The sequence below is a fragment of the Prionailurus viverrinus genome, chromosome D2 (genome assembly GCF_022837055.1).
Source record: "Prionailurus viverrinus isolate Anna chromosome D2, UM_Priviv_1.0, whole genome shotgun sequence".
NCBI classification, from domain to species: domain Eukaryota; kingdom Metazoa; phylum Chordata; class Mammalia; order Carnivora; family Felidae; genus Prionailurus; species Prionailurus viverrinus.
Window position 1 is genome coordinate 1,075,083 of NC_062571.1, and position 144,179 is coordinate 1,219,261.

The 144,179-nt window shown below is 40.9% G+C and overlaps 1 long non-coding RNA gene across 1 annotated transcript; it reads left to right on the forward strand.

Annotated features, from left to right (window-relative positions):
• Positions 1-2,758: 2,758 nt before the first annotated feature.
• LOC125147960 (uncharacterized) lies at positions 2,759-114,567 on the forward strand. Its single transcript, XR_007145359.1, has 3 exons — positions 2,759-2,779; positions 4,116-4,223; positions 113,966-114,567. It is a non-coding gene; the product is annotated as an uncharacterized LOC125147960 (long non-coding RNA).
• Positions 114,568-144,179: the final 29,612 nt, after the last annotated feature.

The following is a 144,179-nucleotide window of genomic DNA, read 5'->3' on the forward strand; positions in this document are numbered from 1 at the left end:
TCAAAGGTTTTATGAGATATTAGACTTCCCCCTAATTAATATGGTCTATTTGTGACTGCTGATGTTATTATAGAGCATCTGTTATTAAAGTTGTTATGTTAAGTGGTGGTGTGTTGAAAAATCAGGTAAGTCTGTTGAGATAATGCAGACACTGGAGAGATAATAAAAAGAGAACCTGTTTAGAAGGCAGGAGTGAATTTGGAATAATGTTGATAGCTACAGATTCTGCTTAGGTGGACAAAAAGAAAATAAAAAAAGCTCAGTCCTTACTGTCCACGTAGAGCTTGTAAATTAACTCAGCCATGAAACCTACCTGTCAGCTCTAAGAGTCAATCAATTCCCATTAGTGGTTAAGCTGGTAAATTGTTTTCTGTTTTCTACAACTTAAGATGTCCAAACTGACGCACTGATGTAGAAGCTAGTCAAGTGGAAAAGAAAGAGAATAGCATGAATTAAGAAGAGGAGTTTGGTCCCTGGTACTGTGACAGTCACATGTGGTGACATGGTAGCCACGCTTGTGGGGAGCTCAGCGTAACACAGAGAGATGTTGAATCACTATGTCATACACCTGAGACTGAGGTCACACTGTGTGCCAACTACACTCAGATTGAAAACATTTACATATCAAATATCAAAGCAAGAAAAGGAGTTACAGGAGGGGCTGGGTTGTTTTGGGAATATTGATAAGTAGTGAGTCCACCAGGGAAGAGGTGAGGGGGGTGGGATGGGAGGAGATGGAGTCTGAACAGTGGCATCAAGATTATAGATGAAAATGATCTAATCAGTCATTTACATGAACAACTCAGGGATTGTTTCTGTCAGAAGGACAGGTGAGTTGGGCTATAAAACAACAGAATGGATGAAACCCTAGTGTAACGAAATCTATCGACAGTTTTGGAGTAAAACTGCCACTACTTTATGTCAAGTCTTCATTATTTGTTAATTACCATTATTTATTGATTTGTCATCACCTGGGAAATTATAAATGCCCAGTCCCTGCAACACTCAACTTCTCTCTCTCTTCCCTCTCCCTACTCTGTCACTGTCGACAGATTTACAGTAATACAACATGCGCTGATTATGCCAGCCTCTTGACCAAATCCCTTTCAGTGACTTCTCAATTCTTTATAAATACATCTCAGAAAATTTCAACTGAAATTCAACCTCTTCTGGGCTCAGCATCTACAGCCATGTTTCCATTCATATAGTAGAGCATTTCCCAAATTTTCTGCGTGCTTGACCACATTTATTATTTTCTTCCTCGAATGTACTTCTCTGATCCCTTCATTATCTCTGCCTGTGAGAGTCATATCCACCTCCGGGGGTCTATTTTATTTTATTTTATTTTAATTTTTTTTCAACGTTTTTTATTTATTTTTGGGACAGACAGAGCATGAATGGGGGAGGGGCAGAGAGAGAGGGAGACACAGAATCGGAAACAGGCTCCAGGCTCTGAGCCATCAGCCCAGAGCCCGACACGGGGCTCGAACTCACGGACCTCGAGATCGTGACCTGGCTGAAGTCGGACGCTTGGCCGACTGCGCCACCCAGGCGCCCCAGCCGGGGGGTCTATTTTAAATGCCACATCTTTCATTTCTGAGTTGCCCTTCCTCAACGGGCTTTCCTGTTTCCTCTCTTTGCTCTGACTTAGTTCTCTTGGTATTTTTTTTTTATCAGCATCTAATTTTGTTCTATATATCCACTTGTCTTATTTTCCCTCATAAATGATGAGCTAATTTCCAGCAGGGTCCATGCTTTAATCATTTTAAGGAACATAGTGAATTATTTATTGTAAATACTCAATACATATTTGATGACTAACTAAATAAATGAATATGTGACTCTCACCACCTATATGTTCTAAATATTTCAACATCTAGAGAAATAGTTCATGCCCTGCTTTTAGAATTGCATAGTAACTGGAAAGTTTCCATAAAGGGAGAAATACCTCATGAACTGCCTCAGGAACTGAGGCTCAGACACTCTTTTCACACATTGTTTTCAGGTGCAAGGTGATTTATACCCCCTGTGAGTGGGTAGACCCAAGCCAGCCCAGGAGATATGGCCCAGCCTTATATAGAAGCAGGAGAAAAGAGGCTAGAATTAATGAGTTTGCACAAAATGCAAGAACTAGTGTGAAAATAAAAGGAAACAATCAGGAAATGAAGAGCCAAAGTACGCCTCCATTAAATTCAAGTATGGTGCCTGGTTATACTGAAGCACAGCAGAGATACCAAAGCAAACATGCATTCAAAACACATTCATCAAACTTCCGAGTTTTCCCAACTGGTTTCTGATACAAGGGATGCGGGAATGAATGTGGGATTTTCCTTTCCCTTGAGAAGATGATGCATGTAAACTCACATAATTTCAAGTGTGCAAAGTTGATATGTTAAAAATTGCACACATACCTCCAGTGATTGAAAGGGCGGGCCTACGCCGGCCGACTCCATCTTGTTCTGTGTCCTCCACCTTGAGTGACAATGTCCCCGACATGACCCCTTTTCCGGGAAAATCGCAGAAACCTCAGACCTCGCCTCCTCCCCTTGAGTAACCTCCCGCTCACCCGTTCAAACTTCCTGATCAAAACACGCCCAGCGACCTGCGTAACAGGACTCTGACCCTTCCCCAGCCAATCGGCCGAGGCCACGACCCTTCCCCAGCCAATCGGCTGAGGCCACAGCCATTACCTCACCAACTGCCCCTAGGCCCCAATAAAACCTTTGTGCTTTTGAAACTCGCTCTCTCTCCCCGGTATCTCACCGCTGCCTCAGTGCAGGTAGGGGATTGAGCTCAAGCTAGCTTGAATAAAGGCTCTTTTGCTTTTGCATAGGACTCCGCTCCCTAGTGGTCTTTGGGGTTCACGAATTCTGGGCATAACATGACCACATGAATCCCACAGCCGTTAATGTTGAGAGGTGAGCGGGAGATAGTGACTGAATGTAAAAACTGCCTGTATTTCTCCACAGTTGTTCATTTTGGATGAAAGTTAGGATTACCAGTTGTAAACTTAGACCTGTGTCAGTTTTTAAAGATTGCATACGGCATAAATATGTGTTTAAGGATATTGCGCATGTTTGACTCCTCACTGCCTTCATTCAAATATTAGTATTTTAAGATTTTTAAAAGTGACTGAGAAGGAACCCAGAGAAACTATAAGAAATACTAACGGGACTTGAGAGATTATATTAGACTATGAAAAACGAGGAAAATTCTCTGAAACCTAAGAGAGAAAAATACGTAGTAGAAAACAAGATGAGTGAGACAGGCATCAGGCATCAGAAATGGCGATTTCCAAATCCCCAACGTAGGGAAACTAAGTTACAGGTATAAGCACAGCAGAGGATTTCAATGTGTTTTTCCTGCTGTGAGTACGTTCAACAGGTGATGCTTTCTTGTAATGAGTTTTTCGGCTAGCCATTAACAAGTCAAACAAATTGAGACTGTTTCAAAATGATCATGTTGGTTAAACGTAATGTAGACTGCTGTAAAGGGTGTGAATATTAGATATTTGGTCACAAGCCTATTAATTTTTTTCTTAAAGTGCATAAACATTTTATTAATAACAACCATGGTAATTTAGAATGTCATATTACTGTTAGTGTAAATAGAAATCGAGGGCTTTCATTCAATAAAATATAATTAATTGTGTAGATTATTAATTTTAAATTAGTATATAGGCAATTTATCAGAGACAGACTCATTTATAGGTGGTTAGCAGATAATGCCACAAATGTGCACGGGATAGTAAGTCGAGTGATGCTTCTAAAATTAGTTATGTCCTCTTAGAGCTGCGTGAAATGAAAAAAGCTGTGTCCTTATTTTAGAGAAGATGGAGATCTGGAGTATAAAAAATCTCATATATTTTTCCAGCTGAAATGAATAAAAATTATCCTGTAGTTTCTATTTAAAATCAAATAGATGACTTTAATTTTTGGTTCACTGCTTCGAAATAAAGGAGGCAGTGACTGACTAGTTATAGTTCCTCTCAGACATATAAGCCTGCCTGATTCTGTGATTCCGATTATCTGTAGTGGCTATGTGCATCAGCATGAGGTAGGTTTATTCCATATACTGATGACCCTAAAGTTTTGAAAGACATTTCTTTCTTACAGGGCTGTGCGTCCGAACTGGGTCACCAAGGAGGTTCTGCTAATCTGTCACTCAGACACTCCATTTAAAAACATGCCCTCCAGAACCACGCAGCCGTAAGAAGAGGGGTGGTAAGTCTTGCTTTGAATTTTCACTGTTCACAAGGGGTACCTCTGCTAACATTTCATGAGGGGAAAGTCACATGACCGCACCTAACTTCTACGGGGGCAGGGAAGAATAATTCTACCAGATACTAAAATACGTTTGAGTTAAATTTTTCCAGCTTTATTGAAATAGAGTTGACATATGACACTGCATAAGTTTAAGCGGACGACGTGTTGATTTAATACACATATATTATAAAATGATTAGCGCCATAGTGTGAGCTAACGCCTGCATCATGTCACATAACAGGGTGAGAAGATTTGGCAACATCCCCTCCCCCTGCTTCCTGGTAACCACCATTCTGGTCTCTTTCTATGAGTTCTGCTTTTTTAGAACCCAGGTATAATGGATATCATACAGTGTTTGTCTTTCTCTCCCAATACCGTGAAGGTCCACCTATTTGTTGTAAAGGGCAAGAGCTCCTTCTTTCTCATGACTGAATAATATTCCACTACACACGCGCGTGCACACACACACACTACATCTTATTTGTGCGTTCGTCTGTTAAGACACTTCGGTGTCCATATTCTGGCTCGTGTGAGCAGCGCTGCAGTGAGCATGTGAGTACAGGGAACTCTCTCATCTCCAGTCTTCATTTTCTTTGGGCAAATACCCATCAGGGGGACCGCTGGGCCATACGGTAGCTCTATTTTTAAACATTTTGGGAACCTCCACACTGTTTCCCGCAGAGGCTGTACTGATTTATATTCCCGACAACGGTGCACAAGGGTTTCCTTTTCTTCACACCCTGGCCAACTCTTGTTATTTCTTGTCTTTTTTATTTGTACCATTCTGACAGGCGTGAGGTGATGTTTATACTTCCTGATGGTGAGTGAAGTCGAGCACAGTTTCATGTCCCCGTTGGTCATTTGTGTGTCTTCTTTGGAAAAATATCCAGTCAGTTTCTCTGCCCATGTTAAAAACAGGGTTATCATTATTATTTTTGACACTGAGTTGTATGAGTTTTATTAGCCACTTACCAGACAGGTGATTTGCAAATATTTTCTCCCACCCAGTAGGCTGCCTTTTCTTATTATTGGTGGTTTGGTCTGCTGTATAGAAGCTTTTCTAGTTTGGTGAAGTGCCTCTTCTTTATTTTTTTCTTTTTTTGCCTTTGCCTTTGGTATCAAACCCAAAAGATCATTGTCAAGACTGATGTCAAGAACCCTTTCCTCTATACTTCCTTCTAGGAGTTGGGTTAAGAACTGAACATGGTAACAACTAATTATTTTCCTTTAATTACTCAAGATGTTGTCATGTCAAAAATGTCATTCTAAGACAGTGATATCATTTAGCTCCTTGTTAAAGGGCAGAAAGAGGCCAGGAAAACCATATGTAATGAGACAAACTTCCAAAAAGATTGTACAACAGAAAACAAGCTGGTTCTGAGATTACTGAATGAATCAGATGAGGGGCTTAAGCCTAGGAGAGTATTCTGTTTCACGGAGAAAGAATTGACTCTGGGTAACCAGTCTGAGCAAACTGGCCAGAGGTACCACACGGTTGTTAAGAGTAGAAACGTAAGCAGAGACTCTGACCAGAATGGGCAGAAAAAAAGATAGTTGGGAGAAAGGACAGATGTTAGAACAAGAAGCTGCATAATGACCTGGGTTAAAACAACATCCCACAGAAGACTGCCAGATAAAATCCAAGATTCCCAGTTGTATTTAAATTTTAGACAAGTAATAAATGGTCAGATAGATAGATAGATGATAAATAGATGATAGGTAGATGACAGATAGATAAATGATAGATATTAGAAAGAAAGGTAGGTAGATGTATCTCTAATATTACATAGGACATACTTATACTAAAAACACATTCACTTGTTATATGAAATTCAAATTTAACTGGATGTCTTATATTTTTATTTACTAAATCTGATAACTCTAATCACAAAGTGACAATAAATCGTACAGTTCATAAAGGATAAATTTTGCACTGATGCTTATGGATAATTTTTTTTAAGTGAGTGCTCAGAATTTTTTTTAGCGAGGCTATTCATTCTGGAATGTCTGTCCTAACCGTTGCCGAGTTTCGACCATTGAGAAACTTTCTGGAGGGCTGAATATAAGTAGAGATCTTCAAATACCCCAGCACGTATCCTGAGGATGGCATTCACTTAGATTTCAGTCACTGGGTAAAATGGAGACTTAGGCTGGTGAGGCTAAAGGGAAATGAGTAAATTTATCAAATAGAACCAATACTTTATTAATCCTAAATTGCAACATTTGGATTTGACATTTAAAATAGTTGAGAGCAGGGGCGCCTGGGTGGCTCAGTTGGTTAAGCGTCTGACTTCGGCTCAGGTCATGATCTCACAGTCTGTGGGTTTGAGCCCTGCATCGGGCTCTGTGCTGACAGCTCAGAGCCTGGGGCCTGCTTCCGATTCTGTGTCTCCCTCTCTCTCTGCCCCTCCCCTGCTCATGCTCTGTCTCTCTCTGTCGCAAAAATAAATAAAAACATTATAAAAAAAAATTTAAAATAGTTGAGAGCAATCTTTGACAGACTGGGTCAAAGTACCTCTAAAGTACACATTGGAGGACACAGTAGACTTCTCAATTATTTTTTGCCTTTCTTGTTTTTATGCGTTAATACACAAAAGAAAAAATATATATGGTGGTTTATTGCCATTTTGTTAATTTTTTAACAAATGGTGAATCTGTTAAGCTCCTAAATAACAATGTGCCTTGATCAAATGGCAGCACTAAGTTGAGGCAAAAGCACAACCCAATAGAAAAGGTAACCTGACACAGCCATGGAAAGGACACAATTTTTTCTCACTTTTTTTTTTTTTCCAAAAAGAAGCCTTTACTTTTTAACCCTTTTCAAGATTTTTATTTTTAAACTCATAATTTCTCATGAAACAGAAAATGTCTGCTCATAGAACTCCATCATTATGTTAGCTACATCTTTGGATTATAGAGCATTTTAAATGTAAGATTTACATTTTGCAAATTTTAATGTTAAAATTGGATTACCTAAATGTACTTTCTTTTATCTCTGCTTTCATATTATGCAAAATAGGAGTTTTTTCCTAATGCTAATGAGTGTTTTACAATTTCCTTCCTCTCTGTTCAGGGTATTTTTCCTTTGTGCTGCACTTGTAATTACTATAATTTTGTATAATAATAGGATGAAAATATACAGAAGTTTCTCACAGTTTATGGCTAATAACTATTGATTTAAATTTGTTGTGTCAGATTAAAATGCAGCAAAAATCTAATATCCCAAAGAATAAGCCCTCAGCGGACTTTCAATATCAGATTTATAGATCCTTTAAAGGAAGTTTCCCTTGTACTGACCTCCTATATATGTTGTATATCATCATTTTATGTATTTTATGTATGTATGAATTTTCAAGTATACTTTATTTAATGACCCTGTACTCATAAAATGACTCTAAAAGTTTATGGAAAATTTGAAGGCATATGAAATAAGCAACCGTGTTATTTCATCACAAAACCTGGAACATAAGTCCCATTAGTCACTGTTTAAACGTTTGATAAAATGCAACAGACCTGAACACCTATTTTAACACCTACTGGGGGAGGCCAGCAGCATCTGAAGTCATTTGCTCTGTGCTATCAATCAAGAGCCCTCTGAGAGACTGCAAAAATAATGTGCTGACGTGACCCAGAGACCACACTAAAGGCCCATTTACTTTCGTTAGCTTTAAACACACAAATTTAGATGAATGATTGAATGTTCCATCCATCTCTAAGGAGCCACCGAGAGCTCTGTCAAAACCTGCTTTTCCATGGGTGAAAGCCCATAGATTTGGACCATATGTTATTTCCAGGATGCCTGGCTGCCTCAGCCGGGAGAGCATGTGACTCTTGATCTTGGGTATGTGAGTTCAAGCCCCATGTTGGGTGCAGAGATTACTTAAAAAATTAAAATCTTTAAAAAAAATAAGTAAATATGTCTTTCATGTGTGTAGAGAATGATAATGTTATGGTAGAAGAAAAATGTAAAATGAAGTGGTTTTTTTTTCCAGCTGACTTAGAATGAGGTAAATAAGGACAAAAAAGAATAGAAACTTACTTTTTCATTATCCTGATAAGTACCATCTTGCTCCTTGGAATAGTAATTGGATTAGGGGGAAGAAAATATGGGTCCTCTCCTAGATTTCCCTTATACCACTGGTTACTGTCTTTTCTGTGCCCCTGCCTCCTTCATCTGGATATGTCCTATTCTTCAGGACTGAGTGTTGACATTACCTCCTCCAGGAAATTTTCTACAATTTTTAAGACTGGGCTACAGTCTGTCATTACAAAACCTATAATGCCTTATTTTTTACACTCTATCACATATGACCCATTGTAATGATCACACCATATGAAAATTGCTGTCTACAAATTTCAGCCTCTCTCATCCATGTTTTTGGAAAAAGCAGCACACTATTATTTCAGGCGCACAACCATTTTGACTAAATGAGTGAGCATAAATCTGTCTAGCAGAACTCAATTGACTATCTGGACTGTCAAATGCGGTTTAGTACAAGAGTCCTTAGGAAGAGGTAACAAGAGGGAAGAATACAATTTCAGAGACCATTATGAATTTTAGGTCATAACGGTTGAGGTTGAAGGTAAATGTCTTCCTCTTGCTTGCTACTTTATATTAGGTCACTAGTAAGATTATTTTACTAAGCATTCTGACAGTGAAGCCTCATCCTATGTAATATCAGACAAATCTGACAACTCTGAAAAAAAAAAAGCTTCTGTTTTTATAAGTAGAAGATTTTTTTCCTTTGTAAATTTCCAGGTTTCTAGTATGCACCAAAGTTATGTGATTATGAAAAAAGTATCTTTTTTTTATAACATTTTTTAAATGTTTTTATTAATTTATTTTTGAGACAGAGAAAGACAGAGCATGAGCAGGGGAGGGACAGAGAGAGAAGGAGACACAGAATCTGAAGCAGGCTCCAGGCTCTGAGCTGTCAGCACAGAGCCCGACGCGGGGCTCGAACCCACGGAGTGTGAGATCATGACCTGAGCTGAAGTCGGACACTCAACCGACTGAGCCACCCAGGCGCCCGAAAAAAGTATCTTGATTTACAGGGCAGGGAACTAAGAAATCAAGAATATTACTACAAAAAATAGACAATTCTGTAAGTAAGAAATGTACTGGTTAAGGTAAGGCTGCTGTAAGAAAAGGATGCAATTTAATACAGCACAAAGAACAAAGAGGCACATTTCTCTTTCAAAACAGTCCTGAAGTGAGTGATAAGGGTCTGTCGATGCAGTTCTGTCCCACGGGGACACCCAACAGCTAAGAGACTCCGTCTCTGCTGGGCGGTTTTGTCCCCGCATACTGGGTGCTGGGATGCTGAGTTGCTACAATAGCTCTGCTCCCGACAGAGGAGGGGGGTAGCGAACAAGGAGAGTGATGGGCGTCACCAGCTCACAATTTCACCACATGGAGCTCCCTGCAGAGTTCCGGCAGAGGACTACTAGAAGCTTCTACCATTGACAGGGAAAACATTCAGGAGCTTTCAGTAAGAAGAACAGGAATGACCACATCATTCAGGGTACACTTTACCTGGATCATTACTACACTCTGGATCCATTCATCTTTACATGTACATGATTCCACTGTTAAACACACACCGCATACTTATGTAACAAATTGAGTTCAAAAAATAGAAATAAATTAGTAATATGATTGTTAATAGATTAATGATAGGTTGCTAATCTTAGAAAATATTATGGAATTTCAAATAAACCATACACTATTTTGCTATAAATCATGGATGTAACAACTGGAAAGATAATGTCCTAAATGTTAACAGTGATTAACTTCAGTGCCGGGATTATGAAAGATACTTAGCTTTCTTTTTTAGGTGTCAATATTTTCTAAATTCTCTATCATAAAAATGAATTTATTTGTGATGTGCTTAAGAAACAATACATATCTGTGTGAAGAAAACGTATACAGCAATTCTGTAAATACCACTGGAGAAATGAAATTTAAGTACATTCAATTTCAGCTGCCATTTTTGTTGTAAGAGCGAGGATGCACTTGTGCGCGTGCCCAGAGAAGAGGCATTAGATGGAGGGGCAGGGGGAGAGGGGGAGGCAGAATCCCCAGCAGGCTCCACGCTCAGCACAAAGCCTAACATGGGGATCTCATGCCCCTGGGATCATGACCTGAGCCGAAATCAAGAGTCAAATGCTCAACTGACCGTTCTTTTTCTTTTTCTTTTTCTTTCCAGTACCAAAATAAAAAGTGCTTAAGAGAAGTTATTTGGCATTAGTATCAATATTCTGCTTTCTTTTCATTGCAAAGTTGTTATCATATACCCATAAACAATAGGTAGGACAATTAATTTCAGGGAACTTACAGCTTAAATAAAGTAAACCCAGCTTGTTTTCTTTCTTCCTCATAGAGGAAACAGCTCTCTCTAGCCTATGGATACAACCAGGACGTTTGCCCCTACATTCTTTCTTGACAGGGTAACCCTGGAATGTCCATCGAGCATGCCAAGTGCTCCAGGAATCCCTAAGCAACAACAGAACTGTTAGTGTTACCTGTCAGACTTTCATAAATTGAATTGAGAAGGAAACAAAGAACTCTTGGATAATCGATCACTCACTAGCATAGCACACATCCTGAACTTTCCATGGCTTCCCTTTGCCCCTCAGGTCCTATGGAGTTGACATGGAGACAGGCTCAGGTAAATGTTCAACAGACTGGATCTGCATCATAGCTGAGATCACTGAGGTTAGCAAATCACCAGTCTTACAATGAGCTTCCCCAAATCTGCTTAATTTTTGTCCCTGAAGAAGACAGCATTTTTATTATTCTGGTCAGGAGATAAATCTGCTCTCTGACCCAAGGTGAGATGCTACCCTGTCTTTCAAGAATGTTGGCTATAAAAATATCCTTGAGAAAATAGTGCAAGATGGCTAGAAAAGCCACAATCACCTCTCAGCAGTGTGCATACTGTTGTAGGTTCAGCCGTGGATCCCCTCTGCTAGGATTGGCTGCTGCCTGGGAACCTGAACCACTAAATATTTGTCAGGTGAATGACTGCTCTCTGCTGTGGCCTAGGAGATGAGGTGGCCCAGCTCTCCCTCCCTTTGCATGTCAATCCCATTGATGTCCACTGGAGAAACATCCCCGTCTATGCAGGCATACACCAGGAATAGACAGTATGTAAAAATAAAATCTCTAGCTTGCAGTGCCTTCTGCCTTGGCCTTTGGCAAGATGAATGACTGGATACTTCAACGTTGTACAAGTGTCACTGATAGTAGAACAGGGGTGGTGAGGGTATAAGTGACACAGGAGTCCTGCCACATCTTAGTCCTGCATTTCAGTCGTGTGTTTGGAGAGCAGGCACGAGACAGCATGTGGGGGTAGGGAAGATGGTGGGTCTCCCTCGTCATTCTTCAGCCGTGGGCAAACCACATGATGCGCAAGGAATTTTGGACCCTCCTCGTCATCACGTACTTATTTATGCAAGACGTTCAAAATTCAAGAAAACTTTATTTCCATGTTTTGCAGGTAGAGATACCGATATAGATATTCCAAATAATGTAGCAGTGCCAGCATAGACACTAACAACCGCTGGTTGCTTTAAAGAATAGAGATTGTCTTCCGAAAGCTGCTGAAGTGTCACCACGATGGCAGTTTTGAGAGTGCAGGGACTTTCCCGTGATGCCTCCATCCCGCACCTGAAAAAGGTTGAGATTGGTATTCATGCAAGGGAAGTTGAGGTGCAATTGGAAATTCAGATGCCTGCATACTCACCGTTCAGGTCTGAGGTTTAAGAACAAAATTTCAAGTAATTGTGTGAAACCGCGAATGCGTGGAGAATGTGAGAAAAATTAAGTAGTGAGGACAAGACTGTTTCTGGAAATAGAAAGCATCTTCTTAAAACGCACGAGGTCGGTATTCGGGGTCGCCTCGATGGAACTGCACGTCACTTCTGACCAGGAGTCACAGAGCTCGCTGTACTCTGACCTTTAGCTTGGTGGCCCTCATCGGAGTGAGAGCGTGTGGGCGACAAGGAACCCACAGAGTTTGGGCTGGCCGGAATTCTCCCTGTGCTCCCGTTTGGTGAGCATTCAGGATGGTATCTGCAGAAGTCATTAGCAAGAGACGATGCTGGGCTGTGCTTCCTCTGCCTTTAATACCAAACTTCTAAAATGTCGCCACCACACTTTGAAATAATGACATTGTGACACCGCTTCATGGTGTTCAGACACATTTTTGGTTCATTCTGGTGTCTCAGATGTTCATTCTGTGATGGCGATATTTTGCTTCAGTCTCGGCTTTGGCTGAATGTGGAGCTTAACCCTTGTCCTTCTTCATTTGGACAATGTGGTTTCACTGCACTTGTAAAGGTAAGTGTAAATAATACTTGGAAATAACAACATTTCTCTGCTGAAGGATTAGAACAGCTTTAGACCTGAATATAATGCAGGAAGTTAAAGGCAAAGGTTTTAGCCAACTTGGCCTTTCTTTGATCTGAGTCCTGAGGACAATTTTCCTTATCCTCACCTGAATTTTGTCTTCAGTTTGGACATATCTCTTAAGCTACCGTTTCTTCAAGCCCCTCAACCTAAAGCTCCATTCCTTCTCCAAAATGAGAAGTCCCCTCCCTGAGGATTCTTGTAGGGTCTATGCAATGACCCAGATCTGGGTTATACAATCTCAAGAAATGTCCATCACTTAGGGTGTCTAATCCTGGGTTTCCGCTACCGGGAGTGGATGTTGGGTAGGAGAAGTGGATGCCTGTGCTGATCCCGTGAGTCAGAGAAATCTGTCCCTTTAAATTCAAGTGTCCCTTTCAACACGCCCACCAGTGGGAGCTATAGGCCTACGAATCCTTCATTATCTATGCAGTAAAATAATAACCTATTTAAATAATAAATTTTCTTACAAAGGGAAACATTGATTTTTAAGGGACAGTGAAATGTTAGCTCATAGTAACCAAGTTTACTGCTTTAATAAGGGACCTTCCCCATGTCTGACACCCTGTGTCCTCACCAAAGGTTGGTTCCTATTTCCCCCATAGCTCGGAAGATTCAGAAAGGAATCAGAGGAGGCTTTAAAAATCACGTTTGTTGGGCCCCAGGGACACACTCTCACTTCCTGTGGTTATCAGCCTGCCCATCCATGACCTGCACACTCCTGGTTAGACACCTGCTCCGTCATTATTAGATCTCCCGGCACCCGGCACGCAGGGGGAAAGCTGGGAAGGAGCAAACAAGAAAATTCAGTGTTGGTATTCAGACAGGCATTTCGGGACATTTCACGCTAGCAGGGCCCCCAGCGGTGAAGTGACTGCCCTGTGGGTCTCCTTACGGAGGGCCACAATTCAGCAACTCCCTTCCAGGGCTGGGTTACTGCACTTGGCCTGGCCTACCTGAGCAGGACCCTGTGGACTCTGAGACCCCGCAGCCCCATAAGAATGAATGGACAGCAGAGATGCCCAATGGGGAGGAGAGCCTCCAAAGTAAGATTCTGAGCACACTCCTAGATCACCTGGAGGGCCCAGAGGACAGTTCTTTGGCCTCGACTCCCAAAATGTCCCTGTGTCCCAGGAGTGGTAGGGTGTCTGGGATAGACCTGGTGTTCACCAGTGTTTCACTCACTCATTCCTGTGTTCAACAAATGATCGTTGAACTTGTCGTCTGGGGCTAGGGGAGTTAACACAACACAAATTCTTGCCATCATCACACTTCCGTTCTGCTAGCAAACAAGGGACAAAACCCAAGGGAAACCTGTAGTACCCCAGACTATAAATGATCCGTGGAAAATTAGATCCCAGTGGAAAGAAAGGGAGAGTCGAGTGAGGCACTTGCATTGTCACTGTCAGTAGAACGAGGCTTGAGAATGTACCGAAGGAGGGAGGGGACCAGGTATGATTGTATCTGGGATAAGTAAATCTCAGGCAGAAGAAACAGCATGTTATGGACTGCATGATTTTTTTTTAAGAAAATGTCCTGCAACGTGCATTTTATTCCACATCATCATACAACATGTATATGGAGTCATAACTCTTAAGAAAATGATTTTTTTTCTCTACCGACTTTGTGGGTAGGGCTTAAACCTTTCACTTTAATATGAAGCAATGCAAAGACAGAAACCCACTTGGATTCTATCTAGTGGTTGTGATGCACTTCAAGTGTGCCAGGTAGAAGGAAAGAAGAGCCTTGAAAGAGCACTGTGACTTACAGCCCTGGACCCTCCACGGTCTCGTCCCGTTGTGAACCTCAAGACAAAATAGAATTCTATACCATGCAATACTGACCAGAAGACCGCAGTGGGACCTTGTGTTCAAAGCAGCACCGACCCACACCTGATGGTGTTTCCAACGTTAATCTTCTGTTGGGATATATGACCAGAACTTTGAGTACCAACAAAATCCCTATGTTGAAACTCTAAACCCCAGGGTGATGATGTTTGGAAGGAGGGCCTCTGGAAGACAGTTAGGTTTAGGTGAGGACATGAGAGGGGTGGGATTCACGACCTTGTAAGAGGAAGAGACCAGCACGGTCTCTTTCGCTGCACTCTGAGGGTGCAGCGAGGAGATGGCCTTCTGCAGGCCAGGAGGACTGTCTTGTCAGGAACCTAATCTGTAAATACCTTGGGCCTCCCAGCCTCCAAAACTGAAAGGTGGGTTCTGGTTGCTTAAGCCGCCTGGTCTGTGGTTTTTTGTCCGGGTAGCTGACCCTGACTAAGACACAGCATGGACCCAACAAGGCCCTAGGCAAGCATAATGTCTTAGACTAGCGGTGACATGGCAGTGTGACCGAAGCTGGCCCCAGAGAGGCCAGGGTCAGAAAGGAGCATGTTGGAGAAATAACAGAGCAGGAGAGACTTCATACTATGTGAGCCATCACTCAGACTGTGTCCTTTGAGCAGCTGTAAGGCTTTGGGCAGAGTAGAAAATAATCTTATTTTTGTGGAAAATCTTTCTTTATCTCATTACTGTAATGTGTGTTTTATCAATATAGCCATTCCTGCCTTCTCCATGTTTGTATACATGTCTTTTTTTTATCCCTTTACTTGTAACTTTTTTTTTTAATGTTTATTTATTTTTGAGAGAGAAAGAGACAGAACACAAGTGGCTCGGGCAGAGAGAGAGGGAGACACAGACTCCGAATCAGGCTCCAGGCTCTGCGCTATCAGCACAGAGCCCGACGTAGGGCTCAAACTCATGAGCTGTGAGATCATGACCTGAGCTGAAGTCAGACGCTCAACCGACTGACCCACCCAGGTGCCCCTACTTGTAACTTTTTAAAGTCTGTATAGCGTAGGCAGCAGATCATTGGGTGATGCTTTCTCATCCATCCTGACCATCTATGACTTGTAATTTTTGTATTTAGACTATTAATGTTTAATGTAATTGCCATTGTGTCTTTTTAGTTCTATCATTTTGTCTAATTTTTGCTGTATGCTTTCCTGACTCTTTTTAACTTATTTCAGTATTTTTAAAAAAATACTCATTTTAATTTTTCTATTGTTTGTATGTGTATGTGTGAACATCATTATATTGGTCTTTAGAATTTTAGTTATTAAAATATGCTTCCTGAACTTTCATAATCTTCTTAGAGCTAATGTTCATCTCTTATAAACAGCAGAAACCACTTCTCATATGTGTCCCTTTAATCACCCCATCATCTTTCACTGTGTCTACATACTTTTAAAGTGCAAAACACAATGAATAATTTTTATTTGTAAACATTTATATTTTAAATAAAGAAGAAAATGTTTTTTATAAATGTTCAGATATTTGTCAATATTGGCAGGCCATTATTTAACATTTTTTTTTCTGCCACATTTTTACTCTCCTTTTCTTCTGAGATTCATTAATTATTAATCTGGACATTAAGTCATTTGCTATCATTCCATGCGTTTCCAAGCCTCTGTTTCCTATTTTAGTGTCTTTTTTTCTTTCTTTTCCTGTAAGTTCTGTTGACCTACGGCTACTTCAGTGACTTTCATCTACTATTTCCATTTGTTAGTGGCCCATATGCTGCAATTTTTATTTCAATATTTAATTTTCATTCCTAAAATTTTATTTTAGTTTTTTTTTTCCATCTTATTTCCCTGAAGAAGTTTTATATCTTTATTTGCTTTGACAGCATTTTTCTTTCTTTACTAAACGTATTCATGATAGAGTTTGAAAGGCTTGTCTTGATCATTCCAATACATGGCATCTGATTGGCATTTGTTGATGACCCTTTTCTTTGGAAATGGGTCACATTTTTTTGTTGTTTTGTGTTAGGTTATTTTGAACTTATATCCTTAGCACTGTGGATATCATTTTGTGAAGATTCTAAATCTTGTTTCATTCTTTTGGAGAGTGTTGATGTTTTCGTCTTAGCAGGTAATTGCCTAGACTTGTATGAAGCTCCATCTTTCCCACTGTTGTGGATGGAAATCCAACCTCCGTTTAATCATGGAAGCCTTTGTGAAGCACATGGTCCAAGGACCAACCAGAAACTCGTGGGGTGTTTATGTATAGAGTTTAGGGATTCTTCTCTAGCTTTATCTCTCCAGCATTCCCTATACTCTGGCAACCAGCCACAGCTGCCTGGGCTTCTTTACTTGGCTTTACCTCTAGCCAAGAAGAAAATCTATTCTAGAAAACAGATGCTCTATCAGAGTTTTAGCAACCTATGTCACATCCTACATAGCTTCAGCCTGCCTTCTGGGCAAAGACCAAAAAGCAGAGGAGAAATCATTGACATGCTAACTACTTCTCCACAGTTTGACTCCCCTCCCCCCAAAGCCTGCTTTTGTTTACTCTCTAGAATACTCAGATTTCTCCAGAATCTATAAGTGTTATCTGGTACAGTGTTGGTTTACAGGGAATTTATACTTCCATACTGGAAGTGTCACTCTGTCTTTTCCACTGAGATTAGACCAACAGAGGAGACAATTAGAAGTCGGGTACAAGGTGGGCATTGAAGTGGTTAAGGTCATAGGGCTCGGTGGTTTTGATCAGTGATAGAGAGGTACAGATAGTTCTAGAATACGTTTTAAAGAATGAACCAATAATAATTATTAACAGATTGAATTATTGGTGTGAGGAGGAGAGAAATCAAGAATAACTGCAAATGTTTGTCCAAAGTAGCTGGCATTGTTAAGACGCTATTGATTGAGATGAAGAAGACTCCAAAGAAAGAGGAGATTTTCAGGGCTTGCAGAGAATGAATTAGGGTTTTAAGTGTTGATTATGCTATTAGATATCAAATTAGGGATAATAAGTAGAATACTTAAATATGTCCACCTTTCTAGAGAATTGTTCAGAATTCAGAATTCAATTGCTCAGAATATTCAGTGTTTTGACTTACGACTAAGAAAGTCTAATGCTGTAGAAAATTCAGTAGATGAGGATATTTTGGCATTCCTCTCTTCCTGACATCATGCATCTGAACCCACAACCATTCTTTGGTGCTGTGTAAGCCTGTGCTAGTATGTGTTTATCGTGACACAGGATGTTTTACTGAGTGACAGCACAGGACTTGGAGCCATGTTTCCTAGGTTTTAATCCCATTTGCAATCACTAGCTAAGTGACCATATGTATGTGCCTTGGTGATCTGCTGTGTAGCAAACCACCCCAAAGCTTACTGGCTTAAAATGGCAAGCATTTTATTAGTTCTTATGATTTGGTGTGTTGGCTATGGCTGAGGTGGTTTTTTTTTTTTTCTGCTGGTTGTGTTTGGGGTGCTTTCCAGGTCTAGTGAGATGGCAGTTGGAGGAATAACATTAAAGATGGCTTTGCTCTCATCTGGTACCTTGATGGGATAGCTGAAAATCTGGTCTTAGCTTGTCCATGGGACAACTGGACTTTCCTCTCTCAGGATGGTTTTTCACATGGTCTTTCCATGTAGGATCTCCAGTAGCATAGCCGAACCACTCCCATTTGTTGCAGGACTCCCCAGAGTGCAAAATCAGAAGCGGCTAGGTCTTCTTGAATGTTATAACTGAACTATCTCTGGGTCTGTTTTCTGTTGGGGCATTATACTGGCTAAAGTGAGTCACAGCATCTGCCCAGAATCGATACACATAAGGATCTAATAAATGGTGGTTTACTGGGGTTACTGCATCAAGTTACTTAACCTCTCTGTGTCTCAATATACAACATTTAATTGAGAGTGTTAATGTAAATTTTACATAAGAGTGTAGTGAAAATCACAAGAATTGATTTATGAAAATCATAATGATACAATGGCATACATCCAAAACATGTTCATTATTTATTTTAACTATTTAAAAACATACTTTGTACAGCTTAGTACTGGAGTGTATTGTTTGCCATCTGACAAATTTTTCTCTGGTCCACAATGCAACAGTATTTTTGCGTTTCCTTTATTCATTATGTTTTATTATGTGTGACTTCTGTATTCCCCAACTTAAAACTAATGAAAGAAAAGCTATTTGGCATGACTGAAGGCATCGGATCCTCAAAACAAAAGGCTCTTTGAAGGGGATTTCAAAAGAAAACTTCCAAAAACTTTCCGTGTATCATTTTTAATCTAATTGATTTATTCCATCATCTAAGCAACTTTTTGATAATGTTTTATACAGCTGGATTCTGGATGGATTTTATATCATAAAATGCCCTTGTCTATTTGTGGCTCTTGACTTCTTTTTTGGAGTAGGTCAAAAATTCATAGAAATCCTTCAGGCATCAAAGTTCAGATAAAAAACCGAGTAGATGGAAAGGCCTTTAATGCTGATCTCTTCTTGGTTCTGTCTCCTGAGAGAACATCTGTGGGCACGAAGGACTTCCATGGTGGGTGAGAACAGGGTGTGTGTATTTGCAAATCTTAGCTCATTTTCCGGGATGCAGGGTGGTGATTAGAACCTCTGCCTACTCCCCTCTCCTCCACTGACTAGGCAGACTTCAGTCATTGTCCCCACAAAGGAGGCTGTACTCGGGGAGACAACACAACTCAGGCCCCTGAGAAGTTCTCTACGACATCTCTCCGATGTCTTCCCTCTCACTTCAGCAATCAGCCTGGATTGTATGTATTTTGTATGTTTTATTTCTGTGTAAGATTTTTTGAATAAAAAAATTGCCAAGCTAAAAAATAGTTTTAAAACTACTTTTTCCAAACATCTATTGTAAAATTTAATTATGTATTCTTATAATTAGGATTAAAATGCTTCTGGTAGGGTTGAGAGAATTGGGCAGGAGGAGCGCCTCACATTATAAATGATTTGCTTCTCAATAATGTAAATCCAGGCGAGGAAGGGGGAGTTCTGTGAAAAGGGACAGAGAGGCATAGTTTTGAGACATGTGACACTGTAGAGTTGGGCAAACCAAGGAGATTCACATGGAGAAATGTGTTAGTAGGCAGGGTGATATGATGATTAAGTTCTCAGGAGGAGGTGACTGAGTGGGTATTTGAAGACATGACTTGTATAATGACAAAGATACAACACTGACAAAATTACTTTAAAAATATGTCTTGAGGAAACATTCTCTGAAACGACGTGGCTCTCACTCCAAACTACACAGGCTCTAACTCATGACCAGCCCCGGACGAGGTCAGTTTGGCCCCCAGAGGGCCCATAGGTGCTGTGGGATATGTGTAGCTTCGGGGAGATGATGATTGGCTTCCGGGTTGGGCTCACTGGTAACTGAGTGAGGTAATAGTCAGCTGGGGCTGCTGTGACAAGATGTCATAGGTTGGGAGGCTTACACAATGGGACTGTATTTATCACAGCTCCAGAGGCTGGGACATCCCAGATCAGAGTGTCTGCAGGGTCAAGGTCTGGCGAGAGCTCTCCTCCTGGTTTGCAGAGGGCTGCCTTCTTATATCCTCACAAGGAAGAGGAGAGGGAGAGACAGCACATTTTCTGGTTTCTCCTTGTGAGGATACTAATTCCACCATGGCACTCCACCTCCTGACCCAATTACCTCTTGTTGTGATTTTGTTTAATTAGCATTTGTTAGGTAGTGCCCTGGGGTATCAGATGGTGTGCCAGGGTTCAAAAAATAACACAAAGGAATTGAAATAGAGAAGTCTGGTTAAGGCCAAACTGATCAAATCAAACCAAAAAGAGAAGGGTTTTCTTAAGGTTCATCATAGTGGTCTCATATAAGGGAAGAGCCCCAGGAGGAGGTGGGAGGGATTATCGCAATGGTGGTTGGTGGACTCCTATCTGGAGCGTACATTCACCTGTCACTCTGTTTGCTCATATGCAGGGCATGAGCTGAGTGGAGGTCCAGTGACAGTTCAAGGCCACTCAGAGTGATGCTGAGGTGACAATGTTGTAGAGTAGTTTAGCTAAACTCAATACCTGGCAAAGGTCTAATCGCCAAATACCCCTACACTGGGAGCTGGGGCTACAACAGATGAACTCTTGAGGGAACACAATTTAGTCCATAGCAAGTGCTTATTCCGCGAAATATATACTGTTAAAAAAACCCAAAATTCAAATGAATGTATTTTAAAGATCTTGCTGGTTTTACCCAACAATTCTTGAATTGGGCAGCATCCAGTCTAGCAGCCAGAAAGGAGCTTCGAGGAGCTGTACAAAAGAAAGAGTTTTATAGACAGACAGGAACAGAAACAAGGAAATTATACTAGGCAAAACAATCAAATGAAATGAAAAGCAGCTTCGTTATTGCAGGGTCACTGTCCTAATAGGGCATGGCAGACGTGTCACCCAGTGCTGGTCAAGCAATTTAAAATCCGATTTCTGGGACAGCCAAAACCAAAATAAGGTCTTGGGTTTAGCATAAGTGACTCTACTGTGGGCCTGTTGTCTTATTTTTAACACTATAGTCCAAATGCTGTATTTCTCTCATTGACTATTTTGAAGACAGAAGAGAGATTTATTCTTTATATTTCTTATTAGGAGACATGCTTGCTATTTGAGGGGCAAAAAGGAAAAACATTCCGCGGCACACACTCAAACGGTGTATTGTAGATAATGTTCCTAATCATGGACTAATCACTATAGCAACCGTCAGTGGTGTTCTTAAACCTCAGAAAAAAACAAAAGAAAGGAAAAGTAATCCACGGAACTAAATGGTTAGCTAGTTTTCCTTTAATAAAAAAAAAAATAATAAGTCCCTGCAGATGAGTTTTATACTTTGGATGTCAGGAGTTAAAGCAGTAAATATCAGCGGCATAAAGACTGAGGAAACTTCCAGAATTCTCTTATCTTGCAGCTGCCGGGTGTGAGTCAGCATTACCATATGCAAATGGGCGTGGTTGTGCTAATTCGTCTGGGGGCATTTTAGGCACAGGGAGGTGCTGTGCAGTTTCTGTGCTCCTCCAGAGGCCCCAAGGCGGGCTCCCCACATAAGTTACTTTCTCCGAGACTGGCTCCTCTGTGCGAGTTTGTTCCTCACGGCAGGGACATGTTGGCGTGGTATAAGCGAGGGACTCTCACTCACCCGGGACCCTCAAGGTTGGGAAGGTGCTCCGAATGTTTATGAAATGTTTGGAACTACAATTGCTAAATTATACGCCTGGAACCATACGGTCAAACAGAAAAGGCTTTTATGAAACCAAACCTCTGCTCTTACTGTCTTGTATAAGCTAATAATAAAAAGAAGATATTTCATATTTGGTCATTAACACATATTAACACATATTAATGTGTCATTAACACAGATTAATGAAAGAATTTTCTCTCTTCAGCAGAAAAAAGAGCCAATATCTCCTGACTGAATACTTACTGTGATGGTTAATTTCGTGTGTTGACTTGGTTGTGCTGAGGAATGTTCAGACAGCTGGTAGACTGTGGCTTGTGCGTGTGCTTGAGGGCGCGTCTAGAAGAGACATTAGAAAGCCATCAGCCAATCTGTGGATAGCTCAAATAGAACGGGAAGGCAGAGGCTGGTGACTTCTTCCTTTGCCTGATAAGTCGTGCATCCTTCCGGCTCCTGGACACCAGGCTTCCTAATTGGGGCTTTTGAACTCGGCCTGGGGCTTCCACTCTCCCCACACACCCCCAGTTCTCAGGCCTTTGGACGGGGGTTGAATGCACCTGGCTTCCCCACTCTCCAGCTCACAGAGGGCGGAGTGTGCCCTTCTCAGTCTCCATAACTGCCGGACTCAATCTTATAATAACACCCTCTTCCACATGTCTGCGCTTGTATTCATCCTGTTGGTTTGGTATTTCTGGAGAACCCTGACTCATGCACTTATGGAGCTTCAAGTACCTGAGTTATGAGAAGAGGTTTCCCAATTATTTTTCAAGGCCCTCTGATAACATTTTGACTCTTAAAAATAGACTCGAAAGTCTTCACTTCACTTCCCAACCTGCCCTTTGCCTGCCCTCAGTGTATGGATTCTGGGAGGGTTGAGTGGTTTTGAGTGATGGGCAAGGAGTGAAAAGAAGGCCTGACTTCTGTTTTTGGTGTGGGGGAGAGGGTCCTCCTACTTGCAAGCATTGTGCATGCGTACATACACACACACACACACACACACACACACACACACACACACACAAGCAAGTGCACATACATGCACGCACACATGTGCATGCACACACACTTTTTTCGAAAGCATACCTAGTTATTTTATATGCTTTGCTGTTATAACTAGATCTAGTAGAGCTTGCTGGCTTAAATCATTATTTATCTACCATCTAATTATGTTTATTAGAATTCTGGAGTTTTGGAAAGGTGTGTGAGAACATCGCTGCTCCTAAAATCGTAAGCATAGCTGGTGGATGTGAGCAATCTGAGTCAGGTACAAATAACTGATCCCTCCACCCGTCCTGCTTTAATCCTAAACCCAGACCAGCTACTGCCCTTCTGTCTAGCCTTGTTCCAAACCAACACCAGATTTTCCTTTCTGATCCCATGATACTTCAGATAGATTTGGGCAGCCAAGACAAGGTCCAAGAACATATCTTGGAAGACAAGATCACCTTTTGTAAAGCTGATCAGTAACTCAACATTTTCTCTCCGTGTTTAATGGACTGAAAGTTATTTACCTTCCCCTTTTCAGGAATCGCTTAATAGGATATGGGGTGCATGAGGGCAGGAACTTTGTCTCTCTGATTGCTTGCTGCATTCCGACAACCTAGCAGAGAGCTTGGGTCCTACTCAGTACTTACTACATATTAGCAACTGCCCGACGTTCTGATGGCATCCGTGCAGGATAGACTCGAGCAAGGTCCCGGGGGCCTGTGGTGACTTATCCTGACAGCGTGAGAAGGGCAAGGGCCAGCCTTTCTGGTCCGTATTGGTGCTGTAGTCTGAGCACACCCTGTGGGAGATGCGCATGCAATTTTCACTGCTTTTTCTCTGCCGCTGGGATAAAACTAGCATAAATAGAACTAGAATCAAATCTATTTTCAATGCCTAGTGATATAATGAAACTAGCTAATGATCTTCAGTGGGCCCTAGCATCACAAAAATGAAACACACATAATGCTTAACCTCTTGATTGATACATACAGGATCAGAATGACACAGTATATCAAGAAGGAAGGAAGGAAGGAAGGAAGGAAGGAAGGAAGGAAGGAGAAGAAAGAGGGAGGGAGAGAGGGAGGGGAAGGAAGGGAGGCAGGAAGGAAGGGAGGGAGGAAGGAAGGAAGGGAGGGAGGGAGGGAGGAAGGAAGGAAACAAACAAGGAAGGGAGGGAGAGAGGGAGGGAAGGAGGGAGGGAGGAAGGAAGGGAGAAAAGTAGAAAGGAACAAAGTGTAACTTCCAGTTTAGAGAAAATGCAAAGTTGGGAGAACATATAAATGATTCCTTGCAGGGATGTAATAGACAAAATCCAGAACATAGGGACACTACAGGAGAGATGATCCGGGATCTTTAACAAATAAGTTAAAACAGAATTTCATCAACAGATGTTGGTGCATGAAATTTCTTTGGACACAACTGGGAAAATCTGAACTCAGGCAGCATATCTCATGGTATTAATCACTTATATTTTATCTTTAGTTTTAAAATATTACTGAATTTATGTTTTGAAATGGGCCTTTTCTTTTAAAAATAAGCACATACATATTCAAGAGAAACTTGTTAGGATTTGTAGAATTTACTTCAAGACAATCCACTTTAGAAATATAAAACAAGACTGGATTTTTTTGGTCACTTGGTAATGGGTATATAAGTGTGTGTTGTCTATTTACTCCAGTTTTGTTTGTGTTAGAATTTTTTCCATTGGAGGGGATACCTAATATTAAAAAACTATAACTGCCAGCATTATCTTCAGGGGGAAAAACTTAGTAAGAGCTGAGCTGCATAAGAAACAGTCATAAATATATATTTATTGTCTAGGCTTCATGAATAATGCCTTGGAAATGAGCAAGTTTCTTTATTATTAAAATAAATAACTTCTCTGGAGATTTTCATGTGTTGCCAGAAAATTGATATTAATTAAATCTAAGCCTCCTCATCTAACATCTAGTTCACAGAAAATGCAGGGTGGGGGATGGAAGGGAGCACGTTAAATAACCCCCTGAACGTGCCACCAACAAATCCACAGTGAAGGGACTTCAGAGTATGGCTGATGTAGTGTTTGTCAAATATAAGTCCATAACTGTGCTGGTTTGGGGGAGACACATCAACCAAATGCAATATTCAAATATTGTTCGATCGATTCAGATACTTTTCTCGTCTTTGGAAAAAAAAAGAAAGGAAGAAAATACTGGAAACTAATATTGTCCTTCTGACTACAATCATCCTAACCCCTCGTCACCTTGTTTTTCCCTAAACAGAGACATATTTGTAACCAAGTTTTTATCTACTGTGCATTCTGATGGACTCTCAGTAAGCCGTATAACCCCGGGTACTGAGCATAAGCTAGTTTTGTAGGAGATTCCCCCAGGAGAGTAGTATGCAGCATTTTAACAATAAAGAGCCTTGTCCATCACCCAGAAGAACAGAGGCATTTCTTTTCCACAGCATCCCCAGTTCTTTGGGAAGTGCCTGGCACATAGTAGGTGCTTAGTAAACGCTTGTTGAACATCCACATAAATTGAAAGATAAATGAAGCCTCTCAAACAAGGAGAGTCCCTTCCTGAGCCTTAGTGTATTCTCCGAGGACTCCTCAGTCTTCGTGCCGTGTATCAGTTTGACAAATGCTCCAAAGATGCCTTAACCCAGTGGCTGCAAGGTAAGCTCGAGCTGGGCGCCCACCGCAGACAGTGCTGGGGCTATGGCCAGGAGTCCACTTTTGGGACTCAGGAGGGATGTGGACGTGTTGCCATGGCTACCAGCAAGCTGTCTCCTTCATTCTCCTCCCTGTTGTGTAAGTAGTTCTGGCTTTACCGAACTAGGGGCTGGCTGAGGGTAGTCACCTGACTGGCTGATCTGGCATAACGCACAGTTGAGGAGGCCAAGCAGTCAATGTGAATAAAACACATTCTGTGTTCACAACATGACTAACCCAGTGATACTTGCATTGGGAATTCTGCTGTGTTATTCTAGACATTTTGACGTGAGCCGTTATGTAGGGGATGGACATGATCTCTGGGTTTGGAGGGCAGAGACTCGGTCCTGAGTTCCATCTCTGCCATTGCATCCCTAGATCATCGTGTTCTGCTTATTTCTTCTCTCCTGGCCCAAGGTCCTAACTACCAAAAAATAGAAGTTTGATGTAGGTGATAGCTCAGACTCTATTTAATCGTCACATTCCCATCACTATTTCACATGCTGAACCATTCTCCTGAAAATTATACTTAGATTGTCAGCGAAAGTAGAATACAGAAATTTTTGCCTTTTAATGACCATTTAAAGTACTTGGCCCAATTAAAAGGAAGTGGGCAGGTTCCCAACAAAGTTGAACTTTTGTAAACCACATGGTGTATGTTGGAGAACAATAGATATTGGTATCCTGTGGTGTCTCACGGCAATTTACGCAAAATGCATTTCTTTGTACCGTAAAATTCATGAAGGAAAGACCAAAAGTGCCCCCTTTCAGATCAGATACAAAGCTGAAGTTCATATCAGAGTTTGCTTTTCCTAAGCATTTTTTCAGCCAATGGCATTGTATCAACATATGGAGGAATCAATCATGAAAGAAAATTAAGACAACAAGGAGAGAGTAGCATCTTTTTTCTCATTGTTAATAAGCAACCACCTGTTTTCAAAACTCCCTTTGAGTTTAATCCAGTATAAGTGGCTTTAAGATATGAGTTTTCCAGATCCAGCTTTCAGAAGGTTTAGCTGCTGTCTTGGAATTAACATGTCAGCAACCCAAAATGAGTTTTTCTACTGCTCAAAGGGCCTCAGAAGCTGACTGATAGAATATTAAACATTTGAAGTTGTGTTATCCAGTCCCCTTGGTCTGATCACGCCTGCTCTGAGATAAGTACCTGACCCAGGCGACATAAAGCAGTTTAGTGCTGACTTCCTGACTTCAGTGCAATTCCCTAGAAGAATCCAGCAAAACACCACTTGTGTTTAAAAGAGATGATTGTAAATTAACCTTGGAATAGCTGAATTAAATAAAATGCATCATCATTAGCCAAATTTCAACTCATGCTTTAGTGGTTCTGAACTAATTAACGTCAGCTGTGACTTTTTTTTTTTTAAAGTCACAGTGTAGGTGCATTTGGAGAAAATTAGCTTTTTGTTGGGTCCTCGTAATAATTTACTATCTGGTACGTAACTATACCAAGAAAGGAAAACATATTTGTTTTATGGCTCCTTAAAAATGTATTTCTGGATGTAGGGCAATGAATCCTTTGCATACTTACTCATTGTAATTCCTCATTTCCTTACACTATTCTCCATGAATTAAAAAAAATCAGTGTTAGGGTAAGAATTTTTTGCAAGCTTCTGATTCTGAATTCCAAAATTTAAGATTCGGAGGATAATTTAGTGATCATTATATCAAACGAACTCATTTCAAATATGAACAGAAAAGGGCAAATGTGGATGAATGAGTTGCCTAAGGTTGTATATACCTAAGTAGTGAGGTTTTCAGGCTTGGCAAAAAAATATCTAAAAGGAAGTCCAGGGCTAGTCCTGGTTTATCAGGGTGTTATATCTCCCCAAGCCAAACTGCTTACCTTGATATCCATTTGCCATCTTCCGGGAAATTATCTTTTCATCGTCCCGACCTTCTTCACTGTTCCTGACGCGTTGTGGTTTACCGCACAGAACCCGGTCTCTTCTGGCTTCAGATCGCATCACCTGCCAGCTGTGTGACCTTGGCCAAGTTACCTAAGTTCTCCATGACTCATTTCCTTCTTCTGCTCAATGGAAATAATTATATACTTGAAAATGAAATAGATTCATGTATGTAAAGCACTTAGTACAGAGCAGGGAAAGTGACAAAAGGTAAACAGAGTAATGACGTCCTGATCATGGTTGTGGTCATGATCTTCATCACCGATTTGTACTTATGAGCTACCTCCAAATAAATCCTCCACACTCACACTATCTTCCTTTAAAATATGCTTTTATTTTTTTCTCTATTTATTTATTCATTTAATCCAAGTTAGTTAACATATTGTGTAATAACGATTTCCAAGTGGAATTTAGTGATTCATCACTTACATGTAACACCCAGTGCTCATCACAACAAGTGTCCTCTTTCATGCCCATCACCCATTTAGCCCATCCCCCCACCCAACACCTCTCCATCAGCCCTCAGTTTGTTCTCTGTATTTAAGAGTCTTTTATGGTTTCTCTCTCTCTCTCTCTCTCTCTCTCTCTCTCTCTCTCTCTGTTTTTATCTTATTTTTCCATCCCTTCCCCTATGCCCATCTGTTTTGTTTCTTTTTTTTTATTTTTTTTAATATTTATTTATTTTTGAGAGAGAGAGACAGACAGAGCATGAGCAGGGGAGGAGCAGAGAGAGAGATGGAGACACAGAATCTGAAACAGGCTCCAGGCTCTGAGCTGTCAGCACAGAGCCCGATGCACGGCTCGAACTCACAAATGGTGAGATCATGACCTGAGCTGAAGTCAGACGCCTAATTAACTGAGCCACCCAGGTGCCCCACACAGTCCAACTTGTAACTGGATTAATTCAGACAACTCCCCACTCCCACACCCCAGCACTAACATCACCAGCAGAGGAAGATGCACCCATTCCAGGCATGAAAACTATTGGCAGACAGTAACAGATCAAACGTGTCTTTGCTGGGCTGTTCAGTAAACTCAACAAGGCCAAGAAAGGAATCAGAAACTTGAAGGCATGTCAATAGAAATTACCCATACTAAAATAAAAGATGAAAAATGAGTGAGGAAAACAACAACAATGGAGTATTCAAGACCTGTGGAATGATATTGAATCTTCAAACATGTAAATAATTGAAATCCCAGAAGAGAGTGATTATAAGGTAGAAGGAATATTTGAAGGTATAATGGCTGGGAATTTTCTAAAATTAATGTCAGACAGCAAACCACAGATCCAAACACTCACAGAACAAGCAGGATTTTTTTAAAGTTCATGTCATTTCAAACTTCCTGAAAAGCCAAGACAAAAGAGGAAATTTGTTAATTGTGTTTCAATTTTTTAATTTCTTCACTATTTCTGCTTGTTCCGTATTTCACTGAAAGGTTTATTAAATCTTCCATAGTACTTTTTCTTGGTTTAGTACTTTTTCTTGGTTTAGTACTTATTTTCTTGGTCAAGGAAATATATAAAATATATTTTAGGCCATGCTATTGTATACATAGGGATTTAAAACCACTGTCTATTCCTGATAAGTTGTACCTTTTATATTTATCTTATATACTTCTGTATCTATTTTGGTGATTTTTGTCTTAAGGTCTCCTTTAACATCAATCACTAAGCTACATGAGTTTTCTTTGCTCACTAGTTGCATGGAATATCTTTTCCCACTCCTTAATTTTGAAGTTTATTTATTCATATTTAGAGTTTGATTCTCATACCATAGTATGTGTTTTCTATTTGGTCTGAAATATTTGTCTTTTATCATTTAGTATAATTTCTGATACACTTGGATTAAAATCTACTATTTATTTTTTAAATGTTCATTTATTTTTGAGGGAGAGAGAGTGTGTGAGCAGGGGAGGTCAGGGAGAGAGGGAGACACGGAATCTAAAGCAGTCTCCAGGCCCTGAACTGTCAGCACAGAGCCTGATGTGGGGCCCAAACTCACGGACCATGAGATCATGACTTGAGCTGAAATGGGACACTCAACCGACTGAGCCCCCCAGGTGCCCCTATTTAATTTTTTTTTAATTTTTCACCTCTTCTGTATTTCTTTTTACCTTCTTTTGGATTAATCAATTATTTTAATGTTACTAAATTAAAATTTAATATGACTAAATTAAATTTCTAAATTAAATTAATATTAATAAATTAAACAAATTTGTCATATGTACTTTTTTAAACTATTGTTTTAACATTTCCTCTAAACAACAAACATATTTAACTTATTAAACCTGATATAAATTAGTACTTTTACCATATCTCAGATGCTGAGGGGATCTTACAATATTTTAAGTGCATTTGCTGCCACCCCATCTATTTACCATTGCTGTCTTGTATTTAAATTCCACATATATTTGAAATCTCACAAGACATTTTCAATATTTTATATATATATATATATATATATATATATATACCTACACATTTATTCTTTTCTTTCTTAATTTCTGCATTTCCATGGTTTCTGTCTAGTATTATTTTCATTTTGCTTAAACAGTTCCATTTAGTAACGGAATTATTAAGTTGGTGGAGAATCACGGGCAGTGGAGTTGCTCAGTGTCTGTCTTCCTGAATACACATTCCAACACTACCAAAATCATCATAATATTTTGTTTAAATATCACCAAAAGAAGCTCTGACTTCAGTTTTTCCTTAATTCTACATCTATTATTGAGATCAAACAAGTGATACAGAATTATGAACAAGTAATATCACCTTTTTTTTTTCTCAGCCAAGGGGTTGTTTCTGGTTTTGTGTTTTTAAAATATCAGGCACAGTTCATCATAAAGACACAGTAGAATTTTGTGGGCAGCTCCTAAGGAAGAGACCAAAGACATTTAGTGTTTGCTTGAAATAGAATCTCATTCTAAAATTACGTTTTTTTGGGGGCACCTGGGTGGCGCAGTCGGTTGAGCATCCGACTTCAGCCAGGTCACGATCTCGCGGTCCGTGAGTTCGAGCCCCGCGTCGGGCTCTGGGCTGACGGCTCAGAGCCTGGAGCCTGCTTCCGATTCTGTGTCTCCCTCTCTCTCTGCCCCTCCCCCGTTCATGCTCTGTCTCTCTCTGTCCCAAAAATAAATAAACGTTGAAAAAAAAATTAAAATTACGTTTTTTTTTCTTCAGCGAATTAAAGTTGTCCCTTTTTTGCCTGTCTTACATGATTAGTGACAGCAGATATACTGTGATAATAATCTTTTGCTTTTTGCCTTTTTTTTACTACAGTTTGAACATAATATGCCTAAGTATGGACTGGGAAGGTATGGAACGTGTGTGTGTGTGTGTGTGTGTGTGTGTGTGTGTTGTTGGTAGTAATTTTGAGGTGTCTTTAGAGCGTGAACAAGTTGTATTTGTGCCTATATGGGGGCTTAAGTGCTTTAGGTGAAAATTCTTGGTACGTCTACTCTCTTACACACAAAACACACCATATATATTCTTTTTTAAACTGTCAGTATATTTAGGAGATATTTATAAATCATTACATAAAAAAACCCTCATTAAAATGTATTCTCCTGAGGCTCCTGGGTGGCTCAGTCGGTTAAGCGTCCGATTTTGGCTCAGGTCATGACCTCTCTGTGAATTCAAGCCCCGCATTGGGCTCTGTGCTGACAGCTCAGAGCCTGGAGCCTGCTTCAAATTCTGTGTCTCCCTCTCTCTGTCTGCCCCTCCCCCTCCCCTGCTCACTCTCTCTCTCCCTTTCTCTCTCTCTCTCTCCCTCTCTGTCTCAAAAATAAATAAACATTAAAAGTTTTTTTAAATAAAACAATATGTTCTCCTATTATTTTATTTTGTGGATATTGCCAAGCACTATTAATGTCTGCCATAGTTACCAGTATTTATTGTGTAACTACTATATGCCAGGCTCAGTGCTAATAGGCTTAAATCTTGAAGTTACCATAGGGGGTAGTTATTAATAAATAACTGTTAAAAAGAAAAAAAAAAAAAACTAAGGCATATGTAGGTTTAGAATTTGCCCCTAGGCCACACAGCCAGTACGTGGCTACAAGACTTAAATCCACGGTCTGTGTCCTGCAGAGTCCCTGCTTCCATCAAAGAAGTTGGCGATAAACAACTGTTGATTTGGATAAACATCACATCCAAACGCTTGTGGATGGTAGACTCTCGTTCAGCTTCCTTGGGGAAAACAGTACTGTTAACTCAGAGCGGGCTTGGAAAACATCAGCAGAAGGATACGTCCCGTGTCATGTGTGGAATGAAGTTTTGAGTGCCGAGTTCGGGAACTAGCTACTTATTTATTAATTAATTTATTTTTTTCTGATGCCTGTGACGGTGGAGGAAGAAATTGCCTACGACCTGTTAGCTGGGATGTTTCAGGTGGGAAACCTGGCGCCTATAAAACAGCTCATGCTGCCAGATGAGAAATAAAGATGGGGTTCTGTGGATAGTTTCATTGTACTTTTTGCCATGAGATTTTCGACATTCATAGCGTGACATTGGAGACATCATGACCGGAATAATACACATTTTGTAGTAAAGACAGCCTTGTGTTACAAAGCAGTTAAAACTTGTTGGAGGACACATTGAGTCTTAAGTAACTGAATGTTTTGAAATGAAGCCAGACACGTGACTTACAAAACATGATTCCAGGGATCGTCGTCTTAAGTTTGGTCCTAGCATATTTTGTTGGGCGGATACTGCCTGAAAACCAAAAAGAAGTGATTTTTGAAGTGGTTCTTCCATCTGATGCACATTTATAGTCTTTCTCAGAAGTTAGAGCTGACATTCCAGTAAAGAAAGTGTGAGGTGGGACACATGTGCTCATATGTGACACATTTTGTTTGGGACTCGGCGGGCGAGCGTCTGTCGTGTGGGAGATGCTGTGTTAGTGCTTCACCCGAGGTGACACAGAGGCGTAACGGGAGTTAGAACAGAATCGAGATTCTGAGGGCTGCCCAACTCAACTAAGTCTTGCTGAGTGAGTTTTGAACTTGGAATTGTCGTAACACCATGACACTCACCAAGTGAGCGTATCCTAGGACTCTAAACCAGACTGAAAGAGACCAGCGAAGGGTGAGGACCGTGCTGGCTGTTTTCGTGTGCCAACCTGATGGGACCACCGGTGCCCAGGTATTTAGTAAACGGTTACCCTGTGTTATCTGTCAAGGTGTTTTTCAATGAGATGAATGCTTGAATATTTTCCTCAGCAGACCGACTGAAGTCGCTCGCCTGCCCCTCTAATGTGGGTGAGCCTCACCCAAGCAATTGAAGGACTGAGTCGAATACAAAGGCTGCCTCTTCCCCAGAAAACGAGAGGGAACTCCTGTCCCTCTTCAAGCTAAGACATTAGTTTTATTCTTATTCTTTATTCTTTATTCTTTGAGTCTTATCTTATTTAAGTTATTTAAGCATGGCGTCTGTAATTGTCAACTGTCTTTATAACCATTTATTTATACACATTTAATTTAATTATATACATTTTTGGTGTGTACCTATTTTATTTAAATCCTTGAACAGATTATTCCCTGACATGAAACATTTTTCCTTATAATTTTGTTTCCCTCCTCATGGAATCCTTTAGAGAAGTCACAGCGAAACACTGCTATCAATAAAAAAGCAATTGGTATTTTAAGCCATAATCACATAAGAGCCTCGTCGCTGCCACTGGCTATTGATTGCAGCCTGAAGGGTCCACCCCTTCTTTTCTGGGGTCTTACGGCCATTGATTTCTGCTGTCAGCGAGGCTGAGTCCACGTCTGTGCCACGGGCACATCCCACGGACACAGGGGACTGAAAACTGAGTTTCCTTCATTAAACTCCCTTGGGTTCCCTGACCCGACTGTGGGATCACCAGGGAATTATACTCCGTAGAGAGACTTCACTTCTTTTTGAAGACAGTCACTGCAGAAGGTGTGTTTAATTCACTGCAGTTACTGTTGAATGTTACCCAAGATAACACATCCACTGGTGGGAGCATGTGTTCTACACAAAGGCGTGACAGATGCGGGTCTGTGGCGGCCTCAGTCAGGATGACCAGGTCATCTGAAGTTACATGGGGTCCTTACGTCCCCGGGACCAGATAAGACAAACATTAATGCTTGCTCATACCGTCCGTGCGTCACTAACTGGCTGGAGGTCCCTCTCCCTGCTTTCCTCATTCTGAGAAGGAGGCAGATGAGATGTTCAAGGTGGCAGGACAGAGAAACAGGGGACGTGGACTGTGTCCCAGCTCCTGACCCCACCCAGAAGTGACACCTGCTCATATTCCATTGGCCAGAGAGGATCATGGGTCCACACTTCACCCGAGTCAGGACAAGGAGAATATTTGTTCACAAGTATTTCCCAATGACTACTAAGCTGGGTACGTATTAGGACATCTTTTAGGGACGTCTTTTCTGAGGATAGTGACTGGTAGTAATTTATATCCTGTAATTTCAGGGCGGTAAGGGTCCCCGACCATAGCCTTTTTAGAGGAGAAGCTGGACTCCGAGCCCACCACTGGGAATGTCCATTAGGGCACCAAAATCTCCATGAAAGCTCCCGTTCGAGTTCCCCTGGTTTCAGTGTCAAGTTTTAAAATGTGTGAAGGGGGGTGCCTGGGTGGCTCAGTTGGTTGAGCGACCAGCTTCGGCTCAGGTCAGGATCTCACAGTTTGTGAGTTCGAGCACCACGTCGGGCTCTGTGCTGACAGCTCAGAGCCTGGAGCCTGCTTCCGATTCTGTGTCTCCCATTCTCTCTGTCCACAACACCCCCCCCCAGCTTGTGCCCTATCTCTCTCTCTCTCTCAAAAAGAAATAAACACTAAAACAAATTTAAAAAATAAAATAAAATAAAATGTGTGAAGGGATCCTCTAGTTTGGGATTTTAATAATAAGTATTACTTGTGCAACACAGAGTCCACGAAGAGACCCGGGGACAGTTTGCCGAACCTGTAATAATGGTGGAGGACACATCACGGTAAACCTAGTGAGCGGTCTCCCCCTCATTTCCAATCCCAGGGGACCCTTGGCACCGAGTGGCTGATGGCCTCCCATCTCTGCATCATCTCGATGTGGCATTCAGGCAGGTGCTTCCTTTATGCAGTTCGCTCCTTACGTGCCACACTGCTCCAGCCAGGCTGTGGGTGTTAATCCTGAGAATTCCTAGGGTCTCCAGCCGCACATGCAGTCAGAGGCTTTAGCAACACCGTCTTATGACCTGCAAACTTCCGCTCACCGAAAAGAATGTGAGCTTCCCTTTGTCCGTGCATTCTGAGAAGTGCACGCTGACCCTTCTCTCTACTTCCCTCTGTATTTCTCCTGTCCCCTCAATTCCTTGCACTATGTCTCCTCTATATCTCTTGACATTTTCTTTAGTGGAAAAGAGCAATTTTCATACTGTGAACATGATCTAAAAAAACCCACTTCCCTTCCACTGCTTGCAAATCTGACTCTGAGGCATTGGCCAGGTGGCAAAATGAGTATCTTGGCTGAACGCAAACATTTTAGGGTTTTTTTGTTTTGTTTTGTTTTTTAACACTTCACTGACTGTTCTGGGTAAACTCCTTTTGTTCCCAAGCTAATGCTACTGATTTATTTTAAAAAATACTATTTAATCTAGTTCATGAAACTGCAGACCATCTTGAACATCAGAATTTTCCATGATATTTAAGCCATTTTCCTTAGCCCCCCATCCGAGAGAATCTGTTGGAATGTGTTTTAGGTAGAATCCTACAAACTATATCTTAATAAAGTTGTTCAAGGTATTCTCACAACAGCACTGCCTTCCATCTGTATGCTACCCTGGGGGTAGTCTGATCACCATGTGTCTCCTGTTGTGAGTGCAGAAAGGAAGTCACAGGAGCAAACTACAGATCCAGAGTTGAGGAGTACAGGAGGGGAGATCTTCCCTGTGATACGGCAGCTGTGAGGTCACGAGCGACCTACTTAGCCTCGCCAACCTGGCTCACCTCCAATGGCCACATCACAAAAAGCAGGAATATCTTACCATACCAGTGAAATACTAAGTTAGCTAATATATCCAAATATTTAGCACATTTGTTGGCACACACTAAGCCTTCAATCTATATTGATTGTTTTTATTGTCTTTGACTTTTTCCGCCCTTTGTCCTCATCTTTCTAGGCTTCTTGGCCAACCTTACACAAAACTACATTCAATAAATTATTGGAGAAAACTGCTGTAAACCCATTTGTTTTGAATCAGACCATGTGGCTCCTCCCTGAGGCTCCATCCCACCTATTACACTTACAGCCATGGAGCTCCTGTCCCCCCAGGTCCTCTCTGTTGACCTGCACCCCTGTGTCCCAGCAGGCCAGCAGTTCATACCTTTCCTGCACAATACGCTTGGACAAAGTGAGCCAGCTTCCTTGGAAGTGTCTAGAAGGCTCCCCCATGACTGATGGATGCTGGGGCAAAGGCCCAGCCTTCTTGCCTCCAGGGGGGACACGAGTCATGTCTGGATCTGTGCTTGGCGTCAGCTGTGTGTGGCATCAACCACGTATGTGCGACGTGCCTTCCCCAGCCTCCCTGCAGACGTCCCCTCGGTGAACCGTCAGCTGTGTCTCCAGGGAGCCTGACTCAGCACGACGCGCACAATGTTTTCTTGGTAAGACAGGCTCGGGGGCAGGCATGTCACCCAAGTGCACACAGTTGGCTCCAGAGCAAGAATCCCCTGGCTTGTTATCTGCCACGTGACGAAGATTCAAAAATACTCCTTTCGTGAATACCAAAGAGCCCTTCCTTAAATGAAAATCGAATCCCAGCATTTCCCCAGCCCTGGATCTGCGGACACAGCCGGCTGACACTTACCCCTGCAAATGAAGGTCCCTGGGGTCCCCACCCGCCAGCAGGCTCTACCCCCTCATTGAGGAGGGTCTGGGGTAGTAAGCCTCCCACAAGTGGGTGCTCGCCTACCGGGTGCACGGTCTGACCTCATGGCTGCTTAGTAAGAGTCTTGTAGGTACTTGAGCTGAGTTCCCCTTGGTTCACGGATCCCGCTAACATCGGAGAGACCAGTGCTGGCAGAAGCAGGTCCGTCACCCTGCCTTCTTGTTCCTTCCTGCACCTACCCTGTGCCCTGGCTTTGGCTCTGTGTACTTTCCCTGCAGTTTAAATAGTCATAATGATGAAGCTCATAGTTAGTGAACATTCACCAGGACCTTACACGTCTTATCTAATTTAAGACTTTCAATAATGGTATGAGGTAAACACAGACTATGGTTTTGGAAGAGTGTCGACCTCTGTGGACATAGTTACAGGGACTCTAACAAGTAGTGACAGTGGGAGAATCTGTGTTCCACCCTGTGTGAGATGAAGGGTACATCAGTGATGAAGTGAACAGAGCAGTGTGGAAGCTGGCATCTGCATGCGGCCGTGGTGGCCTGGGTTTCCCATCGGTAAAAACAAAGCAGGCGCTAGGCTGGCCCCGGTGTGTGACATGAACTTGAGAGGAACAATGACATCATGTCACCTGCATCTCCTTACAGCAGTGGCTGGAAAACAGGCTGTCATTTCTGATACGTAGGGTGTTGTCACCACGTTGTCTAGTGGTCACATGATTCACAGTAATGAAATTGGCTTTTCTGCAGTTCCCCGAAGGATCATTTAACTTCTGGACTGCTATTAATTAAAATGGGGGAGCTTACACATTATGCATCAAAATTGGATTGTGATTTCTGAGAAAACGCCCATATTGCTCCTAGAAGTCATTCCCCGTAATGTCCGCAGTCACGGATTTTAGGTGGAAGGAGAAAGAATTTGTGCTTGTTCTCAGGGAGTTTTTGTTTGGAGGAAGATGCAAGTCTTTTAGGACGCATGCAATAAACCAGTTGTTTCCAAAATTCACGTAAGTTTTTTTAAGTTAGAGTTTTGATGTGTTTAAGCAAGACACATATATGATATTTTCTTGTGATATTCCTTATGCTAGACAGTTACTCTGACTTACAGATAAAGGAATTGGGATATAGAGAATATCAGGGCTGCCTTCTCTAGGTTTAGAAGTATGAACTGGGGGTGTGATGTTTGAGTCACTGAGTATTTCCTAGAAAACGGGCAGAATGACTGCATTACTGAGTTCTGTTTTTTCCCCAGTTACTAGGAATCTGGAACACATTCAAAAAGAGGTGTCACATCAAGCGATTAGTGGCTTGGCTTCTAACACGTGCTTTCTTATCATTTGGTACAGTTGAAATAGTATTCACACCAGGAAAGAACATTCTTAAATCTCTGCTGTGGTACAAAGCAGAAAAAAAAAAAAAACCATGCAAAATTAGATACTTTGGTTTTCACATGCGCCAGAATGTAAGAAGAAATAGGTTACATCAGGATGATGGTGATCCTTCCATACAAGTCCTGAAGAGGTTTCTGGGAAATCAGCGAGTCCTTGGGGGTAGAAAGCACCAGCTACTGGCCTCAGCCGGGGTGCAGGCCAGCTCTGCTCTCGGGCCCTACAGTCAGAGTCACACAACGAAAAGAGAGGGAAACAGTGAGGAGGAAATATATTTTCTTGGAGAAATCAAGTATGATTTATAGAACAAAGGAAGATAATCAAAGAAGATGTGTGTGCATCTGTGAAGAATTGCTGGGAATAGAGGAGTTAGTGATGAACGAGCCAAGAAAGGAATAAAGTGTGTCAGCCCAGAGAAGTCCCAGCTGGGCCTGGCGCCCGCCAGCAGGGTGCTGGTGTGCAGGCTCTGGAGGAGGGAGGCGGGGGGTGGTTCTGTGCACCACCAGCTGTCTGTGCACACGGGCTTTCCTCAGTCAGGTGGGCATCATCCAGGGGGGCCTACGTCGGAGCTTAGATGTCCAGGTACGACTGATTGATTTGTCACCTTGCGAAGAAAGGATGTGACAGGTTTGAAAACCACTGACGTGGACCTGCCAAGTTCAAGTTGTCACTGGCCCCAGGGCTGAGAGCTGGAAGTCAGGTTCCTGACTCCAAGCTCAAAGTAAGTTTTACTCTGTTGTCTTAGATTTATTTTTATTGGGAAAGTTTTATTTTAAAATAAAATGGAAAACAAGATTGACATAATGAAAAAAGGTACTAAATTTAGATTCAGAACACAGGTTCATTTTTAAGGCTCAGCATTTCCGAGCCATGAGGCATCGTGCAAAGTAGTGGTCGTTTCCTCACCTGCAGCGGGTATGTCTGACTGGTAAGAAGGCCAGCTGTGCACGTTTAGTTTGAGTGACCGATGAAAAATGTACATGAAACGCTCAGCACAGTGCTCGCACACAGTAGCTGTGCAGCCAAAGCACTGTCATGATGACCTACCTGCCTTTCACACGAGTCCCGGGCGTGCTGTCTGATCGGCTCCAGGGCCAGCAGATTCTAGAGAGGCCTGTGCGTTTGCAGCACTCAGCTGTGTTTGCATCAGTGAGCCTTCCCCAAACGAGCTCCCGAAAGGACTGTCTGGACAAAGGAACACAAAATGCAATATAAAGAATTTTGTAATTATTCTCAGTGATCTCTTTGCATGGATAGAATATTAGACAGCAAGGATCCCTAGGCCGGAAGAGGGAAACAGAGCAGGAACATGGAAGTGAATGCTTGTGGTGCACTTGTTATGCGTTCATTTTATGTGTTAACTTACTTCATCATCAATATATTCAACAAATGGGGTGCCTGGGTGGCGCAGTCGGTTAAGCGTCCGACTTCAGCCAGGTCACGATCTCACGGTCCGTGAGTTCGAGCCCCGCGTCGGGCTCTGGGCTGATGGCTCGGAGCCTGGAGCCTGGTTCCGATTCTGTGTCTCCCTCTCTCTCTGCCCCTCCCCCATTCATGCTCTGTCTCTCTCTGTCCCAAAAATAAATAAACGTTGAAAAAATATATATATATATTCAACAAATATTTATGGTGGCACCATAAGGCTTGAGCTCTGATGGAATCTATGTTCTAGGTCTAGGATATAGAAACAAATGCATAAAAAAAGAAAGTGTTACACACATGCTATGTGGAGATGAAAATGAGAGGGGTCGTGTAGGGAGCAGTAGGGGCTGGTGTTGACTGGATGGTGTGAAAGACTTGTTTGCAGAGTTGTCTTAATCAGCATAGCTAATTCCTCTGGAAAACAACCTCAAAGATGCACGAAGATCCACTTCTTGCTCGTACCAGTCCACGGAAAGCTGCAGGGAGCTCCGTCATGTGACTCCAAAGTCAGACCACATATTTTGTCTTTTTGATATGACAGCCTTGCACTTCCAGAGACCGACTGCTATACCGGTTAGCGTTCACACGAAAGAACAGCAGACAGTATGGAATGGGAACTTACGTGAGCAATAACAACTCACACGATTGTGGGATAAACCGTGGACATGAAGGTTCAAACTGATGAGTTGGGGGTGGAGATGACCACTAACCCAACTTCCTGAAGCAGACATCCAGCTGCCAGAGGGCGGGGGTGAGCGAGGCTCCCCGAGCTCGGTGTTGGCAGCAGGACTGGCAGGTGGGACGAAATCTGGAAGCAGGATGGAGAAGAGCAACACGTAGCTGCTTCTGGCTGGGCAGTTCTGTGTCTCACCTAAGGACCTTGAAAGACAAACGCTGACTGAATTCTCTGTTCCAAATTTAGAGCAAATATATCATTTTGCTAAATAAAACCTGAGGGGATTCAGGAAAGGGGGCTCTGGGAAACAGTTCCCTCTTCCTCAGATCGACATAGTACAAAATCACCCTAACTACCGTCGGTTCCGAGATACGGATACACAGAAATCTGGCTCCCGAATATATTGATTGGGATGGAGGCAGAATCTTAGAATGATGTCCTTCGAGCAAACGTTGAAAGGAAGGCAGAAGTGAATGCAGACTTTAGAGGGTCTGAAAATTTTACATTTTAAGAGAAAGGTTTTAGTATTATCTATGCTGTCCAATTGTACAAAAATATGTAACCATGGGTGCAATTCCTCTAGCATGCCTGGAAGTCTGTAAGGAGGTCATACAAAAAGAAATCTTAAAATATAAGTCTCATTAGCTTTACATTAGATGTAATTTATAAATATAACACAAAGTAAAGACAGTTGTATTTACTGTTGGGAGACTCTTACATTTTATATTGAGTACTGTCATGTTAACTCTAGGTAGATTGTCATGGATTTGGATACTCAAGGGAAACCACTAAAAATAATAATGTGAGAAAGATAGCATTAAAAAACAATAGATGAGTCAACAGGGTATAAATATACATTTAATTAAGTCCAAATAGGCAGAAAATCTCTAATAAAGGAATAAAAAATCCTCAAGAGATAGGTAGGTAATAAAAAATGTTCAATATAAATAAAAACTGCTGATATTTACATTAAATATAAATAACTAAATATTTATAATCAAAACATTCTAGGAATCTGGTTATTAGAGTAAACCTATGATTTATTTATAAGAAGCATGCCTTAAATAAGACAAAAATAGGTTGAAAGTAAAAGGAGATGAAAAGGTATTTAATTCATGATCAAAAAATCAGGAAACTTTTATTTTCAGACAAAACAGACTTCAATAATGGAGTTTTATAAAAAAAAAAATAGAGAGGCTTGATAGAAATGAAGAGTAAATGAAGGAAAAACTCTTAAATATATATGCAACTAATATCAGTGCATGAAATATATGAAGTGAATACTCAAACACAAAAGGAGACAATTTTAATCTATGTTATTTTTGTTTTTTTGGGGTTTTTTTTTATGAAATTTATTGACAAATTGGTTTCCATACAACACCCAGTGTAATCTATGTTTTTTTTAATCTAAGTTTGAGACTTTACTACACTTCCTTCAGAAGCTGATGAAAGAATTAAACAAAAAAATCAGGAAAAATGTAGACGATATTAATGACAGTATGACCAGTTGACCTAGATGACAAATGTGGCACATTACCCCTAATATATAACATATACATTCTTTTCAATCAATCTTGATCAGCGTACTGTTATATACCTTTGGATGGTCCACCTTCGTCCCACCTGCAGGTCCACAAGTCTCAATATATTTCAAAAGACTGAAATTTATTAATAGTTTCTCTGACCACAAAAAATTAGGGACTAAAATATAAGATTCTGGAAAAGACACAGGCATGACAAAATGAAACAATATGTTTGAAACTCCTGATTTAAAGAATAAGTCACAAAGGAAATTAGATAATATTTCAAAGTGAGTGACAGTGAAATATAACATCTCAAAATTTGAATATATAACAAAAGCAGTTTTATGTATCTAATGTTACTTTCAAAAATGCTAACTGACAGTGATTGAAGTTTTTTATTAAGAAAGTAGAAGATAATAAGCATATTAAACCAAAATAAGCAGAAAAAAAATTTTTAAACCTAAGAGCAGAAATCTATGAAGTAGAAAATAGACAAAGAAAAGAGAAAATCAGAGTTAAAATTTGGGTTTTTGGAAAACTAATAAAATTGCTAGGATAAAATTGATCACCTAAAAGATAAAGCAATAAAAATTACCAACATCATAAATGAAAGATGCAATATTACTATAGATTCTACTTATACCAAGAGCATAAAAAGTGTTACAATAAATTTTTATGCCAAAAAATTAGGCCACTTTGGTGAAAATGACAAATTCTTTGACAAACCTTACTGAAATTGACTCAGTGTGTTGAAGAGGGAACCCTCAAGCACTGTTGATGGAAACGTAAACTGGTGCAGCCACTGTAGAAAATGGTATCAAGATAACTCAAAAAATTAAAAATAGCATTACTGTAATCAAGCAATCCCATTTCTGGGTATGTAGACAAAGGAATTGGAATCAGGGTCTCAAAGAGAGAATCTGTGCTCCCATGTCCATTGCATTATTATTCACAGTAGTCAAGACATGAAAGTAACCTAGATATTATCCATAGGCAAATGGGTAGAGAACATGTGTTTGCACAGTGGAATACTATTCATGAGGAGAAGGAAGTTTTCCATTTAGGACAACAAGGATGAACCGGGAGGACATTAATCTGAGCCAAATAGGATAGACACAGAAAGACAAATAGCAGGATATCATTACATGAGATAGCTAAAATGGCCAAACTCATAGAAGTACAAAGTAGCATGGCGGTTGCCACTGGCCAAGGGATGCCGAAATGGGAAAGTGTTAATCAAAAAGTGTTAAGTTTGGGGCGCTTGGATGGCTCAGTTGGTTAAGTGTCCCACCAGCTCAGGTCATGATCTTGCGGTTTGTGATTCCAGCCCCACATCGGGCTCTGGGCTGACAGCTCAGAGCCTGGAGCTTGACTGGGACTCTCTCTCTCTTCTTTCTCTGCCTCTCCCCTGCTCATGCTTTCTCTGAAAAAGTATTGAGGTTCAGCTATGCAAGATGAGTGAGTCCTAGATACCTACCCTATAACAGAGTGCCTATAGTTAAGAGCACTGTATTATACACTTAAAAATTTGCTAAGAGGGTAGATATTATATTAAGTATTCTTATCACACACAAGATAGTAGTAATAATCATTTCGTGGATATACTTATCCTCAGGTTCATCAAGTCTCATCAAGTTATATACATTTTTAAAAATTTTTTATTTATTAATTTTTTTCTTTTCAAATTTTTATTTAAATTCCCATTAGTTAATATACAGTGCAATATTGGTTTCAGGAGTAGAATTCAATGGTTTGTCACTTACATAAAACACCCAATGTTCATCCCAACAAGTGCCCTCCTAATATCCATCACCCATCTAGCCCATCCCCAAACCACCTCCCTCCATCAACCCTCAGTTTATCTTTTAGAGTCTCTTATAGTTTGTTTCCCTATCTCTTTTTTTCTTTTTTTCCCCTCCCATATATTCATCTGTTTTCTTAAGTTCCACATATGAGTGAAATCATATGTTATTTAACATTCTATGACTGACTTGTTTTGCTTAATATAATGCATTCTAGCTCCATCCATGTTATTGCAAATGGCAAGATTTCACTCTTTTTGATAGCTGAGTAATATTCCATCGTGTGTGTGTGTGTGTGTGTGTGTGTGTGTGTGTGTACACACACACATCTCGCATCTTTATCCATTCATCAGTCAATGGACATTTGAGCTCTCTCCATAATGTTGCTGTAAATATTGGGGTGCATGTGCCCCTTTGAATCAGCACACCAGTATCCTTTGGATAAATACCTAGTAGTGTAATTGCTGGGTCATGGGTAGTTCTATTTTTAACTTTTGAGGAAACTCCATACTGTTTTCCAGAGTGCCTGCACCACTTTGCATTCCCACCAGCAATGCAAAAGAGATCCTCTTTCTCCTCATCCTCACCAACATATGTTGTTTCATGTGTTGCTAATTTTAGCCATTCTCACTGGTGTGAGGTGGTTATCTCATTGTGGTTTTTATTCAGATTTCCCTGATGATGAGCGATGTTGAGCATCTTTTCGTGTGTCTGTTGGCCATCAGGATGTCTTCTTTAAAAAAATCTCTATTCATGTTGTCTGCCCATTTTTGAATTGGATTATTTTTTTGGGTATTGCGCTTGATAAATTCTTTACACATTTTTGGATACTAACCCTTTATTTGATATATCATTTGCAATATCTTCTCCCATTTTGTCAGTTGCCTTTTAGTTTTGTTGACCGTTTCCTTCACTGTGAAGAAGATTTTTATCATAATGAAATCCCAATAGTTGAATTTTGCTTTTGTTTCCCTTGACTCTGGTGATGTGTCTATTAAATAGTATACATTAAATATGTACAGCTTTTAGCATATCACTCATACCTCAATAAAGTGGTTTAAAATATATATAAAATATATACACATATACAAATATATGTGTGTCAATAAAGTATATATACATATATATGTATATACTATCTCTAAAGAACTTTACAAAAGTGAAAATAAAAGAACAAGTCAAGAAATAGAAAATTTGAATAACCCAATTTCTATTGAAGAAACAGAATTTCTTTACAGAAACTTTCAAATAAAAAAACTTCAGGTCCAAAAGGTTTTACTATTGAATTCTATTATATTAAACAAGGGAGGAATAAACAACACCAGTCTTATACAAACACTTTTTTACAAATGCTAAAATAGAAGAAGATGTAATACTTTCCAGAAAATTCTTGATATTTAAAAATTATAAAGACATTATAGGAAAAGAATTTATAGGCCAATTTACTTAGACCAATGAGCTTAGAAACAAAAATGTTCATTGAAAATAAATTCAGTAATCCCTAAGAATGGCACCCTCTTGTGATACTGATGGAAGGTATCCCTGGAAGGAATGCTTGGTTTCACATTTGAAAATTCAATCAATATATTATTAACAGAATTATTAACAGAAAATAGCAGAAAACAATATCATCTCACTAGATAAGAGCAAAAGCATTTGGCAAAATGTAACACCCTTTTGTGGTATTTTTTTTAGAAAAGTAGGGATTCAAGGAACTTCCTCAATCTGATAAAGACCCTGAGATAAGTCATACATAAAAACAAAACAGTGAATGTTTCCCACATGAGATTAAATAGGGCATGGGTGTCATTCTTGCCACTTTTATTCACTACGTATGAGGTGTCCTTACCACTACAATAAGCCAGTAACAGAAATAGAAGCATACATTTTGAAAGGAAGAATTAACACTACATATTCACAGATGACATGACTGTTTTATATTATATACATTATCCCAAGGATTAGAAATTTACCGTAACATGAGTGAGCTTAACATGCTCTCAAGGTCCATATACAAGAATCTATTTTACCTTTATATCCAATAACAATAATTTAAATACAAAATTGAAAATAGTCATATTTTTGAAAATATCAAGAAGAAAGATTTCTAGATAGAGAAATCTCAAGATAGGAAGAAAAATCTCGGGGCACCTGGGTGGCTCAGTCGGTTGAGCGTCCAACTTCGGCTCAGGTCATGATTGTGCAGTTTGTAAGTTTGAGCCCCACATCCAGCTCTGTACTGACAGCTCGGAGCCTGGAGCCTGCTTCCAATTCTGTGTCTCCCTCTCTCTCTGCCCCTCCCCTGCTCATGCTCTGTCTCTCTCTGTCTCAAAAATAAAAATAAAAACAGTAAAAAAAGAAGAAGAAGAAAAATCTCTACCCTGAAATGGAGAGATAGGCTATGGTCACTGAGATGTTATGCGTGACCCTATTTTCAATACTTTAAGATTACAATTCTCCCAATTTAATCTATAGATTTAACACAGTTCCATTCACAATTCCAGCAGATATATATATATACATATATACACACATATATATATATATATATATATATATTAACTCGTTCTACAATTTATATGAATATGCAAGTGACATAGATTTGGTAAAATATTTTCTTAATTGGAACATTTGCACTGTCTGAACTCAAGACTTACCATAAAGTGAGAATAGTCAGCAGTTTGATATTTGAATTATATAGACAGATAAGGTGACAAACCTGGGCAGTGAATTCAGAAAAAGACTCACCCTCTCAAGGTCAGTTTATTGTCAACAAAAATGCCAGAGAAATGCAACGGAGGAAGGGCGATCTTGTATATCATCAGTGCTGAAACTGCATCTCCAAAAGGCTATGCACGTGGGGAGAAATGAGCCTTGGCCTCCAGGACCTCACATCATACATGTTGAACTTTACAAGAAAAACGTCATCTTACAATGCGGGGCAGGCAAAGATTTCTTAGGAAGATTCCAGAAAGATCCCACAAAAGGAAGACAATGATAATAACTAAATGTCTGCTTATCAAAAGACATCATAATAAATGCACAGAGATGCCAAATAATGGATGAGAATATATACACTAAGTATATTTGATGAAGGACTTGAATCCAGAATACATGAATAACTCATATAAAAAGTGTATTTTAATCATAGAAGTAATAATATCAGGTCAAACAATCCTAAGTATATAAGGTAAAAAATAAGACATCTCCCACTTCCCTAGACTCCTCTCCTCAAAAGCTGGTGCACTCAATATTGTGAGTTGTAATATGCTAGACCTTTTTCTGTTCATACACAGTCTATAAGTTGTCTTACACACTATGTAGATATTTGAATATCTAAGTTGTTTTAAGCCCTTATTCATTCTTGAGCCGATATAAAATTCTGACGATTTTCACAGTATTTATATATTATTTTTAATAAACACACTAAAACCCCATCAAGTGCGTCGAGAATAATATATATACATTGAGGTTGTCGGAGTTTTGGCTGTTATAAATCATATCGGACCTAACAATTTCTGAGCGTAAATATTTTTTTAATTGCATGCTTAGCATACATTTCAAGGCCTGGAATTACTGGAAAGAAAGCTTTCATTCTCTGGTGCCGAATCGTTTTTCAAAGCAGTTATTCGAAGTTACATTGTCCTAGCATGTTTCAGAGTAATTGAATCTTAATCATTGAAGGATTATACATAGAACAGCAACACACTCTCATTTATAATTTAGGGGAGAGCAGTGAGACGAGGGACAGTAAATGTAGTTAGGACTTGATTACATTAGACACCGCAGGAAGTGCTGGGAATAGATGCAGCCACCGAGCAGCTTTTTCATTTGTTTCCCCACTTACTTAATAAATATTTATTGGTCACCCACTCTGTTCCAGGCAGCGTGCTTGATAGAGAAATGATTTAAAGCCCGGCCCTTACAACCAGCTTACAAGCAAAAACGGGACGAGCTTCTATTTGAGACGTAGGGATGCTCGCTGCTGCTTGGAAGGTCTTGGAGGCCGTTTGCTACGTTTCTTGCTTTCTTTCCCGAATCCTTATGCTCATCATTTCACGCGACTAACTCTTAAACTCTTCCTGCGAGTGTCAGTGAGATGTCTCTCGCAGGGCTTTGTGTTTCTTTTCCAACCCCCCGCTGTCCTGCCTCCTAAGCACAACATGGTGAACAATGTCTCCGACAGAACCCCTTTGCAGGAAGCCAGCCGCACATCTCAGCACGCGAGGGCCAGACCTCAGACCTGAGTACAGGGTGCCTCTTGTCCCTAGGACTGCCCTGCCCAGCCCGCATGCCCACCACAGCGCCCTGTCCCGCCGCCCCGAGCTGGACCCAATCCCGTTTTCCCTCTGCTCTCTCCAAGGCAAGAGCTCCGGCTTTTCTGTCCTCCTGACAGTCCTGGGCAAAGTAGTTATGCATTTGAATGGATGCTGGGTCATGTAAACAGATAAGCCTTTGCCCGAATTTCATCAGGTATTGACTCTCTAGGGTTCGCCCTGAAGCTGATTCAGAGAAACACAGTTACTGCTGTTGGACTTCATTTGAAAGTGTTTTCAGTAGCATAAAGCACTAAGTTTTAGAACCCATGGTCTTTTGGAGGACTAGACCTTAATGTATATTTTTGAAGTTTTCTTGCGTGTCAACACTTAAAAACTAAACCGTAATTAGTGTCTGCTTAAAAAACAGTTTGTTTTCAATTGACAAGGAAGAAGCCATTCTCCACTCGTCCTCTTGTAGTTTTATTGTTAGAATGAAAGGTCTGTTTCTTTAGTTTTGATAGCATGATTCTGACAGAATATATTGTGTGCTATGTGATGGATGTGCTCACACATGCTCTTTCCAAAATGGTTTCTTTTCTTTTTCCTGAAACTTTCTTGCTTGATCATATAGCATTCAGAAATAATTAGCAAAAATGTAGATAAATCACTGAGTTGTGACAATAATATCAGAATTGCTTTATATCTTTGATAACTATTCATAACATTCTGACAGTGTCTTATTTTCAGTCGGAAGATGTTTGGGTGATAAAATTAGTTATTCTTAAACCTCAGAGAAAAGGAAAGTATTTCCAATGCAACTTGATACACGGTTATAGCATTGTTTGTTTCTTGCTTGTTGTCACATCCGTGGGAGCGAAGCTAGCATGTTTTGCCTATGAGTGCCCTCGCGCTAGTAAACCACCACCCTACAGGGTCTACTCAGGGTCCATGACGGCAGCCAGGAAGGGAGTTCTTACAACACAGCCATACAAGTTTCCCGTACTAAACAGGTGGGATAGACACAAAGAAATACACGTTTTCACATTGTTTTGGTGAATAGATCCCTATTTCATTTCTGTATTTGTGACAGAAAAATTGGGAAAACAAACATTTACTTCATTCTGTTTTACAAGAATATGATAAACTTACCAAATGATAATCTGGCTTTATAATACAATCACCTTTGGTAAATATCACATATAACAATTCAACCAATGCTTGGCCTCGGGATAGGGAAACAATAGACTAGCGATGACTATGACAATATGGTGTCTGCCATATAGGGAGAAGGGCCAGTGCTACTGGGCACACTAGTTATTTAAAGGAAGAATGGGACACCTGGGTGGCTCAGTCTGTTAAGCGTCCGATCATGGCGCCTCAGGTCATGATCTCGCGGTCTGTGAGTTCGAGTCCCGCGTCAGGCTCTGTGCTGACAGCTCAGAGCCTGGAGCCTGCTTTGGATTCTGTGTCTCCCTCTCTCTCTGCCCCTCCCCTGCTCATGCTCTATCTCTCTCTGTCTCAAAAATAAATAAAAACATTTAAGAAAAATTTAAAGGAAGAAGGAAACATGTGTCAGTTTATATGGGATTTCTCCCAACATTTGAATATTCATACATAATTAAAAGTAAATTTTTCCGAAAGAATATCTAGCATGCCTACATGCAGAAAATGGGCGGTGGTCCAGAACTTTGTAATCTTCCATTCATAAATCCAGCACATGAAAATTTCTGCTCAAGAAATACACCCCCCTTTTTTCTCAGTTTGTTTCTCATATGGAACTAACTTTGGGCTGCATCACTTGGAAGGCAAGGAGATAAAACATGTTGAGTTAATTTACAAAAGTTATCAATCTTTGCATTTTTCTTCTGCAGAGGAGGTGAATGATCATTCTCTCTTCACTTTAAACATGTGCCTACCCTGATTCATTTGGTGGAAACACACTAATTTAATCATCCTGCACAGAGAGGGGATTTGAATGGATTTGTGGCAAATTCTTTTGATACCAAGTTTTCTTATTATTTCTTTAAGTGTCTCAAGAAGAGAAGCAGGTTATTATTTTCTTGTAGAAAACATGTAATTTTTACTGAAAGGAGACTGAAACCCACTGCCATTTGTGGTCAGTTGGTCAACCGTGGTTCGCAGCGAGTGCTGAGATCCAGCGTTAGATGCTGAGGACAGGACCGCAATTCTGGAACCAAGGAGGCGGTGCCCAGAGCTGCCCCTCCCTCGCTCGTGCACAGGGTCAGGCAGAGGCTGGAGGCTAGGGCTCTGGGGTCGTGAGGATCGCAGTAAGAGGGCGGGGACACCCCTCTGGACAACGGGAGGTCCGAAGGTGAACCAGCATCTATGAGAAGTCAGGCAGGGGCCAAGCTGCAAGACATAAAAGGGGAGTCACAGAGCTGGCCCAGTGGGTGGGTGAGTGGAAGCCTTTTTAGGCGAAGAGGCAGTCATCAAACCTAGAAGTGCAGATCGGTCAGGACCAAATGGCAGGAACCGTGGCAGTCTGGCAGGATTCTGTGTGGACGCAGACCTGCCAGGGCTGCTACGAATGGATATCATCCAACGGGGATTCCATGACCCTGCAGGTGAATGTGAATCCAGGTATGTGGACAAGCCTTCGTAAACATATTTATATTTATATACGAGGTCGATACGATCCGAGGATTATGATAAACAGTTTTAAAATTACAATAAATTTTCTAAAACAATTTGTACATGAGCCAAGGGTCTATTTTCAGGTGTTGCACAATTGGGAGTAGATTATCTTTAGTACCTGACAAACAGCCTCTCCACACCCACATGATATAATTAACCTAAAAACATAATTAAGCACCAAGCACCCAAAAAAGGAGGGAAGCCAATTTGGGGAGGGTCACCAGGAAAATGGTGTAAACGACGAAACGTGCGTTACTCATAGGACCGTTGTTTTGTCTCTCCTACCCGGAGAAGAGACATCTCAGGAAGAGGAATGTTTTCTCAAGATTTTAGTCGCCTCCAATGCGTGTGTATAAAGGGCTCTTCTTGCTTGCTTCTGGGACCCTGGTGTTTGACTTTTTCACAGAGGAGAAGTTGTCAAATTTGAGCTGGATCTCAAAGAATGCTCTGAAAAGCAGGATGCATCCCCAGGACTGTCTCAGTCATGATGACCTGCTCTAATAGACACTGCACGGCATCCTCACTGGCTCTTTCCTAAGGCAGCTAGACCCCAAACAGGCTTATTTTTCACTGGCTTCCTTTCTCTTACATCTCTGTCAGAGCGGGTCCAACTGCTTTATTTGACTTAGAAAAATACACTTACAAAATAAACTTTCTGTTTAGTGCTCACATTTGTTGGAAAAGCCATCTTTGGTTCACCATGTATTTTGAACGGAAAGGTGCTCAATGCTGGTACATTAAACATAACAATGTGATTTTTTTTTCTTTTATGTCTTCTAAGGGGGAAAAAAACCTTAACATTCTTTAAAAGAAATTCCCACGCACAGGTGGGTATGTGCTTTACATTTTTATGCCAAACCCTCTAGGTTAGAATTTTAAGGGATATCCTCTATGTGTGGAGATGAACAAAAGACTAAGAAAATCTGACTTAGACATGAACGCTGAGATGGGCAGGCAGCACTTTAAGCAAACACTCTTTAGGTTACACTATTGTTTATATACTTCAGAGAGGCGCGTCACGTAAGACGAGGTTCAAAAATTCCTTTTGAGGGGCTCCTGGGGGGCTCAGTCAGTTGAGCATCCCGCTCAGGTCATGATCTCACGGTTTGTGAGTTCAAGCCCCACGTTGGACTCTGTGCTGACAGTGCAGAGCCTATCTGGGGTTCTTTCTTTCTCCCTCTCTTTCTGTCCCTCCTCTACTCCTGCTCTCTCTATCTCTCAAAAATAAATAAACATTAAAGAAATCTTTTGAATGATGATATTAGCACCTGGAAGCTCTTCAATTTTATATGTCACAGATCGGTCACACCCTGGCCCCTCCACCCCAAAATTGTTTTCCACAGTCTAATTTGCCAAAGTCTGGAGAAAGGACTGTGGGGTCCAGTCCAGGTATAGAACTGGGAATAACACAGGTTGTTTAGTAGGATGTGGGGGTCCACATTAACAGAACGGAGTCAGGGGGCGAGCAGCAGGGACACACGGGAGGGAGGGTGACAACCACTGTGCTGGGTTCCTCCCGAGACACGGTTTCTTCCTTCTCCCTGGGTCATCTGAGATGTGACAGCCTGATCATAAGTCACACATTTGTGCTAAAGTCAGTCCTAATGGCATGGGAGCCATCTGAAAACAAAGCACTCATTAACACAGTTCCTTGTGCGTTTAGCAGCCTATAGAACTGGTCGTAAGCGTCTGTTGTGTCTAGTGTTTTCTATGTGGATAACAGGCTCTGATGAGGTTACGTCTCCCAGCTCCTCAGGGGTGACTGGCATTCCCGTATGAGAAGGGGGATGGTCCTGTGTCAATAGGGCAGAAACTAGGACGGTGTGATGAGGGAAACAAAAGCAAGAGAAACGTAGCATAACTTAAGTCTTCTTACAGTAGGCAGCCCACTGAGAGGCACCTGCCTTGAGGAGCTTGTGGCTGCCTTACTTCCCTAATGTTTTAGTTTTATTAAAGACTAGAAGTAACCTTATCTTAACAGCAGCTCGCCCCTCAAGGTCCTGAAAGCCTGGTTTTCAAATTCCTTGGAGACTTATGCTGTCTCTGACCCCACTAACTTGAGTTATAACCTCTCACTCCTCACAACCCCAGCGCAGCTCTTTCTGCCCACAGGTCCTGTCCGCTTGCTTTAATAAAGTCACCTTCTTGTACCAAAGGCATCTCAAGAATTCTTCCTTAGCCGTTTGCTCAAGAACCCCACCAAGTGGAAGACGAGCCATTCGGCCTCCTGACTACCTGCCCACTCGCGCAGTGGGGCCTTCTCCAGGCGGGTGGAAGATGGCGGCTTCCACAAATGGCACCATGAAGAAGAAATATATAGATGGGAAGACTACGCTCTAAGCCTGTTTGGAAACCGATATCTTTTATGAAATAGCACTGCAAGTGTACTGGGTTGTAAATCAAGAGGAGGCTGCTCTCTGACTTTGTCATACGACGTATCTCGATGGAGCGAAGTTTTATAAGCTTTGCCCTTTTTACAGCTCAGCAAATATCAATTCTTGTTTCTCCCTGCAGAGGAAATTGTTTCCCCAGAATATCAGGGTTAGTAGATATGTTTTTACAGGCTCCCACACAAAGTTAGAATCATCATTGTAAAGTGAAAACAAGTGACAGATGACAAAATCATTTAGCTAGGCCACTTTCCACTTAGGAGTCAATAATGTGAGCTCTCGTGTCTCAGAATTGCATCCGTGACATCCTATTGATCTGTGTGATTCCTGATCTGGGCACTCTGTGTGTGTAAACAGAAGTAAAACTTCTGGATTATATATTCATTATTAGGCCACTCATGTCTCAGGGGAGAAAACACAAACTGACCTCCCGTAAAAACTATGTTAGTGTTTCTTTAGTAAGAAGTAGGGCTTTTAAACCCAAATTCATGATCTTCTGTAATGGAAGTCCTTAAAGAAATAAATGGCTGATCTATAGATAAACACATAGAGTGGTCAGAACATTTTAAAGTCCAGTTTTATTATAATTGGGTGAGAGAAAAACAGAGATGTGTTCTCAAGGGTTTTGATAACAGTAATGGCAGGAGTAAATACGTCTCCCACAGAGCACTTTTCTTAACGTTGAATTAAAAAAAAAAAAAATAGTCTCTGCCAAGCCCAAACTTCATTCTAAATGTCTTTAAGTAAGAAGATTAGATATTGGCCGTCAAATTCTACGTGCTGGAAAAAGCATTTGACCCGGAACCAGGAACGTAGGGGACTAGCAAGAAAATCCTAGGAGGCCAGTATTTTGGGTAAAACAGAGCACTCCAGATGCATTAGGACAGTGGCCGTTATTCCCTTGTTGTCTCTAGCATACGTGTAACGTTAGCCTGACTTCACAAGCTGTAATAACCACCATGCTTCTCAGATTCCTGTTCCGTTGGGATGACCTCTATTTCTCTTTCGGATTCTGTCTCCTGTTTCTTGGTAAGCTGGACTGTTCTGAAAGGGGTCATTTATAAACTTGCGTCAAAGATTTCAAGACTTCCATTCTGGTGAGTTAAGTGAGAAACTTTCGGGCATGTACCTATAGTCGTGTCAAAATTGTAATTTTGAAATTAGCATAAAAACATTCCCATCTGAATCAAGCTGAATTTTACCTTTTTTTTTTTTTCTTGTAAAGAAATGATCCTGGCATGTTCTCTAAAAAGCAGATATTGGCATGAAATTGGGAGGGTCACATCATATGAATTGTGACATTTTTTCAGCTGCTTGTCCTGGTGAAAAATGGTTGGCAATTTGAGAAACTACTTGTTCACTGCATCAAACGATGAGGAATGTTCTAGTACTTTATGCCTTCAGTGTTGCTCCCTGAAGATTCCATGTTTATATCTTCCCGCTATGCTTGATATTTTGTATCTGTTGCTGTCATAAAAAAAAATCCAAAAAGTATGCTCAGAAATATTTTTAGTCCCTGTTGTAAATTGTGTTGCATTAATATGATAGACATAGAGGCAAGTGGTCTGTGGAGGGACCCCGCTGAGGTCTGCAGAAAGAGGAAAGGGGAGGATGTCTAGGGACTGGCCAGGGATGACAGCAAATTAATACAATTCACATGATGTGTTTGCTGTCCATGAAGTATTTTGCAAAAATAGTGCACTGGGAGAACAGGGACTGCTAATTTAACTTTGAATTGGTAATGATTCTTCTTTCTGTTTGGCACTGGGATAAAATGAATGAAATACAAATAGGAGAAACTATAAGCAAACAGGTCACGTCCATAATACACTCTAACGTAAAGCAATGGTAAACCAACGATGAATATTTTCTTAGTGCACAAGTCCCGGGTTATATGACCATGCTGTACTCACTTGAACAGATAGCTCTCCATATCATAACTTACTTCCTTACTTTAGCTCAGTCAGATTCATTGGGAAGGCCTGGAAATAAAATTTTTGAGGCATGGGAATATGCGGACCATAATAGTTAATAACGACTACATTTATGTGACTGAATATACATAAATATTGAATCTAAATACAGGAAATGATAGTATTTCAGAACAAGAAGACTAAGATAAGCCAAACTGAGGCAGGAGGGAAGGGAAACTTGGGAGACAAGTTGACCAAAGTAAAACCATTTTGGCTTTAGGCTGACCCTGAACCTAAAAGTCAGCAGGTCACAAAAAGAATCACAAGACCCAACTCATGGAACACTACCAGACCCCACTGTCTCTGGCACTAAAAGCGACAAAAGCTGGACATTCATTTTATTTTATTTTATTTTATTTTATCATTTCATTTCATTTCATTTCATTTCATTTCATTTCATTTTAGAGAGAGGCAAAGAATGAAAGAGAGATAATCCTTAACAGGGATGGGATCTCGAGCTCAGTGTGATGTGGGGCTAGAACCTAGGACCTGGGTCAAAATCAAAAGTTGGATGGTTAACTGACTGAGCCGCCCAGGCTCAGTGGAGGCCCAATAGTGAAACTAATACCTAATGAAATGAACAAGGTGAGCAGTTTTTACACATTTTAGACAAAGACAATAAATTTGTGAAGAATTGACAGGATAAAGAAAACATGTTTGCACACTTTATTTTTTTTTATTTTTTTAACATTTATTTATATTTCAAGAGACAGACCGTGAGTGGGGGAGGGGCAGAGAGAGAGGGAGACACAGAATCTGAGGAAGGCTCCAGGCTCTGAACTGACAGCACAGAGCCTGATGTGGGGCTCAAACTCACAGACCGTGAGATCATGAGCTGAGCTGAAGTCGGACGCTTAACCGACTGAGCCACCAAGGTGCCCCTGCACACTTTAAATAGTAAGTAATTCTAAAAGGAATTTGGGCTGAGGTAGGAGATTAGACAAAACGTAACAAGGTTGTTTCTATAGCTTTAAAGTATCTCTGGTGTTAGGATGTCATTTTACTTCTTACTATAGAGACAGTATCTTCCACAAAGGAGATTTAATTCCTGCTTCAGGAGGACAGAGGAGAATGGGTGTGTCCTTTCTCCAGCTATTTCTTTTATTCTTAACTTATTAGTCCATTTTGTAAATTCAAGTATAAATAACATACAATGTTATATTAATTTCAGGAGTACAATATAGTGATTCTACCATTGTCCACATTTCTCAGTACTCATCACAATAAGTATGCTCTTGGGGCGCCTGGGTGACTTAGTCGGTTAAGCGTCCGACTTTGATTCAGGTCATGATCTCAGAGTTCATGGATTCGAGCCCCACGTTGGGCTCTGTGCTGACAGCTCGGAGCCTGGAGCCTGCTTCAGATTCTGTCTCCTTCCCTCTCTGCTCCAACCCTGCTCATGTTCTCTCTCTCTCTCTCTCTCAAAAATAAATAAACCTTAAAAATTAAAATAAAAATAAATGTACTCTTAATCCCTTGATCTGTCTCATCCATCCCCTTACCACCTCCCTTCTGGCAACCATCAGTTTGTTCTCTCTGTAGTCAAGAGTCTGGTTTGTTATTTGTCTCTTTTTCTTTGTTTATTTGTTTTGTTTCTTAAATTTCACATATGAGTGAAATCATGGTATTTGTCCTTCTCTGATCGACTTATTTCATTTAGCATAATACTCTCCAGCTCCATCCATGTTGTTGCAAATGCCAAGATTTCAATCTTTTTTATGGCTTAGTAATATTCTGTTGTATATATGGATGTGTGCGTGTGTGTGTGTGTGTGAGTGTATAAATATAAAAATCAAATAATACTGCAATAAACATAGGGGTACATACATCTTTTTGAATTAGTGTTTCAATATTCTTTGGGTAAATACCTCGTAGCGGAATTACTGGATCATCTGGTAGTTCTATGTTTACTTTTTTGAGGAACCTCCATACTGTCTTTCACAATGGCTGCACCAACTTGCATTCCCACCAACAGTGCATGAGGGTTCTATTTTCCCCACACCAACACTTGTTTCTTGTCTTTTTTAATTTTAGCCATTCTCACAGGTGTGAGGTGATATCTCATTGTGGTTTTGACTTGCATTTCACTGATGACGAGTGATGCTGAGCATCTTTTCATCTTTCTGTTGGCCATCTGTGTGTCTTCTTTGCAAAAATGTCTGTTCAGGTCCTCTGCTCATTTTTAATCAGATTATTTGTTCTTGGGGTGTTGACTTGTGTAAGTTCTTTACATATTTGGATACTAACCACTCATTGGGTGTATCGTTTGTAAATATCTTCTCCCATTCTGGGTCGTCTTTTTGTTTTGTTGATTGTTTCATTGTTGTACAGAAGTTTTTTTATTTTGATGTAATCCCAATAGTATAATTTTGCTTTTGTCTCCCTGGCCTCAGGAGACATATCTAGAAAAAATGTTTCCATGGCTGATGTCAAAGAGATTATTGCTTGTGTTTTCTTTTAGGCATTTTATGGTTTCATGTCTCAAATTCAAGTCTTCAATTCATTTCGAGTTTATTTTGGGGGTATGGTGTAAAAAGTGCTCTGTTTTTATTCTTCTGCATGTCTCTGTTTAGTTTTCCCAGCACCATTTGTTGAAGAGACTTTTTCCCACTGTGTATTCTTTCCTCCTTTGCCATAGATTAATTGACCATGAAAGCATAGATTTATTTCTGCTGTCTCTATTCTGTGCCATTTAGCTATGTATCTAGGGGGAGAATGTTTGCACTGGATCCTGCAGGCAACTGTGTGTTGCAGGGGAGAGAAATGGTGCCCACCAGCTCTTTTGTTCTTAGAGAAGTCTCCCAAATATTCCTGCCCCTTTAGTACACATTCTGAGATTAGTCAATAAATCTTCTTTCCATATACCCCAGGCACTTCTCAAACTGCTGCTTCTCTGCTGTATTTCTGCTGGGGGTTTTATGCTGGCTCTTTAAGGGTGACCACTCAGTTTCCTATTATTCTCCAGCTCTTCCAAAGCTGAGCCCACTGAGTTTTAAAGCTCTAGGTGCTAAGCCCTGCCCTGATCGTAAGGACTCATGGAGTCAGGCTCCACTGGTGTTCAAAGCCGAATGTTATGGGGACTCATCTTCCCGTGCAGACCACCCATGTCTTGGGTACCTGGAGTGCGGTCTGCTCCCCTCCCTTCTCTGTGCTGGTGGCCTCCCTCCCATTTGGTTCCTGATGGCATCTGTTCCTCTTCTACCCTTTTAATGTGGCTTCCTCTCTACAGTTAACTGCGGCATTCTACGCTAGCCTTTCCCCATGACCTTGACTAAAGTGGGGACTGGAGCTGTTGCCTGGTACAAAGTGGAGATCTTGTGATGCCCTACAGGCCAACCACGGAGAAGATGAAGGAGGTGGTGACATAGACTCCGTGGATGAGGCAGGATGCAAAGAGAGTCAAGGGGAGGCAGAGAAGAATCTCAAGGAAGGTCTCTGCTTGGAATCTTGCGCCAAAGACAAGATTCTCCAGATTACTGAAGGCAGTGAGAGAGAAGATGAAGAGACACGGGCCCAGCAGGCCCCCCTGGATGCTGAGCCCCTCTGCAGAGGCTAGCTGGAGGCTGTGCATCTGCATCCCCACCAACAGCAGCAGGGGTGGGAAGGAGGAGAGGGCCAGCGAGGTACCCGGACCACCGCCATCACGACCCGCCCTTGCGCCCTTTGGCGCCTCAGGCCAAGAAAGAGGAAGCCAGACTAGATGGGTTAAGTGCCAGTCTTCCTGTCGTTTCCTGGACTTGTTGAACTGATGTGGCTGTTCTCTAGGTGGGTCCATGGAGGAGGTGGGCTCAGGATCCTCCTGTTCCACCCTCTTGTGCACTAGCTGTTTCCCAAGTGACTTAAAAGAATCACTGTGCCAGGGCACCTGGGGGACTCGGTTGAGCGCCCAACTCTTGGTTTCAGCTCAGGTCATGATCTCACGGTTCATGGGTTCGAACCCTTGGTCAGGCTCTGCACTGATAGTGTGGAGCCTGCTTGGGATTCTCTCTCTCTCTCTCTCTCTCTCTCTCTCTCTCTCTCTCAAAATAAATAAATAAACTTGTTTTTAAAAAATAAAAATAATCACTGTGCTAAAGTGGCATGTTTGGGAGCAGTCTGCTCTTGGCCACGATGATATGATACATACATTATATACCTATATTATACTCATATTATGTACATACACACGCACATGTAACAGATATTTATATATTCACATACACACGTTTTTTTCTCCCTCGTGGAAAGGCACTTTTACTATTCTGAGCATCTTCATTTCTCTCTACTATTTCTTGCCTTAAGGGGTTTGAAGCAGGTGTAAGCTGTGTTGCAAGCATCTTTCTTCTGTCGTCACATAACCCACTACCCTTCATACATCAGATGTGTCAGTGGTGGAGAAAGCTCCATCTTTCTTTACTTAGTAATGGTTTGTGTATCCTTTCCTAGCCTTCTACTTTTGCATTTTCCACGTCCTAATATTTACATCTCTTAGAGTATCATGTTGTCTTTTTTTTTAAATCCTTTCTAGCAATCTTTATCCTTTACTAGACTGTCCTAGTTACATTCAATGTAGTTATTAGCGTTTTCTGGTTTGAATATACTATTTTGTATCCTTTTCGTGATTTCATCGTGTTTAAAGCATTTCTTCTTGGCTTATCGTGATTTGCTATAAATTAACTACTTATCACTTCTCAGAAAATTCAAAGTTTTTGAAACCTTTTACCCTGCTGTCTTCAAGAGATTTTTAACTTTGGTAGAGTCAAATTCTCTAGATACTTAAAACCCACTGGTGTTCCTATTATTTCTGAAGTCATTATTAATTAGATGAATCAATGCTTCACACTTTCTGTTGTGCCTGTACCTCTGTTTTCTCTGAGATTATTTTTCATTGTTTCAAGTAATACTCTTTATACTTCATGTAATATGGGTCTACTTGTGTCAGATTTTCTCAGTTTTGGACTGTATAGTTTTGTTATTTAATATCACTATTAATTTTAAAATACCCATAGGATATATATAGAATTCCTGGTTGACATTTCCTTTTTCAGAACTTTGAATATATAACCAAAGGCTTTTAGCTATTACTGTTTCTTGTGAGAAATCAGCTCTTAGTATTTTTGTTGTTTTTTTAAAGTAATATATATATATATTTTTGCTTTAGATTTGAGTATTTTGCTGTCTTTGATATTTATCACTTTAGTATGCTGTGCACAAGTATACTTCTTCACATTATCATTGTAATGCACTTGGTAGTTTTCATGAGTCTTTGGGGTTTTTTTTGCATTCAATTTTGAATTCAATTGCATTCCTATTTGATATTTATTATGAACAGCATATATGTTTTAATTTATGAAAACACATAGTTACATTGTTAACATTTTTAATATGAAATTTATTGTCCAGTTGGTTTCCATACAACACCCAGTGCTCATCCCAACAGGTGCCCTCAATGCCCATCAACCCACTTTCCCCTCTCCCCAACCCCCCATCAACCCTCAGTTTGTTCTCAGTATTTAAGGGTCTCTTATGTTTTGGCTCCCTCCCTCTCTAACTTTTTTTTTTCCTTCCCCTCCCCCATGGTCTTCTGTTAAGTTTCTCAGGATCCACATACGAGTGAAAACATATGGTACCTGTCTTTCTCTGCCTGACTTATTTCACTTAGCATAACTCTCCAGTTCCATCCACGTTGCTACAAAGGGCCCTATTTCCTTCTTTCTCATTGCCAAGTAGTCTTTGAACAGAGAACCATTTCCTAAAACATTGTGCCAGTTGCATCTGATTTCTTGTCTCCTTTTGGGACTATAATTCCGTGTATCAGGGCTCAGCGAGCTTTCTCTTCTGTAGAAGACCAAACAATAGGTAATTTATGCTGTGCAGGCCTCAGAAGGTGTCTACCACATGTTTTCTTCTAACCCATTAAAAATGTTAAAAAAAACAGGGGCGCCTGGGTGGCTCAGTCGGTTAGGCGTATGACTTCAGCTCAGGTCATGATTTCATGGTTCATGGTTTTGAGCCCCGCATCAGGCTCTGTTCTGACAGCTCAGAGCGTGGAGCCTGTTTCAGATTCTGTGTCTCCCTCTGTCTCTGCCCCACGCCCACTCCTGCTCTATTAAAAAAAATTTTTTTAATGTTAAAAAACATCCTTACCTCAAGGGCTGTACAAACACAGTGCACATGCTGTATTTATTTCTAGGTTTTTTTTCTCTTGTTTCTGAACAAATCTTGTGGTTTTTATGACTTTTATTATTGTGTGAATGCTATGCAGTGTTTATAAAATGTACAGATGATAAAAGCTCTCAACCAAGTCAATACAAAGGAAATGTACCTCAGCATAGTAAAGGCCATCTAAGACAAGCCCACAGCTGACATCATCCTGAAAAGCTGAGAGCTTTTGCTCTAAGATCAGGAACAAGAAAGGATGCCACCTTCACCCAGCATAATACTGGAAGCCCAAGCCACAGCAATTTGGAAGAAAGAAACAAACAAAAACTCGAAAGAAAGAAGAAAGAAAGAAAGAAAGAGAGAAAGAAAGAAAGAGAGAGAGAGAGGAAGGAAGGAAAGTCATACAAATTGGAAAGGAAGAAGTAAAACTGTCACTATTTGCAACTGTCAAGGTATTGTAGACCTAGAAACCCTAAAGATGCCACCAAAATACTGCTAGAACCAATAAACGGATTCAGTTAAGTTGTGGTATACAAAATCAATACAAAAATCTGTTGTATTTCTATACACTAACAACTATTAGAAAGAGAAATAAAGAAAACAATCCCATTTGCAATTGTATCAAAAAGAATAAAACACCTAGAGGTAAACTTAACCAAAGAAATGAAAGACCTGTACTCTGAAATTACAACACATTGATAGAAGTCAAAGATGACACAAATAAGTAGAAAGATATTCTGTGTGCTTGAATTGGAAGAATTAATATTGTTAAAATTTCTATTCTACCCAAAACAATCTACTGATTCAATATAATAGCCATCAAAATTCCAATAATAATTTTCATAGAATTAGAACAAACAATCCTAAAATTTGTACTAAACTACAAAAGATCCTGAATAGCCAAAGTGATCATTGGCTTTTTTTTTTTTTTCAACGTTTATTTATTTTTGGGACAGAGAGAGACAGAGCATGAGCGGGGGAGGGGCAGAGAGAGAGGGAGACACAGAATCGGAAACAGGCTCCAGGCTCTGAGCCATCAGCCCAGAGCCTGACGCGGGGCTCGAACTCACGGACCGCGAGATCGTGACCTGGCTGAAGTCGGACGCTTAACCGACTGCGCCACCCAGGCGCCCCTGATCATTGGCTTTTAATGGTCCAGTATTCATAGCTGTCTTCTTCCTGCATTTATGGCTACATCGTCACTTCTTCTCAAAGAAATCACTTGCTGTGCTGGGCTCCTGATTGTAGTAGATGTTAATACCTTGCCCTGATATTACCAGAAGAAAACAATTGGAAAAACAGAAGTAAATAGTTATCCATAGCTGCAAGGAATTCTGAATTCTTTGGAATATTGTCCATTTTGCGATCGATCTCCTTAATCCGTATAATTCGTGAAGCTATGCTTTGGCAAAATTGCTCATTCAGGGAAATTATTTATCAGTAAAAAAGTAAATTTGAAAAATTTGTAACTGCAACAAAGTTTCATTTGATCAAACTAACTCTTCAGTCTGCTGAAATCCAGATGAATTTTGCTCATGCTCTCGCAGAATTCAGTAAAACTCATACCCTAAAATAAAAGTATTGGTTAAGTTGATGTTAATGTGAACAACAAGATAGTGCACTTCTGGAGAACCTTACATGTTCTGCTGGAATACTGTTACCGAAGTAGCATTCCAGCTGGCATCTTTTTTATTCAACTGTGACTGATTGTCTTCCTCAATCATATTAAAATATTGAATGCAGATTCAGCACAGTCACCCTAAAGTTCTAGCTTTGGCATTAAAATCCAAAATTGAATCCCACAAATGCCTAAGAGTCATAACCCTCATTCTCCATGAATGAGCAAAAGAGCTTGGGGTGCACAAAAGGGAATGTTGTCTGGATTCTCCTAGACAGTTTCAGGCACAATACTTTTGTGCGTGCATAATTCTTGTGAAAAAAATCGACGGAAAAAACAATTTTTCTTAAAACATATACACGGTGAGATCTTGACTTTTAAATTCTGATGCTGATTCATTTTAAAGGGCCAGTGATCCCTTTGAAAAGCAGTGCTTCATGCATCGATCGTCTAAGGTTAAGTATGAAGAAAATTACACACAGGTGTGCATATGTGCACACCCGTGTGTGTGTGTGTGTGTGTGTGTGTGTGTGTGTGTGTGTTTGGGTGGGACTTGGGATGGAGGTTTTTCTGAAGGAGACGAAGATGGAGTATCCACCTTATTTAAGGTCTGTGATGCCATTTCATCACTGTATAACTGATTATGTCAAAGCCAATAATGAATTGTGCTTAACAAAAGCACACACTTCGGCCGACCGTCGCCTGAAGGCTGACTGTTTTATTTGGCTCTAAGTAGAATAAGCACAGAAATACTTTGGTCTTTGAAGATAGATTGGTATGTTTGCAGAACACTGATTCTTTGGATGTGATTTCTTTTCTAATTAATTTTGTATTGAGGCGTGGCTGACGTGCCCCATGATGTTAACTTCAGGTGTGCTACATCATGATTCGATATTCGTACATGTTGTGAAATGTTTGCCACCGCCCGTCTAGCAAACACCCATCATCACGCACGGTTACAGAAGTTTGTTTTTCTTGTAATGAGAAATTTTAAGATTGCTCTGTTAGCAGTTTTCAAATATGCAATATAATATTATTAACCACACTTGTCACGCCGGACATGACGTTCCCTGGATTTACTCATTTTATACCTGGAGCTTTGTTCCTTTGACACCTTTCAGCATTTGCCCAACGCCCACGCCCACTTCCAGCAACTGCCAATGTGTTCTCTGTATCTGTGAACTTGGTGTTTTGTCTGTATGTTTTACTTAAAAAAATTTTTTTAGGTTTCAAATATAAGTGAGTCATAGGTATTTATTATCTCTGTTTGACTTATTTCACTTAGCATAATACACTCTAAGCATAACAACATCCATGTTGTTGCAAATGGCAAGATTTCATTCTTTTTTTCTTAAGTTTATTTATTTATATTTAGAGAAAGAGAGAGAGACAGTGAGCACATGTGAGCAGGGAAGGAGCAGAGAGGGAGAGGGAGAGACAGAATCCCCAGCAGAGGTCAGCACAGACCCTGACACAGGGTTTGAACTCACGAACTGTGAGAGCATGATCTGAGCTCAAAGGAAGAGTCAGATGCTGAACCAACTGAGCCACCCAGTTGCCCCAAGATTTCATTCTTTTTATGGCTGAGTAATATTCCATTGTGTGTGTATATAAAGAAATATATATATTTCATTCATCTATTGATGGACACTTAGGTTGTTTCCATACGTTGGCTATTGTAAATAATGCTGCAGTAACGTGGGGGTGCAGATATCTTAAAATTTTAGTGTTTGTTTTCTTCACATTAAAAACGCAGAAGTAGAATTGGGTCACATGGTAGTTCTATTTTTTAATTTTTTGAGGAACCTCCATACTGTTTTCCACAGTGGCTGTACCAGCTTGCATTGCCACCAACAATGCAAAAGAGATCCTCTTTCTCCACATCCTTGCCAACATCTGTTGTTGCCTGAGTTGTTAACGTTAGCCATTCTGACAGGTGTGAGGTGATAACTCACTGCAGTCTTGATTTGCGTTTCCCTGATAATTATGATGTTGAGCATCTTTTCACGTGCTGATTGGCCATCTGTATGTCTTCTTTGGGAAAAAATGTCTATTGAGGTCCTCTGCCCATTTTTAATCAGATTTTTTTTTTGCTACTGAGTTTTCTGAGTTCTTTATATATTTTGGATATTAACCCTTTATCGGATATATGATTTGCAAGTACTTTCTCCCATTCAGTAGGTTTCTTTCGCTGTGCAGGAGCATTTTGATTTGAAATAGTCCCACTTATTTTTGCCTTGCTGCCTTTGCTTGGGTGCTATCTCTGAAAACGACAATTACAATAGTTGAATAGGACGGTGTCTCAAAATTCCTTTAATAATTTATCTTATTGTGTAAATTAAATAACAGTATATTAATTGATAATACAATAATTTTGATTGATATAACTAATAGATATCGTTTGGTAAATACTGAAATTAGTTTTCCTCCTACTGGAAATAACAGAGAAGGGGTATACTATCTTCTGAAACTTAAAATAACTTTAGAAATGAAATAGTCCATTTTTTTGTAGTTGTGATCATTTGCTCTCTTTCTTTTTGATTGAGCAAGACGGTATCCAAACCAACCAGGACTGTGAGCATGGTGTGTGTTGAGACTCAGCCCCAGTGTTACCAAATGTGCAGGTAATAAGTGAGAAGACAGTGGAACGGGATGGAAGTTATTACATGTGCGTTACATCAACAAACCTGAACGCAGAAGCACAGAAGGTGCCTGCCACCTCTCCCCCTCTCCACACCAAACATTTCATGGCTTTGGGGTGGTTGAAATGAGGTGATATATGAGGATAGAAAACTGATTTTCAAGCTTTTATACCTACTCACATAAAGAAAACCTGCTCCTTTAAGGAAGAAAGCCTATAGATAAGCTTGTAAGGAAGAAAGAAAAAGTCACATAAATTTGTGTGGAGGTGACTGCAGCTGTTGTTTTGAGGGCCACCCTGTCCCTCATTTCATTGTGTGCACAACGGGCATGTGTATATATTTACGGAAGTGGGTTCCTATCCCATATTTGAGAGTAATTTCACTTTCAAATTATAACTGCTTTATTCTTTTTTGCCACACTGTTCTTTGGCCCTGTTTTCTTCTCCGTCCACCTGACCGTAACAAGCTGGTGGGCATTTTTAACAACTTCTGCCTTGATCCCACCATATGACACATGTGGACACGCACAGTTTCTCTTTACATTTGGTGCTATTTGTTTAGCCAAAAAGGCAATTATATTTAGTTACTTTCTCCTTGCTTTTCTCACTTAACATCATGAAAAACCCTGGACAAGTATTAGAAAGTTGACTTATGTTTGTAGTATGTCGAACCATTACCTAGATCTCTCAAGTCTCTCCACATATTTTTCTTACATTTGGCCCATTTGCCTCTCTGGGCTACATTCGACGTAATTTTCTCACTTACCTTCAGGTTCATTCATTTGCATCTTGTAGTTTTATGTTTTCAGTCTGTATTAAAAGGAAACCTTTTTCATTTATAAAAGTATTCTCATTCTTTTTCCAAAACGTGTTTTTTCATGATGTCTTTTCCTTTACGATAATTTTTAAAAATTCCCTTTTTAGTTGTTTAAATGTATTTCTTTTATAGTTTCATGAATGATGCTTTCTGTGAGGATCTTAGCTGTAGCTGTTCTACCTGTTGTATCTTCTTTTCCTCTCTTATGGTGGCTTGTTTCTTTGTGTGTTTAATGATTTTTATTTATATGATAATTTTAAGCATGAATTATTTTTCCACCTGATGAGATTTTCACAAGGAATATTGGCTAAAGTTTCCCCACAGAAATTTTGAATTTGTTTCTTGTAGGTACTCTGTGGCCATTACTCCCCTGCACCGACTTAAAAGAAACATCAATGTCAATATTTTAAAAATTCTGTCTTAGTTTAGGACATCCCTGTCCCACTCAGGTTGGGTAAATGTGGACTTCACATCAACGGGAGAAGGAATTTTCCACTTTTCCTCCTCAGATCCACTGTGCAAGTGTCCATCTTAGTTTGGACACCTCCAGAACCTGGAAGTGAGACCTCAAGTTCAAGTAGTCAGTTTGGGAGAAGATGCCCAGAAAATCAGCAGGATGGGGCAAGAGAGCCCCATCTGTGCTGCGAGCACAGAGCCTCCAGAGCCACCTCAGTGAGGTCCGGGTCACCAAGAGTTTCACCTCTGTGGGTGACTGGAGCTCAGTCCTGTGGGGGACTCTAGGGGCTCGTGTGGTACCCTCAGGCAGGTGAGTGAGAAGGCAGATGCGTCTGTCTGTCTGTCATTTACCACGGGTTGGGTCTTCTCTGGGACCTTTCCAGCACCCCCAGGACGTAGAGCTGACGGCCTGCCTGGTGGCTTCTGGGGACGTGGCTGGCGGGCAGACTGTTACAGGTGCCAGTTGTTAGAAGCCTCCTGTGTACAGACCTGTGCCCAGGAGATACGGATGGTTCCTCGGGAAGATCATCTGTCTGGGTGGGTCGAGTGATCTGTCTTCCTTCCACTGGACTTGTGAAAAGTTATTGGAGGATCTGGTCTCCTATCCCCATGTGGTTTTAAACCCTAACCTAATCCTTCAGCCAATACAAGCTTCAACTCCGCTTCAGGGCTGCTATGTTATCTGCTCAACTGCTTATTCAGCTTTTGCTTTGCATCCGGCACTTGAAGATTTCTTTCTTTCTTGTACATGAGGACACAGGTTTAAAAACATATATATGGGGAAGCAATTATACTTTATCTAATACATGCAGGTGCTCATAGTGAGAGTGTTTGCTACCAGTCTAGTTCAACATTGTTCCAGAACTGGAAGTCCCTCATCCTTTTGAATAACTACTTAAGATCTTGCAGTAGAAAATGTGTTTAATCGTTCACCTGACACTGAGCTTTTACTTTTCTTCCCATCCCACCCCTGTAACTGCAAACATAGCGCCAAGTAACATGTCTCTGCATGTAACTTTTAGAATAATGTTTTTCTCTTTGGGATAGCATCCCTGGAATAGTATTGCTTTGTTACAAGTTATTTACATTTTCAAATTTTGATGGAATATTACTTTACTGAATTTAAAAAAAGGCTTTAATAATTTGTATTTGCCCTACTGATACATGCTGAAGGAATTATTCCCTCGCCACATGGATATCAGTAAACGCATAGTAGACACTACGTGTAGATGTGTGTGCGTATGCGTGTGCGTATCTGAGCAGTAACGTAAACATTTTAGTTCTTCAGGTCTTTGATGGAGGAGGTAATTTATTTCATCCTTCTTTTGTACAGAAAAGAATTATAAAAATAATAACATGAAAAGGAAAATACATGAAGAGTACAATAAATCTGAAACCGGTGTCTGGCAAACCAGGAAAGTTGATATTAAATGCACCATCATTTAGACTCAGAGAAGAGGAGACAAATCCTCGCAAATAAAACTAACTCCATGCACACGGTCATTCAGGTGCTGGGCACAAATCCTCAGGGAGACATAACCTGGGGTCACAGCTGCCTGGAGATATCACTAAGGAAATTAGGACATGCTCATGAAACCAGATGAAAAAACTGCTTCCTCGGAATGTGATAATGCTGCCTCTTGAAACGTATAGCGTCGGAGTCATCTTGGAGATGCTTGAGTTCACACATATCAGGCACTGGTGACTGGACAGGCTCCTTCCAAAATCAGCCTGGTTTATCCCTGTTAAGATAAGTTTCTATTTCTGACATATACCAAGTGACAAATGTCTCCCAAGCTGTGTTATATGGCTGCTGCTTGCGAACTTTCTGCAAGAACCGAGAATGAGTTGTTTTAGACAAAAATGACCAACCCTGGTGACTATCTGATTTCATTACATTAAACCACTTTTCCTTTCTTTTTTTTAAAGAGTAAAAATGAGGTAATATTCTGTTTGAATAAACTACAACTACATTGCAATATTATTAATCAGATATCGTCAATTGAGAATTTTTATTTTAAGCAGAGACTGCATTGAGTTTTTTGACTTCATAGTATTCATGGAGAAAAATTGGTTGAATATATAATTAATGTGAAGGTATATAGAGGGAATATTTATGACGAGTGGAACAAATAATTTTCATGCACTCCAAAGCCACATTGTACATAAATCATTGATATATTAATACAAAACTCCTTTTAAATATTTTAAACACACACCAATAGCATTAATAAAATAGTAGTCTTTTTTCTATCTTCTATAGATGCTTTAAAGTTGAAAAACGATCTTTTAAAAATGCAGATATTTGCTCTGTGGAAAGGAATTTCCATTAAGAATTCTAATTAAGAAAATTTTAAGTATGTGAGTTTGAGAATTGAATTCTGGCTTGCATGAGAATGTTGCACTTATATCCAAGCAGGATGTTTGTAAAATCAGAATTTCTTATGAGTCGGAATACTTATCATGCTTTCTAGTAGAGTTTAATTTCTCTGATTTTTGCCTTTAGAGGAGGAGAAGGGTGCCACTGATTTCTGTAAACTGGTAGCAATTGCCCTCTACAGACTTCCCTTAGCCCTCAAGAGAAGTCAAGGTCCAAGTAAAAATTCAACCTTCCGTGTAGAAATTTCCAGAAATTAGTACTGCAACACATAAGCTCTTTGTCCACTATACTTTCTAGCAATTATTTCATTATAATGCTCAAAACGTGTTTCGTGTACTCTCCTAGCCTATAGTTCTGCACATATAATCTTGGGAAGGAGACATTATCTCTCCAATGGTTTAGTGTCCTCACTCCATCCACTGTATCAGCGTGGGACTTTCACATGCTACGAGTGATATGTGTCGACTGCAGTTTTACCTGTAGTAATGTCAGGGGGTTGGCTGTGTCACAGCAATGTTGTAACAGCAGCAATAATGGGTGTTGAGTGCTTGCTGGATACCAAGGTGTGCTTTACGCGTCTCCTCTCTTGTAATCTTCTCAGCAACACTATTGGGTAGAAGTGACGATTGCAATCTTCTCCCAATTTTACAGCTGAAAAACCTGGGGTTGAGTTTACATAATTGATTTAAAACCATATCACTTCTAAATATTGATGCCAAAATTTCATTGTAGGTTTCTGAATCCTCGCCTACATTCTTATTATTACTTCCTTTGAGAGGGTGTGAGCATGGGAGAGGAGCAAAGGGAATGAGGGAATCTTAAGCAGGCTCTACACCCAGCATGGAGCCTGACACGGGGCTCGATCCCACAACCCTGGTATCACAGCCTGAGCTGAAATCTAGAGTCAGATGCTCAACCGACTGAGCCACGCAGGTGTGCCTCCTCGCCCAGGTTCTTAACCACCATTTAACGATAAAACTTCTCTTCTTCATCATCTTTAAGCCCCTCTTGCAATTCCAGGGTCAAGGGGATATTAAAAAATTAAGTCAGGCTTTAATATATGTTAAGAAGGAATAGCATTGACTGAACAATCTGACCTGATTTAAATATAAAAGCCAAAGCCAGATTGTGTTTAATCAATCCTTTATTATCTATTCCTACTATGTAATGGGTATTGGTATGCACAATACGTCAGAGGAATATCATAGTTATATATTAAATACGTAATACGTAATATGTAATAAGTGCCTGTTTTTCTATTAAACTCTTGGGAAACGGTGATTAACACGCACCAGTAGGATCCCTATGTTTCTAGAGGTCACCGAAACCTATCAAATAGTTGTAAATAAGTATAGAATCAAAACTCCGGCAAGTGCAATGGTCACTAACTGTTGTGACGGAGACCTTGACGGGGCTCTTTGGCAACGTGGCATATGGGAAGAGGGACTTCTCTCTGGGGACAGACACCTGAGCTGACATCTGAAGATGAATAGAACCTAGCAAGTGAAGAGGAAGCAGGAGGTACGTTTTGCATGCAGAGGTCAGAGAGTGTCAGACTCTTCTCGGTGAGGAGTAGCTGGTGCACAGGGCTCGTTCTGGGGCAGCAGGTGCACAGGGCTCGTTCTGGGGCAGTGAAGCTTTGTTGAGGAAACATAGAGCCTGAGGCAGAGTGGGGAGGACAGTCAACACTCAGAAAAGCCATTTACTCATTACCGCTAACTCTGTAGCACATTTCCATCTTCACTACTGTCCTCTCATTTCTGTCTCATATTTTCCACGTGAGGCAGACACAAAGGAATACCAGAGTGAACCCGTTTACTAGTCAGAATTTCAAGTCGTTACCTGAATCCTACAGCCAATAAGGCAGAATTGAATTCCAGGCCTGGGCATTTGCTCTGAGCTCGAGGTAAGAATGAGTTTGACTGCATAGTTTGAATTTTTTCCCTTGAACATAAACAATAATAGTTGATCATGGGTCTAAAACACACAACAGTGACATAGTTTCATTTTTAGTTTTGAACTGACAAATAAGATTTCTCATCTTAGTATTTTGGGCTGGTATTTCTACGTTTTTGTTTGTTTGTTATTTTGAGAGAGACAGACACAGTGAAAGTGAAGGAAAGGCAGAGAGAGAGGGGGAGAGAGAGAATTCCGAGCAGGCTCCAAACGGCCAGCGTGGAGTCCAATGCAGAGCTCAATCCCACAAATCGTGAGATCATGACCTGAGCCGAAGTCAGAGGCTTAACCACCTGAGCTACTCAGGCGCCCCTTGGAGAAGTTCATTTCATATTGCCTAGCATGGGGATCACTTCCATATGTCTTTTCTAGAGGAATCCTTCACTTCATGCCAGGAAGTTGTGTCAAACTTCACTGTAAGTTCACAGGAACTCAGAGACACATGCGCACACATGCCTGAGACGGAGTCACATGGTCTCTAAAAGCAAATGCCCAGAATGAAACACACACCATTACAATCACAATGTACGTATGGCTTTGCTATTTTAGGAAAATTTCAAGCTTACGTTTCTAAATCCTTGTGGTATAGTTGTTGTTTCTACAAGCTAGTTTTTACTACCTATTTTGAAGACTACATTAAAAAAAACAGTAAAATGTATGTGTTCACAAGTCTGGCTTAATAATGAATTTTTTTTTCTTAGAATGGGCATTGTAAACATTTTGCTCAACTTTAATTTTGAATAATGTTTTATATATAAATACTATCTTATATATATAATATTTTATGTGGACTAATTTTATATAATCATAAAATATTAAGTAATACATAAGTTATATACATATATAAATATTTATTCATGCTAATATTTTGGCCACTTATGTGGTTTGCTGTTCTCTATATTGTGATGTATACCTCAGTCCTATAATTACTTTATATGTTTAGCCTTTACATATAATCTCAACAGCATGCATTTATATAGTCATCAATAGCATATTCTCTTATATTTGTCATATTATTCTCAAGGGGTTTTTTTTGATTTTCTGATCAAATAGGCATTTTTGATCCTTTGTGTTAAACACACATGGCTTGAATGTAAGATTCATTGACATGTCAGTGAGTTTTCAGGAACCTGAAATAATGGGGAATTCTTCTCAATTCTCCATTATTGAACTCCTTGTTATCTAGCTAGTATGTCTATCTTTTGTGCTCTTGGAATGTCAAAGTAGCACGTGTCATAATGAACAATACAGGAAACATTCCAAGTCAGGACTCACTAACAATATTTTTCACATACGACATAGACACTGCAGAATGGCACTTTAAAAGTTCTAGTGAGGCTGTTATGTTTTTCAGTGAGACTGTGCTCTAAAAATAGTACACAATACGAAAACTAACCCATTTAGAGTCACAATATATGTTGCTAAGTTACAAAAATCCAGGGAAAGATAAATATTATGATCCCATGTTCACACCTGAGGGGAAAATACATTTGTGAGGCATAGGGAGGTCCAAGAAAATTTTATCTTTCACTGTAAACAGATGTTTGTGTTTATTAATCAATATTTATTGAGTGCTTACTATGTATCAGGTATTGTCCTACATACTGATGGAAGAGCAGAGGTCAAATGAAGGACTGCCTTTGCTTCATGAAGGAAACTGACAATATAAAATATTCACTACTTGTGGGTAAGTGGATGATGAAATCTCAGTTTTCATTAAGCTCAGGCACTTAATGGAGAAGCATCCGAGAGTGTGCTCGTCGCGGCATATCCTAAGTCCTGGAGGCCGTCTGTGTATTTGAGGCATGGAAAGAAATTTAGTGCAGCTAAGCGTATTAAGCTTATACTCAGTGCATGAGCCACTACAAGAACTGATAGGCCCAAACAAGGAATTTATTTCTTTTTCTGGGAACAATCCGAAGCTATGAGAGAATTGAGTAGAAAAAAATACCTCTGGTAATTCCTTTGAGAAAAGGTGAGATCCAGATCAGAGAAAATGTGGGGAGACATAGTGTGAGAATATCACAGTTGGCAAGAAGGAGTGGGGGATGGTTTCTTGGTAGAGGAAACAAAAAGTCTGCAGAATACACAAGAATTTAGGGCTTAGAGTAGACAAAATGCGCTGACAACTGTGATATGCACAGACGAGTGAGCAGGAGGATTCAGGAGCAATTTCTGGGTTTCTGGTTGACGAAGGTGCATGGGGTCCTGCCAGCAGAAAACCATAGAAACAACATTTAGAATAGCAGTGTGGAGACGGAAGATAATGTCATACTGGTCCAGGGTGTGTAGCTGTCTACATAAATACGGGTCCTGGAAGCGACCACAACCAGGTGACTGCAGGACGGAGGCCAGAGCGAATAGAAGACAGGAAATTGAAGAAGGTCTGAGGACCCACACAGTTCAGACACAGTTCAGGAAGGAGAGCTGCACAAAGAGAGGTACAAGTGGTAGAACCAGTGAGGGAAACCTCAGAAGCCATGCGGTTTTAGTTTTAAAAAGAAAAAGCACTTTAATAAGGAATGATATAAAAGACATTCATGAGATTATAAAAATAGTTTCAGGATGACAGGGGCATTTTGTTAATTAAGCGCAGAGGATTAGAATAGAAAAATGCAGGGGCACCACTGTATTTTTCTTATTGTTTCTAGTCAGTTCCAGAATATCTCATTCCATGTCAAATGGCCCCTTTTTAAGATGACTATTAAAAATTAGAGCAAGCCCAGAAGATGGAAGAAAATCTCAAAATCATATACAGATGAAACACATAGGAAGAGTTAGGCTGCAGGATAGATGTATTGTAAAAAATATAGGTGATGTTTTCAAATGTTAGGAGAGCCGTGCTATGGAAGAAAAGTTAGATTTATTCCATGCAACCACAAGCAATTTAACCAGCACCCAAAAATTGTTATCATAGGGATGTGTCTTGTGACTCATACAAAGGAAGAACATTTTTTACATTTAGCATACTTTGGGTATGCTAGTAATTTAAATATTACGTCAGGATGAATAATGTGATTGCCAAACAAAATGAACTTTAAGCAGGGGCTTTTTCTCCTTGCTACAATAAGGCATTGGGTTGAGAGAACAGTCCAACTTTCTTGACTAAAAGTTAACACACTATTGCACTTTGAAATATCCAGTAGGAATGTCCTTAGACGTTGCCACAAAATTTCAATAACGACGATCATAGTGCGATTGTTGCCCATAATGTTAGTTGTCAGGATATGGTGTTATTGCAAAATGGCAAAATCAAACGTCCGTATAATTTTGGTTGTCCAGAGCTATTTTGTTTTTTTAGAAGATTGCCAGACAAAGCATCGTCGAAACGTGTGTCTCTTCCTGAGAAAGGGTTCCCAGCTGGGCTGGTGGCTGTTTCTCGCTCAGAACAGAGGCTGAGGCTCCAAACCCAGTGGCTGGAGCAGAGGCATCTTAATTTGAAGGAGGGATGGCTCCCTTCCTGGCCTGTCCTGTCACATGTCTTTAGTCAGTCCCTTTGGGAAGCTCCTCCTGGAGTCTATTACCTCCATCCTGAGGATTCTGTAATCCATTCCGATTCCGAGGTAAACCCGTCCCTGCTTGTGCTGAACAGGACGTGATCTCTGCACCTAACAGACCCTCCACGTTGTAGTCGGTGGCGTCCAGAAACAAGCTGTCTGTTAGCTCTTCTCTAAACACACTCCCTTTGATCACTAAACATCAGCTTATCAGATTTCTGACCCAGAGATTTCTGACGTGTTTATTGAAATGCAAGCTATCCAGTGATTAAGCTGTGACCAGAAGAACATCCTCACAGTATGAAAACAATGAAGTTTGTTTACAAAAAGGCCTGGTCTTTAATAATGGTATTTACTGCCTTTATCTTGTTATAAATATAGAACAGTCATAGAATATTTGAAAAGGCTCTAAAATCCAGTGTGGGTGCGGCAGCCGGGTCCCATGTGGCGTGTGTTTTTCTTCATTCCAAAAAGACAGACTAATTCCCACCACCAGTGCAAGAGGGTTCTCGTTTCTCCACATCCTCTCCAGCATCTATAGTTTCCTGATTTGTTCATTTTGGCCACTCTGACTGGCATGAGGTGATATCTGAGTGTGGTTTTGATTTGTATTTCCCTGATGAGGAGCGACGTTGAGCATCTTTTCATGTGCCTGTTGGCCATCTGGATGTTTTCTTTAGAGAAGTGTCTATTCATGTTTTCTGCCCATTTCTTCACTGGATTATTTGTTTTTTGGGTGTGGAGTTTGGTGAGTTCTTTATGGATTTTGGATACTAGCCCTTTGTCCGATATGTCATTTGCGAATATCTTTTCCCATTCCGTTGGTTGCCTTTTAGTTTTGTTGGTTGTTTCCTTTGCTGTGCAGAAGCTTTTTATCTTCATGAGGGTCCAATAGTTCATTTTTGCTTCTAATTCCCTTGCCTTTAGGGATGTGTCAAGTAAGAAATTGTTGCAGCTGAGGTCAGAGAGGTTTTTTCCTGCTTTCTCCTCTAGGGTTTTGATGGTTTCCTGTCTCGCATTCAGGTCCTTTATCCATTTTGAGTTTATTTTTGTGAATGGTGTAAGAAAGTGGTCTAGTTTCATTCTTCTGCATGTGGCTGTCCAGTTCTCCCAGCACCATTTGTTAAAGAGACCATCTTTTTTCCAGTGGATATTCTTTCCTGCTTTGTCAAAGATGAATTGGCCATAGTTTTATGGGTCCAATTCTGGAGTCTCTATTCTATTCCATTGGTCTATGTGTCTATTTTTGTGCCAATGTATTGGCAGCTTTGTCTTCATGATTACAGCTTTGTAGTACAGTCTAAAGTCTGGGATTTCAATGCCTCTGCTTTGGTCTTCTTCTTCAATATTACTTTGGCTATTCGGGGCCTTTTGTGGTTCCACATAAATTTTAGGATTGCTTGTTCTAGCTTTGAGAAGAATGCTGGTGCAATTTTGATTGGAATTGCATTGAATGTGTAGATTGCTTTGGGTAGTACTGACATTTTAACAATATTTATTCTTCCAATCCATGAGCACGGAATGTTTTTCCATTTCTTTGTATCTTCAATTTCCTTCATAAGCTTTCTATAGTTTCCAGCATACAGATCTTTTACATCTTTGGTTAGGTTTATTCCTAGGTATTTTATGGTTCTTGGTGCAATTGTGAATGGGATCAGTTTCTTTCTCTTTCTGTTGTTTCATTATTAGTGTATAAAAATGCAACTGATTTCTGAATATTAACTTTGAATCCTGCGACTTGGCTGAATTCATGTATCAGTTCTAGCAGACTTTTGGTGGAGTCTGTCGGGTTTTCCATGTATAATATCATGTCATCTGCAAAAAGTGAAAGCTTGACTTCATCTTTACCAATTTTGATGCCTTTGATTTCCTTGTGTTTGACTGATTATGCTAGAACTTCCAACACTATGTTAAACGACAGCGGTGAGAGTGGACATCCCTGTCGTGTTCCTGATCTCAGGGGGAAAGCTCTCAGTTTTTCCCCAATGAGGATGATGTTAGCTGTGGGCTTTTCATAAATGGCTTTTATGATGTTCAAGTATGTTCCTTCTGTCCTGACTTTCTTGAGGGTTTTTATTAAGAAAGTCTGCTGAATTTTGTCAAAGGTTTTTTTGCATCAATTGACAGGATCATATGGTTCTTATCTTTTCTTTTATTAATGTGATGTATCACGTTTATTGATTTGCGAATGTTGAACCAGCCCTGCATCCCAGGAATGAATCCCACTTGATCATGGTGAATAATTCTTTTTATATGCTGTTGAATTCAATTTGTTAGTATCTTATTGAGAATTTTTTTCATCCATATTCATCAAGGATATTGGCCTGTAGCAGCCGCTCTGGAAAACAGTATGGAGGTTCCTCAAAAAATTAAAAATAGATCTACCCTGTGACCCAGCAGTAGCACTGCTAGGAATTTACGCAAGTGATCCAGGAGTGCTGATGCATAGGGGCACTTGCACCCCAATGTTTATAGCAGCACTTTCAACAATAGCCAAATTATGGAAAGAGCCTAAATGACCATCAACTGATGAATGGATAAAGAAGATGAGGTTTACATATACAATGGAATAGTGCTTGGCAATGAGAAAGAATAAAATCTGGCCATTTGTAGCAATGTGGATGGAACTGGAGAGTGTGATGCTAAGTGAAATAAGTCAGGCAGAGAGCAACAGATACCATATGTTTTCACTCTTATGTGGATCCTGAGAAATTTAACAGAAGATCATGGGGGAGGGGAAGGGGGAAAAAGTTACAGAGAGGGAAGGAGGCAAATCATAAGAGACTCTTAAAAACTGAAAACAAACTTTGGGTTGATGGGGGGTGGGGGAGAGGGGAAAATAGGTGATGAGTATTGAGCAGGCACCTGTTAGGATCAGCACTGAGTGTTGTATGGAAACCAATTTGACAATAAATTATATATATATAAATTTTAAAAAAAAGATTAATTGCATAAACCAGGGATGGCTGTGCTCAAAAAGGTAAGTTATCTTATACTAGCTGTTCTGTCAGTAGTTGTCCACCCTAACTCTGTTGATATTTAAGTCTCAGTATTTCTCCTTTTTCGTGAAAATTAACTTCTGTGTCACAATATGTACTGTCCCTTTTAGATAGAAACTCAATGACAAAATTAGGAAAAAGATATTGTAACTTGGTAGAGAATTACTTATTTCCACAGTGTCACCAGCAATGTTGCCTTGTCAGTATTATGATGAGAAAAATTCTGCAGGGAATACTCTTATTATGCTATAAATTTCAATGTTATTTCCGAATGAATAATTTGATTTCCAAACAAAGCTTCAAGCAATGACTTTTTCTTTGAATGGAATAAAGCTTTGGGTCAGGGAAAAGCTCTTTGACTTTCTTGATTAAAGGTTAACAAATTACTTTCAGCCTTGAAATATGATATCCACTGAATGTCCTTAGAGGTTGTCACACGAAATTAACAACAAAAAAGTGACAGTGTGCTTCTTGCTGATAGCGCCAGTGACTTGATTCCATTTCAGCTGAGTGAGACTTTCTTATCTCTTGGGGCGATGATATGCTTCCGTTTATACTGCAGATGCTCAAGCTAACTCCCTTCATGTTTCCGAGGGAGAGTCGGGACTTACCTGACTGAAAAATCACAGAAATACTGCTTCTTCCAAGAGTGGTTTTGGCCATTCTCTGCTGAATTGGAAGAACTAACCCAAGGGACAAAATTCTGTCAAGAGACTAATGTCTTCTTGGAAATGAACAAAAAGCCTGGATCATTGAGTCCCCACCACATCTACCTGTGTGACCAGTTTGACGATGGTTGTATGATTTGGTGGCAATATTCTAGAAAATGTCATGAAAATAAACACCATGGAGGTCTTGATTATATAATCTATGGTTTCACGTGAAGGAAATTAATCACTTTTTGTCAAATCATTTGGAATATTACTGACCAATGATTGCACTACCAATATAGTGACCACCGATATGGAAGCTGGAAGAGGGGCCACTGTGGTCTCTGGCCTTTTTAGTTGACTTTGTGTCAGTAAATATATTTGTGAAACAACAAATTTTAAAACCTAAATGCTACTATTACTACCAACCATGGTGATAAGAATTATAGTAAAGGAAATCCTGCTTTATATACGTAGACCATTTCCAAGTCACTTTTGCATTCTTACCCCCACCTGATCCTCGTGGTAGCTCTGTGACATAAGACAGGGTGCCTATTTTGCGTATGATGAAACCGAGGTCTGGTGAGATATGACAAAGTTCTGGGGGCAAGTAAGTGGGAGACAGACCAAACCTATAAGTTTGAAGGCTGTATCCCTCTCTGCCCTTTTGTGATTTGCAACAAGGCAAAGACTATACTACAGTAGGTCATAAAAATGCTGATGCTCCAAGATCATCCCTCTGTTCTCGCGAAACCTCAGAATGGCCAACTCTCACCATTGGGAGTGTGTCATGACAAGCCAATGACTGAGGGCAGAATACACAGTGAGGACCAGAGACATGCATTACTTATTGAGTCATAACTTAGGGCCATACAGCATGTAGGTGAAGTACATACAACAGGAGGTGCATGTATAGAAATACCGTTGTTTTTCGGAGGAAATTCCAGCTTCTTGAGCAGCCAGACCATCAGAGATGAGTCCAAGAGAGGAAATGGCAGAAATTCACCTTCAAGTTATGTTTGTGTTTCAGATGAGACTCCCATACAGTGTGGCCTGCAGGTCAGTAGGCATGTCAGCATGACTCAAACAATATGTCATATGTTCTGCCATGTCCGTTCCTTCCTGAGGCTCTCTGCTGGCAGCCAGTGGCTACAGGAGGAAGCCCAAGCTTCTGTCCAGGTGCAGGAGACACCCATGAATGCCAGTGAATGCAATTCCCCCTTGGAGTCACCGCAATCTCAGAATGTTATCATTATGGATCCAGAGAAGGCTACTCTAATAATAATAATACTTTTATATCACTTATCAAGTATCAGGCATGGATCAAAATACTGAAGTGTAAAATCTTGTTTGTTCCTCACTCCCACACGAAAAGACCAATTTATCTGCCATTCTCATTTTGAGGGAAAAACGTGCCCAAGGTCTCTATAGAGGGTAAGCTGAAATTGCAGTCCAAGCAGCCTGTACCCAGAGCCTCTGACTATAACGACTGTGCTGTATTGTGGCTTAAACGGGAGACTTGGGGGTATTAACACACAATGCCTATTAACGTAAAGGATTTTGTGGTGAAATATGATTGACACTAACACCGTCATGCAGATCTCAGGACCTTTAGTTCACCATGGCCATGGTGTATCTCTGGCAGGAGAGGGATGTATGTAGGTAGTGCTCCCCAAAATTGTTTGGTGGGGCATCCTGTGGGACCACACTTCAAGAAAAGTTAGTATAGCCTATCAGAGAAGCCAGTGTGTGCATATATTCTTGCCAGAAAGGAGATTCGTATATAGACCACAAAAGTACCCTTTGGTAGGAAAAATGTTTTTAAGTCTAACCAAAATTATTTTCTTGGCAAATAGTCCATAAGAAAAACTGTTGGGGCGCCTGGGTGCCTCAGTCGGGGTTGAGCGTCCGACTTCAGCTCAGGTCACAATCTCGCGGTCCGTGAGTTCGAGCCCCGCGTCAGGCTCTGGGCTGATGGCTCAGAGCCTGGAGCCTGCTTCCGATTCTGTGTCTCCCTCTCTCTCTGCCCCTCCCCAGTTCATGCTCTGTCTCTCTCTGTCCCAAAAATAAATAAACGTTAAAAAAAATTAAAAAAAAAAAAAAGAAAAACTGTTGCCATTTGGATGAAACTGCCACTTACCCAGTTGTAAATTTCCCCACATTACACGGTGACGTTATTTTCATTGTGAAAGAACCGATCTTCCTTTGGTCTGAAGCCTGTGCCCCGCCCTGTGATGGCCCAACCGTTTCTGTCTCCACCTCACATATAATATCCATTGTATGCTGCCTGGGAAAGGAGTCAAGTGTGTGCATGATTTTAACTCCTCATTAGGATCATAGGCTCCAGAAGGTCAGGGGTTCTGTTCCCGCCTCACAAAATGCAGCCACGACAGCCAGGGTAGTGGATGCATGCTGATTAGGTTAACGGACAAAAGGGAAAACACATAATGAAAACTGACTTTTCTTTTGGTGATATATCTTTATCTTCCCCAGCTTCCTCCTCCTCGTACGTTACTAACTATAAATTGTGGAAAAATTAAAAACAGCAAGAGTTCTTTATGTCCTTTACTTCAGTGTGTAAACTCTTCTTATTTTTTTATCTAGTTTTTTTTCCATTAAATTCACATTTAGCTTTCTACAATTTTTATTATAATGTGGCTGTAATTTTGGTTTTAAATTTCACTTTGATATAAGTTAACATTTTCACTGTAACATGAGATAATTTCTTACTTATTTTATATATTATTTTCAATCATCATATTTAGTTATTGCAAAATCGTTTAAGAAATGCACCATAATTGCTTTAACTTACAGCATTATTGGCACTATTATTGGACATATAGGTCACTTGCTCTTTCCCCTCTAGTATAGATATCACTGATACTGAATTAAATCTATGCAATTATAACCAGTTCTAAGAAGGGCTCCTAGGGAGTAGAACAATGTGGTCAAAAATATGCTGAAACATGGTAGAAATATTGTAAAAGATTTTGGCTTTAATTGTTTAAAATGCACGTAAGGTTTATGTAAAGAAACTCCCCTCCCACAATGTTAGAACACAACTAAATCAATAAAATTTATGTAGGAAATGGATGGTTTTATCCCAAATTGTAGATAAAAATACCGATGTAGTTGGTTGAGTTGAATTTTACTTCATGCAGGGTTATTCATCATAGTGAAAGGAAATAGAGTTTTTTTTAAAAAAGAAATGGATATAAAGAGGACTAAGAGACCACTGGGCGTCGTATAAACTCAAGAAATTTTTGAGTAGAACAAAGGAAAGTGAGACATAAAAGGACAAGCATGGTGTGAACCGTTAGTAAAAGAAATCGGCAGTCCTGGTGGGTTGATCCTGACTCTGCACAGCACGGTTCTTCTCCAGAGGAAGCACCTTAAACGTAAAGTCTGAAGTGGGTTTTCATACTGCAAGAGTCAACAGAGTAATAACGGAATTTATTGGACGGCTATTTGTTTTCTGTCTTCCCCTGTAACGTCCACTCTCCCTCCTTCGCCTCCTTCCATCTCCTGGCTCTTAGCTTCATTATCTTACTCTCGAGGGCCGCTCAGTAGAGTTAGATCCCATCCTACGTGCTGGAGATACAGCAAAGAACAGGGCAAGACACCTAATAGCAGGGGAGACACACAAAGCAGATAAACAACCAGAAGAATAGCGACATAGGATAGTACAGAAAAGAAAATAGCATTCTGTGGTGGCAGCCGGCAGGGTTGTGAGTGCGTGTGTTGGGTGGAGAAGTGGATTCTGCTGTTTTAGGTGGTGTAATCTCGGAAGGCCACTCAGAGTGAGCAAAATAAATGTTCTAAGACATCAATACTGCAAAAGATTAAGCTATAGGAAGATTGAGGCTAAAATTTTCCAGACCCAAGGCAAAAAAAACTCAGCAAGTGCAAAGATATCATGACAGGCATGAGGTGCAGATTCACAGCATCGGAGGAAGGCCAGTGTGGCTGGGACACAGTGACCACAGGTGAAGGGAAGTGAAGCCACATCCCCCCTGTCCTCTAGGAACACAGAGCTCTCCGTATGGCAGTTAGAAATCACCAACTCAAACCGTCCAAAGCACGCCCAGAAAGCGCGATTAGAAACCCAACCGAAGTGAAACCAGCTTCTCAAATTAATTAGACTGAAAATGAATAGGTAAAATTTAAACTGCGGTGCCCAAAAAGCTGTGTCAGTTTTGTCAACATGAATGACATCACGACCCACATGAGACCTGACTGCTCCTTAGGAAAGGATTCTGGATGCACTTGTGGGATTTCCAGTCGTTCCAAAAGTTCACAAAGGATAAATCAGGCTTAGCTTTTTAGCAAATTGATTTATTATCCAATTTGCTAAAGCAAGGCATAAATAGTATCTAATTAAATAGTGTCTAATTATAGAATTATTTAAAAAACCTAACAAATAATATTATGAGAAGGTACTTTGCATTTTCCAGATGTTTGGCAAGGGAACCCAAAGAGAACATTTTTATATCTGTCTCTTACAAATAAAAACCGGGAAACAACATGTATTAAAATTGGTTAGATTTTATATGGAAAATTATATAATTCATTGAGAATGAATGATTTCTTCTTTTCTTGAAAACACTAGAATTTTAACTTTTCATATTGAAAGAAAAGAGCTGAAGCCCATAGAAACATGACCAAAATGGAACTGATCTCACTCTGAAAAATTGTACATTTGTATTTTATATAATTGTCCTCAAAGTTGGCTCTAATTTGATTTGGACTGCAGATCATATGTGATTTACCATTGATCCTGTGTTCTGGTTTTTACACTTCCATAAGTTATTTTATTCAAGATATTTGATCAGATTTTACATCCCTTGAGAGCACAGAACATGCTGTTTCTTTCCCCTGATTTTCTGCAGAGTCTGGCTGCAAGAAAACACAACAAACTTACTCTAACAAGGTAATTTCTCCCTGACATTAAAATAAGTTTTTGTTATATCACTAGGACATACGCTTCTCCTTGTGAAATTATAATAATTTCCTTTGAGAAATTATACTAACAGCCACCTATTTTTTTTTCTAGTGCTGTAGTGATTTTTACTTCACATATAAAACTTTTTCGTATAAGGTGGAAGATACAAAAGCAACTTTATTTATTTACCTTTAATGTATGATGGGTCTGTTACCCCAACACTAATTAATGGTTGGTCCGTGTGTTCAATACGAAACTTCATAATACATTCGATGCCGGACTTATGTTAACAGCATTGCCTAGCATATAGGGAATATTTACAATGTTACAAAATCTTCCTTAAGTATTTTGCCATTATTCTATTGCTCATTTACAAATCTGTAAGGGTGGTACTATTAAAATCCATGGTAAAGATGAAATTCTTGAAGTCTACACATGATCAGGAAACCTGTCCAAAGTCCTGCTTCTAGAACGTAGCAGAGAAAGTAGTTTGCACAAATGAAAGTGATGGAAATGGTAATTACACAATATTTGTTGGATAAAGCTTAAACAAGCATATAAAACTCTTACATATTCTTGAGAAGTTTCTGGTTTTTTTATCCTATGTACTGTTGGTATTTTCTTAAAAGTTTAAGTAATACCAGACATTATTCTAAGCACATAATAAGTTTTAACCCATTAACCTTATACACACCTTTAAAAAAGTTACTATGGGGAAACTGAGGCAAAGGGAGGTCACTTCTCACCCCTTGGTAGGTCAGCAGCAGGGCCAGGACTGGCTTCCAGGTGGAATAACGCTGCTGTGCATGCTTCTGTGTCCTGCTCATATCCAAATTTTCCTTTCAATTTGTCTTGACAAGCAAGGTATTTTCCTATAAAAATGAAGAAATTAGAACCTGCAGAATATAGCTATATAACTAGAAATTTCACAAAAATTCACAAAGCCAGTTAATATTAAAGAAAGTAATTTGGTACCCTATTTCCAAATACCAGCAGTAGTTACTGACTACGATTTTTAAAATTCCAACCCGAAGAACAAATGTGTGTAATTTTTTCAACAAAATCGTATGCGTATGCGAGCTGGATACATTTATGTCATTCACTTAGCCTCTGACATGTGTTACGATATCATACGCAAGATCTTTTATTCAAAAGAGCCCATGTTCTGAGACCTCCAGCGAGGAACACACAAAATACAGGGAGAGAGAGCACGAGGCCAGTTCTTAGAATAAACGGAACCTCAGGTGATTCACAGAAAAGGAGCTCCGTGAAGATGCGAGGTGGGAGGTGGAGACGTAGGTTAGCAGAGCAAGTACCTATGGGAAACGCAGCTTAGTTTTTAGTCAGAAAAATAAGTTTTATTATTTTAATGTTCATTTTTCAATTATCCCCACTTTCTCCTTTATTACTATATTTCCTTCTCATACTTTTTAAAGGATTTATCATGTTTTAGTTATCTTAGTTCAAATGCCTATTTTTTGCAAAAATGTTTTTCTTGAATAAAATCAGTATATAAGACTATGCCTTTAATTGCAGCTTTAGTCGTTTTTGCTTCAAGTCTTGACAAAAGGTTTTCAGTTTGTAATTTTGTAAGTATTATGTGGTTATGGATTTGCAAACTTTTCCTTAAAAAAATGTTTACCTAAGATGATGCTGTAACAGTTTGGAGTGATTTTTTTTTCTTAAAATTTAACTACAAATTTCCAGATGTTTTCAGTTGTCATTTGTTTTGTTGAAGCTTTATGCTAAATATTTTAAACCTGTTAAATAAATGTGATAATGTTTTTCTCAGTTTTGAGATTTTATGAATTATCAGCATTATCTTTTTTAAATGAAATGTTTCACCTGTGGAGCACCTGGGTGGCTCAGTCCGTTGAGCCTCTGACTCTTGATTTCGGTTCAGGTCAAGTCCCAGGATTGTGGGATCAAGCCCCACGTTGGGCTCTGCTCTCAGCATGGAGCCTGCTTGGGATCCTCTGTCTGTCTGTCTGTCTGTCTGTCTGTCTCTCTCTCTCTCTCTCTGTCCCACCCCCTTCATGCATGCTGTCTCTCTCAAAATAAATAAACATTAAAAAATATCAACTCATCTTAAACTAGGACATGCATAAGTTTCCCTAAAGGATTTAATTTTGACAAATATGAAATTAAGGGCATTGAGAAGTGTGTTAAAGAACAAACATTGTTTTAAGTTTCTAAACAGTAAAAATATGAAAAGCAAATATTTTCATGTCATATTTATCCTATAAACGTTTGATTTAATTTTGGTAAAACTGAAGATGTAGCTAAAATTTAAGATACACTGATCAATAATATACACATAATAATATGTTTCATAAACATGTGAGAATTGGCTGTTGACCCAGCACCATACAATAAATAATTAAGGTTAATGCCTATAATTATGATCATTTCACAGCAATTAATTAAACCTTCATTTAAAAAGGTTATAAAAATCTGATGTCTCTCATTAGCAATAACTTTTTTGTTTTCTTTTCAGCACAAAAATCACCTTTAAAATTTTTGTTGGCATATTTTTACCTTACCTGTCATATTTAGTCCAACAAATAAATGCCTTATCTACTCTAATTGGACTCCAGAAAATTCAAGTTGACTTACTAGAGGCTTCAAAACTAGTAAATGCAAAAGCTGATTTACACTGAATAGCCTTCTGGGATGAAGGCAGGAGTGATAGATTATCTAATTTTTTGAAAGATCTCCTGATACTTCTGGAACCAGGATCTTTGATGCTGTAAACGGCATGCTAATTAACCATTCTGATGATTAAAAAAATCGTAAGCAACATTGAGAACAAATATAAAACAATATTTGAGAATTCATAATAGCCCTAAAAGTTATCTTACATAATAGTGTTGGTCAACTTTGATATCTAACCTCTCAGCAAGACAAGAAATGTACAGACTCACAAATGACTCACTCAGTCATCATTCAGGTGTTCTTCCTCATTTCCTTTACACATTCGTGTCCTCAAATAAGCAAGAAAGAGAAGGGGAACTAGAATCTAACTGGACCATCAATTGCATCATCTCACAAGAATCTAGAATTAAATGTCTAGGTTCAAGAAACCTGGACACTTAGTGGAACAAATAAAATAGCCGCCAAAGCAGAGCGCCAGAAGAGGGTCGTGTCCCAGGAGGAGGAGGCGGCTGGGAAGCCCAGTGACTTCACCTCGGTGGCTCACAGCTCAGGGAGCGGATCGCAGTCTCCAGGCTGTTTCTCTGCACTTCGGGAAGGAAGTGGCTTCTGGACAGACTCTTATCAGCCAACTCCACAGCGACATGGATGGGTATACACGAAAATGCCTTTGATGACTTACACAAAGCAATAAGCCCATCAGGTGGATCAGAATGTTGAACTCGGCCTCTCCAGTCACGTGCCCTCTCTGCGGGGAAAACACGTTGGAAGCAAAGTCCTTAAGAAGTTAGCGTAGAGAACAACGAATCTGTGAGCTGAGCTGAGTATCTCTCAGGTGCAGTAGCCTAACCCGTGCGATCGGATGGCACACGCTGGCTTGGCCAGAACACCTTGAATGGCCCTAAAATGGGCAGTCAACACGCTCTCGAGTTCTCTTTCTCTTTTCTGTCATGATGGGTCAGTTTTCCACGGTTGCATTTTCCCTCCATGGAGAACAGAAACCAATTTTCTGCGCCACACTCAGTGAATTCTCTTATCAGAGGGAATAAAATGCTGTGCTCCACCAAACTGGTCTGTTACTCAATCACAGTGTCTTGTTTTCCCCTCTCTTGGCTAATCCTGTATTTTGGATACACGTTGTTGTTCTTAGTTTAGATTTAAGAATAAAGTCTAATTCTGACTTTTGAGGACACTTCAATTCAGGCCCGTATTAGTTATTCATCTACTAAAATGTGATCCTCTTTGTGTTGATAATAGCTTCATAAAGATCTTAGAATATTTTGAGAGGTTGTAGATACGCACAAATGTTTATATTGATACATATTTTGATATAGACAGATAATTTCTGAGGAAGTCAGAAAATGTTCCTACAATTAAATAGTATGAATAACATTTTTAGCTCAGCAGTGGTCATGTGGGTATATGTATCTTTTTTTTATTGACTCAACTGGGGTGATTCAATTAGTATGTGAAGAGTTATACATGGTTTATTCACTTATTGAAAAAAGTGGTCTTCAGTTCAGTGATAATTACATGCTGAATTAAATTTTCTTTTTAGTCCCTTTCCCTCACCAAGCTTTAATTAGATCAGTTGGAGCATTTGAAATGCAAAGGGATATTGTGTAATGAGAGGCAAACATTTTTATGGAGCTCACTCTCCTGCCTTGGGATTCTCTCTGGTGAAGGTTACTTAACCTTAACTTAGCCAAATAAAGACATTTTCCTTTGGAGAGATGCCAGGTAGCTGCCTACGAAAGGTAATTCACTTTTTATTTTTATATGTCACAATGTTTCTTTGTTTTAACATTGGCTAGCTGCACAAATGTTACTACTCTTCAATCACACATATGACTTTAAAAATAGAGTGTTTCCAAGGGCGTCAAAGGCTTCAAGTCACAGCAGCAATAACTACTATGAATTAACCAAAAAATGGGGTTTCACATACACACTTTATGCTGGTGTCAAACCTGTCCCCTTTTCCTCCTGGGCACATGACCCACCGCAGCGACAATGACGGGCAGAGCTGCTGTCCCGGATCTTGGGCTATTTCCTCAGGCAGGCGTCCGTGAGTATTGGTAAGTGGATGTGAGCCCTGAGGGGCGCAGAAGAGGAAGGGCACCTCCAGTGGTCCATGAACCTGGTGGTTTGTTTTCAGTCATCTTCACGATTGCCCTGCAATCACCCATGTTCATATGGGTGATGTGAGGTGCCTCCCCAGGACGGCACGGCAGGTGGACCCAGCACTACTGATGTCTCAGCCCCACAATCTGGCTCTGCTGTGCATTTGTAGACAAGTTATTTAAAATTTCTCTCCTGGTTTTTCCACCTAGAAACTGAGAAAGATGACAGTATGCATACGATAGGATTTTTCAACGAGGTCTACATGATGAATTCTTTCAAAGTTCTTGGAACAGCACCAGGCCGATAGTAAGCTGCACAAGCCCTCATGTCTCCATCGCTAGGCTGCGCCACGGTTCCTACTCTCCCCGCACCCCCATGTCACGGCTCTCCCTCCTCACCCCCACAAGTGAAGTTAGTTTTACCCCAATCTGTCCGTCGTGCCTTCGGTGACTGGGGGAGACTAATGGGTGTTAAGCTCTTGTCCAGTCTCCTCCAGGCTCAGCACGTACCTCTTCTGGGGGTATTTCCAGTGTTACATGTCACATAGTAAGTCCACGGGGTGGGCATCAAAGGCAAACTTTAATTCCTAATTCCTCCCCCTTCCTCTCCCTCTAGTCGTACTGAACTGCTTCCGGGTTTCGGTTCTTGGGTTATGTACCACATTTTCTCTGGTTTCCAGCATTTTGCATTTGCTGTTCCCTCACTTTTGACGTAAAGCCTCCCAGGAGGTCACCTTAAACCCTCTAAGCTCAGACTACTTTCTCCAGTTCTGTTGCTCTGAATGCTCACCTGAAGGGCAGGGATGGGATGGTTGCCTTCAATTGAAAAATCTTCCTTTTTTACATGAAATTAATGTTTAAAATAATTGCATAAATTCTACCATTAAAATCAATTAAAAGTAAATGTAAATACATAAACAGTTTAAAGTAAGTAATGATATAACAATAATATTTTAAAATATTTACAGAATATTTTTCTGTAAAAATATTTACAGAAACTCTTTTGTAGATTCTTCTAAATAACCATTCTAAATAAGAAATATACATTTTCAAAGGACAGTAATCTATATTTACTGAACGTATCTGAGACCATTGTGCTGTGTCAAGCTAGAAGTACTTGTATTATAGAGAGTACTTGTATTAATAGCCTACTTGGTAAATGCCTTCTAAATATCTCGAATTCTTCAAATATGCAAAGAGGCGTATTTGTTTAATTGACTAGATCCTATTCCTGAAGACTTAAAGAGAGATTTTAGAGAAATCTAAAACATTCATTAAATGGTAAAAATCCTCCTTTTTTCCCAAACTGGTTCTTTCAAGTACAGTGAAACCAAATTTTAGGACTTTTCAAATAATAATAACTTGTGAATCCTGTATAAGTAGCATTGATTTCAGTAATAGAGGTAATTTTGTTGAGCTTCTGGCTTTGAAAATAGAGGCACCTCGCTGACATTATGCCTCTGGACAGTTCTTAGATTAAGAAAGGCACCATTTGGGGATTCAGAACTGGGGCCTGGGGTCAAAATAAACACAGCAGAATGATAATGCTAGCTACTAAGAGTTTCTAATGAGTAATATTTTTACAATAGAATTTGAATTTCTCTGAGAGGTTTCTGGTAGGGTTATATCCAAACTGTGTCCCCAGTCAGGTTAAACTTCACGTCATGGGAAGATAATTTGTGGGAAATTTTGGCATAGACTTATGAAAACATTTATAATTTCTGACAAAATCCAAATCCATCTCAAAAGTTTGGATTTATTTGGGGCGTCTGGGTGCCTCTGTTGGTTAAGCATTCGGCTTCGGCTCAGGTCATGATCTCGCAGTCTGTGAGTTCCAGTCCTGCTTCGGGCTCTGTGCTGACAGCTCAGAGCCTGGAGCTTGCTTCAGATTCTGTGTCTCCCTCTCTCTCTGTCCCTCCCCTGCTTGCGTTCTCTCTCTCTCTCTCTCTCTCTCTCTCTCTCTCTCTCTCTCAAAATAAGTAAAAGCATTAAGTAAATAAAAGTGTCCCTGAAATAAATGATTTATGGGGGCACTGGCTAAGGACCATATTGAAAAGATTTCTCTTCCTAGCACTCTGGTACTAATCGTACCATGAGCTAGACTCAGATATCTCTTGAGAGCACCTCTCAGATTTTGAGTTTCTGAAATACCGGCTGTCTATTCCAGAAGATATGATAACTTAAGATTTGTTTTAATAAAAAATTATTAACCCAAATATTTGGCATCTAGCTTCTGAAACAAACGAAAATGAACAAAGTTACAAAAGGTAAATTCCTATCAGTCTTTGGATTTTGTGCCTACTTAGTTATATTAAAGGGGGTTAATTAAGTTAAAATGGTTGTGATTTTTAATGTAAAAAAACTTTAATAATTAAAATTAACGATAAAACATCTTGTGTTTTTCCTAGTATAACATTTTCATTTGAGAAACAGTAAAAATTGAGCTCACTACATCACCTAATGATGTTGAAATCATAGCACACAGTGGAACCAGTGTCAGTGAAATTATAAAACTCACGAGAGAACGGGGTGGGGAGGTATATGTCGGTGTGTTAACTGTTTCTTTGTAGCATTGTCCTAAAAATAATATCATTGGGGAGGAAGAAATTCCTGTCTCCTTCAAGTCCTTCCGGCTGGACTAAGAATCAAGTTAACATGAGACAAATTGACAGGGTAAAATCAGATGTAATTTTGTGCAGGGAATCCACAGAGACATGGGAATGTCAAGAATAGGCAAAATGAGGTCTATATGTCGTTCTGAACCACGAAGGGGTACAAGTGTGGACTTCAAAGAGAAGGAATGCAATTCACAGGAAGATGAAAAAGAGTCAATGTTTGGTCAGCAAATGCCTGCTGGGAAACCTGGCAACAATGGCAGAGAGGACCCTGGCCCAACAGTCCTTGTGGGGTTCCTCTGGGTCCACCACACCAAGTTCACGGTGCATCGTTACCGGTGGTCATAGTTCTTTTCCTGGAAGGGCTTCTATATCTAAACTCTTTGTAGGTATTTGAGAGGCAGAAGCAAAGAGCTTTTCTTGAATCTGTTCGGTTTTTATTGCTTTTGAACTCAACGTAATCTCTATGTCCAAGTGGCCCATCTTGGGGCAGCCTGCCCTTGGTCCCAACAATAAAGATTCAAGACCTTGGTACAGCTCATCCGTTCAAGGAAAGCCTTCTATTAAGTAAGGACATAGGAAATATTTACCTTCTGCTTTCAATTGGCACATTTATTTAAATATCATGCAACCCAAAAGACTTCTCCCCATCTGGGGTATAAGTAAAAATGCTGTTGCCTACATACTTATATTTTATTCATAATCACATCGGTGCATCAATCCTCAGATTATCTGAATAAATTGATGCAATATAGTAATAATGCATAGCATACTCACTGAGCAAACAGACATACTAATTAAGAAATTATCTGTGATAGAACTATATCCAATATTTGTAATTCACAGCAGTAGAATCCTGAACCACTAAGTCATTAACTTTTAGTGGGGTCTGTTTTCCCTTTCTGGTCTAAATGGCCACTTGGATGAGAGAGACGTTTTATCCTTTATTGGCCTCTTACTGGCTGTTAGACTTCGTGAAACTCACAGGTTTTAGGAGCTCAAAAATAATTCTCTTGTCCAGTCGCTCATACAATGCTTCTGTATCTACTCTAAGTAGTAGATATTTTGAAAGAATATCTTGAATATTTTCTTTTTTTTAATGTTTACTTATTTATTTTTATTTTTGAGAGAGAGAGAGAAAGCATGAGCAGGGAGGGGCAGAGAGAGAGGGAGACAGAATTCGAAGCAGGCTCCAGGCTCTAAGCTGTCAGCACAGAGCCTGAAGTGGGGCTCGAACCCACAAAGTGCAAGATCATGACCTGAGCCGAGTCGGACGCTTAACCAACTGAGCCACCCAGGCGCCCCTTGAATATTTTCAATGACTAGAAATTCATTGCCTCCAATGTAAACTCATTGTGTTCCAAAATCTCATATTATTATGAATTCTTGCACATTCCCGTATCTCTTTTTTTTCTTTTTTTCTTTTTGTTATGGGAAAATACACATCACATAGAATCTGCCATGTGGCATTTCTCAGTGCACAGTCCAGCATCATAAAATGCACGGGTATCGTTGTACTGCCATCTGCAGAATTCTTTCCGTGTAGCAAACCAGAAACTGTACGCAGAGAACTCCATCTTCCCTGACCCGGGTCCCTGGGAACCAGCATCCACTTCCTGCCCCTGTGACTCTGACTACTTTAGACATTCACATACGTGGAATCATACATACATTTCTCAAGAATGCAAATACTTATTTCTCATAGCACAATGTCCTCAGGGCTCATCCGTGTTGAAGCAGGTGTCAAAACGTCCTTCTTTTTAAAGGCTGAATGTTATTCTATTCTACGTTTATAACACATCTTGCATACCCATTCATCTGTCAACGGATGCTTGGGTTAGCTTCTCCTGTTAATTACTGTGAATAATGCCGTTATGAGCTCTGGTACACAAATATCTCCTGACAGGGAGATCACATTGTGTGTTCAAGCCCTTGTTTACAGTTCTGTTGGGCGTATATTTACAAGTGAGCTTGCTGGCTCATATAATTCTATCATTTTTTAAGAGGACTCAAAAAAATTTTTTTTGAAGAACTGTCATCCTGTTTTCTAATGTGCATGTCACATTGCCACCAACAGTGCACGATGGTTTAAATTTTCCACATCCTTGCGGACACTTATTACTGTTTTTATTTGTAGTAGCCAGTTAATGAGTGTGAGGTGATACCTCACTGAGGTTTTGATTTGCGTTTTCCTAATGATTAGTGACATAGAACATTTTTTCATGTGCTTATTGGACATTTGTATATCTTCTCTGGAGAAATATCTGTTCAAGTTTTATTTTTTTATTTTTATTTTTTTGGTAATCTCTGTGCCTGGCCTGGGACTTGAACTCATACCCCGAGATCAAGAGTCACATGCTCCAGCAACCGAGCAGGCAGGAGCCCTTGTCTATTCAACTTTTTTGCCCTTTTGTGAATCAGAGTTTGGTTGTTGTTAAGTTTTAGGAGTCCTTTCTGTCTCATGCATACCAATCTCTCATCAGATACACAGTTTGCAAATATTTTCTCTCACTTAACAGGTGCTGTTACATGTTGTTGGTGCACATTTTAATTTTTTTAGTTTATTTTTATTTCTTTTTTGATGCACCATTTTTAATTAGCATCAGTTCAACTTTTCTTTTTTTTCTTCTGTTATCTGCGTCTTTGGTGTTATATGCTCTTTTAGACAGCTTGTGATTGGATCATGTTTCCTTTCTACACATTTTGCCAATCTCAGTCTTTTGATTGGTAGTTTAATTCATGTACATATAAAGAAATTACTGATAAGGGGGGGACTTAGTTCTGTCATTTTGTATTTGTTTTCTGTATGTCTTGTAGTTTCTATGTCCCTCATTTCAGTCTCTTTTGTATTTAGCTGATTTTTGTAGTAAAATGTTTTAATTCCTTGCTCCTTTTCTAATGTGCATAGTTTATAACTGTTTTCTGTGTAGTTGCCATGACAGCACGTTTAATATCTGAGTTAGCACAGTCTAATCTGGGTTTATTCGAGCTCCACTTCCAAGGAAGCCTCTGCTTCCTTGCAGCTATGAACCGCCCTTTTCAGTTACTGATTTCGCAAAATTACATTATGCATCCAAAAGCATAAAGTAATAATTTTTAACGCACTAATCTCTTAAATTACATAGAAAACAGTAGACAGAGTTACAAATCTCTGTTACAATAATACTAGTTTTTAGGGGCACCTGGGTGGCTCAGTCGGTTAAGCGGCTGACTTCGGCTCAGGTCATGGTCTGTTTGACTCACAGTTTGTGGGTTCCAGCCCCGCATCGGGCTCTGTGAGGACAGCTCGGAGCCTGGAGCCTGCTTCGGATTCTGTGTCTCCCTCCCTCCCTCTCTGCCCCTCCCCTGCTCGAGCTCTGTCTCTCTCTCTCTCTCAAAACTAAATTTAAAAAAAAAATTAAAAATATTAAAAAGTAGTACTAGCATTTAGGCCAGTCATTTTGAAAACTTGTATTAGTCTCTTAAATCACGTCAAAACAAAAAGTGGAGGTCCAGACCATCATTTTAATACTAGTTTTTTCCCCAAAAGAAGAAACAGAAAAAAATAAAGGGGGAAAGGGAGCACCAGCTCTTTAATGCCCTGGAAGTTGCTTTGGTCAAGGGTAAGGGGCTTGACACAGTGCAGGGGGAAGTGGGCGCATGGGGGGCTGCCCACCCCTGTGCCCACACTGCCATGATAAACAGTGGCGTCAGTGGACAGAGGACACGGACCTCCAGAGTTTGGAAGATGGTGTCCCCATCACCCACTCTGGCTCATGCAGGCTGCGTGCCAGCTGCTCCGGGAACACCCTCTCAGCTCTCTGCCATCGGGCTGGGAAGGGGATGGGTTAAGAAATGGAAGTGACTGAAATTAACTGCAGTTGACAGCCCAAGACTTGCCCTGGGAGTGCACGTCTTCAGTGGACTCTGGAGTTCCAAAGAGCCCCTGTCATCTGCCAGGGTGGGGGGTGCCTCGTGGGGGAGGGACTCAGGTGCTTCCTGCCTCCACCATCTCTCCACATTCCAAGTTCTTTTGAACTAACTTTGAAGTCTGTAAAAAGGCAACCAACGGAATGGGAAAAGATATTTGCAAATGACATATCGGACAAACGGCTAGTATCCAAAATCTATAAAGAGTTCACCAAACTCCACACCCGAAAAACAAATAACCCAGTGAGGAAATGGGCAGAAAACATGAATAGACACTTCTCTAAAGAAGACATCCGGATGGCCAACAGGCACATGAAAAGATGCTCAACGCCACTCCTCATCAGGGAAATACAAATCAAAACCACACTCAGATATCACCTCACACCAGTCAGAATGGCCAAAATGAACAAATCAGGAGACTATAGATGCTGGGGAGGATGTGGAGAAACGGGAACCCTCTTGCACTGTTGGTGGGAATGCAAACTGGTGCAGCCACTGTGGAAAACAGTGTGGAGGTTCCTCAGAAAATTAAAAATAGACCTACCCTATGACTCAGCAATAGCACTGCTAGGAATTTACCCAAGGAATACAGGAGTACTGATGCATAGGGGCACTTGTACCCCAATGTTTATAGCAGCACTCTCAACAATAGCCAAATTATGGAAAGAGCCTAAATGTCCATCAACTGATGAATGGATAAAGAAATTGTGGTTTACATACACAATGGAGTACTACGTGGCAATGAGAAAGAATGAAATATGGCCCTTTGTAGCAACATGGATGGAACTGGAGAGTGTGATGCTAAGTGAAATAAGCCATACAGAGAAAGATAGATGCCATATGGTTTCACTCTTATGTGGATCCTGAGAAACTTAACAGAAACCCATGGGGGAGGGGAAGGGAAAAAAAAAAGGTTAGAGTGGAAGAGAGCCAAAGCCTAAGAGACTCTTAAAAACTGAGAACAAACTGAGGGCTGATGGGGGATGGAACGGAGGAGAGGGTGGGTGATGGGTATTGAGGAGGGCACCTTTTGGGATGAGCACTGGGTGTTGTATGGAAACCAATTTGACAATAAACTTCATATTTTGAAAAAAATAAAAATAAAAAAATAAAAGAGTTGGCTTTCTGGGGCTCCTGGGTGGTTCAGTCGGTTGAGCGCCCTACTTCGGCTCAGGTCATGATCTCACGGTTCGTGGGTTCAAGCCCCATGTCAGGCTCTGTGCTGACAGCACAGAGCCTGGAGCTGCTTTGAATTCTCTGTCTCCCACTCTCTCTGCCCCTCCCCTGCTCACACTCTGTCTCTCTTTCAATAATAAATAAACATTAAAAAATTATTTTTAATAAAAGATTTGGCTTTCTTAAACAATTCATGAAGTAAGCAATGTCCCATCTAACAAATAGAAAGGAGCTCTATCAAGCTATACCAAAGAGAAGTTTTTAAAGCAAAGAGGGGGTGGAAAAAGGGAAATCATTAGCAAAGGGTACATTATTTTAGGCAAGGTCTTCCTCCTAAGAGGAATGGAGGTGGTCTTTCAGTAAATTTCCCACTGCCGGCCAGGAAATTGCACGTTGACAAGTTAAAGTTTACATTCCTGCCCAAGCGGGGGTCGGGGGGAATGAAAGTGCAGTTAGGTTAGATCTTAAGTCTTGGTTTGGGTCCTTAATATAAGTGACTCCATTTTAGGTTTGTGGTTTTCTTTTTGACAATATAGAACATACCAGGTATACAAAGACGAGAGATATATCTCCAGGACATCATTCTTACTATGCCCAGTACGGTAAACAGTATTATTCACATGGACTCACTTCCCATCCATATGAGGCTTGCTTTGGACAATAAAACATGAATGGAACCAGCATATGTCAACTCTGGACCGAAGATTTGAGAGCCAGCACGTGGTTCTATTTCCCATTTCTTTCTGTCATTGTGATCATACTTAGAAATTGTGCCAAATGCCTGGGTCTCACACTAAATATTACATGAAATAGGATTACTGCCAACCTATCATTGACTTTTCATATGCATGAGACATACACCTTTATTATTGTAAATGAAAGAGATTTGAGAGTTCATAGATTGTTACCATATAACCTAGTCTATTCTCATCAATACACCCTCTTCTCCCGTTGGCAACTTCTTACCATTGGGTGATGACTGACATGGGATTTTGCTCTTCTACACCTGCCACAAAAGAAGGAAGTCAAGGGCCCTTATCTGAACTGGCCTGAGAGTTTCAGCTACCAGGTGGAGTTAAGACTGACCTGGAAGTGGGTGATGGGAGTTGAGGAGGGCACCTGTTGGGATGAGCACTGGGTGTTGTATGGAAACCAATTTGACAGTAAATTTCATATTAAAAAAAAAAAAAAGACTGATGTCGAACATGTTGTGTGCTGAACATTATTTCCATGAAATATTACCAGGTAGAATCAACTTAATCATTTGCAAATTAGGAACTGTGGGTATTTCCCTCTAGCTGAAGCAGAGACAAGCTAGGTCAGTTCAGTTTATGAACGTTTAGTCTAGTATGGGAAATCTCTCAACGTGTGGCAGAATTCAGGACAACGAGGTTTGGAATTAAGTATTTTCCTGATAATAAAGTAAATAATGTTGGAAGATAAAATACAATCATTGAGGTAACAAGAGAAGTTACAATTTACAGATGTAAAGCTGAGTGGGTTAAAACCAGCATATTCTGTGGGAGCATTAGGTAGAAGATAATTTAATAAAAAAGAAAAAATGTTGATAGTGTTTATTGAGCATTTAGAATATGCTATCATATGAGAGTTTGACTCTCATATCATTCAGTTCTCTCTGCAAGCGCTGGAATTATATATATATATATTTTTTTAAATTTAATGTTGTAGATGAGTCAAGGCTTAGAAAAGTTATGGAAGTTGTCTGAGTTTACAGTACTGGCAAATGGAAGATTGGGGATATGTGCCCAAGGCTATCTGACTTCAAAGCCAAGGCCTCCTTTATTTACTTGATATATTTACTGTCTCTCTAACGTAGAATAGTAAACTAGTCTGAGAATTAACACATTTCTTAGGGAGGATCAGAGACCCGGATTACTTTATCAAAGCACGCCTTAAGGATAAAAGCTTATTATGGTTAATCTAAGCCTTGCATTTTTAGAAGGTCCTGTTCTGCTACATAAGTGTTTTAGAAAGTGATTCCATCCGCTGTGGCAAAGAGGAAGCCCATCATTAAGTGCTGTATTTCACGAGCTGTCTCACATAATTTGTGTCTATTACGTAATACCACTTTGCATACAGGTATAGATATACGGATGTAGATCGGATAAAACCTTCCCTAATAGGTCACTCCTCCCTGCCAAGTATGCATGTTGCTTAGATGAAACGATGTCAAATGATTCCTTTCCAATTTTGCTATGCTCCATTTCAGGTTATTCTGATATTTAAAGTATATTAACCCCAAGTCATCTGAATAAAAATAATAGAGCATATTCTAATTGCTGTCTGTTTTATTCCCTGCTCCAACTTTAATACTTTGAATAGTGATTGACATACAGGAGAGCCTGACATTAATATTTATCGAACGAATGGACAAGTAAATAAACTGTGATGATCAATTCAGTTTGCGGTGCTCAACCATGGGATTTACTGGCTATCTACACACGTGAAGCATAGCCTTACCCTTATTATAGTTGGTCAGTATATCTCTTTTACCCAGGAAACTGGGCTCGTTCTAGCTCACAATATAATTTTATGTTTTTGACTTAAGTTGGAAAATAAGCAAATGCACGTTCGGTCTGAGTGGAACGTTTCCCAGGAGGCCATCTTCCCAGGGAATGCCACGGGTAATCAGTCCACGACTGGAGTCAGCTGTTTTCAAGGCCAGGCGTAGTGGAGTGGGGAGGTTAAAGGTCTGACCCTGGACCAGCTGTGCTGGCCAGCCAGTTATCCCCATCCACCCTGTCTACATGCGTACTGGAGTAAAACTTAAAAAACCCCAGAAAGATGTGAAGGGACTTTCTTGGGAGATGTACAGAATGCTGGGTGCTGTTGGCACCAAGTACGGGACTCTTGAGGTGGTATCAGCAGGAGGGGGTCCTGTCCTTCCTGCTGGCTTCTTGCCCCAACCACCCAGCGCCCCTCCTGCCTAAGGAGCCCATCAGACGTGAACAGAGGAGCCACTTGGACTTTCCATCCTCGGGAAAGTCCTCCGAGAAAGGAGACGCGTTTCCCACCGTGAAAGAATCACACTCCGGCTCTCTGGGTAAACCCACCTTGTTGACGTGAAAGCTACTTAATACACTGGGGTAGAAAGAAACTCAACCACATAAAAAAGGAAGTTAAAGTAAACAGACTGTTCTGGAGGGAGCATAATGTAAGGCATATGAGAAAGTCAACAAAACAAAAACCTAATTCTTAGCCGTAGGGGAATTTGAGGAGGTAATGTGTGTATAGTAAAGAGTGGTAAGCCGTGAACAAACAACACAAAATAGCTATGAAAAATAAAATATATAATTTTGATTTTTATAAAATTAGGACACAGGTTGAAAGCTAGAGACTAAGGAATTTCCCTAAACACAGACCAAAATAACAAGTGCTTGAAAATATGAACAATCTTCAGTAGCTTAAAATTATACTAAAACATTTCCAGAAAGAAAGAACTGGGGAAAAAAGGAGAGATAAGAAAAGCCAGAGAAATAACCAAGGATGTTTATAAAACTTGCAGAAAATCATACATTTTTATATCCAAAGCCCTATATAAAAATCACATGTGTACCCACTATGATGAAATTTTCAAATACCAAAGATTTTTAAAAAAGCTCAACATCCAGGAAGAAAATTATACTCAAAAGAGATTAGAATTACCCACAGAAGTTACCCAGAATGCAGTGAGAGCAATATCTTCAATATATAATTGAAGGAAAGTTAGTCTTAAACCAAAATTCATATGTATGGAAAAATGACTAATCAAATGTAAAGATAAAACCAAGGTTGTGCAAGGAATCATAAAGCTGACCCTCCTACACACTTTTGAGGGAGTGACCTGAGAACACGACCCAGGAAAGCTCCAGGAAAGAGGAGAAAGAGCCTGGATTTAGGAACTTGTGGTCCTAACCCAGGAGCAGAGCAAAGGTTGCTCAGAAGGTATGTACAGATGACAAGACGGCAGTGTCTGTTGGATCAACAGGGGAGAGAAAAAGGGACTTTTGTGGAAAATGAATAATTAAGACCAGGATAACTGAGGATATGGTAACAAATTTTTGGGGGGGTCAAGAAAAAAAACTTACAAACTTGTGAAAAATTGGAAGTAATGATGTAAATGAAAACGAAAATAAACATGGCATGAATTTGATCAACTAGTGGAATCTATTTGCCTTTAAGCCACAGAGTTTGCTTTCCATTGTCCCTGAGTTCGTGACATTAGACTTGGAGGAAAGGAAGTGCGTAGTCCTCGTGTGTTCACTTCTGTGATGATGGCTATTCATAGGGTCATGTCGGTGTACTTCCTGCTTGCTGGCTTTCAACTTTTAGAATCAATCAGCCAAAAGAAAGTACACACAGTCACGTTTATGAAAAAAATACATGTATCATTTCTGGCAATATCACAAGCAGGATACCGCTGACAAATGAAGGGGTCAAAGTGTGAAGCAGCAATGGCAGGAGAGACGAGAGATACTGTCGCCTTCCTGTAAAATATCAAAGATATAGTGTCTAAAGGTTTTAGCAAAATAAATCAAATTTTAGTTTATTATTCCACTTTACCAATGTTATCAATAGCAGAATGAAAAATATCAATCTCTCTCAGAAACTGAGGTTAGGAAGAAGGTGGTAAAGTGAAATATAACGAGCTGAATCCTCATATTTTGTAACAGGAATCATTTGAGATTGTTGAAAGAACGAAAAGAATAAGCATGTTATTTAGTGTATGAAGAGTAACCAGGGGAAAAGAAACTATGAATAGTTGCCAGCACTCACTTCTGAATGTGGTTATGGGGACAGAAGGATGGGCTGGCAAATGGTAGTTCTCACTTTAAAATCTGCCCAAAACCGCTTGATGTTTGCACTGCCATGGAATGCATTTCTTCGTTTGAAAAATATTTATATCGAGATGACCTTTTGGTATGGAATAGTTTGAGCACATTGACTTTGGATTTCCTACTTGGGAAATAGACAAAGGGCATAAGAAAATTGTGTTTAAGTGTAGAAATGCCAGCAGGAAATAGGATGTTCTTTATAGAAAGAACTCTGACATGTTCATGAAAACCTCACCCGGACTATTACTGACAGGATGATAATTGACAGAATGATCTCACTCTGTACCTTTGGACACGACCAGTAATAAAAGCTGTAAACCAAGAGGACGAAAATTGCTTTTATGTCAGTGGCTTCTAATAGGCATAAAATAGGACTGAAATGGTTGTAACACTCAGGTCAACACTGTGGCGTGTTTAACCACAGAAGCCCACACGCTTGTAGAGCTAGGACATTTCAGTGACCCGGTGCCCTAAACACAGCCTTACCATTTGCTGGAGTCGGTGTCCTTAGACAGGTAATCATCAAGCTGTAAAGAGGAACTCACTCAATGTCTTTGAAAAGTTACTGCAATCTGCAGTTTTATATTTGGGCAAATCGTATTTTTATTAGAATTTGTGGGAGGCAAAAAAAAAGAAAAAAAGAAGAAGAAAAGAAAAAGAAAGCCATGGAAGTGAAATCCCAACTGAAATTGCTTGAAATTGCCTTTCAGTTGGCTGAATACATTTATTATCGATTCTGCCCTTCTATGAGAATGAAAGGTTAATGAAAACAATCACACAGCTTTCGTTTTTAGGTGCAGAATATGTAATGCACAAAAGCCTTGATATGTTTCTCCCTTAAAATATGATAGTGTTTATACATCAACTTTATGTGCTGTTACGGTTGAGACTATGTTATGCCACAATATCTTTGCTTGCAAGGCCTTGACACAAGGCCTTGACACATAATATTTTCTACTTTGCGTTCTAGGTTGCATTATCTAATGTGGAGGACTATTTATTTTGAAGGTTAAAGAAGAAATTTTTTTTTTCCATATGAGCTGGGACAGCTTAGCAGAGGAAGGGATGGAAGCAATTGTTTCTTTTTTCTGTCTTATTGAAGGTAAACAATTAAAACACATACAGACAAACTCTGGTTGGCTGAGATTATAGGAACTCAAATGTTTAAACATGTAGAAGATACAGAGATTCAGTTTAAATACGTGGAAGCCAAAGGGAGGCATGGCCATAGTTTAGGTGTAGAGAAACAGAGCAGCTCATAAAACCTGTACTATGAACAACTTATTCATTTCTCTAGGGCTTGGCCATGTTCAAGAATGAATGTGATTCCTCAAGATCAGAAGATGGGACTTCAAAACTTTGCCTACGTCTTTTCACATCCATTATTTTCCTCCTATGAAAGGTCAAAGGAAGTCTAATAAAAACAAGCTATATACAATTTAAGGATAATTGAGAGCTAGAGTTGAAACACAGGCAATCCTGGGTGCCTGGGTGGCTGCTCAATCGGTTAAGCCTCCGATTTCGGCTCAGGTCATGATCTCACAGTTCATGAGTTCAGCGCCCCATCGGGCTCTGTGCTGACAGCTCGGAGCCTGGAGCCTGCTTCAGATTCTCTGTCTCCCTCTCTCTGTTCCTCCCCAACTCGCACTCTGTCTCTCTCTCTCTCTCTCTGTCAAAAATAAACAAAGAGTTTTAAAATTTTTTTTTAAAAAAGAAAGAAACACAGGCAATCCTTACATGGGGTCAAGAGAGGTAGATATAGTCATGTCTAGCTTGGGAGACCATGGAAAGTTCTGTGGGACATTATGGGGTTGAACAGCACTTGGAGGAACTCTCAGGACTCAGAACAACAATGGGCTGGAATTTCAAAATCTGAGCATGTGGACTCGTTGACAAAGCTAAAACTGGAAAATCCTAAGTGTCTTAAAATGAGCTAGAGCCTCTATAGGGTGCTCCTAAAAACCCTGTAACTTCCAGAATGATGTCGAGACTATTTATAGGATGGTTGGATGTCCAGGAAAAGGGCTGTTTTTCAGAGCAGACCGAGACCAAAGGCCAGTCCACGGGTCTGCTAAATCAGTCACACAGGGGCCATTTAAGAAATAAAAATGCCACAGCCTTCTCCTAATGATGCCAGGTCTGAGATGATACCTGGAAATCTATTCATAAAAACAGCTCTCAGGTGATTGTGGTGCTTAGCCAGGCTCGAGGAACACTTTCTATACAACTCATAAATACAGAAATATCTGTGTTTAATGATTCTAGATGCCAAAGGGCAGGTGGGCAGAGAATGGGGATATGGCCACATGAACTGAAACCATCTTGGCTGAGTGATTTTCATCAGTTAATCATCAATCACTAATTATGGAGACTTTAAGTTTGCAGCACAAGAGGGGCACCTGGGTGGCTCAGTGGGTTAAGCGTTCGACTCTTGATCTTGGCTCAGGTCATGATCTCAGGATTCACGGGTTCAAGCCCCACGCTGGGCTCTGTGCTGACAGCTCAGAGCCTGGAGTCTGCTTCAGATTCTGTGTCTCCCTCTCTCTCTGCCCCTCCCCTGCTTGCTCTGTCTCTCTCTTTCAAATATAAGTGACCGTTTAAAAAATTTTTTTTAAATGCAGCACAGAAAAACACTTCTTCTTAGCTATACATTCTCCATGGCTGGGGTAATCAGGTCCCTGTAGGGATGCCTAGGGGATTTCTCCAGATGAAGCCGGCAGACAGATTGTGTAGTGTGGCAATTCTACTTGCAACCGAAGTAGTCAGAATTGAGCAATTCTGTAGAACGTTCCTAGGTAGGCATTAAAGATCGAGCTCGCAGACTGGTTTCTTCAAATACTCTTGTATTGGCAACAGATGAGCTTTTCAGTGCTGTTATGTAATAGCACACTCACTTGTCTTTGAGTACCTGTGATCACGTGTAGGAGACTCGACTGCAACAGGCAGAAAGCTATGGGAGCCCTGAACCGAGAGAGGCTTGAAGGTGTGAGTCTGCTGCCTTCGGAGACGAGGAAGGGTGTGGACTGGAGGAATACGGCTCTGAGAGCTGCAGACACAAGGAAGTGCCGTCCCTGAGCATCTGGAGGGAGCCCAGCCCTGCCAGCTCCTGGCGTTGGACCAGCGAAGTGGGTTTCAGACTTCGGGTTCCAGAACGACAAAAGAACCCACCTGTGTTGTTTCAGGTCACCTTACTGGCGGTACTTGGTGACTGTACAATATGAAACAAATAAAAGTCCTTGAATATAGTTGACTCTGTGGAGTAAAGGCCAATGTGTTCTTCGTCTCAAGACACGGGTGTTCAGAGGTGCACCGTGACCTGAAATTTAGGCACTTCTCCCTTTTGTGCTGTTCACTTTGTGACCCCAGCTGCTGAAGTTTCCATCGCCTTTGAGCAGCGTAATTTGGTTTATAACTATATTCCACAGAACAACTCAGTCCTGGGATAGGACCTAATCCCTGGGATTAGGTCAGAGTTAGTGACATCTTTGGCAATTAGCAATCAATTGTTCGGCATTTATGGAGCTACAACAGCTACCAGCAGAAGCGTAGAAAACCACTTTCCACACTCAGCCCGGCCATGGAAGCACCCCGCAGCCTTACCCAGTGTCTCCAGTGATGGAAAATCCCCACTTCACTGTCTATTTTATCGTCGCCAGCTCTAATCAGTCATAAAAATCTTCCTACAGACCCACATTTTCCTTCTTACACTTTCCAAAATTTAATCCTGGTTTTTGTCTTATGAAATTCTCCAGAAAACTACTATCTTCTGGGTTTGCTCCACTGAGGATCTGAAGAAAAATTATGTTTGCATTGAATCGTCTCTTCCCTTGGAGACAAATTTCTGGTTCTTCTAACCTCCAGACACACCAGTGTCCCCACAGCTCCGGAGGCAGTGGTGGCTGGGACCTGGGACATGGCTTCTCACCGACTCCACCGCCCGGAGTCAGACCACGACCTGAAGACACGTGTTGTACAACAGGAAGTAACCAGCGTTGGAATAACTTGGGGGGGAAGGAGGGAGGAAATGCCCTCGTTACTATGTCCTCAGAATGAAACCCCTTCGTACAGAAAAAAAACGCAGATTTCTCACTGTGGCAAGGCCTCCCTTACCTTCTTAGCTGACCTTTGTGCCCCTCCCCGCCAACCACTGTGTTGCTGGATTAACCTCATCGGCTGATGGCGTCATGCTCCCTCAAACCAATAGATTTGGGGTCATACTTCTTCCTATGCTGGAAGCAAACTTTTTCCAGCAAAAGATTCTTCTTTCAAAATTCATAAAGGTGATTCCTGCTCCATGATGGGCTTCTCCGACCCTTCTGGGGGAAAAGACCTCTTCTCTTCTCTCTTAGCCTCATGGGTGTACGTGTGAGTCCTTCCATAGACTGGAAACTTCTGTAAGGCAGAGACCATGCTTTTCTTCTTTCTCTAGATACTCCTGAGGCCTGGCACAGGGTGCATGTTCTACAAATAGTTGTTCAAGAAATGGTCTCCATCACTGACCAGTATATTAGAACTGCAGCCACATTTCCTCTGGTGATGATTTTCACTTACCCCGACTATAGGAATCAATACAAGGAGGGTAAGTCTCACTTATGACTTATGTCTTCAGGTAATTGAAAGTGCCAGATCCACGCTATTTGGACCATGTTGGACTATGTGACAAGGGGCTTCATCTGCTCTGACTGAGACGATCAGGTTTCTTCATTTTAATGCAGTACCCTCTTGGTATCAGAAACTTCCCGTTTGTTTTCTCCCTCATTCCCTCAGTGATCTGACCCGGTCCCCTGACTTGTTTCTGACTTTCCTCTCCATCTTCACATCTGCCAGATGTTGCCATCTCTGTGTGGCTCCAGCTGTCTCCTGATACTGCCCCACGATGTGCCTGCTTCATTCACGCGCATGTTTACTGCAAGGTCCCCAATACGAGACACACACGTGGCAGCATGCGTGACAAATGTGTGCCATGAGCAAGGTCAGAGCAGAAAGACGGCTCAAGAAAGACACGATTAGTCTGAACGATCAGGACAAAGGTGCCACTGACATCAGGTGCACAGGAAGACTCCGAATACACAAGAAACGTTGGAGTGAGACGCACTGGCACGTCAAGGAGCAGCAAGAGAGGAGCCACAAGAACCAGAAGGGCATAAATGCCGGAAGGTTGATGCAGTTGGATCTGGTTTCACATGACGAAAGTGGAGAATCTATAGAGTTAAGTCTCTGATGCTCCGTTCATTGGATACGAACCAGGAGCGTCACTCTGTAGCTGATAAACAATGCAGACACTTGGATCTCACCCTGGACTGAAATCCCAGCTGATATCTTAACAAGGCCCCTCGATGATTTGCATGTGAGCAGCTGGACTGAGATATTTGTCACAGGTGAATTCTAGTCAGTGAAACTTCCTAGACAGAGCATCTCACCGTGAAGACCTTGGAAGGCTTCTCAAGGACCTTTGTCCGGCAATCCTTCTCCCTCAGAAGTGTGCTTCTGGGAGGAAGGGACAAGAGGAAGGGGGAGAAAACCCCATACCCGTGATCCTGTACTCGGTCACGGGTATCGGGACGTGTGCTGGGAACACAGGGGTTGACGGCACAGACACTGCAGCCAGTCGGGTGAGATCTTCTACTAGTAACCTGGGGACAGCGTGGGCAGAGTCGTGAGGGGAGAAGGGGATGCGTCGGGAGGGCACGGCGGTGCCCAGGCGAGCTCCCAGCCAGCAGGGACGATCTCTGTTCCCGGCGCTTCTGCTCCGTCTGCCACGTGGAAATTCTATTTTAGGTTCATCTTTATTGCATCAGCTCATTGCCTGCCCCCACCCTCTTACCTTCAGCGTCTGACTTCCTCCTCCACTGAGCACGCTCCCATGACCTCGGCCGCCTTTGCAATCCCTTCATGTTGTCCCAATGGCTGCTACTTTCCTCCCACCCTAGAGGCAAAGGTAACCGACCTCCTTCCTCTCCAGGGCCGGCCTCCTGCCTGAGCCTCTTCCACAGCCCCGTTAGCCCTCCCCATCCCATTGGGAGCACACGTTGATTCCTCTGTGCTTGCTTCTTCCCAGGCTTTCCCTTGTGCAGAGGCCGGTCCCACCTGAAGATACTCTGACCGCATCTTACACCACCCCCTTCCCCCTGGCAGCCTGGCCCCTGCACCACTCCTTGCCCCTGGGGGAGACTCCTCTCGCATGACCTCCCAGCAACCACAGAAAGTGGCTCATCTCTAGTCAACATCAGTGACGTCCTTTCAGAAAATCACTTACGATTGGTTTCACCTCCCACCTCCCATCTCCTTCTCTTCTGACTCTTCTTCCTCCTTTCCTCTCTTCTGCAACCATCTCCTGCAATTCTTCAAACTTTTTATCTCAAAACTAGCAACCACTTCCTGGGCTTTGATAAGCTCTTCACACTAAACACATCTTATTTTATTAAAAACACCTCCCCCCTTGAAAACTTCTGTTCGCTTTTTCAAAACCATCACTATCCCAGGGAAACCAATGTTTCAGTATAACCATTTGATCAATCCCATTGACTATTCCCCTAAACTATTTCCTGCAGCCATCCATTTCCCCCCATCTGGCTAATAGCAAATGGTGGATCCCTGCCAGTCAAGTGATAGACAAATGGGGGAGGCTGCACGAATCCCAAGCCTTCCCCCCAGGGCACCCGTGTGGACTGAAACCACAGTCCATCCTCAGGTAAGAGCCACTTGCAGGGAGGGAAGGGGGGCACTGCCACCATCATCATCGCACGTCGTGGTAGATGAAACCATGAGTTTCACATGAAATATACACGGTTTTAAATCCTGGCTCCCCGCCCCCCATGCTTCTCAAATGTGTGTGGTTGAGAGAAAGTTTTTAATCTTTCTTCGTCTTGTTTTCTCATCTGGAAATTGGGAACTCTAACGATCCTTAGCTCCTGCATGTTATTGTCGCACAGCATGCTTTAACAAATGGTAGCTATGATGATTACTCCTTTCCTTATTTTATTGTTTTCAGTGATCGAGTATTCAAATTATATGTTATATTTACATATTTAGCCTTTATTTTAATTCCTACCCTCATCCGGGTTAGAAGAATAGGGCTTTTGGGGGGCGCCTGGGTGGCGCAGTTGGTTAAGCGACCGACTTCAGCCAGGTCACGATCTCGCGGTCCGGGAGTTCGAGCCCCGCGTCAGGCTCTGGGCTGATGGCTCAGCCTGGAGCCTGTTTCCGATTCTGTGTCTCCCTCTCTCTCTGCCCCTCCCCCGTTCATGCTCTGTCTCTCTCTGTCCCAAAAATAAATAAACGTTGAAAAAAAAAAAAAAAAGAAGAATAGGGCTTTTGCTGCCTTGTTTGTGTGTGTGTAGAGTATGGTGTTCTATCTCGGGTTTATTTTCTGACCCGATACAACGTCCAAGAGCACCAGCTGACACTCCCTAGTGCGTCTTCTCAGACACCTGTCTGTGTTTCCGGGCATGCTGGGAGAACATCCCCTCCTAAATCAGTCAGTGCTCCCACACTCAGGTATGAAAGCTCTGTGTACGACTTCCACCGGTAGGTAAGACCTTGAACTGGGTCAAGACCTTGAACTGTGACTTCTACATCATCATGAAAGCCCGTTTACACTCGTAAAGTAGACAGCGTGCGGTGCAAGGGCGAGCTGATTTTCCTGAAGGCAGACAATTGATGAATAAAAAATGCTCTTTGCAGAGCTAATAATTTTTTGATTTCTTTTTTTTATGTTTATTTATTTATTTTGACAGTGACAGAGACAGAGCGAGTGGGGGAGGGGCAGAGAGAGAAGGAGAGAGAGTCCCAAGCAGGCTCTGCACTGCCAGCACGGAGCCCGATGCATGGCTCGAGCTCACAAATCATGAGATTATGACCCGAGCAGAAACCAAGAGTAGATGCTTAAGTGACGGAACCCCCCACGTGCCCCAGATTAACAATTTTTTAACTTACAAACACCTATAGTCCTATAAACACTCGATGTCAAGCAGGTGACTGAGACACTTTTTCACATTTCTAAAACTACCTAAAGCATTGCATAAGGAAACTGGGTTCTAGAATCATCTGGGCTCATGTGTCGATGTGTACTGTATGTAGCTTACTATCCAACCGTATTTTGAACACAGCTTTTAAACTCTTAGCAAAAGGGTATGTCGTTGTACTTAGTTATTTTTTAGACTAGTAATGATCTTAAATTATTCTTTAAATTATGATACACAGAATAGAAGCAACATAAAAATAACTGATTTATCCTAGATACAAAACTGTGACCAAACATTAATTTATTTCAGAGTATCAGCATTCATCCTAGATAGTATAAAATATTACTAATAACTGGCCATCTTTAAATAAAGTGACAAGAAACTATATTAAGAAGGGCATTACTCTTCTTTTTAAGCATATAAGATATACCGTTAAGATTTAAAAAGGCAAGAAATCAGTAACTTCAGTGAATTTGATAATCTTATTTTGTTTATTTTGGGGAAAATCATTTAAAGTAGATGTACGATTTCATGTATTTTTAAAACTATAATTAGGTGGTTAGATATTGAAATATTTATGGAATCTATGCTGAGTATTTATTGTTGTCTGTGAAGATAAACAACATGCAAACTCTACCCTCAAGGAAACTTTAATCTATTGATATCAGACACATACTGTCATAAATTTAATAACGTAAGAGTTAAATGGTCATGTCTGAGGGGTACCTGGGTGGCTCAGTCGGTTAAGCGTCTGACTTCGGCTTGGGATGATTTCACGGTTCATGGGTTCAAGCCCCGCATCGGGCTCTGTGCTGACCACTCAGTCTGGAGCCTGCTTCGGATTCTGTGTCTCCCTTTCTCTCTGCCCCTCCCTTGCTCAGGCTCTGTCTCTCTCTGTCTCTCAAAAATAAATAAATGTAAAAAAATTTTTTAAATGATAATATTTGGTAATAACTCTATGCATGCCTGCATAATGAAAAATAAATGCCTAAGTGAAGAAGAAAACCAATAGTATTAGCTTCATGATTTCAGAGACAGAGTTTGGGCCCTTCCCTTGGCACATGGCCCATGTGGGGAGTGAAATGATATAAAATGTTGGATAAATGAATAAATATCAAATTGCAGAATAACATCTGGAATGCATTTTTCCACATAAACAAAAACAAAAATATTTTTAATGATACAAAGTCAGGTATAACCAAGAAGATTTTCCTGTGTAAATATAAAATGAGGAGGGTTTTTTTTCCAGTTTCTATGTTCAAAGAAATTTGATCCATCCCTAAATAAACCATAAATAAAATGACATATTATTAAGGAGCACTCAGCTTGTGAAAATCTTAGGTGAGGCTGTGAAGATGTGAGTGAGGAAAACAAATACAACCCTATGAACTTGCCATTCTACGAAGGAAGCCAACTGGACACATATTTTGAGCAATATTTGATTTTGTAGAGGAAAATAAGTGACTTATGTTCATGGAGGATGGGTGTAGACAGCTTTGTGTGAGGAGAATCGGGGAAGCTTCCCTGAGGTTGAGTAAGAACCAGCAAGGAAAAGCAGACAGCATGGAGACGGAATACCGCAAGCGAAAGGCCAGAGACTAGAGAGCAAGAACGTCCCGATGAACTAATGGCGTTAGAAAGATAATCAATACTTAAAACATTCTTGTGGACATGCTGAAAGGGAAATATGTATATCCCTAAGTAAAGCAAAATGTGAGAGATTTGCCCCTAGCTTACTTAAAAATGTGTTTAAGAGAGCTTAAATGGGAAGATCCTTTATTACTGAGTGGATGAAAACCCATGCTATAGGCTGTATGCTTGGCCTGTTTTTCTCAGGTGATCGGCTCAGCCAAGCATTTACTCAACCACCACAATAAGGCAGACCCAGCGCCTGGTAAGATGCTCAGACACACACAACCATATATTATATGATTTTATTTATATGAACTGTCCGGAGTAAGCAGATCCATAGAGACAGAGAGATTATGGCTACCAGTGGTTGAGGCATTGAGGAATAGGAAGTGAGTACTCATTAGTACATGATTTCTTTCACTTGGCATGTTTCCCAGGTTTATCCATGTCGTGGCGTGTATCACATATTGTATGTGTGTAGCATGGCGCAAGTGTAGTATTCCGCTTTTTAGCAATTGCGATAATGCTGCCATGAGCATTGGTGCACAAGTTTTTGTGTAGACCTATGCCTTCAGTTCTCTTGAGTATATACGTAGGAGTAGAATCACTGGGTTATACAGTGAGTGTTTAACTTTTTGAAGAACTACAAAACTGTTTTCCAAAGGGGAATGCACCGTTTGGCATTCCCACCAGCCACATGATGAGGGTTTCGATTTCTCCACATCCTCACCCGCTTTGTCCCCATCTTTTACGATGACGATAGCCGTCCAAGCGGTTGTGAAGTGGCATCTCACTGTAGCTATGATTTGCATCTCTTCAAGTTCCAAGGATCAGCATCTTCTTGTGTGCATATTGGTTGTTAGCATATCCGATACTTTGCTCATTTTTTAATTGAGTTACTTGTCTTGTTAATTGTTGAGTTGTAAGACGTCTTTACACACACTCCAAACTCAAGTTCCTTCCCAGATACACGATTTGCAACGATTTCCTCCCATACTTTGGATTGTCATTTCGCGTTCTTGAACATGTCCTTTGAACCACAAGTGTTTTCGGTTTTGATGGAGTCCAGTGTGTCTAGCTTTTCATTTGCTGAATGCACTTTCTCTATCATACCCAAGAAATTATTTCATAATCTAATGTTATGAAGATTTACCTACATGCCTGCTTCTGAGAGTTGTAGTTTTAGCTTTTACATTTAGGTCTTAGATCCAGTGAAGTTAATTTTTGCATTTGTTGTGGGGGAGGAAACCAACATGATTGTTTTTCATGTGGATTCTCAGTTTCCAGGGCCATTTGTTGTAAAAAAAAAAAAAAAAAAAAAAAAATTTCAGCCTTGAATTTTCTGGTCAATCTTGAAAAAAGTAAGTTAGGAATGGATTTATTTCTGGAATCTCAATTCTATTCTATCGATGAATATGTCTTTCATTAATGAGTACTACCCAGTACTGGGTAGTACTAGGTTATTAAATCGGGCATTACGAGTCCTTTAACGTTGTCATTCTTTTCAAGATTGTTTTGACTATACTAGGTCCCTTGTCTTTCCCTACAAATGTTGAGACCAGCTTGCCTAGTTCTGCAAAAAATGCATTGGAGATTCATTCATCATATTTTGTACTTTAGTTGACAGTTTTTGTGTTAGCTTGTCTTATTTTTCTCCTTGTGAGTTGGGACCTTGAGAGAAGTAAGTGGCCCACATTGACGTGATTCTCCCATGATCCCAGCATAATGCCTGGTACATAGAGCAATTATTCAATAAATTGCTTTTGAGTTGAGTTTAACAAAGTGGGATAATTTGACAGTTGGGGCAATGAATAGAGATTTATTACTATATCAGTTTATACTGCTATCATTTAAGAAGCTAATGGAACTGAGCTACTGCTCTGAATATTTTAGCACATTTACTTCAATTCACTTTCAGCATTATTCAGCATTATTTAGAAACTTAAGGGCCTTCCCACCGCCACTGCGAATTTTGTTTCTGCAGAACAGAAGCCCAAGTAGGTGAGGTGGCTACCCAAGGACAACGGTTTAATAGTCATAGGACTGAGCCTAGAATTCAGCATTTTTACTGCACAAACCTCTCTAACTGAAGGTTACAGTTTTATAACATGAGGAATGATATTCCCCTTGGAGCAAATTGAATCTAAATTTGTTAAATTGCCTTTGCAGCAGACTTTCTTTGCCTCTTTTCAGAAAAGTAACAGGACACAGTTGAATAATTATCACATACAGTAATTACTGACCCCCACCCCCAGCAGTCACCGCTCCTTTCTATCCTGGGAGGAAGGAGTGTGTCACAGGAGGAGTTCTGCTTGGTAATTCATTTGCATTTCCATAGTTCTGGTGCAGCAAAGATTTTTTTCTTTTCTTTTCTTTTCTTTTTTTCTTTGCAATCAATCATTTGAAAAAGTTAACTTTGGATTTCAGAGATTGTAATTTATTATCATTAAATTATTAATAAATACCCAGGGTCTAATTCTCACCTCTGCTAATGAACAAATATATAAGTTTTGCACTATTGAACATGTATTTGCAAAGTACATCTCCAGCTGGAGGCTCTGATTTAAATAATTGCTTTACATTTTACCGAATCCAAAGATTAATCTAATGGAATGAGCTCACTAATATGAAGCTCAAAATACTGGCTCAGCATCTTGAGTGCTTTCTTTTTTTTCCAAAGGATAGTTATGTAGTGCAGAACTGAAAAATGATATTAAGGGGGATATTACAGCCCTGAGGTCTTTCTTCTTTCATAAAAGAAGCATATGATTTTTATAATCCTAGAGTGTTAGCTTCCAATCTCTAAACATACACACACTTTATTTTTAAAATGAAAAATTAAGATTTTAAGTATATTAGCTTATTAGAATGAACACGAAGTTTGTTTACACCAAGAAAAACCCTGAAAATGAATTTAACTTAAAACAATTCTATACAAAGTGTTGGCTAGACTCTTAGAGTTTTTCTACACGTGGTAGCTGCCATATGATAAATTGTATTGACTTCCGCTTGATTGAACATTAATTCCAGGGCTGTGACTAGACAGAGTGTTTGAAGAGCTGAGGCATACAATTTAGTAACTCTCTGCATGGTCCAAGATTTCTCACCAGAAAAATAGCCTGTGAAGTTATAGAAGAAAACAAGTCACTTGGTCCTTTTATCTCTATTTCAAGTATGTTAGGCCCAAATGGATATGGCAGGGTGCCCCAGAAAGAACCTGGTGTCTCCGGTTAGTGGGTCTGAAGGTCAGTTATCTCGGCCTCTGTCTGCCACTGGCTGCGTAGTCACAGAACATCTCTGGTTCTGGGATTTTCAGAGCAGGTGATCTAGTGACTGTGATTTCTTTTTTTTTTTTTTAATAATTTCTTTTTTTTTTAACGTTTATTTATTATTGAGAGACAGAGAGACACAGAGCCTGAGCAGGGGAGAAGCAGAGAGAGGGGGAGACACAGAATCCAAAGCAGGCTCCAGGCTCTGAGCTGTCAGCACAGAGCCCGATGCGGGGCTCGAACTCACAAACCACGAGATCATGACCTGAGCCGAAATCGGTTGCTTAACCAACTGAGCCACCCAGGCGCCCCATGGCTATGATTTCTAATTACATTATTAGAACATTAAAATTAACCTTGTCCCATTAATTTCTTGTGTATAACCTTAGAAAAATTACTGAAATGGTAAGACTCAGTTTCTTCCTTTGTTAAATGTGGATGATAAAGTGGCTTGTGTATGAGAGTTGGTTTGGGATTCCGGCCCCAATCTGGCACTTACCAGTCTACGGACAAGTTGCATAGCGGGCGTATGCTCCAAATTCTTCCCCTGCAAAAGACGGTAACAAAAGTACTTACCTTTCAGAGTTGCTGTCGAGATTAAGTGAACCAGTGTGCATAAAACATCCCTAAGTCTACATTAAATGTGGATAAATGTGACCTATCATTACCTATGAGACAATAAAACAGCTAATAGATATAGGGCATCTAGCTTAGTGACTGGTTCATAATAAATGCATAATAAATATTCACTGTCTCTATTATCAGCTTTTCTGTATTGATTATCTGAGGTATTCTTGATAGTATTAAAGAAAAACAAAATATTCTATTTGAATAAAAAGTACTTTTTTAACAAATAAAATTCTAAAAGATGGTGATTGAATTAAAATTCCACATTAAGGGCATATTGATGTGGAAATAAGGTTTAATGTCGACATAAAACCTTGATAAAATTAGATTTTGTTTTCTCCTGTTCAACAATAATACAATTAAGTTCTATGATTATTTTTAGATGTTGTTAATTCCCAACCCTTTGTTTTCTAGTGTTTTATTTAGAAAAATTGTGCCAATATTTTCTATTTTCCTGTTCGGACAGCCTATCCCAAAACTGATTTTTTTGTGGAAAGAAAATCTTCAGTATTATATTCTATATTATTTTTTATAATTTTTGAAATCTTTGCTATCTTAACTCTTATATCCTATCCCCTATTTAATTTTCTTTCTTACCTAAAAGGAAGTGTTAAAATTAGAACGTTAATCACACCTATGACCATACCTGATTGTTTAAGACGGAAAGACACGTACGATGTTTTAAAGTGGTGCCAATATGATGAGAACAAAAGTATCCTCTGAAGGTAACTTCATACTTAGTGACAGACGTATCTTTGGAGCTGACCCAAGAGACAGTCCTTTGCAGTTAAAGGTCTTTCCTCTTCCGGTTCTAAATCCAGATATCTTTCTCTGTCCGTCTTTCAGGAAAACTTCATACAATTGTCGTCCTTATGATGCAGATGGAACAGGGCATAATCCACAAAGTCTCCGGTGAGCCAGGGCACAGCCGGTGCAACAGCAGAAAGAAGGGCAGACGCGGTCACACTCCGTTCTGCCCAGCGTGGGCCATGGCCAATGCTGCCTGGTGGTGCCGTGAGCCCAAGAACGAGGTCAGCTGCACTGCGGACGGGACTTTCTCAGGGAAGGAAGCACTGCGTCGGTCTGCATTAGCCGCTAAGGCTGTAGATCAGCGTGCGGAGAAGCACGGATACAAATTATACTTCGTTATCATCCAAAGCAGTCCAGGCCGTGGACCAAAGGGTAAAGCTTTCATCGCCCTTTGCTTTGTTCCTGGGTTCTGGTCAGTTGAGGTCCAACCGGAGACTCGTGACTTAACGTGAGCAGGACTAAGCGAGCCAGCAAGAGACAGTGGAGCCCCTGGGGGTGTCCATGGCCCCGAGTCAGGTGCAGGGACCCCTAGGGTAGGTGAGAACTGGGGCTGGAGAAGACGGGCCACATCGATCGGGCCGGTGGCTGTGGGCTCAGGAGGGACGCCGCTGTCACCAGCAAGCCAGCAGCCATGGGGAAGGGAGGTGAGTGTCCTTAATGTTCTCTACTACACTCCGGGGATGTTTGGGGGATCATAGGTCTTCAACTGGATCTGTTGTTTGTCAACAACAGAGAGTGTACCATGTTCCTCGGTCTGTGCTTTTTAATGATGTACATGGAAGACGAAACAAATACTAGTTCAGCACCATAGTAAGTGCAGCCAACACTACCAGTCAGTTATCCCCAGGTTCATTCTCCCATTTCCCTGCTAAAAATAGAAACACCCTGTTTTAAGTGACCAAATGACTACTCACATAGTCTCTAGCTTTTCTGGGCCCCGATGGTAATAGGTGTTCCCCATGTACCCAAATTCTGTGAACTAAAGCATTAGGTGTAACTTTAGACCGATGTCCTTTAAAAAAACAAAGCTTGCCTCCTACTTTCTGTTTCTTCCTTATTATGGTCTGAGCATCACTGTGGAAGTGGGGAGTCAGCTATGAACTCATAGGCGAGGGAAACATCCCTAGAGGATCACGGGACAAGATCGCACGACCTCTGTTCCTGGGGGGACTCCCAGAGCAAAAGCCCTACCAACGTGTGTGTGCATGTGTGCGTGTGTGTGTGTGTGTGCACATGCATGTACGTGTGCATGTGTGCATGCACGCCTGTGTCAGAAACAGAGATAGATGGACAGAGGGTGGGTAGGGGCCCGGGTGGGCACAGGAGACAGAGACAGAGAACCTCCATCCTATTTAAACCACTATTATGTGGCATATGTTAAAGCAGCCAAACAAATAGGAAAACATAGTTTCCAGAAGTTGGAATGGTGATTCATGAGCGCACATACTTATGAATACCGAGGAGAATTTCAGAGGCGACGTCATGTGGTCAAAAGCTTGCACTCCAGGGCCACCCATCAGGAATATGGAACTTCACAACAACCAACACATAAAGAACTTCCCATAAAATCCACTAGTGTTGTTTCCATCAACAGTATCAATGTCATAAACCAAATACTTTTTCTAAATGTTTTTTTTTAATTAGAGAGAGAGAGAGACAGAGAGAGAACGAGTGGGGGAGGGGCAGAGAGAGGAGACAGAATCCTGAGCAGGCTCCACACTGTCAACGCGGAGCCCACGTGGATCCCACGACCCTGGGATCGTGGTCTGAGCCCAAATCAAGAGTTGGACACTCAGCCAACTGAGCCACCCAGACGCCCCCCAAGTATTTTGATTAACCAATGATTATTTGTTATAATGAGTGATCTTGGATCTGTCCATTTGGTATGGCTAACATGGAACTGCTGTAGACATTCCATGAAATGCAAATCTTTTGGTCTTCTCTGGAGTCACTAAGGAAAACAGGAAGACAGTCAGGCTAGAAGGAAAGATCCACACGGCCCACAGCAGTAGAGTTCCCCTAGAAAGTATCCTGTAAAACAATTTGCACGAGGCAAGGTCAAGCACACAAGCTCACAGTGATGCAGCAGGTCCCGAGGTCAGTGCACATGTCACAGGCCTCAAAGACAGGGGGATGTCTCCCGAAGGACCTGACACCAGACGGTGGCCTGAGATGAAGGGACCTTAAAATCTGTGTGCTTCCTGCCAGAAAACCTCCTAAATACAGTTTTGTGGTCATGATGACTGGCAGGACTGAAGGCCATAAACCACAACGAGTCTATTGGATGCTGGGAGGAGGGGAGATTCCTTCACACTCTGTGCCATGAGCAGGGCGCTCAAAAAGGTAGTCACATTGTGTGTAAGGCTCTGAGTGCCAGCTCCATTCCACAAGTCACCCTGGCTCTTTGCTGTTCCCTGCGCTGGCACTACTGGCCTAGAACTCTCTGAAGCTTTAGGTAAGCCGAAACAGATGCAAGTCCGGGAGAGACAATGATGACTTCCAGACATTAGCACCCAAGCCACTGAAGTTTGGTGGCGGCTGGGGGTGTGAGGGCCAGCTACCAGACCCGTGAGCCGGAGGGAGGGCAACCAGCATGTGTTTTCCAGAACCCTAATGTGTAACGTTTATTTGCCTCCTCTTCTAAGAATTCTTTTAATTCTCAAGAAAAGTAAGTGAGAAACAGATTAAGATGATGAAATCACTATTTCATAATTGGAAGAAACTTTAAAAGCCATGTAGAATTCTACTCTGCCCCTCGGCCATACTGGTCTCTGTTTTACAGACACAGAAATGGAGGCTGAGAAAACATACTCGGCCTGTCAGTCACACAACCAGTCCATGAAAGCACCAGGGCCAGCGTCTATACCTGTGTATTATTTTATGACAACCCACCCAGTATTCTGCATTTGAATTAGTGGACAATAAGGAAAACCCATTTTCAAAGTGATCGTTCTGAATACCAATTTTTGTGTCCTAGACTTTCTACTCTTTCCAAGAATCAGACAGGATATTTAGAATATCCATTATCACTTGACGGGTTGCTCTAGAAGCACAGATTTTGACAGTATGATAACAGTGATGGTAGTGGTAATCATAGTGATAGAAGGGAGCTTAGTGCTGCACATTTTGAAGCTGAGACCGCTGAACATGTTCATTGGAAAGAATCAGGAATGGGAATTGGGTAGATATTTCAAATTTAAAAAGCCAGGAAACACATTTATTTTCATAATGAAAATTATTGAAATAGAGTATTGAGATCCTCCGTGATAATTTTATTAAGAAACATGGTAGATTGGCTGCATAATAGAATTGCCTTTAGTCTGGGAGATTTCTAGGTGGGGAACAGTCATATTTATAAGGTTTATAAAGACGGAAGAAAACAGGTCAAAATATAACCTAGACCCTGGTAGAGGAGTTTCTACATGTTGGAATACATCCAAAAAGAGTCAAAGAAGTTTTCACCATCTTGAAAAATTAAGACGTTGAATGAGACATACCAGGAAGGTGGTTGACCTGAATCTTGCATGCATTAAATACAGACCAGAGTGTTGAGGGTGCCACTCGGGTGGGAAAGTTGTCAATGTGTGAGTCTTCTCCACCCTCCTTCTTTCTTATTGGCTGAGTGTAATTTATTCATTGCCTGCTGGGCTTCTCTTGCCTACCATATGCACATAATTTTGACTTGGAGGGTGTATCATATTCACACAATAGGTAAAAAAGAGAAAGCTCTTCCTCTTCCTCTTCATTTTCCCTTCTCTTTCTCCTCTGGTGTCCTTCCATTCTCTAATCTCCCTGAGCAATCCCTCGTAAGCCATTGGGTACGGCCAACCAAGACAGATGATTACACAGAATCAGAGAGGAGAGTCAGAGCCCCCAGTAAATAGGGGTGGCCAACAGAGGGACGGATCCAGAGTGGAGTTTAAAGCTCAAGTAGGGAAAGCGCACCTGGGTGGCTCAGTCGGTTAAGTCTCCAACTTCAGCTCAGGTCATGGTCTCACGGTTTGTGAGTTCCAGCCCCGGATCAGACTCTGTGTTGACAGCTCAAGGCCTGGAGCCTGCCTCAGATTCTGTGTCTCCCTTTCTCTCTGCCCCTCCCCAGGGTGCACTCCTCTCTCTCTCTCTCTCTCTCTCTCTCTCTCTCTCTCTCAAAAAGTAAATAAACATTAAAAAAACATTTTAAAGCTCAAGTAGGGAAAAGCAGGCATCATGTAGGAGGGCTGTCTGGCTCAGAGGGTTGAATCTCAAGCAAAGTGAGGAGGGGACCAATTCACAGACGAATACAGCCCAGGACAGAGGTCCCAAACATGCACAGGAGGAAGTGATAACCAAGCAGGAGGTGAGAGCAATGGTAGAAGCTTAGCCCACTTGTGTAAAGAGGACATCTCCATGGAAGAGGATTTGGCAACAGCCATAGGACTGCTGTAGGAAATGTGACCCAGGACATATATTAAGGATAGAAGAAGCCACATTCTTACTGTCAGTGAATGGGTATACATATGTGGAGAGGAGGGAGATCATGGGAAACCCTATTCAAATTGAAAGTGTCAGTATGAACCCATGATTTTTAATAGATAAGATAAATCATAGATATATGATAGATGACAGATAGATGGATTGATAGATAGATGACAAATAGAAGACAGACAGATGGATAGATAGAAGATAGACAATAGATGATAGATAGATAGATAGATAGATAGATAGATAGATAGATACAGGTATCCATATACTAGTTCTCTGTATGGCTAGACTATATCTAGATATTCATATAAGGGTACATGGAAAGAAGGAACAATCTAGAGTTAATAACTCATAGGCAGATGTACTCCAAGCACTTTGCAGAGTCCATTGCTTCTACATTCAGCTAATTTCCACACCTCTCGGGTCGAAAATTGATGGACTCCATTATTTAAGGAAAATAGTACGAAGATGGATGACCCCCTCAGCTGCCCCAGGCTTTCCAGTCGGTGGCAGTCCTGAGTTACCAGGTACTCAGAGCTTCATGGCCTTAGATTGATAGGATGGCATAAAGTCAGCTGCACAGATATCAATTAAAGCTAACAAAATGGAAAGAAGAGTGCCCCAATGTATTCAAAGAGCAAGATCCTCTTGAGAAATAATACGAGGCTCCGTAATAGTCAGACGTTGTCATTCCATCTTCAAGTTAGAATTCAAATCAGCAAAGGAAGACCTTATGCAAGCACTCAGAAATCGAGAATTGGGGGGATAGCATAACCTAAATCAGTCAGCACCTCTCCGGGAGGAATTCGCGAAGCACTCACAATTAGGGTTGCCCCTCTCAGCGGGCTGCACTAGGGTAACACTGAGGGGAGAGGCTGACATGGTGGTCTGGGGCATGGAGGACACGTCTCCCTGTCAGCCCACCTCCTCACGCGGAGGGGCCAAGGGTACTGAGATGAGCCAGTGCTGGAATCAGAGAAACAGGTCCAAGGAGCCTCCCCCGCACCTCTCCTAGTGTCGTTCCCCCAACGTTTGCGTTTTCCAAAAGTGACATCCACAGCCTTTTCCCTCACATGCCTGTGACCCTCCACTGAGCAGTTTTGGTGGGAAGCCTGGGGAGAGTGAGCTGTCCTAGGGATGGTCCCTTTTAGGTTCTTGAACCTGTACTGTCTATCCAGGGTCCTTTGTGATGATGGCAACTGACTCAATACATCTTGTAGGCACATAATCCCACCTTGCCTTCCTTACTCCAAACCTAAATAAGAATGAATGGTAGCTTATTGGGGGCGAACGCTTTTCTCCTAACCCTCTAAAATTCTAGATGCCAGTTGTTACTAAATATCGATATACCAGTTGGCCAGAACAGATGAAAAAGAGTTATCCGGCAGTGTTCACAGTTCTTATGCTAGTTAGAACACATCTTATAGACAATCAACTTTATGCAGCCAAATGGAATTTGGGAGTTGAGGGTGTCTGATAACCGTACTTTAATGAGCCATTCTGTCTTTTTTGTACATGTGAGGAGGTTCCTATTAGAGCAATTATTTATTTCGAGACATAAATCCTGGAAAAGAATAGCTACATGGAGAATGCTCTAAAAACGAATGAGATGAATAAGGAACAGAATGCATACTGACTCTGAAGAAAAGAATGCTGAGCAGTGAGAGCTGTTCAGGAAGTCAGGCTTATTTTGGGATGAAATGACCACAGCCCTCTCACTGCAGCCACGAGAGAGAAGGGGACTTTCCAGGATGCTGCACGGGGGCCAGCCTGGGGCTCTTCCGTGCTCGGTAAGAGAGTCGTGTGTAACATAACTTCCTCTCCGAGTAATAGGGGTATAAAAATCCTGATAAATAGTAAGATTTAAAAAGTACCTGTGGGATCCTAAGTCTCATAATCAATGTTTGGGAAGCAAGCGATCAGAAATTTAACTTCTGTGCAGAACAGTGATCCTCATACTGATGGGACCGTAGGGACCGGTTTGGCCTGTGTCACCCATACAACCATCCCTAGAATTCACGTGGTGTCATTATCACCTTGGTTACGGAGACCAAGGAATTTAAGCAGAGAGATTGTGTGATCTACCTGGAGTCACAAAAATGACGCTGTTCACACCCCAGTCCTAAATCTCTTGACTCTTAGCTGTGGTCTTTTCCTGCCATATCATACATCATGCTGTTCTTTCTTTTCTTTCTAAGAAAATCTAATGAGATTGCCAAGTTGTTGTTTGAATCAGGTAAATTAGATGTTGGTTTCATAATTATCTTACTTTCACCTGTTACTTAGAGACATTTGTATTAATAAAACACAAATAGGGAGTTTCATGACCTTGCAAACATTTTTTTTTAATTGGGAACTGTAACATAAAAACAAAACCCAGGGGCACCTGGGGGGCTCAATCGGTTAAGTGTCTGACTTCAAATCAGGTCATGATCTCGCAGTTCGTGGGTTCGAGCCCCACATCAGGCTCTATGCTGACAGCTCAGAGCCTGGAGCCTGTTTTGGATTCTGCACCTCCCTCTCTCTCTCTGCCCCTCCCCCTCACACTCTGTCTCTCTTTGTCTTGAAAAAATAAATAAATGTTTAAAAAAAAACCTATGCAAAAATAGAACATTGGTTAATGTATATTTTACAAATATTTTTCATATTCTATAAATCTCTATTAAAATTATCTTAATGACGTTTATTATGAACGTGACAGATGTGAAAATTTAAATCAAAACGAGAACACGAAGCAAGAAACAGAAATTTACTTCCCATTTCTTCCATCCTTTTCTCTGCTACTCTCTGAAGGTAACCAGAGTTACTCGCTTCTGTGGAGTCTTCTAGAAAACGTTTATGTACGTATGAACATATGCAGAAGCATTCACTGTTCTGCACTTTTGTGGCTGGTACTCAGTACTTCATGTGGTTTTATATCAGGCATAGTTTGGAATCTTGGTTTTGTTTAATTTAGTCTAGGACACTCTCATTATGTAACCTTCACACTTGGTTTCTGGAGTGCCTCCTTCTTTAGTTTTTCTTCAAGCTGGGTAGGTGTTCCATTTCAGATTATTTTAGTGATTCCTTCCTAGCCTACGAGGAAGCATGGAATCAGTGCTGGGCCCAAATGCTTAAATCACTTCTCTCTTTGATCTAATCTCCTCCCAGGTGATGTCCTGGAGTCTCTTGGCTAAATGTCATTTGTAGAATAAATACTCCCAAATTAGCATCTCTAGACCTGATATGTCTGCTGAACTCTGGATTCACGAATGCCATGAATGAGGTGGGATCTCCCCTGAGATATCTAAATGGACTCTCCAACTGGACATATTCAAAGCAGCATTCTTGGTGCCCAGTGTCAAGCCTGGTCCTAGTAGAATTCACAGTGTCTGCCACAGAGTGGCAGATCTAATCTTCCAGTAGTTCAAACCAAAACCCTTGGTCACACCCTGACACCCCCTTTCTCACACCTTACAGCCAAGTCATTAGAAAATTCTTTCCATTCTATTTTCAGAGTATACCTGGGATTTTACTTCTTCTTACTATCTCCACTTTCCCTTTTTTGGTCCAAGGAAATTTCCTATTTCTCACCTCCATGAGGTAATGACTTTCTAACTGGTTTCCCCGATTCCATCCTGGGTTGTACTGAAAACAGTCTTTAGGCAGAACGCCATCGCCTAATTTCAAATTCATTGTCTCCTAAAGACAGGGGAGATGGCAGGCTGGGGCAGGGTGGAGACCTGAACAAATGATAAAGTCCTCCTGTGTCCATGCTTAGGCTTTGGTTGTTTCCTATGAAGAGGGACCATAATGGCCAAGCAATCAATAGAAGAACCCGTGAGAAGCATAATCTCCTTCCCAGAACATTTAAGGAAGGATCATTCTAGTTTGGAATTACAGATTAATTAGGCTTGAGTATAAAGTTTGAGAGCATGAAGCATAAATCCACATTTATTTTTTATTTATATTCAAGTTAGTTAACATACAGTGCAGTCTTGCCTTCAGGAATAGAACCCAGTGATTCATCTCTTAGGTATGACACCCAGTGCTCATCCCGAAAAGTGCCCTCCTCAATGCTCATCACCCATTTAACACACCCCCTCTCCAGCAACCCTCAGTTTGTTCTCTGTATTTAAGAGTTGTGTATGGTTTGCCTCCCTGTCTGTGTTTTTATCTTATCTTTCCTTCCCTTTTCCTATGTTTATCTGTTAAGTTTCTCAAATCCGACAGATGAGCGAAATCATGTGATATCTGTCTTTCTCTGACATGTTTCATTTACCATAACAACTCTAGTTCCATCTGCGATGTTGCAAATGGCAAGATTTCATTCTTTTTATTGCTGAGTAATATTCCATTACATATATATATAATATATATATATTATAATATATTTTATATATATTATATATATATATATATAATCTCACATCTTTATCCATTTGGGCTCTTTCCATATTTTGGCTATTGTTGATAGCACTGCTGTAAACATTGGGGTGCATGTGCCCCTTCGAATCAGCATTTTTGTATCCTTTGGATAAATACCTAGTAGTCCAATTGCTGGGTTATAGGGTAGTTCTACTTTTAATTTTTTTTTTTTTTCAGGAAACTCAATACTGTTTTCCAGAGTGGCTGCACCAGTTTGCATTCCCACCAAGAGTGCAAGAGGGTTCCTGTTTCTCCACATCTTCACCAACATCTGTTGTTTCCTAAGGTGTTAATGTTAGCCATTCTGACAGGTGCAGGGTGGTATCTCATTGTGGTTTTGATTTGTATTTGCCTGATGATGAGTGATGTTGAGCATCTTTTCATATGTCTGTTGGCCATCTGGATGTCTTCTTTTGAGAAGTGTCTATTCATGTCTTTGCCCATTTCTTCACTGGATTGTTTCTTGGATGTTGAGTTTGGTAAGTTCTTTATAGATTTTGGACACTAACCCTTTATCCAATATGTCATTTGTAAATATCTTTTCCCATTCCATAGGTTGCCTTTTAGTATTGTTGATTGTTTCCAATGCTGTGCAGAAGCTTTTAATCTTGATGAGGTCCCAATAGTTCATTTTGCTTTTGTTTCCCTTGCCTCCAGAGATATGTCTAGTAAGAAGTTGTTGTGGCTGAGGTCAAAGATGTTGTTGCCTATTTTCTCCTCTAGAATTTTGATGGTTTCCTGTCTTACATTTAGGTCTTTCATCCATTTTGAGTTCATTTTTGTGTATGGTGTAAGAAAGTGGTCCAGGTTCATTCTTCTGCATGTTACTGTCCAGTTTTCCAAACACCATTTGCTGAAGAGACTTTCTTCCATTGGATATTCTTTCCTGTTTTGTCAAAGGTTAGTTGGCCATATGTTTGTGGGCCCATTTCTGGGTTCTCTATTCTGTTCCATTGATCTATGTGTCTTTGTGTGTGTGTGTGTGTGTGTGTGTGTGTGTGTGCCAGTACCATACTGTTTTGATGGTTTTAGCTTTGTAATACAGCTTGAAGTCCAGAACTGTGATGCCTCCAGCTTTGGTTTTCTTTTTCAACATTACTTTAGCTATTCAGGTGTTTTCTGGTTCCACACAAACTTTAGGATTGTTTGTTCTAGCTCTGTGAAGAATGGTGGCGTTATTCACTTCTTTTGCGCAGTCATCTGAGTTAGCTGAGTAAATCTCTTCACATGATGTTCCTAGGAACACTGATTTCCAGAAGTTTCCATGGCAGTAATCTTCAAAGTATTTGTGCCCTAGCTCTAAACTGTCTTTAATTATAGGGTAGTTTGTAGGTTGTAGAACTTTTCCACATTTTCCATCACATGTTAATTTACCTATTCATCCTTCCACTTACATTTCTGAATTGCACGAAGGTATCCTGTGCAAGCTGGTTTCACTTTGCCTACTGTTTATGAGGATCATACACGCTGTAGTGTGCTCCAGCCTGTCATTCCCTCCAGTGGCTCCATAATATTCGGCCGTGTGTACACGTCACAATTTATTTATCCATTCATCTGATGACGGACATTTGGGTTGTTTCCACCTCTGGGCTACGGTGAATAGCGCTGCTATGAACATCTGTGTAAGAAAATTCCAGTGACTGCTTTTAATCAGTACAGACCTAAGAGTGGAATTGCTGGACTGTATGCTCTTTCTGTCTGATCTGTAAGGAACTGATGTAGTCTGAATGTCTGTGTCTCCCCGAAACTCCCATCTTGAAACCTTAGAAGACCAGCCAATACTTTAACAGCCTGAAGGAATAAAAGCCAACACTCTTCCTTGGAGGGTCACCAGACCTTCTACAGTGTGTCCTCCTCATGTTCAACATAGGATATGACCAGTAAACATCCCGGGAACAGGAGATCTAGCCCATAGGAGAAGGCAGGCACTGGATCAGAGCCTGGCGAGCACTCCCATGTGGCTGGTGCAGTTAGCTGGCAGGTCCGGACCTGCGCTTCCTAGCAGGGATGACAGACATCTGAATTTGAAAATGGGAATTGTGGTCCAGCCTCTCCACGTGGGACCTGCTGATACCAGGGACATTCGCCACACCCCAGGTGGCTGGTTTCTCCCCACTATTCTAGGATTCCACCTGCAACTCCGCATGATCTCTGATGTACTCCGTTAGCAGTGTGTGAATGTCACCTCCAAGGTCCTGTTTACATTTTCTTTTTCATCTGAGTGTCCAGTTCAGTTATTTCCTGTCCCCACACCGAGTAGTGTGACCCCAGACTCTACGTGCCAGTTCACAGAGGTCACATGCCTTTCAGCCGGCTTCATTTTTGTGCGTGGTATGAAAGGCAACTCTCTTCCAGATCTTTACAGCTTCCAGCAGGCTTCAGACAACACTTAACACAAGGTCAGCAAATGATGCACCACAGAGATTTAGGACAAATATTTAAAAAAAAAAAAAGAACCCAGGAGAAATATGGCCAGAAGTTAAATCCTGGGATCAGAGGAATGTCTAGTGACTTTTGCCATGTCTGGAGCATTTGGTGGGGAGAGGGCAGAAGCAGATGCTGCCGAGTCAGTAAACTGCTTAATTTCCTGCATCATTCACTTAGTCAGCATTTAATGTACATGAAACATTGGTGCCTACCACAGGGATAAAAAGTAAATAAATAAACACTGTTCTTCAGAAGCTTCTTCAGAAGCTTATAATAAATATCACAAACACAAAAGATCCTATTTTTTAACTGCAGTGATTAATCTAGTAGAGAGTGTTTAAGGCCAATTTAGCTCTCTCTCTTGGTTGTAAGGAACAGATAGCCCCTCGGGCCTTTTCCTTTTATTATCCTAGGCACCAAAGATAGTAGGAACAGTAAAGCTAAACCCCATGGGAACTATCACTCACAAAGCCCAGCAAACTGCCAGGAACTGAAGCAGAGAGAAACGGGGAGCAGGAGAGGAGGCTGGGCACATGGTCATCAGTGTGGTCTGGCTGTGATGAGGGTTATATAAGTTACACCGTATGCTTTGCTTGGGGGAGTCTTGATCCCCAAATAAATAATGTTATTCCCCTTGTGTCTAGTGTAAGATAGACTCAGGTGTATAAGGTCTAGTGTAAGGTGGGCCCTGCCTTCCCCTGACGACTCTGGCTCGGCTCTGATGGTAGCAGGTGAGCCACGGTATTTCCTCTGTTGCTCAACGGACAGCCACGGTGCTCTGTTAATCTCCAGGAAGAACCCAGTGACCCAGTGGAGTGGGTGTCGGCAGGTGTTCATTGATCAAAACTGACTTACTGAGTCTATTTAGCCATTTTTCGAGTTTATTTATTTATTTTTGAGAGAGACAGAGACAGAGTGAGTGTGGGGGGAGGACAGAGAGAGAGGGAGAGAGAGAATTCAAAGTAGGCTCCACACTGTCAGCCCAGAGCCCAGTGTGGGGCTCAAACTCATGAAACCGTTGAGATCGGGACCTGGCCCGAAACCAAGAGTTGGACGCTTAACCAACTGAGCCCCAAGGCGTCCTTGAGTCTATTTCTATAAAAGGAGATGACATGGTCACTTACCTCAAAATTAGATTGTTGTTGCTGATACTGGCAGTTACCTTCCCATCAACTACCTGGAGTCCCACACAGAGTTACAGAAGAGTGCATTTGCTTACGTGTCGAGACCAACTGAAGTGAAGTGCGCTAGGGAGTTAGAGTAATTTCCTCAACCAAAGCATCAGGTGACATTCCAGGTCCTTCCGCCCACTGCATCCTGTCTTAGGAGCGACCTCAGTGGGGCTGACCCCTACCTCTGTCCGCTCTCGCAACCTGACGATTACCTTAGATTCATCCGTCTTGTGTTCTTTCACCAAAAGCCAAAGTTTCTTTGCCAAGAGCACTTTTTTTCCTCCTCTTTTTCCAAGGTTAGAGCTGTCCAGGTCCTTTCTTACATCTTCCTTTTTCTCCCTCAGCAAAGTTGATACTTGTGTAGAGTTGCTACATTTCCTCCTGAATATATTTTCTCCTGAGTAAAGAGGAAAACTCTAAAACCAGGGATCCAGGTTTCCAGAGACATCAGGGAATCTATAATACTATCAAGTAAATAAACTGCAGTTAATGCTGTTTTCAAAAATAGTGGGACACCTATTTGGGAGAGCAGTCAATTACACAAAATGTACACCTATCCACCCATTCTATCCATCCCTTTAATGGACATTCAACTATTGATGAGTGTTTTACTATTCTCTCACTTTGATAGAGGTCCCACTATAAACAATCCCCAGCCTGGGGCGGGCGGTTTACTTCATATTCTGCACATGTGTTATACAATATAATGTTCACAAGGAAATAATTATACTATATAAGTGCATCAGTAATTATTCCAGGAGGTATAAATTCATTCATAATCCTGTCCATAAGTAAATTAGAGAACAGTCATGTCTGATATTGATTCTAACTACAATAGCAACAACAGAAAGTCTGAAAGATGAGAGAAATCCATTGTAGACCCCACTAATTAAGGAAGGATTAACTTAGAAGCCGGGATCTTGTATGAGTTTTGAGGGATGATTAGTAACGACAAATGGACGGAAAGTGGGATGTCCACCCACCTGGGACAAAGAGGAGAACAAAGAATACTTTCCTCGGCATCCAGGCCAATTTTCATCTTAGTAAAGTTTGGCTACGGGCTGAATTGTGTCCCCCCAGAATTCCTACATTGAAGCCCTAATATCCAGGGTGATCCCTTCTGGAGATGGATTAGAGGACATGGGGTCATGAGGGTCCCATGACGGATTAGTGGCTTTGAAGAGAAATGAGGGAGTTTGATCCCGTTTTCCTCCAGGTGAAGACAAGGCAAGAAGGTGGCCTTCTGGAAGCCAGGATGGGAACCTTTCCCAGAACCTGACCAGGTTTTTCACCGTGATACTGGATGCAGCCTCCAGAACCGTGAGGGGAAATCCTGTCACTTCAGCCAAGTCCACAGTGTTTTGTTATGGCAGCCTGGGCTGATTAGAACATCTCCGTGCTTGCAGAGCAGGACTAGTATGAGGATGCCAGCTCGTGTTCTAGAACCTGCTCTTGCATGGACAGCAACAGGAAGCAACACACTCGTTTGAGTTTTCACTTCTGAGTGAAAGATTGAGAGCCTGAAAAAGTCATCTCATCCAATGAACGACCCATACTGTATCTGATGGTACCCTTTGACCCCTCACTGACCCACACACATACATGTGTACACACATACGTGCACACACACGTTTTTGTTGTATTATGCCTTCTGGATTATAGTGCTCGGGGGTCAGAATCATTATTGGCTCTCAGTTGCTTCAAAGAGAAAATTGATTCTCATATGGATGTTCACAGCTCTGCACAATTTCACCACACAATGAGTATCTAGGTCCATCATGTCTTGTCTCTACAGACCACAACACAAGCATGAAGCCTCTCTTACCTGTGAATGTGCACACAGCCCGGCCTTGTCCTTGGCAGGGCGGAAGCCACGGGACCGGCTCTGGACAACAGGTGGAACCGCGGTTCTGGAACAAGACCGTGAAAGCCGGTGTGGACTGAGCTTCCAGGCCAGAGGTAGATAGCTACTGCTTCCTAACAACGAGCAGAGAGCAGATGAGGCGGCCGATGAGTCATCCTGGACCCCCAGGAGAGGGGAGGACACAGGGCCTGCTGGGGCCCCAGGAGCAGACAGACCCCTGAGCACGGGAGTCCCGGCCACGGCAGGAGCCACGGCGGAGCCAGTGTGGTGGGCAAGTCTGACGGTGACGGAGGAACTGCCCCCGTGTGGGTGCCGATGACAGACATAGAAGCTCCAGGGGACCTGGTCACGGACGGGGACGCAACATTCCAGTTCTGTGCAGTCACCTGCAGGTGCTCGGCCAGCTGCTTGCAGCAAGTGTCACAGAAGAACACCCTGGCGGGGGACAGATAGGCCACAGAGCCCCAGGCGTTTTCATCAGGCCTGCCCTCGGGTAAATGCCGACCACAGCCCAGCTTACTGGGGAAGGACGACAGCCAGCCCAGCCCACTGTAGCCATCTTGCCTCACCTGACAGGGAGAAGGAAACTGAGTGCCACTTGTGAAGTCCAAGTCCATGGGCAGGCTCACTAAAACTGGTGTACCTCCAGCACTCATTCTTCCCCGACAGGGTGGCCGTGGAGGCTGTGCTCCAGACGGCACAGCCCTAGGCGGGGAGGGATTTCTGCCCTGCATTTAGACGTCACCAGAGTGACAGATAAAAGTTCCTCGTGGTAAAGCATTGATGTTGGGTTTGTCTGTTTAGAAGTTAATAGAATTTACCTTTCCTTCTAGAACACTGATATTGCAGATAGGTCTTTACCCTGGCATCTTACCTCTCTGCCCCTGGGAAGTCCTAACTCAGTCTCACGGGTCACAGGTAGTGCGTCCAGATTTGTCGCATCACAGGACAGGACCCGTCTGTCATCCTTTTCACAATCTCCCATGTTTCGTGTCTGCGACGCCTTCTTGGCATTTACGGCCAACGGCCTAGATTAGAGCCGGGTAATCACTAACCTCTCGGAAGGCGTGTGCTGCCTTTCTCCATGGTACATTCAGGCAGATGTTGTTCTCAGGTGATGTTTTGATCAGACATATTTCTTTCTAAAGTTATCTTTATCACACTGTCCCCCTTCCAACTGAAGTACACTAAAACTGACACCCGTGTGCTAAAAGGTTATAAGTGACTCTGGCCATGTGCTTGGGTGGGGATTTAGATGGCAATCTCTAGGGACAAATGAATGCCAGGTTGTACTCAGGACCAGTGCAGTCACAGCCCATCTCACCGATCGTGGGCACCTGTGTGAGGGAGCAGGGTCACGCTCCCCATTGCATGCATGGAAACAGTCTGGAAACCATCTGCCCGGCTTGTAGAAGTCACAAAATGATACCCCACGTTAGTTCTACCCGTCTTCACCTCCATGTTACCTGGTCATCCCACTGGCGATGCCGATGGCTTTATAGATAAGAGGATTATCTAGAATCTGAAGTTACAGGTATGAGAACAATAGATGGACAGTGTTTCAGTGATTAACCTTACAAGGAGTTATTTGCCCAAGTTGGAAATCTGGGAATTCCGAACTCCTTTGAACATTCCACTTTTGCCGTGAGATCCGCGTGTTGCTCTCAGTCTCACCTAGATTGTAACGCTTGTTGAGCTGGTTATCTTCTCCAATCTTCTCTTTCCAAAAGTCAGGAGCCTTATAGCTGATACAACAGGAAGCCTCCCCACCTGGTCCTGCAGACAGGTGTCTGGTTGAAAAGGAAGCGGGTAGCTTCTTCACAGATCTGTGAGGTCACCTCTGCAGTTCAAGCCCCTGGGTACCAAGCAGTGTCTTGCTCCTACCCGCCACGTTTTGGCTTTGCTATAATGAAGCACGCAGGCTTATGTGGCAGCCTTCCCAAGGTGACTCTGTCTGATGCTGATCCATGGAGGGTCCTCACCCAGAGAATACGTGAATCCTTTTCCAAACTGAATTGTAGAAACTAAGTTAACTGGAGGCTCACCTTGTTTTATTCCTTTGCTCTGAAAGTTCAAACATATTTGAAATGTACTAGAGGACTAATCTGTACAGGAAAGATCCTGAGCTTATGCTTCATAGAGAGTCTAATCATCATCATTGCCAATGGGAACTTTGCAAAGTGGCTTTTCAGAACACAAGGAGTGTCTCGAGTGAGTTTCCGAGAAGTCTATGGCAATCACAGTTCTTTCTGGAACATATTCTAGTATACGCATGTTACCATGCATCAACCCAACAATAAATAATAAATAAGTAAATTCTTTGTTAATCGCTAGGCCTATTATATCATTAATCCATCAAAAAGTCACCATGTTGTTTTAATAATATTATTCACCATTGAGAATAATTTTGATACCGTGGATCAAATATAAGGGATTTAAAACTAAAATGTTAGATCCTAGTCATGAACCCAGATGACAACCTTGCCATGAGACTAAATGCATTTCCATTTTAAAAATCAGTATTAAGTAAGACTGAAGATTGTTTTAAAATGGACTAGTGATTATTCCCAGATTACGTTCTTAAGCAGTTATAAGTCTTTATTCAATTGTGGCCTCAGATTTGATTTCTATGGTTTCCATGGAGTGTTTCCATGCAGCACCTTGTGTTTCAGTATGAACATCAAGCCCAACTCTGTGTCACTTCACCTCTCAGAGCTATGGTTCTTCCCCTGGAAGAGGAAAGAAGAGTGGGTGCCCTTAACTTTTAGAATGGCAGCAAAACTGTCTCAAAAGTGTTGATTCAGAACTTTTTGGTTTTTTGGCTTTTGGTTGGACAAGCTAAAAAGTGTGCCAGTTAAATCAGAATGGTTACTAATGTTGCAACTGTCAAATGACCCAAAGTCCCAACATAAAAATGTCCCATATATATAACCACCTGTCTTGAGGGAAGACTCAAGATGGCAGAGAAGTAGGAGGCCTGAAGTTCCCTCATCCCTCAAACACAGCAGTATTGAGGCCAGAACACTTGGAATTCCAGGAATCCAGGCTACAGAGTGACAGAACCTTCTCCAGGGGCCTACAGAGACAGCCTGGCAGGACAGAGGGTTACTTCAACAAACAAATCAAAGCACACCCAGTGGAGGGTCCAAACCACCACAACGAGTATGGAGATAAAGCGACCAGAGACCTAACAAGAGAGCATGCAACACACTCCAAAAACACCTCCTGAAGGGCCAGGCCCTGGACAGTGTATGACCCATGTTTAATATAATAGTTCTCACAGTTGCAGAACACATAACAAACTATCAAACACATAACAAACACTATAACAAACACATACTATCAAACTAACAAACACTATAACAAACACATACTATCAAAACACATAAAAGACAGAAGACTAGCCAAAATGATGAAATAGAAGAATTTCCCTCAAAAGAAATTGCAGGAAGAAATGAAAGCTAGAGAATTGCTCAAAACAGATATAAACAATATATCTGAACAAGAATTTAGAATAACAGTCATAGACTAATGGCTGGGCTTGAACAAAGCACAGAAGATAGCAGAGAATCTATTGCTGCAGAGATCAAGGACCTAAGAAATAGTCACGACCAATTAAGAAATGCTGTAAACAAGGGGCTCCTGGGTGGTTCAGTCGGTTAAGCATCCAACTTCGGCTCAGGTGATGATCTCACAGTTCATGGGTTTGAGCCCCGCATCGGGTTCTGTGCTGACAGCTCACAGCCTGGAGCCTGCTTCAGATTCTGTGTCTTCCTCTCTCTCTGCACCCCCCACTTGCTCTCTCTCTCTCTCTCTCTCTCTCTCAAAAATAGATAGAACTTTAAAAAAATTTTAAAAAGGAAATGCTATAAATTAGGTGCACAATAAACTAATGCAGTGACAGCAAGGATGGAAGAAGCAGAGAGGAGAATAAGTGAAATAGAAGATAAAATTATGGAAAATGATGAAGCTGAGAAAAAGAGAGATAGGAAAATAACCACCTCCTATTTTGTAAGGTTTCTTTTCCCAAGATGCATTTCTCCTTACTCCAAGGCAACATCTAAATCTTTCTGTGGCAAGTTGACCACAGAATTTATCATCCACACTGGGATACTTTGGTAAGTTTAGTGGGGCATTATTAATAATTATACCAAGAAAGCCACATTGTTGTCGTAACCAGGACATACATCATCTTAGCCTGTGGAGAAGAATGTCTCTTCCATTGTCCTTTTATTTCCTATTGTCACATCTCAGCAGTGCCCTGGTTCTGTCTCTTCTGGCTCATCTTCTCTTCCTTCAGTTCAAGTAACCTGAGTTTTATCTCCTTCCTATTACCTTCATGAAAGAGAACTACTGAGGCCATTCAAACTTTTTTCAAAAATTCCTGACCATTCACTTATTTATCCAGTTAAATATTAAAAGCTTTGTTATTTACCAGTGACTGGAGATCCAATTCTAAGCAAGTAAACAAGTCTGATCCCTACCTCAAGGCCCTCAGGAAACAGGTGTTAAAAAATCCATAATTCCATGGAAACCGAGGGGAAAGCAAGTCCCCTTACTGCAGAGGCCAAGGTGGCTTCCTAGAGAAGATACTTCTGAATGATTAAAGATGAGTCAGGACCGTCTAGTTGAAGGTGTTCTAAACAAGAGAAACAAATGCTGTGTATTCAAGTTTTAAAGTCATTAACGCTGGAGAAAGCAAAGATGTTTTTGCAGTTTGCTGCAGTGATCAGGTCAGTTTCAGTCAAGAACGTCTTTCTAATGTTCTGTTGGATTCTTTCCTGAGATCAGGCAGTGCTATCACGTGTTACAATAGCAGCTCCTCAGTTCCTGCCGAGAACAAGAACTGGTCAGAGCGCGTGTCATAACCTTTATGCAAAAGTCCAACCAAGATGACATAGATCTTTTTCTCCCAAATTGTGGGCCGCACTCTTCCTGATAAGGCAAAGTGACAAAAACAAGCCATAAAACCCTCTACTTCTTCTTTGTGATGATGAAGGTGTGGATGACAATGGCACCACCATTTACTGGGTCACTTCTATTACCAAACACTGTCAGAACGTGTTGGACATTGAGTTTTCCCATAACCAGACTCTTACAAAAAGGACATGGGAGATTGTCCCAGAGTACAGTGAAGGCAGAGAGAAAGCAGTAGAGAGACGGTAAAAAGCCAAAATGAGTGTTAATGAGCAGTCACCACTCTAATCTCAGCCCTGGGTGGGGCCTCTGAGAGGCTTAGCTGACACATTCCTGAGCTGTCCCCAGCCCACCCAGATTTTGGAAGCAGGGGCATTTACCCACCGACTCCTGTCCACCGTGGCCAAAAGCTGCCATGCAAGAGACCAGCATTATCCAGTGTTTGCAGAATATCCTGAAACTGAAATATTTCATCACGAGGTAGAGGAGTCTATAAACAACTCCTTGAAACTCAAGCAATTCCAAGGGAGAACTTTGAATAATCAGTTCGTTCATGAAGCAGCTCCATATAGGTACAATATAGAAAGTCCCAGAAAATGTTGGCTATACTGGTATTGGGGGAGATAGCCGATACAGAGATGCTCAATCCGTGGGAACAGCGTACCTCTGTCCCCAGTGTATCCAGCCTGCAGACTCCTTCATATACAACAGATGCGTGTTGAAAACTCTTGAAGAACTGGCCACTTAGGCTGGCCTCTCTCATCCTTATTTTGTTGTTGTTGGTGGTGGTTTATCTTTTCTAATAGATTGTGGGCTATGTGAGCAGAAAAACGAAGTTTCCTTCTCTGTGGCACCACACAACTTAGCAAGTGTCTAGCAAGCTGCATTTAAGTCAAGAATCAAGGAAAAAAGCAAATGGTGGAGAAAACAAAGGAGAAGTAATATTTAACAGTAATGTCTTATGCTTATTGAAAGCTTTACATATGTCAGGCACTTGACACGTATTTTCTAATTTCTTCATATTAACCATTCTATCACGATGTAAGCTTCAGTAGCCCTGTCTTATAGGTGAGACAGTGCAGATTTGAGTAGGATAAGTGAGGTGCTCAAGTTTTCACAAGCAGAAAATAGTGGAGTGTGCATGTGAGATTGTGTCTGTTTACTTTTAAAAAGGCAAACATTCATCCAAAATTTGATGCTGCCTCTGAGGAAGGGGGCCAGGGGAGAAAGCAGATGGGAAAGCAGAGGAGGAAGAAGGAGGGGAAAAGAGAAGGTGGAAGGAGGGCCAAAGAGAGGAAGGGAGATTACAAGACCAGTTCCTATGGGAGAGGCCATCACAGACTTGGCTCTTGTTTTTCACGTGTGAACAAAAAAGGTCTCAAAAGAAATCATGTAGAAATGAGAACCGTTTCCAGAAATGTTGTCTTGGAGTTATTTATTTAGAGGCATTTTGTGACTTGTCTATCTCTAGGATAGGATATGACTTCTATATTTGATACAATTAAAATTAGAATTGCATGTTCATTTAATTAGGCTAGGACCTGTAGCATCACAGAGGAAAATAAATAAATAAGCTAACCAACCCTGGGATTAAAATAGAAGGAATGATTTCAGATTTCTGTCTCTCTGGTAATTTAGCTCTAGGAATGTTTTGGTAAATTTCTAGATTTAGAACAAAGATTTAAAAGTGCGGTTTAGACTTAGAATCAAGAATTGTGAGTGCTCACTTCATTTCCAGAGTCTAAAAGTGCCTGCTTCACATTGCTCCCTGCCATAGCATGATTTGTTGTTTGAATTTTCAACACAAACTTTAGGGTTTTCAGGAAAGCACCATCAGCAAGACCCACATTTGGGATTTCTTCCCCAAACCTCACTGTGGCTGGAGCATCTTCACTCTGTCAGAGAGAGAAAACAAAGCCAGTGCTTTAGACTGGATGCAGTTTCAAATGTCATCCTAGCTTTCCCAGCTTTAATACATCCGTGCTAACTGTACCTGTCCACAGGCTGAGATAATTTGGAGAGTATAAGACCTTTACTCTTTAGAAATTGTTCTGACTCAGGAATAAAACGCTTGTGAGGTATGGATATATTTGCAAACCATTCTATGGATATCAGATTCACTTCCCAATGAAGACTAGATGTTAAGAAAAGTTTTCCACTCACTCCAATTACCATCACTGAAGTAAAACCAGTGTAGGAATTCCTGTAGTGAGGGAAAAGAAAAACAAGTAAAAAAAAAAAACACCTAGTAAAAATATACAGAAATACATTGGTAAAGATGTAAAAGTGGCTCTTTGGTAATATTTCACTCATTTAGAAGTAGACAATTAAAAACCCTCCTAAGTGGTCCCAAAGATACATCCTGCTCCTTTGACATTACCCTAAATCTTTGCTTTGGGGAATGAACGAATCTGAATGCTGAATTTCTCAGTTATTATGTGAACTATTTACATCTGTACATTTCATAAACACTTATGGGGTGCCTACTAGAGAAAAGAGTGAATATATAAAATCTACGTTCAGTCCTTTGAGGCACCTAATCATCTTGTATAGCAGACAAGTTTAGAAGTCACAAAACTGTCTTAAAACCATACACTGAGTGAACCATAGGACATGCTCAGGTATTTAAGTGTTGTATGTTTACTAGTTGAATTTTACTTTGACAATGTTTGCACATAAAAGAAGTTCAACGGATGCTTGCCTATCAGTTCAGATGGACCTTCCTCTCTTAACATGGTGATTGGGGGAAGGGGGTGTGAACTGTTGGAATAAACATGTCTTACATGAGTCTGGCCAGCTCTGCCGATGGGCTTTATGCCCTTGATTCCTCCCAGCCTGGGTAGTGTTCGTGACATAATACCCGGACTATGAAACCCTTAACACGCTTCACAGTTATTAGCTTTGCAAGTTTCTTAGAATCCTCACTGAGGTGGGTCAAGGGTGTGAACAGTCAAAGAAGCAGTAAGGACTAACATTAAAATTTGACACAAGAAGAAAATTAAAATAATAAAAATAAATAAATAAAATATGATACAAGAACCATGAACAAATTTTTCTCTGCTGTTAGTGATAACTCACAAGTGAAGACAACATAGTAAATAAAAAAGTGTGATTGGTGGTAATACAGGAAGGACTACCTTTCGCTATTTTACACTTACAGGATTGCAGTGCCCTGATGTACAAACTAATAAGAAATTACTCCCCAAGGAATTCTTTTACCAGGCATATTGTTGAGACCTAACAGGAAGAAACATATTCTAAACATAATCTGTGCTTTAGGAAAAAAAAAATTCAAAACAAATATACAATATTGATAGGAATTGAATCCTTATGCTGTGTTTCCTTGTGATCTTAACTTCTTAGTTTCTTATCAAAAACATTATGCAAATTTTTTAAATGTTTATTTATTCATTTTGAGAAAAAGAGCTAGAGAGCAACCAGGGAAGGGGCAGAGAGAGAGGGAGACAGAGAATTCCAAGCAGGACCCGTGCTGTCAGAGTAGAGCCCAATGTGGGGCTCAAACTAATAAACTGTGAGATCATGACCTGAGCCAAAATCCAGAATTGGACACTTAACCAACTTAGCCACCCAGGAATCTGGAAGCATTATGAAATTTTTAATATTCCTCTAGAAAAAGCTTTCCAATTATCTACTTAATCAGAAAGACAAATATCAGGAAACCTACAACCACACAAATTATTAAATATGATGTATGTGTATTACATGAGTTGCATCTAAGAATAGCATCTCTTCATAGAAACTTTCATGCTAATTTTTAATGGCTTAAACTTTTCGTTTGAAATGAAAGAACACATATTAATGTTTGGAAGGAAATGTTTCAGAATCAAAATCATAATATTAGAGTTTGTGCTTCATGCATTTATTTAACTAAACAAAAACATTTCTGAGAGAATAGACTATGAATTGGAAAGAAGAGCAATTTTAATGAAAATACATATCATGAACTAACCTCATAACTGCCGGGTCAATAACTGAAATGTTTCAGGGAGTGATAGAAGCTAAAAACGGGCTCTGAAGGCGGGCTGCCTCGATCTGGATGTTAGTTCTGCCAACTGTAAGTCGTATGACTTTGGGCAAGTAACTTAATCTCTCATTGCCTCATTGTGCCACCTGTAAAATGGGGTAAATCACAACACTGATTTTGTACAGTGATGCCTACACACGCAGAATAGTGGCCAATCCTAGGTAAGAGGCTGTTGTTTTCTAAATGGGGGGGGGGGGGGTCGGCGGCGGTGATGGCAGGTGCACAGCCAAAAACGGATGAGACGGGATCACCGGGAAGGTGAGACTGGAGGTAATAATAGGAGCTGAACTTAATAAAATATCTGCCTCTGTGACAGGCACACAATAAAAATCATTGGCAAGTTTAGTTCATTTGTGGAAAATGCACAAACACAGTTATATGTGTATATATATATGTGTGTGTGTGTGTGTGTGTGTGTGTGTGTATACACACATCGGTACCTTTTCAAGATAGTAAGAGAAAATAGAAATGTATATTGTAATAGAATTATTTACTTTATTTTATTTTTGAATGCTTATTTATCTTTGAGAGAGAGAGAGGGAGACAGAGTGTGAGCAGGGGAGGGGAAGAGAGAGAAGGAGACACAGAATCTGAAGCAGGCTCCAGGCTCTGAGCTGTCAGCACAGAGCCCAACATGGGGCTCAAACCCACAAACTGTGAGATTGTGACCTGAGCCGAAGCCAGACGCTCAACCGATTGAGCCACCCAGGCGCTCCTACAATAGAATTATTTTTAAAAGCCCAAATAAATTTTCCTGAATGGAAACTTAGAAAGCAAAAAGCATCTAAAAGAACAAAAATATGTCAGTTTTACAATTTATAGATGTGCATGAAAGTTTAATTCTCTATTGACTTTGATACATTATTTGTGTTAAGGTACAGGGGATAGTTGCTGCTGCTTCTTTTTTTTTCACACATTGTTATTCTCTCCCTAAAACTGGAAGACTTCTCAGACAACTTATTTTCAGAGCCCCACTTAAAACTATTCAAACAGATGTTTTCTCTTCCTTCTTAAATAAAAATTTGATACAAGAATAATAATATCAGCCTCAGGATATTTTACAACTAAAATTTGGCAACCATCCATGAAAAAAGTGCCTCTTGGATCCAGTACAGAGGCCAAGAGGTTTCGCAGGGGTCTCACCCACCTCCCACTGGGTAATAAACACATCCTGGGATGAGCCTGGAACCCGCAGGAGCCTGTGAACTGCTCCCCTGCCCTCCACTCAACGCAGCATGGGGCACCTGGGAAACAACACCTGTGCAGGTGCACACAGAGGGTGGAGCCTTTATAGAAGTCCAGGCTTCCAGACAAGCTCCAGCACTCCGTGTGAGCAATAGCAAAAAACAAAAACAGAAAACAAAAATAGGAGTCTGGACACACTGGAATGGGTAAGAGAGACTTTGCCAGCATTGGACCTCCCCTCAAGGTGACACAACTTAGAACAGAGGAGACCAGAGTCTTCCTGACAAGGAAGAGGGAGGGTAGTGAGTGAGCCCTAGTTCCCCAGCTGTGCAGAGGCTGCTAAAGAAATCCATTTTCCACCCACAGTTACCCAGAGTATGAAATTGAGAGCTCTATGATTGGGTGAGGGAAGGCCTGGAAAGAAGCAGATAGAGTGTCAGAGGAGAGTAAAGGGGCACATCTCCTCCTGACTGCCTTCTGGACTCCAACAGGCAACTGACCCATGAGCCACGGGGAAATCTCACCCAGAGATCCCCCCAACTGGCCCATGGACAGCTACAATGCCCCCAGGGGCCCAACACACACCTCACCTTCTCTGCAGCTGGTTCCTGTGTGTGTTCCTAAAGGAGTGGCCAGTGTGAGCGTCAGTGGGCCAGGAGTGTACACAGCAAACAGGTCAGGGTCTGTGGAAAAGGATGGAACTGTAATCTTGAGGGTAGTGCCACTTTTGGAAAACAAAAGAGAGATTCCCAGCTGCTTGGTACATTATAAGACAGAGAGAAGATACAGAAGCTTGAGATTCCAGCCACACGAAAGAGCAAGAAATGTGGAGAAAGCGTATCTATACAAGGTCAGAGAAACTCTCAGAATATGGAGCAAGATCCATGGAAAGTACTTCTCACCTGAAGGCAGCTGGCACAGATTGGAGGAAGCGGCTACCGCTTCAAGTGTGAAAACAGCCGTGAGAAGCACCTCAGAATGTGAAGAATGAAGGAAACACGATATCAAAGAAAGATCACACTAATCCTGCAGTGACCAAACCCAAGGATATGGAAACCTGTGGTTCATCTGATAGAGACTGCAAAATAGCTATTTTGAAGAAACTCTAAGAGCGGTAAGAAAACACAAGACAATTCAACAAAATGAGGAAACACAATACACAAACAAAATGAGCAATTTAACAAAGAGATGGAAATCACAAAAAAGAACCAAATAGAAATCCAGGAGCTGATAATTCAATAAATGCAATAAAAAATGCCAACTACATCTGTTGTGGAGGGCATCTACATCACAACAGATCAAGGAATAGAAAGAATCAGTGAGTTAGAGGATAGGAACTTTGAAATAACTCAGTATGAAGAGAACAAAGGAAAAGGAATTTTAAAAAAAGAGCAAAGTAAGCCAATGTGATCTATGGAATACTATCAAATGAGCCAAAACTCGGGATCCCTGGGGGTCCAGAAGGAAGAGAAAGAGAAAGAAGGAGACAGAAAGCTTATTTAAAGAAATAATGATTGAGAACTTCCCAAACTTGGGGAGCAAGTGGACGTCTAGTTCACAAAACTAATATGTCACCCCATTATTTCAATCCAAAATGATCTTTTGCAAGACACACTATAGTGAAACTACCAAATGTCAAAAACTAAAGACAAAGAAAGAATCCTAAAAGCAGCAAGAGAGAAAAACAATTATAACCCACATAGGAGCCCTCACTGGGCTTTCAGTAGATTTCACAGCAGAAACCCTGCAGGCCGGGTGAAAGTGAGGTTATATATTCAAAGTGCTGAAAGAGAAAATTCTTAGCCAAGAATATTCTATATGGCAAAATTATCCTTCAGGTAAGAAAGAGAAATAAAGACTCTTTCAGGAAAACATTTCAGGGAGTTCATCAACTTTAGGTCTGCCTTATAAGAAAAGAAGTTTTCCAAGCTACAATGAAAAGATGCTAATCAGTAATATGAAACAGTAGAAAAATACACAACACTGGTAAAGGTTAATATATAGTCGTATTTAGAAAACTTTAATTCTGTAATATGATAGTATGTTAACCACTTAACTACAGTATAAAGGTAAAAGGAAAAGAATACTAAAAATAACTATACTTACTATAATTTGTTCACAAATATGCAACATAAAAAGAGATCAATTGTGACATTAAAAGCATAAATAGAGAGGGGTATGAAAATATAGATTTTTTTGGTATACATTGAAGGTAAGTTGCCATCAGCATAAAATAGGCTTTTATGTCTATAAGATGTTTTATATAAGCCTAATGGGTGCCACAGAGAAAAACATTCAGTAGATTTACAAAAGAAGGAGAAAGAAATCAGAGTATACCACCATGAAAAAAACAATTCACAAAGATAGCCAAAAAAGGAGGGAAAAAAGGAACTACGGAACTACAAGAAAGCAGTTAATGAAATGGCATTTGTAAATCCTTATGTATCAATAATTACTCCAGATGAAAATGGATTGAATTGTCCAATCAAAAGAAGCAGAGTGGCTGGATGAATTTCACACACACACACACACACACACACACACACACGGCCTAACTATGTGTGGCCTATAGGAGCCTCACTTCAGCTTTAAGGACACATAGGCTCAAAGTGAGGCAATGGAAAAAGATACTCAATGCCAGTGGAGAGCAAGAGAGTGGAAATAGTAGTGATTCTATCAGACAAAGTAGAGTTTAAGCCAAAAATGGTAAAAAGACAAAAAGAAGATCATTATGTAATGATAAATGGGTAATTCATCAAGAAGCCATAACGATCTAAAAATATACATACCCAGCACTGAAGCACCCAAACATTTTAAGCAAAAATTAACAGATCTGAAGGGTGAAATAGATAATGATGCAATAACATTTATTGCAATTTAAATGCCTCACTTTCAGCAATGGATAGATCATCTAGACAGAAAATCAACAAAGAAAAGTTAGACTTGATCCACACTTTAAACCCAGTGGACCTCATGGACATATGTAGAACATTCCATCCAATAGCAGCAGCCTACACATTCTTCTCAAATCCACATGGAATATTCTTCAGACTAAGTCATATGCTAGGACACAGAACAAATCTTAGCAAATTTAAGAATACTGAAACCATACCATGTTTTCTGACAATATGAAACTAGAAATCAGCAAGAGGAAAGCGGGAAATTTTACAAACATGTAGAAAATAAACCACACACTCCTTAACAATCAATGAATGGGTCAAAGAATAAATCAATATGAAAATCAAAAAAATACTTCAGAACACATTAAAATGGAAACACAACACGCCAAAAACTATGGGATGTTGCAAAAGCAGTTCTTGAGGGAAGTTTGTAGTAATAAATACCTGTATTTTTTTTTTTAAATCTCAAATATAAAAAAATAGAAGGGAAGGGAAGCAAAAATAATATAAAAACAGGGAGACGAGCTGTAAGAGACTCTTAAATACACAGAACCAACTGAGGGTTACTGGAGGGGTGTGTGGGGGGGGGAAGGGCTAAATAGGTCATGGGCATTAAGGAGGACTCTGGAAGACAGTATGGAGGAGTCAATTAAAAAATTAAAAAAGGAACTACCACCTGGTCCAGCAATCCCACTTCTAGGCACATATTCAAAGAAAGTGAAAACAGGATAGAAAAAATATCTGCACTCTCTCAAGTTTATTGCAGCATCACTCACACCAGCCAAGACACAGAAGCAATCGAAGAGTCCATCGCCAGGTGCGTGGATAAAGACGACGAGGTATGTCGTCATTAGGAGTAGGATGTCATTCGGGGACAAGAGAGAAGGATCCCTGCCGTGTATGAGAACGTGGGCAGACCTTGAGGGTACTGTGCTAAGTGAGGGAGGTCAGGCAGAAAAAGGCACATCCCGGGTGGTATGACTGACCTGTGGAAGGTATAAAGCCGAACTTGTAGAGAGAGGGTGGGACGGTAGTTAGGAGGGTTGCGGGTGGGGGATGGGAAGATGTAGGTCAAAGGGTACAAACTTGCAGACAGAAGATGAGCAGGTTCTCAGGATCTAACACACGACACTGTGGTGACGGTTAACACTATTGTAGTATATATTTAAAAGTTGCTAAGAGAGTATATAATTTTGTAAATTTTTTTATGTTTATTTTTTGAGAGGTAGAGAGCAAGCGGGGGTGGGTGCAGAGACAGAGGGAGACAGAGGATCCCAAGCAGGCTCTATGCTGGCAGCTCAGAGCTCCACACAGGGTTTGATCTCGAAAACCATGAGATCACGACCTGAGCCAACATCAGGAGTCGGACACTTAACCAACAGAGCCACCCAGACGCTCCGCTAAGAGAGTTTATTTTCACTGTTCTCGCAGCAAAAAGCGGACGATAATTATGCGGTAAACTGCGGTTTTGGTGCTGATTGGGTTGCAGGACATAGTGTATTGAATCAGCAAGCTGGACCCTTCAACTTATGTGATGCTCCTGGTGTCAGTTAAACCTCAATAAATAAACAATAGAGAGAACCATCCTGGGGATAAAACATTTTATACAAACTATTGCAAAAAAAAAAATATGAGAGGGAGTGTGAAGGATGGCAGGAGGAAGAGAACTGAGGGAACAGAGGGGACTTTAGGCAAGATGATGGGACACACACACACGGTAGGACAGAAACAGCCCTCCGTCCCCGAGGGAGTGCAGGTGAATCCAGCCCAGCAGAGAACAAAACAGTGCGAGAGGGTCACAGGCCACCGATGAAACAAATGTTGATCTATCAATCCAAGAGCAGCAGACGGAATTATGCAGCAGGCAGAGGTTTTCCCAAAACGAAAGTCTCGCAGAATAATTAACATGAAATGAAGGCTCACTGTCTAAACAAGCAGTGGCCTTTGCCACTTGTGATTTTTTTTATTTTAAATTCCAATCGCTTGATTTGAGATTCCACTTCAATTTTGGCATGACCTTTGTTAGAAATGTTTGGAACAGCCTCACACATGGCGTAATGAGACCACTGCTGAACACTACCAGTTGGGGAGGATGGGGACCTTGGCCCCTGAGCTGCAGGTGCCAGGGGCTCCCTGGGGTCTGAGACAAGCAGAGCCGGCCCCCAGCTTCCTGCTAACTACAGACTGCTGCCTGTGCTCCCGGATTCGCCTGTGTCTGCACCTCATGCACGACTTAATGGCTAACAGAGTCATAAGTGCTTTTTGAAAAACAATTCATTTCAGATAGGTCTTTCATCCCGAATTTAAGGGAAACACGTCTACTGTTCGCTTTAAAAACAACTTGGGAAAATCATATACTTTTGGGAACACAGACTGTAGTGTTCCTAAAATGGTCACCTGTCAAATGATGACTGAAATTTCTTAAGAACCTCTATCTCCAAGATCAGGACTCAAGAGACATTACATAAAATCCATGGAAAATTTAAAACTTTTCCTTTTTTCTTCTTTCTTTTTTAAATGTTTATTTACTTATTTTTGAATGAGAACATGAGTGGGGGCAGAGCATAGAGACAGGGAGAGAGAATCCCAGGCAGGCTCTGTGCTGCCTGACGCAGGGCTTGAACTCACAAGACATGTGATCATGACCTGAACTGAAACCAAGGGTCCACCGTTTAATCGACTGGGCCACCCAGGTGCCCCGAAAATTTAAGTTTTTAAAAGGTCACTTGCACACACTGTAATTAGATTTATGAAGAACATGCATCTATGCATTCATAAACAGGTATATATATTAAATGTATACATATATGTGTATAGGATCAGTACGTATTTATAACATCTACAGCAACATATTTGGTTTGACTCAGTAGTA